Source organism: Carassius gibelio, chromosome A14, assembly GCF_023724105.1.
Source record: "Carassius gibelio isolate Cgi1373 ecotype wild population from Czech Republic chromosome A14, carGib1.2-hapl.c, whole genome shotgun sequence".
Taxonomy (NCBI): domain Eukaryota; kingdom Metazoa; phylum Chordata; class Actinopteri; order Cypriniformes; family Cyprinidae; genus Carassius; species Carassius gibelio.
In genome coordinates, this window is record NC_068384.1 from 6512244 (window position 1) to 6656422 (window position 144179).

The window sequence follows — 144179 nt, forward strand, 5'->3', positions numbered from 1 at the left end:
CGCTGGATTGGATTCATCCATCAATTATGAACATTCAGCCGCAAACATGAGGTGCAAGCGGTTGCGAGCGCGGATGGGAGAATGGAGGAAGTTTTTTTTTTTTGGAGCATAGGGCTTGGGCGCCGAGTTGCATTCTGGGGCGTGGCGGCCCTGGTGCTAGCCTCACGAATGTAAACATACAGGAGAAGAGACGAGTAGAGAGAAAGAAAAAAGATGTTAAAATAGCGAAAATTGCGGGAGTTGGTGCCCTAGGCAGATTGAGTCAGTTCGGGAGTTCGGAGCGGGATCGTGAATCATTTGAGTCAGTTCGGGAGTTCGGAGCGGGATCGCGAATCATTTGAGTCAATTCTGGAGTTCAAAGTGGGTTCGCGAATCATTTGAGTCAGTTTGGGGATCGCAAATCATTTCAATCAGTTCGGGAGTTCGTAGCGGGATCGCGAATCATTTGAGTCAGTTTGGGAGTTTGGAGCGGGATCGCAAATCATTTGAGTCAGTTCGGGAGTTAGGAGCGGGTTCGCGAGTCAGTTTGGGGATCGCAAATCATTTGAATCAGTTCGGGAGTTCGGAGCGGCTTCGCGGATCATTTGAATCAATTCGGGAGTTCGTAGCGGGCTCGCGAATCATTTGAGTCAGTTTGGGGATCGCAAAACATTTGAATCAGTTCGGGAGTTCGTAGCAGGTTCGCGAATTATTTGAGTCAATTCGGGAGTTAAAGCGGGTTCGCTGAATCATTTGAGTCAGTTTGGTGATCGCAAATCATTTGAATCAGTTCGAGAGTTCCGAGCGGGATCACGAATCACGAAAGATTCGCGCTAGTAAATTTTCAAATTGACCATAACCTTTAATTCTTTGCTGCCAACTGGGGATCCGCCCCTGGATACATCCAATGTTCCCATTTAGTGTGTGTGTGTGCGTGCGTGCGTGCGTGTGTGTGTTTGTGTGTGTGTGTGTGTTTGAGAGAGAGAGAGAGAGAGAGAGAAAGGGAGTGCTAGGCCTTGTGGGATTAATCAGGTTATTTAACTGCTGTTTATTGACACTGTAGTTGGATGAAGTTCTGGACCACACTCTGACAGCTAAAATCAGCCAGATGTTATTTTCCCAGGAACTATACTAAGTGTATGACACATGCAATCTGGATTAAACACCAGCCTTGCACTGGTACTCCTGCTTCTGGCCAGGGCCTTCAGAGATGTTCTCTGCTTTGGCAGGTTTGAGGAGTATGGCATGTGATGTTTGGACGGAAGGTTTTTAAAGGCATGAGTTTATCACAGGGTGCTGGTGTATTACATCAATCGCACCCAGTCAAGTAACCCTCCTGGCTCCAGCATAGCAATCACACATGGAAAAACATCAGAAGGTATTGAGGAGAGCAGTTGGCTTCACTTTTGAGCCAGATTTGGACAAAACACATTTCTCTCTACGTTACACCATCCGCCTGTTATGTGCTCTGTCTAATGGATTATGGTGTTGGAGAGGTCCATTAATGAAAAAGAAAGAAAACAAATTTTGTAGAAAATAATTTTGACTGCCAGTCAAAGAACATCATAAAATCGACCCAAGCTGGCCAGTGATTTTATCTTGACTCCAAAAGTACTGTTGTAACATTTCAAATATTTAAGTTAAATTTTCAGTCATCTCAAGCAAGCACTGATTAAAAGTTAAAATATGTTTAATCTTTGTAATACTTCCCCTTTAAACATCGACATTTTCTGTTAGGACTAAAAAAAAAAATGTGCTTTGGTATCTAAGTGTTTCACCTTTGGGGTTCCCCAAGGTTCTGCATTGGACACTTTTTTATTTTTGTAAATATGTTAATTTATATAGTATTTATTCATATTTTTTTTATTTATTTTGAATGCCTAAATTGTTTAAAAAAAAAAGATTTCTTTATTACAATTAAACATTGCATGGCTAAACATTTTCTACAGCTAAATGAGAGGAAGACAAACTGTATTTGTGCTCTCTAGGTTTTAAAATGTAACTAATAAATGTTGTTGTGAAATCAATTTCTACCTTTAGGGCTAATGTTAAATTAAAACCTTTCATTTGATAATGTCTGTACAGTAAATAAGAATCTGTCATGCAACTCAATTTCGGAGGCAGAAAAAACAACATGCAGTCGCTAGACTCATTTCTGACGCCAATAACAGGAAAATTATTTCCCAAAAACTGGCCTATATTTACTAATATCAGTTCATTATAGAATTTATTTATTTATTGCTTTGAAGCTCTAAAAGTTTCGGTGCCACTTTATTTACAACCTTTTCCTTCACTACTCCCTGGTTGTCATAAATCTTCAAAGCAATTACTTGGTGATTATGATTTTTTTGTTGTTGCTTCCCAAAGGCAATAGCATTTGATACTTCTGTACTATTATATATTAAAATCCTTACTTCCTATATAGAATTTCGAGTCAGTGTAAATTGTTTTTTCTTTTTTGTAATTGTTTGAGATTATATGTGTAGTGCAATTACAATTGTATATTTTGAGTTGATTTATTTCAATGTGCGGTACACGTAAATAATCCTTATAAATAAATATGACTTGACTAGTGTGTGGCATCAAGAAATATTGCATTATTAATGAAAATGTACACGCTTGTATTATAATATATTGTGTGTTATTGTCAAATGACTATTGGAATTAAGAAAATTTATAAAAGGTTGGCTTTATGAACAACAAATGACATTAAAGGGATCTCAAACACTGTTTATCCTGTCTCTGATCATCATGCAGATCCATTTTTAGATTTGGTCTATAATGAAGAACCTTACATAAGCACAACAACAAACCTGTCCTGAATAATAAGAAGATGTCAAATCCACCACAGATGTGTGATGAATAGCACAGCAGCTCCAAAGACGGTGTTATATAACATTATTAGTGATTAGTGTTTTCATCACATTTATTACTTACTGAAACCCAGCCATAACGAGGCTCTGTGAGAAAAATACGGATATTGATAGAGGTATACAGAAACTGGACTGGATGTGTCCGTCCTCTCAGCTTGTGCCAGTGACTCTACGGGATTCTTGAATGTACTGAAGCTGTTTTTGTTTATACTGCATGTCAGTGTGGGGACAATAACCAAAAGTGTAAATAGTTCTCTCTAAAATATACTGTTATGGCTTTAAATTATTTGTGACACTGCAAGTGAAATGCATCTGTGTTTCCTGTTTATGTATTCTCATGCACTATACGTAGGCTTCCCTTTGCATGTTATTTAAGCAGAAATTCCTATGATTCTTCCAGGACATTTAGCATAATAGTACTGTACAGTGGAATTCTACACAATTATCCAGCATGTTCTCTCATGGAGCATGTAAACGTGAAGAATCCGGGAGCCTGCAGGCCAGAGGCTAACCTGACCTAAAATCATTACGTGCAATTACAAACACCACCCTTCTGCAGCAGAGGTTTGCACAGACATGCCTGATCAAGAAACAAGGAGCCGCTTTGATGCTTGTTGACGTGCAGATTTTTGCGATGTCATGTTACGTGCTTTCCTTTAAGCAAAAGTTTGGTTATAAATCTAGTGATGGCCCAACACAGTACAAAAAGTAAAATGCACAACACAGAAATGTAAATGCATTTATAGGTTAATATAAATATATATATATATATATATGTATATATAACTCTCTTGGTTCTTTTGGTCCGGACCAAAAAAGAAAGTGATACATGTAGTCCTGTTTGCTTAGTGTTCACACTCTCATGTTTAACATCAAATCTTACGATACAAAACTAAAGGCATAAGAATGCATTTGCAACCTTGTTGGACAGCTTTTATGATGTATATTTTGCAAACTTACCGAACATCCAAAACTGCTGTATGCTGGGCTTAAACGGAATTACATATGGTGGTATTTTTACCAGCTGATAACTGACAAAGCCCTTATCAAATGTGTCAAGGAGGCAAAACAGTGCCAGGAATTCCTCCATTGCAGAGAGAGATCTGCTTTAAAGAGACACCAGTGCCGACTGTAGTAGACAACATACTGTAGCTTCTATGACATTCTGTCCATTTGTGTCATCACATCCTGTTTATGTTTCATTAGATATCTCTGGCCCACACTGCATTCATATTTCAGTCGAACCCCACCAGGGTTCATTTGGAAGTGGACCGAGGCCCATTCGGATGGCAGCATTCACGCTTATTCAAATGAACCACACTAACAGAGCGATCGTTTTAAACAAACCAAACCTACCTGTGTGATCATGTCTTAAATGTCTCTTGAATTCAGGTTCTTTTAATACTTCCAACAGCCAATAATTAAATTTACAAAGAACTCACGTAATTTATGCTTGTTGCAAGTGAATCATATTTGGTGTCGATATTCTTTCACCTTTTGTAAACGGATTTCCTGGACGAGAGCATATCACGCAACTTGTCAAGTCTGCCTAATTTGGCTGGCTTCTATTCAGTGACAGATGAATATGTGCCAAAATACTGTAGAGTTTGATTGGACGCTCAGCCCTTGATGCCAGTGATTGGTATGGGAAGCGATGAACAGTTGTTAAGGCTGTTAACTTTGCTGTCATGCAAACAATAGTATGTTCATGTTTTTGTGCATTTAGCAATTGCATTTTTTCCTGCCGTCTACAACCCTTTCAGAACACTCACAATAAACCAGAACCAGAGATCTATGCATCCCCTTTTCCTAAATAATTATACGTCTGAGATAATATTCCATTTATTATAAACTGGGATTAATATAAGCAATCTATCTTAATCCTCTGATCACTTTTCCAAACAAATATGATGGAGGAAGGACTGTATGTCAAAAATGGCTTTTTGGGTTAGACGGGTCTTATAGACATACTGAGAGTAATTGCTCCTATACGCTTGACTGGAATGAGTTACATATTGTGGAGGGTCATTCAGGTCCTTCCACAGACCTGGAGGAAGGTGACGCAGTGATCAAAGAAGAGTGTTTTGCATTGTTGCCAACAGGTGGCTTAAAGCAGCAGATTTGATTAATTAAAGCCATCTTTCGAATTGGGTGTTTATTTTAGATTTATTACACCATGTGCATGCTGCCTTCTTGTTTATGTAACCTGTTTATTGCTGAGTCTTCTGTCTTCTACATACAGAGGCATTCACCAATTAAAATGTTGTATTGGTGAGCACGCTTAAAACTGAGTGTCATTGCTAAAATATAAAGCAGGTTGTATTTTAAATCAAAAATAGACTCTTTAAGCAAAGCATTCCAGAAAGATTTTTTAGGGTTTGATTGATAAAGATAAAATAAAGATAAAATATATTGTTAAACTTTGTGGTTGGCAAACATTAGTGGATCATCTTCATCGTTTATGTGATGAAATTGTAGAATATTTTTAACTCGATAGATTCCACAATTAATCAAAGAAGCAACAAATAGCAAATTGATTTGACATTTTAAATGCAGTGTTTCCTTCTAAAACATACTTGATAATCTTCATTTACAACTACAAGATATTTTTTAATTTGTATTGTTCTCTTCAAGATGTATTTTCCTTTGATGGATGATGTAGATGTCAGCGGACAGTCTCAGCTCTATGACATTAACAATAGATATAGCAGTCTGTGTTTTTGGTATGAATGCCTTTCACAGTGCTGGCTGATTTGGGTTAAAGAGGGGCATTGGCATTGTCTGTTACCATTAAGTGTCTTTTATATCTAGTCAGGCAGAATGAAGGGCAACTTCACATTTGATTTTCATGCTTTTCAGTTCACCTGGACCTTTGGATGGGCCACAGACAGACATGAAATGGACTGAGGCATGGCTGATGACAGCTGGGATGAGGCTCTTGTCCGCAGACACAGATACTCAGATGATTTGTTTCATACACTGCAATCATCCATGAACGAGGAGGAAACTAGTCTTCTCAGGGGTATCATTTACAGAGCCAAACACTGTTAGGTGCCAGTGCAGACAACAACAGCTAGTTTTATTTGTCAAAGTGACAAATACATTTAAAAAAAAACACAAATTCAAATGCAAAATTATATTATAATATATATATAATGTAAATAGCATAGATCAGTACATGCAAACAGCTTAGACAGTGTTGCTTATTGACTGAAATCCCTTTGCATGTTTCTAAAGTGCAATATTCAAATAAAAATGTGCATCTACAAAAATGTTTCAGAATTGCTGACTTATGTCTTTTAAACCTTACAAATGTAGAACATGGAACATGGAATATTGTCGATGTTGTGAATGAATGTGCCCTTGCAACTAGGCCTGTTGTTTTGTTTTTGTTATTCAATTTAAAAAGAAAATGCTAGTGTATTTTTTGCTGAAAGTGTACACAAAATAAGTTGTAAATTAACATCTATTAATATGTTCAGTAAATAAACATGTATTAATAAGTTGATTAAATAATAATTATTTTTTTTAATTGCTTATTTATAAATGTTAACCTTTTGATTACTGCTGATGCCTCTAGCAATTATGTGATTTTTAATTTCATTTTAAGCCAACCATGTGTATAAACATTAGTTGAGTTAAATAAAAACAGCCCAGAAGGTTGGGTTAAACATTTAACTGTCCATATTTCACTCAGTGCCCGACATTTTGTGTATAGCATAAAACATTGTATGTGTATTACATAATACTATTTTCACAGACAACTATCTGTTTAAAGCTATTTTAAAATTTCTGCAAGATGCAAAAAAAAAATCATTCACAGCCAGGTTTAAATAATGCTAATTATGTTTTATTGATAAGTCCCAGAAATACTTCTTTAGACATAACCTGCACTAACCTGCAAAGAAAAAAAAAAAAAAAAGTTGTATACTTCTAATCTAAAATGTTCTTAAGATAGCACTCCTCTACTAAAGACTATATGATGTCCAGATTGTATTTGTATTTATGCATGGATAAGAATAAAGGAAACACATTAGGAGAGCCTTTTTAACAGGAGGCATAAAAACCAATGCAATTATCTCCCCTGACAACGAACAGACTCTCCTAATAAACTTTTTAACTCAGTCTCATCTCTTATTCTCTGGCGACCGTGTGCCAAAAGCTAGAGCGCTGCTTACCCTCGCCTGCATGCACACGGCCCTAAAATGCTGTCTAGGTAGGCAACTAGCTGGGTTTGGAGACGCAGCCGCTGTTAATTCGTCAGCGGGCTCTGCATATCAATGAGGCGCTCGAGCGTGTTTATAGAAGCGCAGAGCGCTCGAGAGCACATTCAACCTGCTACTGACTGACATCACAGACATCACAGACACAGAGAGCGCGTTTCTCAGCGCACTGACACTGGGTGCGGATCAAGATTTGGGGATTTGAGGGCTTCATACAGACAGACAGGAGGCTGCTGGAGCTTCTCAACTAACTATTGGGGATGAATCGCTGTACAGCCGCTTTGCTTTTGCTGGTTATCGCCGTTTATTCACTCAACACAGAGGGTGAGTGTGTTCATTGTTTACCTATTTTTGAAATCTTATGTTGTTGTTTGTGGAGTTCGTGAAGATATGCATTGTTAAAGCGTCTATCAATATAGAATTTGGCTTTTTATTTTATTTTTTATTTTTTCTATTTGATCATTTTTTCAACTTTCCCGCAGAATAACAGCGCCTTATGCTGGTGCAACTGTCAAATATCTCCCCTTCTTCTCAGACAGTCTAGTTCATTCGGCAGAAGTTGGCCGGTGATAGTTAATAGTGGCTCTTTGTGTGGCTGGATGAGTCTTGTTGGCTTCTGTCCTGAGAGGCTGTTTAAAGATGATGCTGAATGAAGCGGAGAAGATTGATGAGGATTAGATGTAGGTCACGCGCCTTTCAGCAGCAGCTCACCTGCTCGTGGTCGAAGGAAAAACAGCAAATGGCATTTTAATGAATCATCACGCCAGTCTGCTGAGCTGTTTGTTGATTTATGTACAACCTCGTTCAGTTTAAAAGTTAGAAATGCTGGAAAAAGCATCTGTAGAAGAAATGGCCATGACATATTTCACAACAAAGTATTTTTTTTTTACCTGATAAGAACTTGCATCACAAAATCTCATTATTTTAATGCAAAAATTAAACAAATACATTTTCGTTGTCTGATTACAGTGTTAAAATCAGAAAACAAAACTATCATGCATATTTACATTTATAGTACTTGTCCTTTACTATTTGTTAATGACATTTAAATTAACACCTAAATTATGTTATGTATAAAAATATGCATGCATACTGTATAAGCATCATTTTCTATAATGCTGTTTTATTAATGAAACGCATTTTTAAATATGAGTGCACATTCACATTGGCTTTTCGTTTGAGATTGTCTTCATGCAGCTGCGACTTCTTTCTATTTCTGTCTTTTCTATTCAAATATAATTTTCGATTTTGGTGCAACATGAATCAGATATCTCGTGGCAGTTTTTGTGAGATCTTTTTTCTCTAGACTAAACTGTGCCTTTTATCCATTTTCTTTTAGCATACAAGTGCAGATGCACGAGAAAAGGCCCGAAGATCCGGTACAAAGATGTACAAAAGCTGGAGATCAAGCCTAAACATCCATACTGCCAAGAAAAGATGATATTGTGAGTTGCAAAAAAAATTTAATAGTAATAATTCTATTTGCAAAGTGTGTTTGGTGTATGACTATTAATTGCAGTAGGTTCTTTAACTGGATAGCACCTCTTTTAATTTCTATAATTAGAATAAGAACAGCTGCCCCTAGACCCTACTAGATAAAACAGGTCATTTTATCTTAATGTTGTCAGGCATAGACATCCTGCTCGATCCAGTCCACACCCATTTAATCAGCTCTGTGTAGTGATGGCCACCAAATGTACATTTGACTATCTAATGGCTATAAATGACAATCATAAATCAGCTATTAACCTTGTAAACCTGCTGCCAGCATAAACTGTTTGAGCTGGATTTTCCATTAGGATCCATATGTGGCACACTTAGAAGATATTATAGTCAGAATGTGCTTGAAATAATTTTGCATGGTTATGTTGTGACAGTGCATGAAGAACAAACAGTGTTTATGAAGGCTATAAGATGCAAACATCTTTTCTATGTGGTAAAGCAAGCTTTTCTTTTTGATAGACATGACCAGACTTTGTTCCACCTGCTGGTCATTTTCGGTATTGCAGCGTATTTACAGAGCAAGAGACTTTTAAAATCAGTCAACATTAAAGTTGTGCTTCTATTCTGAAATTGGATAGATTTTAATTTAAGTTTTCAAAAGAAGTAGTTTTAGTAGTATAGGCTTAATGCATATGAAAAGTGATCTAGCTGCAGTTTTGATCCGGAAATTTTGCTCTGATCTGTGGATTTAAAGTGAAATTGGTCAGATGTGAATTGTGTCGATTAATTCACAGCAATATTTGAGGTGCACAGATATTCTCAATTCAAGTGCTATATTGATCATTTAAAAAATTGGATAATTTGAAAAGTATATAGTATTTCACCTGGTAATTATACTGTATGAATAGTAAGTGCATAAGTATATTTTACATACGAATAAAGAATAAATCAGTTTGTGGCTCACTCAAAGTTCTATTAGCCTCCAATTCTCTGGAAATGAATCCCTGGACGTTTAGCTCATTTGTGTGGATTTGCATTGGTGAGCTCTGACCTCAGTGAAAAACAAACCCAGAGGACTGAAAGTCTTCAGTTTATGGCATTGAATTCTGAGTGAGTTTAACATTCTAGAAGCTCCTCCAGTCCCACAAGAGCTCCTGCCCTGCTTTAAGAGGCCAGCGAAGAGTTTAGAGTCAACAAACATGTTCTCTTGGCTCCTCAGGTGAATAATAAAGTGAAAATCGGAATAAAAGACTATAGGCACTCTTGGTCAGTTTGCGTCAGTGATTCCAGCGACGTGGTAAACATCTTCTTAATAGGCAAATTAAGCTGTGTTATTGAATTCTGCTTTGAATATGTATTTGTTTACCAGCTGTGATGATTCAGAATAACTCCAGGAACGATCTTTTCAGCACTTGGCTTCATGCATATAATTTTTCATTATTTTTTTAATCAAATTTTAGTGCTAAGCTATACCATTAATATCTAAAATAGCATTGTTACCATTTGTATGATTAATGACATGCATGAAATGTCTGTGTTGCTCAAATGACTAATATTCTCCATGTCTCATCCTGTTTACCCATCTTCTCCTCCCATCCACTCATCCGTGATTTTTCCCATGTGTTTACAGTGTCACCATGGAGAATGTGTCCCGTTTCAAAGGGCAGGAGTACTGCCTGCACCCCAGACTGCAGAGCACTAAGAACCTCGTCAAGTGGTTCAAAATCTGGAAGGACAAGCACAGGTACAGCGTTTCCATCGCTTCTGCATTGCTGCATAGACACTAATGCCAGCCAGCTCTGCAAACGTAAAGGTCAAACCCCAAATCATTCATGCATATTGACATGTTTCCAAAGTTAAATACTTCAGAGGAAGAGCAAGTTATTATGGTTTGATTAAACATTTTCAGATTGAACTGTTTTGTGTACAGTAACAGGGTTTTTGTGCCTTTAAAGGAGCAGAATCTCCTAAATTCCTAAAGTCTTATTCGGTATATTTCTTTACAAATATCTAAACGACAGTAAATCGATGTGCAAATCAAAGATTTTAAGACTTTTGAACAAAATTTAATGAGTTTACGCTTTAAACAAGAGCAGATATCTGTTAGTGGAGAATGAGTAGTTTTTTGTTTGTAATGTCATTTTTGGCTTCTTGAGTAAATGGGTCTTGATTTAAGTATCTTCAGACACTTGTACTGAAAACCAAGAGAAAAATGAAAATCAAATTCTGTCATGTAATGAGAAAACCGTTAAAGTCACTTCCATATTCTAGTGGTTAAGAGCAGAGGTATTCATTCAAGTGCTCCATTCAATGTACATTATCTTTACTTCATCTTAAAAATGTATTAAATTTACATTGAAACGCTGAGTAAGATGAGGAATAGATGAGCTCATACAGACTTAACAAGAAGTTTAATAATACTCTTGAAAATTATAAAGATTTAAAGACACCATGAAATTGAAATTCTATTTTTTTTTTTGGCAATGTTGCAGTGTCTGTTATAAATGATTAACCCATGCACATTTTTAATTCCCGTCCGCTCACAATTTTTTTTCATTAACTTTCCCTCATCTGCAACAACAATCCAATCAATTCCTGATAAATAACAAATAAAAAGAAAGAAAAGAGCATCACTATTTCGGTTTCATGCTGCTAACCCTAACTCCCAAGCACAACAGACAAAAAAGCACAGTGTTAAACCTCACGAATAATTGTTTTTGTCCCTTTTTTAGGGTGTATGAGGCATAAACGTTCTTCTTTATGCACGAGGCTGAAAAGATTGCGGGATGCACATCACCACCAGTGAACTGCGGAAGACCAGAGGACCAATTTTATTAAAGCATGAATAAGCATCTACAAGCTTATAAAGCACACCAGACATTTTATGAAGTTCTATTAATGTGGAATAATTTATAGTCATACAAAAATGTTTCCTATATAATGTAATTATGAGCCAAATGTGCAGTTATTTCAGAGAAAATCCCTGTGAATCAGCACCATCTGTAAGAAGTGATCATTGCATTTTTGCAACGTGTAATGTTTTGCGAAGCATCAGTTCTCGGTCTGATTCATTGTGTCGTGGGGTCCTGACACTTATATTTGGATGCTGTCTGGTTTGAAACTACTATCCGCAAGTGTCAAAGTAGATCTAGAGTTCTTACTGTACAAAAGAACAGAAATATGGAGGATGGGTAAATTATATCTTTACTGTGTTCTATGCCAACATGCAACAACATGCAAAAGGAGACAAAGTATCATTTTCAATAACTTGTTTCTCATTAATCTGCCCAAAAGTGCCAGAGGAATTTTTACTTATTCACTTATTACTTTGGGATTTTGAAGTGAAAGAGACAAAGCTGCATTCAATAATATCAAGCATTTAAATCATATCAGACTTTATATTTACACACATATATACTTTGGTGGAAATGTACTGCCACACGACGTGCACACAAACTTTGGGGACTGAGTTTAAAATGAAGCTTTTTATTTAATATCGGCCCTCACATTATGAACTACACGTGCCTCCTCTTTGAGGTGTGCAGGTTTTGTAAGCTACTCTTTTCATTTGTGTGGTACGACTGTGTTTTTTCTGTTTGGTAAATGTAATGTTTCTTGAACATCAGAGTGTATGTATAAGCACATAGGTTCTTAGCTTGTTAGTATAGAATTTATTAGTGAAGCCTATGTATTGTATCACAGAATTGTTGTTTTACTATTTAAATCATAAATAATAGAAATGTTTATGTGTTTGGTCCAAGGAGTGTAATCTTCAAGCACAGCAATAAACATTTAAATAAATCACTGGATGTGTCTGCTTTTTATTGCTTAATTGTTTATTCGAATTTTAATCGTGTGATAATAGTTTTGAATATAATTTAGTGGTAGGTAGCCTAAGAAAAGAGAATAAAATTGCCACAATTCGGTAGTTTAGATTGCATGGATATAGTTGTGGTCCAATGATGAGCTTATGCTGTGATTATAGCAACTAATAAAAAATAACATAAATTATAATAATGTTTAATTAATTTAAATAGTTTATTACATTATAAAAAAAATATATGATGTTACTTTATTTATTTATTCTGTTATGTGGAAAATTGTTTAACTGTTTACATTTTGCAAAAAAAAAAATAAAAAAAGTAGGCTGTTAAAATGGCAGTTTTCACTGGGAAAGCTTAGCCTGTTTAGTGTGTGACCTCCTCCCACGAAAGGTCAACGTGTGTTTAATTGACTGCATTTCTTGCAGTCGAGACAAGGTATGTGTTTACACAGAAAATGATTTTACAAAATAAACTCACTGGAAGATAAAACGTGACAACTTGCCCCGCCCTCGTCTATAATAGCCTACTCGCTGCATGTATGGAATCAAACACTGGGGGGCGCTGAAGTGACATGTTAAATAATATAGATATAAAAATAAAAATAAAAATTGTTTTGCCAATGAAATCCACACCATAACAATTTTAACATAATGTGTTTCTAATGTAAATTTAATACGCCGCTTTTTTAATGTTTACAGCTATTATGAGCCTCAACTATAACACTTCTAATATACAATTTACTAATGTTAACATATAATGTGAAACACACAAATCTGTTCTAGATTCAGTGTATGCTTTGGCAATGCATTGTAACCATTTTCATGCTAATAAAGCACAAACTGAATTGACTAGATAGAGAGAGCGCGCGCGAGAGAGAGAGAGCACGCGCGCGAGAGAATGAAAGGGGCGTGGCCAGTGACATCGCTGTGGGTGTGTAACTAACACTGTCTCCATTCCACAGAATCAACTAACTCTACAGTAAACCTGGCCATGCAAGGCCATCACTGCAGCTAGTCTCTGTCATCATTAATATCCATATCGCCTCATTTGAATCAAGGACTACTGGAATTACTCGGTTTGCTGTCGTTTATCGTCTGCTTTGACCTGGTAAGTGTGGATGCTTTAGCAGATGCTAGCAGTCGAGCTGAAGAGATCGTCTCACGATCGTCCTGTTTTTTTGTTTTTTTTTTGCATCGTGTTATCGATTTCCGCTCTATATTTTTGTTGTATGATGTTAGTATTTTACGCCTTACAAATTTAGTTAATTTCTGCCTTCGTGTAATGAGGGTTAAGAGCGTGTATAGTGGATTTAACGCTGTTTTTGTGCCTTGACAGCAAGGATAGATGTTGACAGTGCTAAGCTACGAGGCTAACAGGAGAGCGATTGGTTTTATAATAGTGAGAATCGTAAATGCGGTTTGTTTTTGAGTGTTTGATGTACTTTGGTCGCAAACAAAGGTGCGTCAGGTTTTAGTAGATTTCCTTCATTTTCGAATGTATTTTTATTTGTTTATCTATCTATGTATCCGCTAGAAATTGTAAGATGCTTCTGTAAGTTGAGTGAATATTGTTAACACCATGTAATGGTCAGAACCACATCCTGTCTATAGAAATAAATATTCATGTCAGATGTTAAACACGTATTCTGAAATAAAACCGAGGGCTCTTGGTTCCTAAAATAGCTCCAGTTTCGTTTAATTGAGAAGTGAAACTTGAATCCAGTGTAGATCTGTTTCTGGAGCAGCAGCTGAAGAGGATTGTGCTGTTTAATAATAGATTATTTATTTAAATGACTTGACCTTGTTTTATTTGAACTGTGTAAACAAATTATTTTTTTAATACTAAAATACAACATTTGTATTTGTAGTATTTATTTAGGTTAATTGTTCGTTTTTCTTATACTCATCTTAGCACTGTACTGTTAGATGTATAATTTATTTATTTAGTCATGTGTTTACGTAATTGTTTTTATTTTTTATTTTAATAGTTATTCCTGCTATTTTATTCAGTTTATTATTTATTTGTTTATTTAAATCAAATTGTATTTAAATCTGATTTTTTTTATTATTATTATTTTTGTCCAACGATAACTGGGATTAATGGATCCAAAATAAGTTTTGTTTACATAATATATGGGTGTGTACTGTCACTGTGTATATAAATACACACACATGCATGCATATATTTAAGAAAAATATAAGATTTTTTTTATATATATATATATATATATATATATATAATGTAAAATATATATGAATAAAAAATATATATATTTATAAATGCATTTTTTATATATACATATACATATATATACATTATATTTATTTATTATATATATACATATACATATATATACATATTCAAAATCAAAACCTTTAATTTTGGAGGTAATTAATCGTGTAAATGTAAAACCCCTGGAATGGACTATATATTGTGTACATTGTGTAAAATGCAAAACTTTCAATTGTGGTGCCTTTTACAAGGCAGAAAGTGCAAGGAAATTCATAAAATCCTAAAAAGACCATGGAATTGTCTGCTTTTTGTAGTATATCCAGTAAATTTATCCAGCTAGAAATGGCTCTTGTGTGTGAACACGATTTTTTTTTAAATCATTTTATAGTTATAACAAAAAACTGGGAAAGGCATGAGGATGGTATAATAGAGAAGCTTTAGAAATCCTGTGATTTAAAGACAAAGATAGATTGTGTCCTTGTAAGTCAAATGCATTTTCAATGCGTACGTGAGTAATCGGAGCAAAGTCACTGACTGCTGCTCCTCCTGTTGCTATATTGTTGTGATAGCCGCTTGATTTGTAGTCCAGCAGGGCCAAGCAAAACCAAACGCACCAGATCTCACAACGAGCCACAGACAGGATGTCTGAAAAACTAGACAAACCATTGCTTTCACACCAGCCTGAAACCGTGCTGCTCGCTCGTAGGCTTGTGTACTAGGTACTATCTTGTAGCCATCTTTTGGTTTTTAGCTGCTGTACACATGGGTATTGCGATAAGGCCTTTAAAACCTGCTGAACGTGTCTTGTTCGGATTACAGCTAAACCCAGCTGTCCTTGAGGAGATTTCAGCGCTCCTGCTTGGCTCTTTTCTACACGACAGACTCTCTTTAAATTCATCCAGCCGTCTGTCATGAAAACAGTTGGAGCACCATATGGGTTGTGAGCTAGATTACGGGCAACTGCTTTCATTTGTAGCGCCGGTTGTCTGTTGTAATAAATGTGCACTAATATGTTTGATGTACAAAATAGCAGCATCTTAATGCTTTAAATCAGATCTTGAACATTGAGCTGATCGATTATGGCTGTGGGGAGCACGGTCATGTGATGGGCTGCTTTGAATTATTTTTTTTTCAGATTGCAAAAGTGAAAACTTTGAGTTTGCTTCCTGTTGGTTTTAGGAAGGATGTGACTTCATTTCGGATGAGCTTATAGACCGAAGAGGGGAAATATTCTGTGAGTGAATAAACCACAGAAACTAGGCCTACATCATTACTGCAACTATCAGTCATCCTAAAGCATTTGCATTTTGTAAATTAGCCTTGATTCTTGCGTCCTTTATTTGTCAAATGGACCCCAGCTTTTAGCGTATGTTGCATAATAAACATCCGCAGTGGTGTGTCCACCTCTTTTGTCTTTCTGGTCAGTTTCACCCAATATTTGCAAATGTAGACAACAGAAAGCTTATTCAAATGGAAATCCCATTGACAAACATTTGTGGTAAGCAAATCTACACAAAACCTTTTCTCTGTGTGTTTGTCAGCTCATGCTTAAGAAACTGGACAATAAAAATACCACAGACTTACAACGAAGAAGGAACCTGAGTCATATCTAGTGACCAGAATATCATAGAGATGGGCTCTTCTGACTTTACTTGGGCAAACCACACATAACACACAAGCGTTGTGTCTGCAGTGGCAAGTTCATACTGGTGAATTTTAGTTTGATTTGGTAATGCATCTCCAGTAGGGGCTTTCACACAAACTTTTCTGGAAAATGACCAGTAAACTATGCTTAGAGATCATGTTTGAACTGGACATTTTTGGAAATAATGCTAAGTCATATCTGTCAAATAGTCTGGGATAAAAGTTTAACAGCTAAAATGCATTTGTGTGAATTTTGTCAGATTGGACATTCATGCAATTTAAGAAAGCGGCGCTGCGTTTAAAGGTCATTTCAAATGATTGACTTTTATATCTTAAAAATCATCTTTGATAATCAAAATTAAATTAAATTAAATTTATGCATTTAGCAGACGCCTTTATCCAAAGCGACTTATAGTGCATGTCATTCCTTAAAATGGCTTGAATGTAAAGCCCAAAGTAAGACTGCACAATTAATCACAATTAAAATTATGGATGCAATAATCGTTCAAAGTCCACTTATGTTATTCTGTGTGCTTAAGATGCATTTTTTTCTTTCTACATGTTATCTTAAGGGTTTTTCCTATTATTTTAATTTCAGTTTTAGTATAACATTATATAACCATTCATATTTTTACTCATGTATAATTTAAAGAAGAAACCAATCCGATGTATAGTTGACATTTGAGGCTTAAAACTATTGAAACGCACTAAAAGCTTTTCAGTTATGTTTTCAGCTTGTTTATTTTCATATAAAAATACAGCATGCAGTTGCATCAAACAGTAGTATAAACTCATTCAATGTAAATTGTGATCATTGTAATTAATAATCGCAATTACAATTTCAAGGGAATGATGGACAATTATGATTTTTGTCGTAATCGTGCAGACCTAGCCCAAAGTATACTTAGTTTTTGACCGATGAAAATTTCTTTGTACTCCACAAGGTGGCAGCACTGACCCGTGCAATTGTAGAAAACAAAAAACTAAACAGACCGAACAACAACAGATAAACGCATAGTGTGAGAGGTTTATGAGGCGCAGCGCCTCATAAACCTCTCACACTATGCGTTTATCTGTTGTTGTTCGGTCTGTTTAGTTTTTTGTTTTCTACAATTGCACGGGTCAGTGCTGCCACCTTGTGGAACAATTGATTAGTACAGAACCAAGTCGATTTGCATGGCTTTAACTCCACATTCTCACCTCATTTACAATACGCAAAATCATTAATATTCAAAGTAGTCCCCGCCTCCACTCAGTCACACCAGCTCGGACTATCTGCTCAACTTTTACTCGCTTAACAGAAGTAGTAAACATTATGCAACAACATAATTCCAAAAGAATAAGAGGAAGAGCAAATTATACTGAGTCGTCTGAAAAGTCTGTATTTGTTTGTATGGTAATTGCACAAACCATGTTCCTGTTCCCCATCTCTTACAGCCGCCTTCCAGAAATCAACATCCTCGGGTAGAAATGCATTGCTTATGATATGAAAATCCCCATCTTGCAAACCAATGGGTTGATTGGTTACATGTTTGTGGTGGTAGGAAATGAGCGGTTTCAAACTCAATTTTAGACTGTATGAGGAGAAAATTCTCAGTGGTTGTTGCCTGACGAATCTGCACATGGTTTATCCTTCAGCTTATTAAAACACCAGATAGATATGTAAACAAAATGAAACTTAAGCCCCTTTCACACTGCCATTCCGGCAAATACAGCGGTAAAGTGTTCCTGTAATTGTTCCCTGGTCGCTAGATTTGGCACTTTCACACAGCCAGTGATGACCCGGTATATGTGCGTGCTTTCACACACAACTCTTGAAGATCCCGTAACGACACGTGACATCAGCGCGTGACGTGTAATGTACGAGTCGACAACGCTTGGCACGTTATACTTTAACTGAAGCAAGCAAACGATCTCTGCGTCAGCGCGGAAAGTGAGGAACTAACTGATCTCTGCTTCATTACAGTTTGCACATGTGTTTTCGTCGCGAATGTTGATCTTCCTTCAAAACAGCCGGTAAAAGAGTCGCGCGATTACGCGCGTCATCACTTCGATACCGAATTAGATCTGACTTTTGTTCACACAGCGCTCGTTCCGGATCGATTACCGCAATGTTACTATGTCCCCGACCCGGGTTCGATTCGGTAATCAATTCCGGGACGTGGTTGCTTTCACACAGAAGGCGACCAGGCAATGTTACGGGAATATTGCGGGTCCGACGTGCAGTGTGAAAGGGGCTTTAGTGATCAGAATAGTCCATTCGAGTGTAATTTACCAAGTTTGATGTGTGAAACTGGCCACTGACTGCATTTGCTTCCAATAAATACTGCTAAATTTATTCTGTAGCTCTCTATTGCTTAGTTTTTAAGGTCACGAGCAAAGACGTCCCTTCAGAATGTTATCAGCACCTGATTAGCTACTTTGTAGTTTCTCATATACAACCCGTGATATGACCCGCACTCTTTGTGACATAGGACCTCAGGGTTTTTCTTTTGTGTGTTTGCCCTGTTCTGCTTATTATTAAGTTCCCATATTTCCCATATTTCAAAACTAAAAGACACAGGCTAGCCAACTAACCTAGCTCTTTAATGCCACCGAGACCTGTGAAAGCATTATTATTCAGACAGTTATTGTTTCTCATGGGATTGTCTGTAAATTGCGATGGCGATTTTATTCACATTGGAGGAACAAGTTTTGTAATCCTACGAAGCCACTGCACATGTGTTCAGTCACGTGATTCATATTTAAGTAAATAACAGGAAAAGAATGTCCCAATTTTATTTTATATTATTATTTAAATACCATATTTTTACAGGAAAATGTACATGCCATGGTTTAAATTGTTTTCGGTCTTGCATTTTATCACTCAAAATGATGGACGTCACGTAAAAATTTTTTTTAAATTTGGCAGTCATGAAGTAATTCAAACTTTTATTTACATAAGGTTACCATTTGACTTGTATGACTAGTAAAATGATTATTTGTGCAACCCCTAATTTATGTAAACATATGTAATACATTTACAAAAAAAACGTTACGAACCATTTCAAAAGTTTAGGTGGTTTTTGTTCTCTTTTTTTATTTTTGGTGGAGCAGTGACGTAATATTATAAAAGTGTCCATATTTAAAGTGTATGCACATTAACTCAAAGCTTTTGGACTTATCCGCTCTTGTAAACGATGTGGAAAAAGCAATTAAACTAATGAATGACCTTGCACGAATGACGAATGCACAGGTGAGAGAAAAACACAGACATTCTGGATTCGGACGGCAATAAAATCACTGACTAGCTCCTGCAAATGTTTAATAAAATCAAATGCTCAGTCATTGGTGAGTAAAATCTAACTATTTATTATTAGCCTGTGGCTAACATCAGACATTATTTAATCGCCTGGTGCAAAACTTAGTCACATGAGAGTGATTTATTTGCTGTGTAAAGGTTTGAGGTGAATTAATTGCATACATTTAAAGACATTTGAGTGCAGTACTGCCTTCTGAAACTGTTAAAATGAATATCAAAGGTTTTACTACTAGTGCCATAAAGTGTTATATCAGAATTTGAAGTATTGCATTCATTTCAGTTCCACTGATCACCTGTTACCTGATTACCAGATACAACCAACAATAAAGTGCTTTGCCTAAATTACAGGGAGAACGCTCAGATCTAGTTTTAACCTTGAGCTCCTCCTATAATTTTCCCAAAGATATGTTATTAATTAATCATTGGCATTTGAGATTTGGGCTGTGTGCTGTCAGTAGGCTGATAATCTCCGTGTTCGGTTATCTTCAGGACACTGTTGTTCTAGGGAATGTTCTGGAGTGTTTGCAGCCACTCTTTGTGACTCTATTGCATGCTTTTCGTTGACTGCGTCTACAAACTCTCCCAAGTAACTGGTAACCACAGTGAGACAAACATCATGTCACCAAGGAGATGCTGAGATATTTGTCTGCAGAAGATTCCAGTATCGTCCCTTTATGTGTTCTCCAGAGATCTGAGGAATGAGCCAAAGTCATACTGTGTCTCAGCTCTGAGCCGCTTCTAGCTTCTCCAACAATGGTGAACATTGTGAGTGAAAGGTCATCACGCGGGATATGTGGGATTAGAAGCATATCTACTCTCAATTGTCTGGAAACTTGAACATCTACTGTTTAGGGGTCAGTTCGCACATATTTCCCATTCGTTTTCGGGACATTTTGTTCCTATTCAACATGGTGTCCAGCAGCCAGTCGTGCCTAAAGCGCTAAAGAGGTCTGTGATTTGGCACAGTGTCAATAACGTCTTAAGAAGTCATTTGTGTAAATGATAGTGCAGGTAATGGAGTAGATCTATTGAACTATAACACTGTGTAATATTTCAGAGAAAAAGTCTAGTCTGGAAGACTGCTTTTTACCTAAAATACAGGTGATTGCAGAACAGTACCATTCAAAAGCTTGGGTTTTTGTGACGTTACAAAAGATTTCTCTTTACAGTAAATACTTTTCTTTTGTAAATCACCATTTTCATAAAAATATGAATCAGCATGGCATCGATAATACTGTTTCTTGATCAGTTAATCATCATATCAGAATGATTTCTGAAGATCATGTGACACTGAAGACTGGAGGAATGATGCTGAAAATACAGCTTTAATCACAGGAATAAATTACAACTTACAATATATTCTAATGGAAAGCAGTTATTCTGAATTGTAATAATATTTCACAATATTACTGTTTTTACTGTAATTTTTTTTGGATCAAATAAATGCAGCAGGGTGAGTATAAGAGATTTCAGAAACATTAAATGGGTTTAAACCATTAAAACCATTTCTGCACTAAATTATTCTTGTAGCCTCATAACAGTACGGTTGAACCACTGATATCCTTACTACCTTTCTTCGCCTTGAATGTAGTCGTTCCCTTGCTGTCTGTGGACGAAGGTATAACAGGTTTGGAACAACATGAGGGTGGTTTTTGGAACATTTTTTGAGTAAACTATCCCTTTAACAAAACTTCCAACCCCAAGCTTTTTAATGGTAGGTTTATCATGTTTTTGGATTTCTAATTTCCTTGTTTAGACTCTTGGAACACTTTTATTAACATTCCTTTTCGAAGAAAAATGAAAGTGAAGCATCAAGGCTTTTCAGGAGCATGATTGAAAACCTTGTTTGGATTAAAATTCCACTTAGTATTAAACGTGGTTCATGTGATGCCATATACAGCAGGGCGAGCAGATTGCTTGCTGTATTTGCTTCCTAATTGAGATTTTAACTTCACTAGATGTTTGTCAGACCACAGATGTTCCTAAGTGGTTTGTAAATTCGTATGAATCAGAAAGATTGTTATCCGTTTTGATGCTGATGCTGCTGTTTTTTGTGTTTTGTTTGTTTCCTCCAGCTTAACCACTAACGTCCTGAACAGGATTTGCGGTCTGTCAATGAGGAACTACAGGCTCATCTTCTGCCACAACCTGAAGCAGCCATAGATGAACCATTTGTTTCCTACTTGTGAGTGGAGCAGGAGATAAAGTGAACTTCTGGGCATTTCTACAACAAGGTGAGAGCTCGGCTGGGACTAAAAAATCTATTCAAATTGCAATCATACTTGCTAAGATAAGAAACGTGAGAACAGCTGGTGTTGTCATGAAGACATCAGGTATCTCTTAGGCCCCTATGATTTCCATGATGCAGAAAACGCGGATGGAATCGCGGAATCCAGTCATAAAAATTGGGTAACACTTTATAATAACTGCACACTATTAATCATTAATTAAGCATTAGTAAACAGATAATTCATTATTTACAAAGCATTAATAGACAGTAATAAGCAGTTTATAAGTACAGATATAAATGCTTTATTCTTGATTTAAAAGCATATCTATAATGTGTAATTTCATACTTTATTCATGATCAATTTATCATTTCTCAATGAAGTATAGCATTATTTACAAACCAGTTATTTAGGAGTTGCCAGTGATTCATAAGATCACAAGAAATGTAGTAAATTCATGTAGTTATAAAGCATTTAGTAGTGGTCAGTTAACTATTTATGTGAGCTCATCTAAAGTGAGTCTAGTTATGCCTTGTTAAGCATTTATAAAGGATATTTAAAGGCTCAGTTATCTTCTAAACAAAAAACAGAAACAAACACAACACAGTGATACAGAACATAGAAATATTAACAGCCTTTAAATCTCATTTGTAAAAGCTTTACAAGGCATAAATAGTCCTCACTTTAGATGAGCTCACAAAAATAGTTAACTAACAACTACATGAATTAACCCTGAATTACAGTAGAAATACATGTTAATAAACCATTTATTAACACTACAAGTAACTATTACTATATGTCTGAATAAAAAGATGAATTCACATTTAAATAGTTTATTAATCATTTACTTACAATTTCTAAGTGATCTTATGAACCACTGACAACTCCTTAATAACTGGTGTGTAAATAATTCTATACTTAATTTAGAAATGATAAATTGATCATTAATAAAGTATGAAAAAACAATTATTAAATACATTATAGACATGCTTTTAAATCAGGTATAAAGCATTTATATCTGTATTTATAAACTGCTTATAAATGTCTATTAATGCTTTATAAATGATGAATTAACTGTTTCCTAATGCTTAACTAATGATTAATAGCATGCAGTTATTATAAAGTGTAACCAAAAATGGAATTTACAGTTTAATGCGGAATGTCACAGAATTTGTCCAATTTTGAATGCATTAATCAAAAGTAGGTCATTGCACTTAAATCAAATCGCTATATGGACTAATGCCTGTAAATATTAAGCCAGAAAAGTATATGTAAATATGAATCCTGCATGTTCTGCGTGTCTGTGTTAATGAATGACGCAGAAGTGCGACTTCGTTTATTAAACACACAGAAGCGCGTGTGATTTCAGCATCTGTCATCTCACTAAATGAGGACGTAAACACATAGATCACATCTCCAGAACTGCTCTGAGAGTCACTTCATGAGCATTTGACCGTTTGATTTGAGTAAAACTAGCGTCACATATCTTATCATAGACTGTAGTATCACATACACAGAGCTGCAAAGGTATTCACAGCAACCCGTCAAAATAAAGGTCTGGTCTAGTTTAAAGACAAGTTTTTGCCATAAATGCATTACTATTGTTCAACAGAATGTACATAGCCCACTACTACTAAAATGAAACAAACATTATTTTTTTAAGGAATAATCACACAACATTTCTTCCATTATTTTATTTTCTAATACTAAATCCCCTTTGTTTACCAAAAAATAAAGTTAGCTAAATTTTCAAAATTTAAAAGAAAATCTAAATGAATGTTTTATGCCTTCATTTAATAACCAGAAAAATTTAAATACACAACAGAATTTCTGAGGAGAAAAAAAAAAAAACATTTCATAAGGCTATCCTAAGAATACGTATTATGCATTTAAATAATTAGACATGCTAAAACACAGAATTAGGTAACGATAAAACATATGGTGAAGAAAAAATAAAACATTTCATAGGGCCCTAAACATGTAATCTTTGTTAAACTTTTAATATATTGTTGTGAAAATGTATAAGTGTTATGATTTCAATCAATTAGACTATGCTTTTTGATTAAATACAATTAAATGTAACCATTAAAAAGGATTTACGTGCTGCATCTGACGGCTGCACAATCAAATACAAAGCTCTCTTTGCTCGCACACGATAAGAACCGCTGCGTGAGATGGGAGAGGTCCGGCTACAGTTTTCAGCTTGTTTTGTGTTTGTCGTCTGAGCTCGCGCCCCACCCCTGATAACACGACCTTGTTCTGGGCATCTCTGTGTGCAGACGGAGTGAAGCAGCCAGGCTGTGGAGGCGATGAGGAAGAGCCTCAATACTTCCCTCAGCGACTCCCTCGGCACGGCCAGAGTGTTCGGGATCCCCCTGGAGGAGGTGCAGCACAGCGGCCAGCCGGGACATGAGGTCCCCCTTCTGGTCAGGAGCATCGTGGAGTACATCGAAGAGCACGGTAAGTTAGGGGTACCATCGTGGTACTTTCCTCCTAGCCATAATGTACATGTATCATAATACATTCAAGAATATATTCAAATTAATACATTATCGTCAAAGAAGGTAAGCTTACTTACTTTTCTTTCTTTAAACATAATTGTAATAATCAGTTGTGTTGTGGTTTTGGAATATCATGCTGTTTTAATTATATTTTATTAATGCACTTGGTTTTAACTTCATCAGTTTGCCTATAAAATATACATTCCCATTCAAAAGTTTGGGGTCAATAAGCCTTTTTTTTTTTTTTTGCAAGGATGCATTAAATTGATCAAAAGTGTCAGTAAAGACATTTTAAATGTTACAAAATTTTTCAGAAAAATACTTCTTTTGAACTTTCTGTTAATCAAAGAATTCTGAAAATAAAATAATGTTTTGCATAAAAATATTAAGCATTACCACTGTTCAGGATTCAGGATAATACCAAATCAGCATATTAAAATGATTTCTAAAGGATCTTGTGACACTGAAGACTGGGGGAATGACTGCTGAAAATGTATTTTAAATATATATAAATGGAAAACAGTTTTCAACTTGTTACATTGTAATAATATTTCACAATATTACAGCTTTTACTTTATAAAACTAAATGTAACCTTATTGAGCAAAAGTTGTAAAAAAAAATATATATATATTATTATTATTATTATATTTTTATTTTTTTATAACCAATCCCAAACTATGAAAGGTTGTGTAATAAATATGATGTGATTTCATTTTAATTGTGTTTAATATGACTTCAAAACCCCTCAAAGGTTTAGTCTCAAATATGCAGCAAGGTTGTGTAACACACAAAGCATTTTAACAAGGTGAAATTGAGGAAAAGTAAACTTGCACAGTTGTTACATAAATAGTAGCATTTTTCTTTTTTTTTTTAAAGTAGCAGAGGCATGACATTTTTATCTGATAAAGCCAAAAATGTTGTTTGGTCTGATTGCACGATACGATGGCTTCACTGCACTCTCTGATCAAACATGCACTTCCTTTATTGTGCAACATCGCTGAGTTAAAAGTGAAAGGAGTTTCCAGAGGAGTTTATAATGGCACTGTATTATTACACAGAGTCTCTCACCTACTAATTAATTTTTCTAGTTATAAATGAATATTTAAAATTCCCTTTAAAGAGATGAGGACTGCAGCCTGATGTTTAAACTGCAGCACAGGGAGGATGTTGAAACTATGTTGGCAGGGCTGTTTAGTCCTTTAAAGGGCTTTAGCCTCCGCTGATGTCCCCAAACACCAGCTCTTCCTCTCAGAGAGTTCAGCACACTGGCACTTCTCTATGGAGTGAGTTTTGGTTCTTTATTACATGCGAGAAAATAAAAGATCTGAGAGAAAAAAGAATATTTGAGAGAAAAAGTTTTCATGCCAATAGCAAAAAATAATAATATTTGAGACTAAAAAAAGTTTTGAGAGAAAGTATTTCTCATAGAACATAAAAAAAATATACATTTGAAATTTTTTTAATTATTTCTGAGAAAAAAAATCTCTCTCAATATACTTTGAAAAAAACTCTCAAATATATATTTTTTGCTATCAGTGTGAAAATATTTTCTCTAAAAAAAAAAAGTGTTTCTCTCGAAACGCTTTTCTTTGCTCTTGATGCAATTTCTTGCTCTCGTGTCAGGATTTTGCTTTCACTGTGAGAATTGTGTCATGGGCGGGGCCACGTTCCTATTGGCCAGTCGGGTGAGCATCGTCTTGTCTTGGGAGTCGAACTGAATCATTACACCATTGTTCGGTTCATCTGCATAGATGCCGCCTCTGCCTTATGGCTAGTTAAGTTGAGCACAGACACTCCAATGTTTGGGCAAGATGATGACACACAGTGTCATCAAGTTCAGTATCACTGAAGATTAAACATTAAAAAATAGCACTCATAATCATGAATGAATGTGTATTATATTATTTGCTTGCTAATCGCTAGTAAAGCTAACCAGCCATCATGCTAGGTAAACTTGCAAACTCACCTGGTTTATACTATGTTTAAATCAAATGCCAAATTAATGTTTTGATTTGGATAGTTTCACGCCTTATTTAGTGAGTAGTGAGCTAGTTTCTACCTTTGCACTTGCTAGCCTCAAAGCACCTGAAGAGTAACTGCTTGTTCATACAACCTCCCGTACAACTTTCAACTAACGTTAGTATGCATGAAAGGTGGCAACCCTACAACAAGCTAACGTTAGACAGTGATTGACATACCGTTTGAAAGATTTAAAAGAAAAAATAATTACCATGACAGTACAGGCACAAACATATTTGTGGGTTGCTAATGTAAGAGTTAGTCCTAGACCTGCAATTTACCTTGTCAGCTCTAGACCTCGGCTAGATGGTAAAAAATATTTAGAATAAGCCCCGTGTGGCTGAGTTTGCGAGCTATACATGCAGTGTAGCTAAACATGTAGTGCAACAACCATACAAAGACTATTTTAAACAAAACTAGGTGGGACACTTTCAAACGGTATATCAATCACTGCTCACTACTCACTAAATAAGGCATGAAACTATCCAAATCAAAACATTAATTTGGCATTTGATTTAAACATAGTATAAACCAGGTGAGTTTGCAAGTTTACCTAGCATGATGGCTGGTTAGCTTTACTAGCGATTAGCAAGCAAATAATATAATACACATTCATTCATGAATATGAGTGCTATTTTTTAATGTTTAATCTTCAGTGATACTGAACTTGATGACACTGTGTGTCATCATCTTGCCCAAACATTGGAGTGTCTGTGCTCAACTTAACTAGCCATAAGGCAGAGGCGGCATCTATGCAGATGAACCCAACAATGGTGTAATGATTCAGTTCGACTCCCAAGACAAGACGATGCTCACCCGACTGGCCAATAGGAACGTGGCCCCGCCCATGACACAATTCTCACAGTGAAAGCAAAATCCTGACACGAGAATAAGAAATTGCATCAAGAGCAAAGAAAAGCATTTCGAGAGAAACACTTTTTTTTTCTAGAGAAAATATTTTCACACTGATAGCAAAAAATATATATTTGAGAGTTTTTTTCAAAGTATTTTGAGAGAGATTTTTTTTCTCAGAAATAATTAAAAAAATTTCAAATGTATATTTTTTTATGTTCTATGAGAAAATACTTTCTCTCAAACCTTTTTTTAGTCTCAAATAGAATTATTTTTTGCTATTGGCATGAAAAATTTTTCTCACAAATATTCTTTTTTCTCTCATGAAATGTTTTTTTGCTATCAGTGTGATAACTTTTTCTCTCAAACTTTTTTTTTTCTCTCAGATCTTTTATTTTCTCGCATGTAATAAAGAACCAAAACTCACTCCATACTTCTCCTCCACCGTTTCAACCAGAAGGATGTTTTTGTACTCAAGCTATTTAGACAAACCAGTGATTTGCCAGCTGAGCTTTAAGGAAGCTTCTGATCTGATCTGGCAGATATCTATAGTTTGTTTTAAAAGTGCCACACTCAAGAAGCCAGCCGTACAAGTATCCGTTATTGGTTTTATTCAAAACATTTGGGCTGAATAATGTAAACTTGCTCAGTCGTGTTTTTAAAAAGAACCTGCATGACTGTTTCATCATCTCGTAGACGAAGACAGCGTAGCTGAGGTTATCATGCTAACACATCTGACTAATGGGATAATACGTTTAACGAGCAATAGCTCTGCTCTGTCAAAAAAAAATAGAATTAAGAATAGTCGTCAAAAAAAAGAATTAAAAAACATTGCATTCGAATTTTAGGTCTACGTCAGTCGTCATGTGATGACGATGTAGTGTTATTGCATTTTAATGCTTTTGTTAGCCTATCCAGTTAAACCCACTAGATACGGCGCTGCTACATTGTCCATTCAAAATATTGCGGAAAACCAGAGCATCAGTGTAGAAAAGATGTGGTTTACGTCTAACCTGAAACCAAGCCGTTCACACACAATGCATATTTATCACATTTTCTAGAGCGCCATCTATCAGCGTTGCACTCGCGTCATATAAAATTAACGTAAGATTAACTTAAAAAAAACACGTCTCAAGACTTTATGGTGGTTTTTCCACCATCCCAGTGTGTCTCATGTTTTTAAATGAAGAAAGTAGCCAACTTTTGTGATTGGTTCTCAGTCCTTTGTATTAAACTATACATACATGCATAGTACTTTTTTTCTTATTATTGTTTATGCAACTTTATTGATTATATACAGTTTAAAAACATTATTTTAAACATTATTGTTTTCTTATTTATTTTTTTAGGAAAAAATTTCTTATTTTTCAAAGATAGTTGTGTTATTTTATTACGCTTTAAAGAAACGTGCATAATATTTTGCGCAATGCGCCTTCTTGTGACTGAAATGATGCCTTTTAGATTCAAATATAATTTGAATTTTGAATTTTGATAATATTCAAGCTTCGTTTTTCAGTCATTTTGACAGCACTATTGATATCAGTGACTTGTTTTTACGTTATTCCACACATTGGTTTGTCTGAGTGAGCTGTGTTCGTGTTTTGTAGGAGGGCTGCACCTGGGTCTGTTTCTAGTGAATGGGAACGCAGAGCGCGTGGAATGGCTCAAGCAGCGCTACAACAGTGGTGTAGAAGTGAACCTGGAGAAGGAGGCCGACCTGGCGTCAGCCGTCAGTCTGCTTCGCCTCTTCCTGCAGGAGCTTCCCGAGCCTATCATCCCTGCAGGCTTACAGGCTCAAATAATGCAGATCTATCAAGGTGGGTGAAGCTCTGTTGTCCCACCAGCTGTCCGAATTGGCTTAACTTGTATCTCTCTGCATTAGAAAGCTTGCTTTATCTTCTGGAATGTTCTGGTCAACTTGACAGACTTGTTAATATGATTGCATCATCAAAGCACGGCCGGTGTCTTTCACACCTTTGCATCAGCAGGCTGACCTCCTAGCGTAATAACTGTTTGCTCTTCTTTAGACTACAGCAGTGAGGAAGAGCTGGGCAGAAACATGAAGTACTTCCTTCTACAGCTGCCGCAGGTCAATTACAGCTTGCTCCGCTTCCTGTGCCAGTTTCTGTCTGGTGTGGCGTCTCTTCAGGAGGAGAGCTGGAGCATGGGAGCTCTCGCTGCTGTTTTCGGGCCAGACATTTTCCAGTAAGATGCTTTGACATGGATATAATGTAGGAACACTTGATATTGTGGCAGAAATATGGGATATTCTTATGGAATTTTATTATATTTATATAATGAAATGTATATTATTGTAGCGGTTGTTATAAAGCTATAGCATTTGTGCATTTGCATTTATCCTAAATGTCTTCTTTGAAGCACACTTTTCTCACAGAGTCTAAGAAATATAGTAAAAAAGGGTTTACAGTTCTTCCATTTACATGTCATGCGTAATTTTGATATTTTTCCATCAAAATGACCTGCACTGAAAACCACCAACATGCTAAAAAACTATGTACATTAATGTTCTTACACTTATTGACAAATAATTAATCTGTCTGTTTTGATCAAATTAATGGATCGTTGAATTTAAGCATTTAATTTCTTAAAGTCGTAATGACCCCAAACATTTGAGTGGTAGCCTACTGGTAATTATAATAATAGTCCTCAATATAAACATAAAATACTAATCAACTTTAATACTGGAAGTTAAAAAAGCCTTCAGTGTGAACGGCCCTTATGCACACCAAACAGTGTTTTCAAAACTGATTCCCGAGCATTAATGTTTTAGAGTCCAGAATATGATTGGATGCTCAGACAAATAGAGCAATTTGTGTTTACACTTGAGGAAAATTAGTCTACAGATGTATTAAGCTGATATAGAAGGAAGTATTTTAACACCATGAACAACAGTGACACACTCCATTAAACTGATATAATCCTGTATGTTCTGCAGTTTAGAGACAGATGTGGAGGATCTGAGAGAGTTGGTCAGACGTATTCTGGCAGAACTGCTGGAGAACCAGGAGGAGTTCTTTGACTCGGAGGATGAAGACACCTCCAACACCAATGACTACAGCTCCATTAACGACCAGGTGAACCTTCTTCCCCATGTGTTTTCTGATGCTATTTAGTCAATCCCTGGAAAGATGATAACAAGGAAGTACCATTCAATCGACCCCTGATCTCTGCTGGATAATATTGTTGATCACTGCATGCATCACACATACACAGACACTATTAATGAATTATATTTTTCTCAGTGGTTTGCATGTGATAGTGGATTATAGCCTGTTTATTTTGAAAATAATTGAAATGCATATAATTTGTATTATGTCCATTTTCAAATGTAATGATAGTAGTTCGGCTAAAGCACTGTCCATTGAAAATCCAAAGAGATGTAGCAGTGCATTAAAAAACCAATACATGTGTTATGGTTAATCTGAATATACTTAAAAGAAATATGTTGTATATGCATCTACCGGAACGCAGCTCTCTCGTGAACGCACCTGCAATGGTTAGCGGAAGTTAAAGAATATGGTTTATAAAATTTTAAATATGGATATTTTTCATACACGAACGCATTGATTCACTTCAGAAGGCCTTAATTAACCCCCCCACGGTCATGTAAAGCATTTTTTTATGTATGCATTTAGCAGACGCTTTTATCCAAAACGACTTACAGTGTATTCAGGCTATCAATTTTTATCTATCATGTGTCCCGGGGGAATCAAACCCCCAACATTGCGCTTGATAGCGCAATGCTCTACCAATTAAGCTACAGGAACACTATGTTTTTATGATTTATGGACACCGTTTTTTTGGGGCTTTGAACCCCATTCACTGCCATTATAAAGCATGAAAGAGTCAGGACATGTTTAAGCATAACTCCGATTGTATTCATCTGAAAGAAGAAAGTCATATACACCTAGGATGGTTTGAGGATGAGTAAATCATGGGGTAATTTTCATTTTTGGGTGAACTGTCCCTTTAAATTGTGGTTTGTGGCAACTTAATCCAAACCCCTTAAGACCGTAAACAAATTGCTAGTGTTAAATTATCACAATTCAATTACCTTCACACACACACACACACACACACACACACACACACACACACACACACACACATATATATATATATATATATATATATATATATATATATATATATATATATATATATATATATGGCACTTTATACAAAACAGATTGTGTCAAAGCAGATAGGTAAAGAGTGTGTCGATAATGCATGAAGACAATAGTAACTTGTTCGGTTGAAGTCAGTTCATTGATGATTCAATAGTGTCATCATCCCGCTCAGTTCATTTCAGATAGTAGACAAGGAACCAAAACTCCATTGGTGACAGAAATGGAGAAACCAGGCTCGATCGGGGGGCCAGTTCTCCTCTAGCCAGACGAAACTAGGATGATGGGGTTTAATTCCAGACTGCAACACAAGAAGTCAGATTGGACTCCTTTGGTTCCTGTGGTCTTGTCCCGATGGCCGTCTCGTCATGAGGTCTTTACAGATCTATCTCTGGAGCACATCTAGTTGGCATGGTCTCCTCTGACATTCAGGGCTGTAGAGATAATCTCTAGGTGCTGATCCTTCATCTGATCTGGATACAGACTGGATCCATATGGGTGAAACGGACTAATATTAGCGTAGATGCCATTCTTCTTCTGATGCATTGTTATGGGAAGTGTTCCCGGTTTCGCTTGACCTCATTAATGCAGTCTAACAATGCTTTAAAGTAGGTTTGAATTATAGAAATGCGATAGTGTGTTATGTGTAAGCCAGGTTAAAGAGATGGGTTTTTAATCTAGATTTAATTGTGTGTCTCTCAGTAGATTATTCCAGAGGTTGGGCACTAAATAGGAAAAGGATCTTTAATTGTTAGTGCAGTGCTTAAAAATGCTTCAGGGCCAGTTGTACATTGGTTTTCTAGATCAAAAGGCTTAGTGTAAGTCGGTATTAGCTTTGTTCCTCATGAAATACTTGCCCAAACCTTTTAAATGCGATATTGCGATTTGAGTTTTAAAAGGCGATTATATACTTAAGCGTTGGGTTTGTTTTAAAGCTTTTAAAATGTGCTGGGTTTGCCCCAGTTCCAGGTAGAGGCAGCATTTTACACAAGCAGATGTGAAGCACAGAAAAAGGAAAAGCAGTGTTAGAAGGTTAATATGTCTGCAGTGTTATGTAATTGGCTGAAATCCTTTCCAAAGGCGTGTTTCCTCGTTCAGTCTGTGAGCGTTTGCAGACTGCATGTTCTCTCACACCAGAGGAGCAGCTGGGATTTGTTTTCTTTACAAGTGCAGATTGGTTTAAATCTCATTTGTATGGCATTTTAGGGACCTTGAGATTTCTGACCACACCAGACTACCTAATATCTGCTTTCTTCATATACACACCAAACGGTTAATAATAGGCTGTAAATTCTTTCCAAGAGACTTCTCCTTCTCCCATGCGTCAAACAGGCAAAAAAAAATCCCTTTTGTACAAAGACAATACTAACCGCAGTTACATAACCGAGTGATGTCAGTTTGGTTCTGGCACCTGTGATGGTCTCCAGGGACGTCTCGCTTTCATAACAGGCAGAAATATAAAGACCTGGGAAAGGTTAATCTAAAAGACATAACCTGGAGCGCTGCCTAATCTACAAAGACAGCTGCCTTTTAAGGCAAGACTCTTAACAGTCCTTGAACCTCTCGAATGACTGATTTGTAATGCTTTACACAGACGTAACTCACAACTGATTCCAGTAGACTTCTGCAGAGAGGATGTATTTCTGTAGGCCGAAAGCCAGTAATGAGTTAGCACTCTTGGTTTCATCGTTTTGGGTTTTTTGAATGGGTTTTTGGTTAAATGCATGACGTAGGGTCTGTGGTTAACAGAAGCTCAAGATATTTTTACAATTTATTCTACAGCGTGAAATACATCAGTTATAGCCCTTTCACTTCCATAGACTTGTAGAGTTTATAATCACACTTCGGTGAACTATTCTACCTCAGAATATTGGGAAATGCTTTTTTAAATAACGAGTGAAAGAGTCATTTGAAACTTGAAGTTATGCGACAGTTGTGTATTTCATTTATAGCCAGTGTTTAGCCTCTAATTTCAAATTCATAGAAGTTGTGTTGATTTGTGAGGATTATTATGAGGAACAAAGCATGTAAGAATAATTAAAGTTTGTTTGTCACAGAGCTTATTTTCTGTAATAATCCAGAAGCCAGTGGGAAAATCCTATTGGGCTTTCTGTACTGTAACTTCCTGCTTGGGAAACAAAATGCATCATCACCGCAGCATTTAATACAAATACTATGTAAATAGTACAGGTGTGATCACATTAGCAAAATTTTTGCAGAATTTCGGCACAGTTTTGTGGGCAAAAAGATCCATTGTCAGTTGTATAGCGATATATAAACCACAGTTCACACTGATGACTCTTCCAAACCAAGCAGTTACTGTTGGAAAGCAATGGGGTTTTTGTGTGAATTGAACCTGTTGCAAAATCTGAGTGTGGAAATATTTGAACTGATTCTTTTTGCAATTACACGATTTAGCAAAAAAAACAGTAAATGTGACCACACAATTTTGCTGCCAAATTAAATATTCAGGCCTTCACAATGATGATGCTTTAAAAAGCACACTAGGTACGAAGTTTATAAAGTTTTGGACCATAGCTCTAGTAGGGCTCGGTGAAATTGGGTTTATTTGTCCAAAATTCCATTTATTTATTTTTTTACATGCATATATATATATATATATTTTTTTTTTTTTTTACACTTTTCTGGAGTCCTCTTTGATGGTTACATTTAATTTTATTTATAAAAAAATATGTCTAATTGAAATCATGAAACTTGAACAATTTTACATCAATTTCTTAAAAGTTTAGCAAAAATATAATTTTTAGGGCCCTATGAAGTGTTTTATTTTTTCTCGCATTCTGTTTAATTAATTCTGTGTTTAAGCATATCTAATAATTTGAATGCATAAAAACAACTTAATTTATGACATTAATTTTTACAATATTAAATATTGAAAATGTCATTTTTATGACTGGATTCTGCCATTCTGTCAACATTTTCCGCATCGCTGAAATCAAAAGACCCTGCTTTTAGTCTGCTTGTAGCTGACCCACATGCTCCCTTGAAAGATAATTTAGGTTGAAACCGAAGATCTTATTAGCCTCAGATGGTTCCAATGCAGACGTGCTGTGAGGTAATAGACATTAGAGTCCCAACTGCTGAGAAGGATAAAAAACTGAATTGCATAAGAATTGCATGAGAAACAGAAGGGACAGCAACAAATGTAAGCAGTGGGGGGGTCCTGGATGGCCTATCTGGATTCAAGCCAGTGCTCAAGGAGCTGGCATATGCTGAAATTAATATCCACAGCTTTATATCCAAGTGTGTCCCGCTTCAGAGACTCTCCCAAACTCTGATTATATGTCTTGTGTAATTATTTGGCCTATGTCAAGGTTGGCATGCTTTAGCATTGAACTTGACTTGGCAGGCCTTGTTACATAAACTTGTTCTGTACCTAAGATTAATTTATTTTGATAATTACGTATTACCAAAAGATTAGACTTGGATCAAAGGTGGAAAATGTCCTGTCTATATAAGTATGCATGACTCTGACTGGTGACAGAGCCCTAATCTCCCGAGCAACACTTATTGTTGTGTGTTTATCAGTCAGTCTCTAGTGTCTATAAAAAGGTTGTGTCCTTTTGTTCTTCTGATTCCTGTCTCTGCCCTGAAATGTTCAGACAAAATAAAGCAGGTCACCATGCAGCACTGCAGATCTTTCAGCACACAGTTGCTGAGCCTGTTTTTCTGATCCTCAGAGGCAGTGAGATGCGTTTTCCATTTGTGTGGGTTGTTTTTCCTCTTCGGTTTGTGTATGTGTCTGCAGATGTTGTTGTGTAATCTGGAGGCTGCACATTAACAAAGCCTCTGAGGTTCTGCATGCTTCAGCTTCTTGGAGGAATTCATTTATTTGTGTCCATTGAAACATCAAAAAAAAAAAAAAAAAAAAACTTCTGGAAGTTTACGGCTAGATGTAAAAGCTTATCTTTTCAAAGGAAACAACCAGCTAGCTTTATGCATCACTACGCAGATTTACTGTAATGCTTTTGGCACCTTCATCCAAAAGCAGTCTTATCTAAAGATACATTAAAGGTGCAATTTTATGCAAGATCTTTTCATGCATGCACATTTTGAGTTGTGCTATTGCTGAATAATTACAATGCATGGTTTAGGTGTAATTGCATTGTCTTCCTAAAAAGGCAGAGCAAATCACATGGTGAGATCCCTAAGGATTGGAGAAATAAAGGCAGGTGGGATGAAAGTTCCTACATCACAATCTGGAGCTTCAGTGTCCAGAAGATAAATGAGAGTGAACCGTGGCTGTTAGCGTATAGAGATGTGTGAAAATACGGCAGCCGTTCTGCACGCTGCATGTGACTCATATCTGCACGGACGCTCGACAGCAGCCCAATCAGATTTGGAGGGAAACGGTTGCGTTGGCAACAAGGCTGCGATACTGCAGCAGGTGCACGGTGCATCCGATTGTGCGCTAGAGCCAAAGTTGGTCTGATATTAAATACTGTCAGATAGAATTTTACACTTGGATGTGTAGCCCTGAACATTATGTGCCAAGGTTTGAATGCTATTTGAATTTCATCAAAACCATAACATCAGATCCTGTAGTTCTCACTTGTGATGTCATGAGTAAGCAGTTGCACCCACAGCGTGCGTGTGATCTCGTATGCAAGCGTGTAAATTACATCATCGGCTTAGTTGTTGCATAATGCCTGGATATCACATGTGATGTAAAATGCTGACTAATTAATGCAATGAGATAAATGCTGCTGAAGTGGTGTCAGCAGGCCTATGATATTAATATTCCCCTCTCTCTCACCCCATAGATCACTGAGCTCCTGGAGGAAGAGAAGTTGGAGGCTTGTGAGGAGCTCCCACGGGACGGAGAGGACGGTCCTTCCTCCCTGTCCCCTAAACATGCCCATGTCGACCCCTCCTCCAGGTAAAAGCAGTTTTAGAAACATCTCCATCTGGGATCTGTCTAGTCTGAGATCCCTCACAGGCATCACCCTGTGCAGTGTAATATGAACGTGTGTGTGTGTGTATTTAAAGTCACAGTAGCACAGCCTACATTCACGCGTTAAACTCTTATCTCACGATGACATATTTTTCTTAATGCACCAAAAAACTAAAAATTAGGTTCAGGTTTTTTTTTTTTTTTTGGAGGTGCACTTATAATGTCTAAATTGTCATAATTTAGAAATAAAATGATGTTTTCTATAATTCATATCATTTATAATGACATAAATTTGGCCGTATTCCAGTTTTTCTGGTGGTTTGCTATGAGTTTATCTGTTTAAAGTTTAATGCTTTACCCTAAATGGGAGTTGACTTGAATGAACAATAAAAAAGTTAAATTAACAATACAGAAAAATATGCGTTTTTCTTGCTAAATTATAAATTGCATTATCAAATAGTTGGTAGTTATACAGTACATAAAAAAAATACATATTCTGCCCTTAACTACTTTTTTGTTTGCATGTTGTAGTGCAGCTAATTACTTTCCCTTGAGAGTAGCTTGGCTGTATCTTAGCTGCTTTAAAATATGATTATCTTTTATCTTCCTTAACACTGGTGTCCCTGATCCCAATCTTCCCGCTACGTTGAAACCCATAACTGACCTGTCAGCCGTCCGAGCTGTGATCGGGACACGCTTTCAGAGGGTGACTTCAAACCCACAGTGACCTAAATGTCAGGTGGCCTTGCCTTGATGCCACGTTATAAAGCTAGCACTTCAGAGCCATATCAAGTCAAAGAGTCTGGGATCTGTTTTTATGTCTAGCTGTTTTTATAGACATGCTCTAGATTTTAAACAAGGTATGTAAGGGTGTGGAGAGTATGATTAATGGCTTTCATTGACCTGTAACTCTTCCCCTGAGACATGAGGTGTCTGGTGAGGTAACACAAAATGGATTGGTAGCATGTTTCTGTCTGTCCCAAGCTAAATTGGATAGATGTTTTGGATCGAGACTAAATGGAGAGAATGTGAAACGTTTGTGACTCGGATCAGTGATGAGAAGGTAACGGTGTTTGGACAGTTGCTCTGTGATTAAATGCTTTAACCTTTAATCCTAATAAAGAAACGGCCTTGAGAGTTGGCATGTGGTACAACAACATTGAGAAATCCTTGCTGAAGCGAGACAGATTTATATGCTTGCATTCTTTCCAAAAAAATAATTGATTTGTTTGGCTCTGCTTCTGTCATTGGTTTGGTTCCATTAACCGCTCCCTTCTAAGAAATGAATTATTTATAACATTCATAGGCATCGACTCATTGCATCATGGAAACGGCATACAAGAAACTTTATTCACAGTTGAGTTTTGATTTTGACATGTTTGACATGTCTAATAATGTAACACTCTAATGAGTGTTGAAAAGGTATTCACTATTCAACTAAAGCTACTGTTTAAAGGATTGGGGTGGGTGAGATTTTTTTATGTTTTTGAAAAAACTCTCTTATGCCCACCAAGACTGCATTTATTTGATCAAAAATGCAGTAAGATTGTGAAATATTATTATAATTTAAAATAACTGCTTTCTGTTTTCCAATATTTTTTAGATATAATTTATTCCTGTGATACAAATCTGGTTTTTCAGCATCATTTCTCCAGTCTTCAGTGTCACATGATCCTTCAGAAATCATTGTACGGTATTTTGCGGACTATAAATCGCACTTTTTTTTTTCATAGTTTGGCTGGTCCTGCGACTTATAGTCAGGTGCGACTTATTTATCAAAATTAATTTGACATGAACCGAGAGAAATGAACCAAGAGAAATGAAACAATAGAAAACATTACCGTCTCCAGCCACGAGAGGGCGCTCTATACATCTATAGCGCCCTCTCGCGGCTGTAGACGGTAATGTTTTCTCTTAATTCTTGGTTCTAAATAAATGCGACTTCTAGTCCAGAGCGACATATATGTTTTTTTCCTCATCATGACGTATTTTTGGACTGATGCTACTTATACTCATGTGCGACTTATAGTCCGAAAAATACGGTAATATTCTGATTTGCTGCTCAAGAAACTGTATTATCGATGTTGTTTCATATTATTCTTTTATTACTGTTTCTATTTCATAGAAAAGCAGTCGTGCTACTTAATATTTTTGTTGAAACTGAGAAGTATATTTTTCAGGATTTGATGAATAGAAACTGTATAATAGATTTTTGAAACATTATTAGTCTTTACTATCTCTTTTGATCAATGCATCCTTGCTGAATAAAATAATTAATTTATTTCCCAAAAAACAAAAACTTAATGATCCCTAACATTTTTTTTTGGTCAGCTTGTTGCAATGCATTCTGGTATTGCCTTTTCTGTGAAGGATGCATTCTCTGCTGTCTGAGAATTTGAACAATATTAATATCTTAAAAGGCAGCATAGGCTTACAACATATCTTTTTGTCAGGAGGACACGCGATGCTGGAAAATGCCATCTTGGTAGGTTTTGGAACAGAAGTATAGTCTGCATTTGTGTTGCATAAAAAATTATCCTCACCAAAACAAGTTCAGACCGTGTCTGTGAGTGGCAAAGCTCCAGACGCCTGTCTGTCTACTAATATCTACTAGTATTATGATCTTGGTACACTTTGCTAATCCTGCACACTGTGAAGTGTTTAGTTTCTGCATGAACAGCTTTGGATGGCAGCTGCCTCAGTAAGTCCAAGTCAGACACAACCAAACATCATGATCAGCTGGGAAATGGGTGGAGCAAAGCTGCTAATTAATATGAGCACATCTAAACACTCTGGGTCTAATAAGCTGTTAATTAGTGCCAGGCTTTTAGAAGATTCGTCTATAGCTCTTTTCAGCACAAAAATGTTTGGACATATTAACAGAATTTCTTTCCAGTACTTTCGGCAAATATATGAAAACATTTGGACATCACTTTTTTAATAAAAAAAGGGCACAATAAAGTCTGAATTATTTGGTTATTTAGTTTATTTATTTCCTATGCAAAGATGTTAAGCCAAATATTACAGTGACTGTTTACATTGAAGCTTTAAAGGAAAGGTCAAGCAAAACCACTAATTTCATTGAAAATGGTTTGTTTGGCTGCAGAAAACTTTTAAAAACTTTTAAAATTAGGCTATGTCATGACCCGTTTAAGGCCAAGAAGGCTTTTACATCATTAACTCCCTTAAAGACATGGGCCATTTCACAACAGAGGCAGAAATTTTGGTGTTGTGATGGCATCTCTAATGGACTGTCATTCACAGCAGTTACAGATAGCATTTTATAGCTTTTATAATATGTTGCAAGACATTTTTGTTGTGTCAGGATAGAAAATAATCAATGATTAACTACAGAGCATTCAATTTCGAGAATGAACAATGTGCTATAAATGCTTCCCAAGCTGTATTTTCAGTTTCCATTTAAGTAGTTATCATGTTTTGTAAGCTTTCTTTATGCTTCTCAAAGCATCGGTGAACATGTGGTCTCGTGTATTGGAGTCAAACAGGCTATCGAACAGTCATGTGTACATGTAGATTTTACAATGAGGAAAAAGGGTCAAAGCATCAGTATTTTCGTGGCATCTTAAGAAAGAGCTGCAGGGGTTCTGCAGTGATTATACTGACCCCCATTGTGCCCCAGTGGAATCTGAAAGGGTGTCGCACATAAAGCTAAAAATAAGCGCTGCAATGTATCCTTCACCAGCTATGGAAAATATTTTTCACAGCCTTAAAATGGTGTTCTTGAGACGTGTTGTTCAAGCTTTAGTGCGTGTGAACAGATTCTGACAGCATTGGTCTGTATGTGGAAGGGTCAGTTACTACTTGCACACTTCCTGAAACACAGCTTTACATTATAGACGGAAAGGCCATCATAGATGCTTTCACCCTCACTGAGCATTCCTTACAGATGACTGTAGTTTAAAATAAGGGTTGCTTACACTGATATTGATAACTTGACGACTTGCAAAGTGACTTTCAAAGTTGTACGTGTCCTGGGAATCGAACTTGCAACCTTGCTCCTTATGTTGCTAGTGCCATAATCTATGACTGATGATATATTTGGCAACTTTTTGAGCAATGTTGCTATCAACGGGCATCCAGGTGAGACATGGGTCCTGTTACCGATCTTAAGTATTCAGATAGAAATTTTTACCAATTCGTAATGGGAAAGCGCCCAAGCAGACATTGCTCAAAAAAAATTGTCCCGTGTATCATCCGCCGTACCATTTGAGCTGAAGAGCCACTAAACTCCAGTGAATATCCTTCTGGAGCACATTGGAGATCGCTCATTGATTAACCATTGTGGGATTCAAACTTACAACCTTTTGGTTTCAAGTGTAGGTCTTTAATCACTAAGGCAAATAATAGATAAAGAAGCCTTCATATATGCTTTCACCTTCACTAAACGTTCCTTTAGTCTGTTGTTCATGCTGATATTGATAACTTGATTATGTTTTTGAATAGAGTTTACATTTTCAAAAACACAAGTGTATTGATGCGTGTTTGTACAGAAAATCTTCGTTTCGGCATGCATATGAAAAAAATTGGTATTAATATAACAGACACTGCTTTCCAAAGTACATTGCTGTGCATTGAAGTTGTTTGTGTGATATGTTCAATCCCTGGGAATCGAACCTGTGAACATGACGTAACTAATGACGTAAGAACCACTAAACTCCAGTGACTATCCCTCTGGAGCACAATGGAGATTTCTCATTGAGTAACCATTGTGGGATTCAAACCTACAACCTTTTGGTTTCAAGCTAAGATCTTCAGTCAATCACTATGCACACTACAGTTTGAGGACTGTGGTATATTGTTGCATTGGAGATGTTGGGACCTCCTGCACAGATCTGTGTCAGCTCAACACATTTGAGAGTCTCCCTTCTGGATCGAGTCTCCTAAGTTTCCCATGCACTCTTGTACTGAGCCATCAAAACAAGTGCAGTGTTGACTCGACTTGATCTCTTGGCCCATCTGGGCACCCATACATGGAAAGTGTAATAACTCATTTCTACTCCTCTTTTTAAGCTTTACCGCAGGCATCCAGCTACATTTATTGGGTTTCACCCTTCTTTCGACATCCTAACACCTGGACATGTCGAGCAGCAGGCATAACATGATGGGAAATTTGATACTCGCTGTGACCGAGATATCAGAGCCGAGATACTTGCAATATGACTCCGCCATCCTCTGTATCTCTCTTGTTAAATGAGGTTTCTAGTTCTCATATTACCTCATCAAAATTACGTTGGGAATGACAACTCAGTCATTGCATCTGAAGTGGAGCCGCCTTATTTGGTTTCCTGCTAATTTATACACAATTATATATATATGAAGATATTTTGTAAATTTCATACTTTAAATATATCAAAACTTAATTTTTGTTCAGTAATATGCATCCCAGATTTTCAAATAGTTTTATCTCGGCCAAATATTGTCCGAAGGATTATTTATTCAGCTTTCAGATGATGTAAAATCTCAATTTTGAAAAATGTACACTTAAGACTGGCTTTGTATTCCAGGGTCACATATAAACATTTAAATTACAAGACCGTTTTAAATCAACTTTAGCCCTTCAAAAAGTAAGACCATAAAGAGGCATCAGGAAATTAATTTATTGTTATTTTTCAATTTCAATAAAAAAAATAAATAAAAAAAACTATTATTTTTTAGGGTCAAGGCACACTAAAGACCAAAAAAAACGTAATTTGTTTGAATTTTGTTATAAAAGTGACAGAATCTGAAAGTGACACAAAGAGTCATCCAAATGATTATCCCACATTTCAAGTCTTCTGAAGCCGTATGATGGTTTTGTGTGAGAAACAGACCAAAATGTGAGTTGCTAGTGAGCAGGACTGAAGAATCAATGAGTTCTGAATTAAATGGGTGAGTGAATGATGACAGATTTAAAGATGACATCGGTGACGTTATGCACGTATTTATGTGTCATTTCATCAGTCGGTGATTCCCTTCACTGTAAACGGCAGTGCAGTAAGGCATGAAGAATGCCTGTTGTTTGGACAGTAACAGGGTTATATAAGAGTCTAACAGGTGTTTGAGTTGGGGAAGGAGGTCTCTGTCTGTGTGTGTGTGTGTGTGTGTGTGTGGAGAGACGATTGGCCCAGAGCACTAGCGACGAGGCTGCGTCAGACAGTGGTGTATTTAAGCGAGGGTCCAGCGTTTCCACTGCAGCACTTCTTTAGCAGAGTGCTTGAGTCCCACACGCAGGCAGACGGCACATACAGGACTCCGCAGAATGAGCGCCGGCAGCCTGTGTTTGCTCTTTGACCTGCTCATCCAGACTTTAGCACCTCAAAGTGCCCAGTTAGGATAACCTTACGCCCAACGTTAACAACCAGAACGGCTCGCCGACGAGAACCAAAGCGAACAGCATGGCTTGTCAAGTCCTTCTCCAGAGGTAATGTTTCTGAGGAGAAAATCTCTAGGGATTCAGTGGAAAACAAGCTGGGGATGTTGCGAGAGGGGCTGTGTGTGAAGCTCTTGAGGTGGATTGATGTTTTTTTTTTTTCTTGTTTATTGGTTTTGGACCAAGGCTGCTTGTGACGTTCACTGCCTCTCAGAGCTCTGCTAACTTACGCAACATTGCTGATGAAATACGATTATTTGGTAAAAACGAGAGATGCAGGTTCGGGCAGAATTGTGAAACTGATGGATCACTGCATGATGCAGCATTTAATTCACAAGCCAAGAGTGTTGTGTGTGTGTGTGTCTGTGTTTTGGCCACTGCTGCTAATAAAATGACACTGATGACGTTTACAGCTAGCGTTAGCATGCATTTTCATTAAAGCATTGTGTTACGGGCTCTACTCTAGTGATACCAGATGTTTTGCTGATCTTAAATGGAGCAGAAAGCCTTGAAGTCATGGCATTAAAGTGTTGCATGCACTGCCAAACAAAAAGAAACAGTATTTCTGTCTGGTTTTCCAGTACAAATATCTAAACAGCCTTAAATGGAAATATGCTTACAAAAAATCTCAAGTGAGGTTTGAAAACTAGTTTTCACTTTTAATCAAGTAGAAAAATAGAAATTTTTCATTTGAATCAATTTCTTATGTAATTTTGCTTCTGAAGTAAATGTATCTTGATTTATGAATCTGTAGGTATCTGAACTGGAAAACACCACAAAAATACTAAATCACTTTTTTTGCACTGTGGTCAGAAGGTACAGTACAGTAAAAGTTGAAATGTAATGGAGATATATTGGAAGTTAACTCATTTTCTACTCCCAGGACATTTACATTTAGACTTATTGGGTTGCCATGTTGAGTAAATGCTGACTTATTTGGGATCCCTTCAATTTGGTCCTTAAAATGTCTTTACTTTGTCTTAAAAAGCTGTTTAAAAGTCTTTAATTGTCCTTCATAACCTGCAGAAACACTGAATATGAAAAAGCGCCATTGTGTTGTTTAACTAGATCACATTTTATACACTTTGAAGAGAGAGCTATAAAATGTTTCTGTCCTTTGCTTCACTTAAACTGATTCAATCCCTTTGTAAAATGCATGTAGATGTGTAAAGAACGGCACTTTTTTTATGTGCATAGCACAATAAGACCAGGAAGATTGTGATGCACTGATATATTGGTTACAGTGTAGGTCTAATCTATAATAGGATTCATAATTTTATTTTTATTTTTTTAATCCGTCAGTATTAGCCAAATGTCTCTGTATCATGAATCAGTATAGTTTTAATATTTCTCAAGCTGAATCATTAGCACTAGAGTTCAGAAGAAATGAAATAATTAAGTTAAGTGAGATGATTAATTCGGTCTAGGAGTTTTTACTGTGTCGATTTAAGACTTTTTTCAACTTTTTCACTTTTTAGTTGATTCTACTTTGTATTTGTGACCTCATAAGGTTATACAGGCAATCATAGAAGGTTAAAAGACCACCAAGAGTTAAGTATATAGGTTTAGTATTAGTTTTTTTGTGTGCTTATTTTTTTTCTTAGTGTAAAGAGCATTTTGAAGAACCTATAAAAAAAAAAAACTTTTTTTTTGGAACGGAAAGATTCCATGAATTAGAATAAAGTATTAGCTGGTCATGTGACTGTATCTTATATTTTTCTAAAGTATTATTCAATTTTTTAGGAGGGGACAATTAAGTGGAAAATCTTACTTTTTTTACATGAAATTATGAATGAGAAAAGAGATTTCAAAATCTTAAAATCATTTGCAAAAACTGACAAAAAAAAAAAAAGAGAGAGAGTCTGTAGTTTGTAGAAAGTTTCAGGATTTTGGGATGACATGGGTTGGACACAAGCGTTCCTAGCAGCCTAGAGAGCTTAAGGGGGAAGACATTGTACCGTAGACCACCCAGCTGCTGTCAGAAAACACGGGAACTCACACTTGTCATGTTTCTGCACACGCTGGTTTGCGTGTGTGTTTGTGTGCTGATGTGAGCACCTGCTGTATCAGTCAAGGCCTTATTTGTTCCTACCCCAGAACCTGACACGGGTGCTAACAAGTAGCGGGCGGCTAGTATTATGAAAGTAAGCGTTCCTAGCATGTGTGAATTTGTTCATGGGACAGCAAAGTCACCCTGCTCCCAGTTCCTCTCAGATTCCCGCTTCCTGACACTCCTGACATCTTCTGTGGCCTTTACAGGAAATGAAAAAACATGTTTTTCTGCAGTGTACATGACTCGTTTGTGAAATGTGTGCTAATTGATTAATCTTTGCCCCAGTGGCACATAAGCGCTATTATATAAGGATGCTGGGTAGGAAAACTCATACAGTTAGTCATCCTAATGTTTCCTCCTTGTTTCCTCTCTTTCCAGTTCGCACATTTCTTCCATCAGCATTCTTCCAGGATCTGCTGCGTAAGTGTCTACTTTTTCATTTTTTTAATAGATGCATGTGAAAATAATTCATTCCATTTTATTCTTAGAAGTCTCGTCTAGAATTATATAGTTTGAGTCTTGTTTGTTCGCCTTTCTTTAACCAATAAGTCCATTTGAAGTTAAATTTAACTGACGTTAATTTGGACCATATGCAATTATCCCCTGGTCTAAATCAGATTTGTTGACTCAAAAGGCCACTGTATGCAATAAACAGATCTTTTAGGTGGACAGAAGGCAAAATGTAGCTGAACAAATGTGATTATGGTCTTAAAAACAGATAAGGAGGCCATGAGAGACCGTCTCGATTTTGTGACTTTGTGAAAAATAGAATTGAAAGTGACATACGTTGTTGACTTTCCCCTAATTGTGTTCATAATGGAAAAAAAACACCATCACATAAAGAACAATAAAAGAATTTCATTCAGTAGCTTTTAGATACTGGCCAATGGCTTTTCAGCTAAGGCTTGGCTATCAGAAGCATATTGTCGCAGCAGGAAGAATATTATCCAATTTTGAAATGGCCTCAGAGCAGAAAATACATTAAAGAAACTGAACAGCTTCAGGAAAAACTAGTGCATCTAGTCTTGAAATTCTGCAGCATAGCGAACAATGAGCCACAGCACAAACAACTCCATCTTCTAATGATTTATTTGTGACTCATCACGATTATATCAAATTTATCTTGTGCATTTTTATTAAATTATATAAGCAGGCTACTTTTTAAAATATTTACAATTTCATAATTAATTCTTAAGAACTTAACCAAATAAATATTGCTCTAAAACATGCAAGTAATAAAGGGGGTAAAATGCTAAACAAAAAGTACTTTAAGTATCTGAAAGTGTACAGACAATCATAGTTATGGGTTTTTCTTTTTTCCTCATCATTATTGCTTTTTGATTATTACTGATGAGAACATAGTGCATTCACAGTAATGCACAGATCTGTTTCCACATGTCAGATGTGTTGTCCCGTCTTAAAACATAACTGACTGTTTACATCAATTTCGTATCAGATTAGTATTCAGAGACGTGTTTAACTGATCAAGCTACCGAACAAGCAAGCCAAAGCAACTTGAAAGTCTGTCAGTGCGTGCGTTTTTTGCATTTAATATGTACTGCATTCCAAACAGCACAAGTAAAGTCAAACACTGTAATAACGGGAAGTGGATGCACACATATCTCACAGCAAACCTCCTGTGCAATGAAGCACACAGTGTGCAATATGCGTGAAAAAGCCACACTTAGCATGCACTAATCTTGTTTTTCCAAAATGTGCACAGATCTCGGATTTAAAAATAGTGTGTGCATTTTTTTATACTTGCGTGACGTCGGTAGGCTATAATCAATTATGGTCTATTACTGCATCGATGCAGAATCGTCCATGTCCGTATCATGATGAATTTCAACACCCATATTGGGTGTCAGAGAACTGAAAGTCTAGTAAGCTCAAAACACTTCTATTTTCAGACTCAAGAATCTGAGGTGCTCAGACTGGAGGGTTGTTTTTTAGGATGTTGAGATTGTGGTGAAGACTCCTTGGCTGAACTTGTTGAATAGGTCAAATATATGATAAATATGGGTACTGCGTGTTCTGGTCTCAATGGGAAAGTTGTGACAGATGCCCTGAATGTGTGTTTATCTGCAGTATAATCCAGAGGAGCATCCGTGCTGCAGTGGAACAGCACTTGTTGGATTTACAGACGTCTATTGACAAGGAGCTCGGCAGCTATGAGTGTCAAGCGTTGGACTCCAAACCCCTTCAGGGGTGAGTTTGACAATACACACACCGACCCTGGCATTTATATGCATGAATCTGATGTTTGAACGTTGATGTTTTGGCATAACGTGTATAAACGTGAGTCTATATGCATGTTCCTCCACAGAAACAGCCCTCTTCAGAAGACACCGCGGTCTGAGGAGCATGAAGATGTGCGGTCTGAATCTGAGACTCTCTCTGAGGTTACAGAGGAGGGCCTGCCAACAGAGAACAGCGAGGTAATGTTCGGGAGTAACTAGTTACATGTAATTTATTATAAAAATGTCATCCGTTACAGTTACTGAGAAAAAGAGGATTTTGTGGTGGCCGTGGCTTTAAATCTAATTATAATCTCAATTCAAGTGATTAAGGCTCTACTGTAAAGATAAACCCTTTCAACTTTAAATGTTTTAAAATGATAAACGGTTGAAAACATTCGTTAGAAATTATGAAAAGTAATCAAATGTTAAAGAGCTCAGTTACATTAATAACGTAGTAAAAAAAACAGTCTTAAGTCATGTGGTATATTTATAGCAATAGCCACAAAAAAAAACATTGTATGGGTCAAAATTATAGATTTTTCTTTTATGCCAAAAATCATTAGAATATTAAGTAAAGATCATGTTTCATGGATATATTTTGTAAATGTCTTACCATAAATATATCAAAATTTAATTTTTTATTAGTAATATGCATTGCTAAGAACTTAATTTGGACAACTTTAAAGGTGATTTTCTCAATATTTAGATTTTTTTGCACCCTCAGATCCTTTAAATAGTTGTATCTCAGCCAAATATTGTCTGATCCTAACAAACCATACATCAATGGAAAGATGATTTATTCAGATGAAAAAAAACTTGAGACTGGTTTTGTGATCCGGGGTCACAAATGTGATTTCTAGATGTGAAAAAGTTATGCAAATTAATTCTTTATCCTTCGTCATTATCCTGTAAAACACAAACAACTGGAAAAGTCATGAAGATTCATCGGTTAAAAAGAGCAATCAGCTCTAAACATTTCTGGAATTCTGAAAATTACTAACTTTAATTCAAATTATTTTAGAATGCACTTCGATTCAAATATTTTTTTAAAAACAAAGCTAGGGCTAGGGGTCCTTTGAAGATTGTTGTGGACAGTTGGGGGTCTTAGAGTGGAAAAGGTTGAACATCGCCGCATTAGATCATTTCTGTAGTCTACAACAGTCCTCGAAAGTGTTTAGTCGTTCAGCTATCAGCAAGCTCTGTAATACCTCCTCCTCAGCAGAGGGAGAAACAAGGGCCTTTCTGTCCGACAAACACACCATCATCTGTTCTCAGCAGGCGCATGCAGTCGTCTCCCGTTTAACACCGTCCTGGAGCGAACGACTCATTTCAGATAAAGCACTTTCCCCGAGTATCTAATGAAGTAATGAGATGAGGCTGGTTCAGAAGAAGAGCTGATGATAAAGGTTCATGTCTCCTGACTGTGAGGTGTAATGAAGTGACGAGTACCTTCTCTTCCCTTCACAAACACGTGCCTTAAGTTCTTGTGGCCTTGCCACAGGTTAGGAACATGAACTGGATCACCTTCTTTTAATAGCCGTCCCTGAGGAATGACAGCACCACCTGGTCAACACAAACCCTCCTCCTCCCACTCCTCAACGTCATCAGCTGCCGACCTTGAGTCATCAGTAAACTCAACTTGATAGTTTTGAGTGTTCTGATGGCTTTGAGAACATTTGTCAAAACGTGTTATCTTTTTCAGTACAATAACTGGTAATAACTCTCCTTTTCCCCGCAGGAATCTCAAGGCTCTCAGCTCGGCAGTCCCGTCGCGGAAGAAAGTTCTGGGATGGACCTTGACACGGAGACTCGCATGGACACTGAGCATCTCGGCACAGAAAGGTTCGATTGGAAGCGTTGAGATGTGATCACAATTAGAGTTGCACATTTTTGGGAGGAGGAATCCTCTCATTTCATTAGGAATCCATGCATCTGGAATTGTGCCACTTGTAATTTCCTCGTGCAGATTTCTCAGTAAATTTCTAGCTTCTTTCAATATCATGTTGTTGCATTCAAGAATGTGCCACAGTTATGCATTGTAAATCTTTTATTGTCAGTTTTCAGGTTAACTGCTGTCATGGTTGAGTAAAAACAATGCATGCATGCACTATATTTTTAGTGGCATGGGCATTTGGGTGCCACAGATATTTTCCCCCTTGAACCCAGGCACACTTGAATGCACGCACCTTGCGTGAAACACCACGCTTGAATGTACTGAGGCATTCGCATCTGCGTTTGTGTCCTCACATGGAGTATATTTCTGGACTTCAGCTTTCTAATGAAAAGGCTGATTTGAAAAGCTTCCAAAAATAACATTTACGAGATTGTTCTGTTCTTTTAATGGATAATAATAATAGAAATGTCTAGCTAAAAATAGCATGCAATGTCAAATTGTGATCTCGTAATAACTTTTGTAAGCCTGTTACTCTTTACATCTGATAAGCAAGTCTGTATGGGATGTGTGGGTGTGACTAGTAAAGTTTCAATACGCTTTAAGCTGGCCATAGTTTGACATCCGTCTTGAATTGTCTTCCCTTGTTTTACGCCCTTATTAATAGACTTAATATGACTAGATTTTTTTCCAAGAAAGATATTTAAAGAGCTCTATAATTGACATGCGTGAAGGGAACAGATCACACAGTTGTCATCGCCTCACTGTGGAGTTCATAGTCATTTGTTTCCATCTTCACACAGACTGGAGAACTACCCAGACGACGAGCAGATGGACCAGGCTGATGTTATCCCCTGTGTGAGTATTTTGGCAAAGCACCAGGATTCTGTCTGTTTTTCTGCACTGCAAGAATCTAATCAAAGTCTTTCAATGACTCTCAGGAGCCCGGAGACTGTGACCTGAACGCTAATACTGAGTCCTCAGAGTCAGCCAGAAGCATTCTCTCAGACAGCGATCAAGAAGGTAACTATCTCTGATATTGTTTCTCTATAAAAGATGATAAGTCTCACTGTATGGACAGCTAATGTTTCCATGTGAGCAAAAAAATTGGCCCCTATGCAAAAAAAAATATATAATAAAAGGTTTTCCCGGTCTGAAAAATATTGTTTGTTTGATTTAAAAATTTGAAATATAATCCAATTAAATAAATATGGAGTGTCATTTATTATTGCCGTCCAGTTTGGCTCAATTTGTGGCGAAGAAAGCACACACTTGATATTCAAGCTCATGTGAGACTGATGGGATGTGGTTTATACAGAGGTTGAATGTTTACTGCCCTGTGAATCTCAAGAGAGACTACAGAGCTGAAATAGACAGAGTAAACCATTATTACTCATAAACCACCAACATATACAGTTCTGTTTTCTCATGTATGTCTTGATGTATGTAAATCATTAATATGGTTCATGTGGTCTGAGTGAACGCTAGTCATGACTCATTAGTATTTCAGCCATAGATTCACAGCATTACGTGTGTGTGTGTGTGTGTGTGTGTGTGTGTGTGTGTGTGTGTGTGTGGGGTTTGGTTGTTTGGTTGTCACCCTTAACAACATTTTTGGATGCATTTATTGCTTCCCAAATGCGATTTCTTCCAAGTCAAGTATCAATTTGGAAGCCTAAATGGAAATGAGCCTCTTCCTTGATTTTGGAGGGAAATCTGTGGAATTTCGCAGAAGGGACTTAAGTATGAAAATGCATATTGCACGAAAGTAAGAGTATTAAATGTACTGGTTGATGACTTGTAGAGTACTTGTACAAAAGCAGTTTACTTCTGCAAAATTAGGACGGATTGCTTTCATACAAATGACCGTCATCATCAATTGGTTGCTAACGTAGTTATAATTGTTATAGCTATCATGATAGGTGTATCATTTTGGTTTGCAATCCACATGAATTCTCTGTTCCCCAGATTCTAACAGAGACTGTTATTCACTCAAATCCAAATTCACCTCTGACGTCAAATGGATTGTAAACGCCTTCTGTTTCAGAGACTCTGACTAACCCTTCGGCTCCTCAGATGCACCCATTTGGTCCTGCTGACTCCATCTATTTACCATCTGCCATCAGAATCTCCTAATCGCCCACCATGTCAGACATCTAGGCGATGCACATTTGTTCGGCTTAGTTTCCACAGCAGGCTCCGGTCCAGTACATTCTCTGCCCTTTCGACTCAACGTGACTTCTGCTCGGAGCATGGTTCCCGGCTTAAACAATGGCTGCTGTCTCTGCAGATGTTGCAACAATTTAAATACTTTGGCTTCAGAGTCTGTGTGTGAATGCTTGACTGAGTGGATGACGTTCAGCTGTGTGCACCATTACCCAGAAGATTCACCCGTTTCAGATTTCATCCATTTCCACGAAGCAATCTGAGAAAGTTTTGGTTTCCATGTAGCATCTCTGACCTCTTTAGACGTTGGGTTTATACCACAAGCAACCCAGGCCTTTTGTGAACTTCTACCTCTGGATTGATGTGTTATGGTGATGATATTGGTTTTTTGATGCCAGTGTATGTGTCTGTGTGTCTTTGGCAGACCCTGTGCCGGTGTTCATGTCATGGCAAGAAGAGACCGAGTCAGGGGAGGCCCAATTGTCTCCGCTGGCTGGCCGTTTGATGCCCCCACCTCTTGAAGAAGATCCTCAACCATTACTGGCCCGGCGGTTTCTGGAATTTGGCTACAGTCAGCGGTTCTTACAGCAGGACCACGATGCCTCATCCTCCACCAAAGCTTTGCCCTGTGGGAGGTGAGAAGAGAGAACACAGACACTTATGAATGCTCAGATACACTGACAGCCAAACTCACGCTCGTGTCACGTCTCTCAGGCCTCGCCGTGCTTCCCTCTCTTCCAAAGACAGTCTGAAGGGAGACCCCGTTTCCCAACAGTTCACCAAGAAACTCCAGAACCTCAAGAAGAAGATCAAGCAGTTTGAGGAACAGTTTGAAAAAGAGAGAAACTACAAGGTTAGAATTATATACATACACTAGTGCTCGGATGTTTTTGAAGTGGTCTTTTTTCTCACTGATTCTGCATTTATTTGATCCAAAATACACCTAAAACGGTAATATTGTGAAATATTTTTACGATTTGAAATAAATGTTTTCTATTTGAATATGGTTTAAAACGTAATTTATTTCTGTGATCAAAGCTACATTTTTTGAAGCATCACATGATCCTTCAGAAATCATTCTAATAAGCTAATTTGCTGCTTAAGAGCCATTTATTAGTATTATTAGTGTTGAAAACAGTTGCATACAGCTTTCTTCAGGATTATTTGACGAATAGAACAGCATTCAGCTGGAACGTAAAGCATTTGTAACCTTATTAAGAACTCAGAAAATGCTTTCCATTTCAGATAAATTATGTTCTTTTAAACTTTCTATTCATCAAAGATTGGTGAAAAAGTTGTGCAAAACTGTTTTCACCATTGATAGTTATAACAAATGCTTTCTAAGTAGCAAATCAGCATATTTGGAGGATCATGTGGCACTGAAGACTGGAGTAATGATGCTGAAAATACTTCTTTGCATCACAGGAATTAATAAAGAGTTTGTACTACGTTAATTTAGTTTAATTAGTTCTTTAACTTTTGACCTGCGACACTATATTTCTCCGAGCATACCCTACCTAGCAACATAAATAATAACCATTTAGATCTCTCATTCAGCCATAAAGCAAAACCTTTGCATTGTGACAAACGGCACGATCCATATTGTCATGCACATTCTCAGTTTAACTGACATCACTGTTTGTTGTTGCAGCCGTCTCACGCTGAAAAGGCCGCTGATCCGAAGGTGCTGAAGTGGATGACCGACCTGACCAAAATCCGCAAGCAGCTCAAAGGTGAGAGTGTCTGTGTGGGCCGGAGGAGTGATATCTGATGTTATTGGGCAGTCTCGGTCTGGAGAAGTGCACCTTACACTGCATCTCTGTAGAGACTCTGGGGCTCTCTCTGTCATGGGACCACCCTCATACTCTACTGGAGAGCCCACGGCTCAATGTGTTTGGCCCCCCTCACTTCCCATCATCCATTTCCATTTGATTCCCCCCCATCAGAGGTGCACTGTCGTATAAAGTCTCTCTTTCTCTTTAACTAAATCAACTCGGACGGCCCGCATCAGCAGGACGACAGCAGCACCTCTTACCCAAAGGTTCCCTGAGGCACCAGGCTGTGCTTCAGTCATACCGACGCCACTCGCCCTCTTCCTCCGTCCCGAACACACCCCATTTTACTCTGTCACGCCCCCTCAATGCCTCTAGACAGGCGCCCCACTTCTGTAAGTACTCTTAAGCAGCAGTAAGTAGACTTGAGTTTCTCTGCTCTCTCTGTGTCCCCCTACGGGACGCTCTCACCCACGTGTCTCCGCTTCTGTAATCATCTGAGGTCTATGTTTATGAGGAATAACAATCAGGTTCACGGGCTCACAGGCTCCGGGTCGAAAGCTTCTTTGTTCCTCTGATAGTGTACTTTGTGAGGTCATCAGTGCACGACTGATGGCCTTTTCATAGTTTTTTTTGTGATGCTGAGATTTGGTCGATCACTGACCTTGTATTTCGTTCGGCTGGTGTGGTGTAATCCATCCGAAATGTCTGCGGCGACCAGCAAACCTTCTGGCCTCTTTAATCGGTCTTTGTTTTCGTCTCTCTCCCCCAGATGCCAAACACAAGGCTGAGAGTGAGCTGACTCCACAGACGCGTCCACGCAGTAACACTCTGCCCAAGAGCTTTGGATCCACGCTGGATCAGTCGGCTCACGAGGACGCTGTGGAGAGCGAGGCACGGGGTCACCGGCCCACAAGAGAAGAGACGCTGGAGCTCATTCTGCACTGCATCCAAACCAAGAGAGCCGAGGACGGCTGGCCAGAGGACGTCCGAGTGAGTTCCAGCTGCTTAAACCTTTAATACGCAGCTTTGATGCATTACAAACTGATATAATCTCAGAAGTTAGATTAGGAACATCTAATGGCTCGAATGCATTACGTGACCTGTGCACAGATTTAGGATGAACTCAGAGCTGGTCTATAGATTTTGAGCTGCTGGGTTTTAATGAATAGTTTTTTAATAAAGCACAGACTCCAGTTTTAGCTCCAGACCATGATTCAGTCCACTTCAAGGATATCAAACCTATAATTATTTAACACATTGTTTATGTCATCGTGTGTCTCCTAGTAATGAGGCGTACACTGCTGCCCAAAAGTTTGGGATCAGTAAGAAAGAAAGACGTCTCTTCTGCTCATCGAGGCTGCATTTATTTGCTTTAAAAATACAGAAAAAGCTGTAATATTTTGAAATGTTATTGCAATTTAAAATAACATCTTTCTGTTTTAATATACTGTGATGCACAGCTGTATTTTCAGCATCATTCCTCCAGTTTTCAGTGTCAGGAATCATTCTAATATTCTGATTTATTATTATTATGAGTAAAAATGTTAGGAACTGTTCTTCTGCTCAACCTGTGATTCTTTTTTTTTTCTGGATTTTTTGATGAATAAAAATGTAAAAGAACAGCATGGAATTTTTTTTTAACAATTTTTTTTTCATTTTTAACAATTTACTACCACTTTGTAACACTTTGTAAAAGCATGAATTTCTTTCAAAAAATGAAAGGATACAAAATTTACTGCCAGAAAATATTTCTATTTTAAATAAATGCTGTTTTATTTTTTTACTTTTCATATTTATCAAAGAATCCTCCAAAAAATCAAATAAATTAAGCAGCACAAATGTTTCCAGCATTGAATATAAATCAGCATATGATAATGACTTCTGAGTTATGATGCTGAAAATACAGCTTTGCATCACACGAATAAATTAAATCTTAAAATATATTAAAACAGATAAATTGTTATTCTAAATTGTAATAACATTTCACAATATTACAATTTTTTTCTGTTTTTGATCCAATAAATCCAGCCTTGATGAGCAGAAGAGACTTCTTTATTAAACATTAAAAGTCATGTAGTTTATCCAGCCGTGATTCAATTTGACAACTTATCTTGCTCTTTACAGAAAATGACAAAAGAGCAGCTTGCCGGTGAGAAAACAGTACTGCAGAAGAACCTTCTGTACTATGAAGGAATTTATGGACGCCCAGTAAGTGTCTTTCTCTCTCACACACACACACACACACACAAACTTCCTCGTGTATGCAATGCTCTGACAAAAGTGTCTTTTCCTTGCAGGTGACCCGAGAGGAGCGCTTGATCGTGAAACCCTTGTATGACAGATATCGTCTGGTCAAGCAGATGCTCACCCGTGTCAGCATCACCCCTATCACAGTACGACACCCCGTTCCTCTTATTTAACCACTTCCACATCAACCTTTTGAGTATTCGGTGTTATAAATCATTTATATCTAATGTTTGCAATCTGAACCCTATAATTAATGCGTTCTTGAGCTGTAATGGGATCTAATGTTGTTTTAGGATTGTATGGTACGCTGGCTAGACATTTAGCACAGAGGAAGCTGAATAACTAGGATCTCCTCTCTCTCGCACAGACTTCTCCCTCCAGCAAACGACGCAATCAGATGCTACAGCCCATCATCGAGGGCGAAACTGCCCACTTCTGCGGTGAGATCGAAGAAGAGGAGGAGGAGGAGGAGGGCAGGGGCCAGCAGGAAAACACAGAGATGCAGACTAGCGAGGGTTCGGAAATCATCATGGACCCAGTAGCTCCGCCCACTCAGGAGAACATCCTCAGCTCTGGGAAGATCAGTTTTGATCTGCGTCTGTCCAGTTCGAACGCCTCCTCGATGTGAGTGTGAACCAAAAAAGCCGAATTGAGATTCACTTTCTGGGATGTAGAATGGAAATCCTGCGTCATATGGATTTAAAGGAACAGTTCACCCATAAATGTAAATGTACTCACCCTCAGTTTCTTCATTGTAACAGATTTGGAGAAATGTAGCATTTGCTCAGCAATGGATGCTTTGCAGTGAATGGGTGCCGTCAGAATGAGAGTCCAAACAGCTGATAAAAACATCACAATAATCCACAAGTAAACTCCGGTCCATCAGTTAACATCTTGTGAAATGTAAAGCTGCGTGTCTGTACGAAACAAATCCGTCAAGACATTTTTAACTTCAAACTGCAAATCCTTTCTCTGTAATATTGCTTTCTGTTGTCTGGTCTGAATCCGGAGAGAAATATGCACAGCTCAAGACCTGATTACAAAAGTAAACATGTTTGAAAGGACAACGGGGAATAGATTATTGTGATGATTATTGTGACACTCATTCTGACGGCACCCATTAACTCCAGAGAATCCATCGGTGAGCAAGTGATGCAATGCTACATTTCTACAACCCTGATGAAGAAACCAACTCATGTACATCTTGGATGTCCTTGAGGATGAGTACATTTCAGCATATTTTCATTCTTAGGTGAACTGTTCCTTTAAATCTCAAGCAGTGTTGAAGGGCTTGAAATACCGCAGGTTTTCGGTTGAAGGTGTAACCTACACTGGCAGAATGAATGACACCTTGATTTACGTGCATGCAAGTGTACACACACAGTCCCACTCTTTATCAGGTAGTCACACTCTCATCATGAGCTCTTTTAATAGAGCTTAGCAGAGACCAAGTCTGGAGCTGATCCCGTTCAGGAGTGTTTCGACTGCACAAGTTTGTATCAGGAGAGTAACAGCTCCATAAATCAGCACCTGTATCCCACAGGCCCGAGCTCCTGGAGCAGCTGTGGAAGGCCAGAGCAGAGAAGAAGAAACTGAGGAGGACCATCAGAGAGTTTGAAGATGAATTCTACCAACAGAATGGCAGGTAGGTCATCACTGTCCAGCCTCGCTCTCTTATCGTCTGTATCGTACTTTGCAGCAGCATTGTAAAACAGAAAAAAAAATCATGTTTTTAACACCCTGTCTTGTAATTGCATGTTCTTGTTTTAACAGGTTGTTGTAATTTTCTCAATGATATGTTGCATAATCGCACACTTGAGTGATAAGAGCCTCCTCGGTTGCTACTGTAAACACTAAGTGCACTTGACCCTCAGTTGTTACACAGCTCTGTAGAACAACCGTTAACTTGGCCGTGTCTTATTGCACGCTCTGCAAGACAAGGAAATTCACTTGACATGACCAGTGGTTAAAAACGAACATAAATGCATGTTGTTGTTGTTTATTATCCCCCTCAGGAATGCTCAGAAGGAAGACCGCGTGCCTATGATGGACGAATACAAGGAGTACAAGCGCATTAAAGCCAAACTGCGGCTTCTGGAGGTCCTCATCAGCAAGCAGGATTCATCCAAGTCCATCTAAAGCATCTCAACATCCTGACACTAGTCCATCAGCGTCCACCTCAGCCACTGGACAAGAACAAGAAACACCTGTCGTCTAAAAGGAGTTACCAAGTTCCCTTGAGTTTGATATTCAGACTTTTGTCTTTCTTTTCCACGAGGTGTCTCATACTGAGAATCGTGCCGCGTTGCATGATCGCAGCAGTACTACATGCATTGCATACATGCATATATACAGAAATCAAGAACTGAACTCTTCCTCAGACCACACAGATGGTCGTCATATTTCAACACCCACATCACACTCCTCTTCGCCCTAATTCATGCTCTTAGAGGGTGTGCTTTGGGCTCTATGTGTGTATACGTGTACAGACTAATCTATTATGTATGTAGGCTTAAATATTTCAGTGTTTTTCTTGATTTCAGTGTATTGGCACCATGAATTATCCAGTGCGATATTTTTTTTTGTACGTGTATTTTTGCCCATGAGCTTTCGGTTACAAATCAGAGGACTCTTGTATCAAGCTGGTGCTCTTTTTCTGTGTGTGTGTGTGTGTGTGTGTGTGTGTGTGTGTGTGTGTGTGTGTGTGTGTGTGTGTGTGTGTGTAATGACACATGGATCATCTGATCGGACTGAAAAATGCTACTCCAGCTGGACTGTCACAAACTCTTCCTGATTCATTTGTAAATTACACAAAGCTGCATGTCTGCATTCACATCTGACTGATGATGCAATCAAAGTGAATATATATATATATATGCCAAACTGACACGTTAGATCACAGTGGAACATAGTAGATCATTTCTGACGCTATATTTTGTGTGTGAATGTGTCCTCATGGGTTTTGCTCATCTCTAGGCTCTTGGTTTGCCGGTGTGCACACAGTCTGATAATGATGTTAGTTAGAAGAACGTGATAATTAGTAGGCGTGTCACGATAACAACTTTTTGTTGTGCAATATATTGCCACAGAAATAATCGCGATAATCAATCTTGTTGTTTAAAAGTCAGATGTCAGTACGCACAAAGACACAGATCCCTAAACAAGACCAAATCTGCAGATGAAACTTTTTTTTTTTTTTTGTAGAAGCATGTTTTAAATTCGAGTTAGCTCCTAACGACTACACCATGTTATGTACGAGAATCTGCAAAAGTGGATGTGTAAAATATGAAGACAAAAAGAAAATATAATGGGCGATATATTGCATCACCAAAATGACTCTGACTTCCTTTTTTCAGCATATCATCTGATCCGTCATGGTCACTTTTTATGGTCACAGTATCGGCTGAACTCATGATAAAGTCTCACCGGAGAGATAGCGAAGGAAGGACAGTTCTGCGGGTCGTGGGAAGTCAGATTAATGTGTTTGGTGGCCGAGATGCTCAAGTGTTGTGAACGCACGGAAGTGATGCATTCATGACAAATGAAGGAGGTGATGGAGATTATTTGCACAGCATTCTGGGAATGCAGTCTGTTATGTTTGTTCTAGTTGTTTACTGAAGCACTACTTGCATGTGAATGTTATCGGACGTGTTCTGGCCCATCTATCACTGTGTGGTGGTGTCCTTTTTTACGACCATTATTTTGTACTCTCGTTTTTTATCGTCTCACTTTCTGCTGTTCATCTTATTGCCGTGGATGTTCCTCTGTATTAGTGAAGCCCCTGCTTTGTCCTGTTTTGTATAAACTTGTCAGTGGTAGGTTTGCATGGCAGAAATGTGTATTTCTATTTTTGTGCCATTTAAAATATAAAGCAATAAATAAGCATCGGGGCCTATATAAGTGGAATGAGAGCCCTCATCTATCCAGTATGTGCATTATAAATAAACAGCTTGTGAGAATTATTACCTGGTGTTGTGACGTATTGTGCCTGTAGGAGTACTTAAAAAAAAAAAAGCATATATATATGTCCTCACAAAATTCCTAATGGATTGCATGGATTGCATCTTTAAAAAAAAAAAAAACTCTGAATCTCTGAAAAACAACGCATTATGTCTAAATTAACTCATATTAATCAAATATAAATTAGCAAATTCCATGAAAAAATTATGAACAAAAACAGCATCATGTATTTATGTATTGCATAAATTGTGGTTATATTAATTATTGATTCAACATACAACATTTTACATGGAAACGGTAATGCTAGTAAACATAACAGTAAACAGTCTGAAATAGATCAGGATAGTAAAAATATACACATCATAATTTATTCAGATAAATAACTGACTACATACAGTATGAACATGAAGCTTTATTTCTTGATGGTAAGTTAAGCTTTTCATTTCAGTGTGTTATGAATTGTATATTCGGATCAATTTCTGATACTAATAGGTTCATGTTTAATAATTCCTGAATAATTATGTTCATAAAGAAATTGACTATATTTTGTGTTTGATCAGTTACCTGTGTTGTCAGTGCACAGCAGACACATCCACCTAAACGGTTTAAATATATCTTTTATCCTGCCTAAAAACACCATAAGCATTGCAGATAACATCTGAAGTCAAATTAATTTACATACACATAACAATTAATTCAGTTTGACTGATTCGCTTTAAATCAGTGGTTTGCATGTGACTCAATGGTGCTCTCTGGCGGTAGGGATTAGTAAAATGACGGATCAAACACTTCCGGTGGCTTCACCACCTGTTTTGGCAGTTTAGAACGCGATGATTGATCCAGTCATTTATAGATCAGTGCGTGTAAACCATTAATAAATCCTTAAAAATTGACTCATTTAATATGTACTCGTTGTCGATTTTATTTTTTGGGAAATTATAGCAAAATTTGATCACGTTTTTATAGTGATATTCAACATTTGATGTATATATTGTTTAAATATATAATTCAGTGCGTGTAATCCCTTTTTATACTTCAATTTAATTTCTTAATAACGCGCGGTTTGAAAAGATTTGGAGGATGCGGGCATCGATCCCGCTACCTCTCGCATGCTAAGCGAGCGCTCTACCATCTGAGCTAATCCCCCTACGCGCAGTACGTACTGCACTACGTAATTCACTACGTACTTCACCTTAGTACGTACGTACGTACTTTTACTAAATACGTAACTTAGCTTTTAGATTTTTAATAAAAAATATCCTTACATCAATAATAATACAACGTAGACTAGTTTGTACCAAAATATGAATGGTCAAAAACTGTAAAAGATGCATGGAAGTGTCCAACAAATAAATTACCAGTCAAATCATTTTCCAGTAAAGTTAACGTTCAGTTACTTACAACAAAATCAAATGGGAAGAACACGACTGCAGGAAAGCAGGTTTGACGAATCAGTTGTTAGGCGTCTGCAAATCAAAATACCTTTACTCAAGTGCTCAAGTTTTTTAGGTGCACGATATAAAGTATATATCATCTGCGATAGTATGGTAGATAAGTGTTGTTTTAACGATCTGCGATCCGACATTATTAGAGAATATCACCAAAATCACACACAATTTATTGTAGATGGCACACATGCTTCCGTATTTTCATATTTTTTATATTAATATAATCTAGATCACACAAAGAGTGACGTTTTTTCTCCAGATATCAGCAGTTTTTTACTTTTTTTTAATTTTACTTCATGCATTCAGTTGCCACAGCTTTCCCTTTACAACAGAAATGAGTGTGCTGTCTGACTTAATTACTGCATAACCTCATGAAGTCCATTATTTTCAATGCATGACTGATTGCTGGCTTCCAATGGCAGCTCATAATCTAGCAGTCTCAAAACTTAAAGACATGGAAATCGAATTCCCTTTACAAAGCTTAATTTATTCATATATTTTGTTTAGAAATACATTAATACCTTGTTCGCAAACCACATTCGTGCATAATCCACAGATGATGCAGCACACTAGAATGTCCTAGTTTTAGAGTTGTGGATCATGATGATGTGTTAAAAGAGTAAAGACATCGAATGTAATGGCAGCAGTTACACCAGGCATAGCTCAAATTAAACTCTGAATCACTGGGCACAACAAAAACCTTGTTTTACTGCATAGTATTACTTTCAGATCGGTTGGTCAGTTGGTCATCATGAGAATGAGAAGATGAAAGTATATGTGATCTGGGAATGTTTGCAGTGTTTTGTTAATAATAATTCATATTCATTACCAACAAACTTAGTTTTCATTTCACAATGATCAGTAATGTAAACATGAACGTCTACAGTGAACTACTGTGCAGCTTTATAACCCAATAATGAGGCTTAATATTAAAAAATAATAATATTAATAATAAAAGAGTCTTCCAAAGTCCAGTTCTGTTGGACCACAGATCCAAATGAGCCAGTTAAATATGAACCTGTGTTATATTGGAATTGACCTGCGATTGCAATAGTATCACCTCTACTGAATAAAGATGACAAGTGCAATTTACCGAAGAGACACCAAGCAAGTGTGATTTCAGTGACTGCATCTACTGAGAGAGTTATCGTGATCTGTGTGTCCAACATGGACGATTGCACACCAAACTGCATCATGTACAAGTAACAAACATACAGTATTATCCATATGAGTTATGAGCGACACTTGGCACATTAAACGGCATGGTCACATTTACTGTCATTTCCACCAGGAAAAACCGTGTCATTTCTATAGAAGTCCATGCACGCACAGATCCACGTCTCACGATGGATTCCATAGAAAGATGCTTGTTTTGAAAATGAAGTGACCATACCGAGATTGACTTGATGTTTCGGTTTACCATCCTCACTACTATATGGCACGAAAGCAGCTGGTTTAATTAAACAACTTACAGGGGTTGCTCCCATAATACTTTTCATAAAAACATAAAGTAACCCTGTTTCTGAGTGTTGTCGGTCAGTAGTAAAGCAAGTAGAGATACATACTCTGTCCTGGCAGAGGACTCACTTAATACACACTACACTGGGTGACCACAGCCTCTCTGTTAATAACAGGGCGAAATGGCACTTCCTGGAGACTGGGAGAGGTCAGGGCTTGGTGTGTGTGTGTGTGTGTGTGTGTGTGAGGCAGTCAGGATCTGAGATGGAGATCTTCAAGCACCTGTCAGCATCTGGACTCTGTCTTAAATCACTGTGTGTCTGTCACAGCTCAGTCCTGGACAGGTGCGAAGACACCTGCTGCCCAGAAGCTTTAGTCATAAAGGCTTGTCAATGACTGAGACCCCTGAAACAGATAAGACAGCAGTTTAGTTTAGATGTAGCTGATAAGAAGAGAAGGCTTAAGAGGTAGATTAATGTCTACCTGTCTAATGCTATATTCATTAAAATTACAAATGTTGTATTTCTGGAGCAGTTTTAAAGGTTTATTACATGTTTGCATCTTGTGCTGGGATCCCAATCTTACTAAAAACTTTGATCCAGATCAAAACCAAGATTGGATTTTGTGATCTAATCCGTTTTCAGATTTTTTCTTTTGAACAATGCATGTTCAAGACTTGATCCAAGCCCAAATCTAATCAGATGAACGTTTGAGCAGCTGGCGGTAGGATGTGTAGGAGCTGGGCGTGAAGCAGACCTGCGTAGCTGCGTCCGTTGCTCATGTTGGTGGGGATGAGACTCCATTTATCCACAGCAGGGTCGTAGTACTCCACAGACGACAGGTTACACGAGCCGTCGTCTCCTCCGATCACATACAGCAAACCGTTTATAGCACACACTCCTAGAGACAAACACACTTAACTCAGGACCACAGGCCTTTCCTGCTCTCCCTTTATAAATGATTTGAAAAGGTCTTGAAACACGTCCAGTGTTTGACATTCAAACCACACACACACACACAAAGACTATTTTAAAACTATATAATAATAAAAAAAACATAAATAATGTGTTGAATTTTGACCTGGATATCATCTGTAGCTTTACGCATGGTTATACTTCGGTGAAATAAATTAAGCCTCTTTCCTATATCTCGCACACGCTTTTAGGATTTTTTTAGGGGATAAATATTAATATGAATGTGCACACACAACACACTATAAACAGACAAATTAACTACGGCCCAAAGTGAAGTGGAATAAAAGACCTAAATTTGAAGAAAGATTAATAAATAAATCCTACTGAAGAACCACTGCAGCATGAACATTTTTTTATGTTTTTCATTACAAAAGTGAAAGTTTATGCATGTACAATTAATATATTTAGTTTGAAAAAATTCTTGAGTAATCTTTTTGATATTATCTAGTCAGAAAATGAATATGTAAGTTTCATAATTTGGACTCTTTTTAAGCATTCATGAGATAGAAGTAAGGGTTTTAATTAAATAATCCATTGATTTTATACGGCTAATTCCAAGATAATTCCATATAACAATATATTAAAATGTATAAAAAAAATATAAAAAATTTAAATTATTTTTAAAATAAATGCATTTTTTTAAATGCATTTTATGCATCACACTGCTTTTGCTACAGTTCATTTGTAGTTAAAAAAAAAAAAATCCAAGATTAAAAATTAACCTTTTTAAGGTATAACAGTTTTAAGCTTCTGTTTCACTGGGTCAAAACTGACCAAGAACAGTCTGCTGTTTTTCTGCATTGTGAAAAATCTTGTTTTCAATGATTTGAGCTTCTGAACGGTCTCTCCTCCAGTTACTCACCTGCGTTCCTTCGGCACATGTTCATGTCACACACCTGTCTCCAGGTATTAGAAGCAGGATCATAGACCTCCACACTCTTCCTCACCAGAGGACCGTCGTGTCCACCTGCAGCATACAGCTGTGCATTGAGCACGCCGACACCTGCACAAACACACACTCCATGAAGACCATGAACAGAAATGAGTCCAAAGTATATTCAAGTCATGTCCGAAAAGGAACAAACCAGCTCCGCTGCGTCTAGTGCTCATGTCCGTCACATAGCACCACTTATTACTGACCGGGTTATACTCCTCCACAGTACTCAAACACTGCCGGGACGCCCCGTCATAACCTCCAACAGCATAAAGCTTTCCTGTACAGGCATCAGACATGCTATGTGAAATCATGAATCATCACAGTTTAAACATGTTACCACAACACCCAAAAGGTAAAATGTTGTGAAATCTTCTAAATGCAATGCATGTCAGGTTTCATTAACACGTCTGCACTTGAATACTAATATAGTGAGCATTGATCAACACACATGAGGTCAAAAAGCTCACCGTCGACCACTCCGACCCCAACACTGCTGCGCCTGGTGTTCATGGGAGCCACAAACATCCACTCGTTAGCTTTGGGGCTGTACGCCTCCACTGACGACAGACCTACAGACAGACATTCGTCAGACCGTCAGAACATGCAGTTAACAGAAAACATCATGCACTTTTATTTATATATATTTATTTGTTTTTGAAAGAAGCCTCGTTCACCAAGGCTGCATACAAATATTACAAATTCAGTTTCTATTATTGTCATAAGTAACGTGATCAAAGTTGTATTTTGAGCATCATTACTCCAGTCTTCAGTGTCACATGATCCTTCAGAAATCTTTCTGATTTGCTGCTCAAGAAATATTTAAGATTATTATATTTTTGTGTAAAACGTTATGCATTTTTTGCCGGGAATCTTTGATGAATAGAACGTTTAAAAGAACAGCGTTTATTCAAAACAGAAAATTTCTGTGACATCATAAATATATTTACCGTCACCAGGGTTGAGTAGATTACTTACAAATTGTAGTCTGTTTCTGATTATAAATTAGATTATGAAAAACTGTAATTAGTAACGAATTCTAAGTTACAAATTTTAGGGAATGTAATCAGACTTTTTTTAGATAACCTTTTTAAAAACCTACTGTTTTAAACTTAAAATAAACATATGCAGCTTTTTGATATCAATGTCATAAAATGCATTTAACAATGGTTTCCCAAACTGGACTTAACATAAGAATGAACAGTTTCTGACGGTCACTGGATATGATAAAAGTGTTTAATAGCATGCATAATTATTAGTTTCATACATGGTCTCTAATTACTTGAGATCTGTATCCTTTTTCTCCTGAATTCAGAACCATGGTTTGCATACGTATTTACACAACATTAGTCAAATCTAAGATACAGTAGGATTTTTAGAAAGGGAAATTAAAAGAGAAATAAGAAGAATTCTAACAAAAACTAATTCTATATATTTTACTAATCGTGTAATTTAAAAGTATCTGTAATCTGATGAGCATTATAAAATGTAATATACTCTAATTGCACATGGTTAATTTTTACGTAATCCAGAATACATGTAATCCGTTACTACCCGGGACTTTTGATTAATGCACCTTTGCTGAAGAATAAAATAAATCCTACTGATCCCAAACTTTACTGTATGAATGCATCCTGGCCTTCATTTTTCAAAGGTATACCTGTGCTCCCATCAAAGCCCCCGACAGCGTACAGCAGGTCCCCCAGCACAGCGGCTCCTAAAGTGCTGCGGCGCTCTTGCATGCTGGGAACAGAGCTCCACTGGTCCTTCAGCCCATCATACACATCCACCGTCCGCACGCGCAGGGAGCCGTTAAATCCCCCCACCGCATACACCTTACCGGCCATGAACACCACACCTACATGACACACACAGAGAGGATGAGACCAAGAGAAACACACACATCTAGAGATAGATGAGGGACAGAACAGAGAAGAACCTGCTCGACAGCGTCTGGATGGTAAGTCTGCCACCTGGTACCAGCGGTCCTCCTGAAAGTCATAGCACTCCACGCTGCGGATGGCTTTAGGCGCCTGACCCCCCACGACCATCATCACCTGTCAGATTCACAACAAAAATCAATCCTCCGAAAGCCAATAAATTCATCCAGACCTTCAGTCTGGGACTAAGATAGTAGAAAAATGCAGTTATAGTTTATAAGGTAGTCAGTTTACTGATGCCACATTACTCATTTTTGAAGTGGTTGCTTCTGTCAGGCTTCAATTGAATGAATTTGACACATTGACTTCTGCGAGGAAACAGCCGATCGCTTTAATAGCATGATTGTTAATCTTGAAAGATTTAAGACAGTTTGATATTTTTATTTTGACGAGTGAAAATCAACCCTTACTTTTACACAGAAATCACGCAGCTGTGAACCAGTGGATCGATAAGAAGCGAATGCGTTATAAAAATATAAACAATACACTAAGATATGTTTGTATGTTACTAGAGTAATATAGTTGTTTGATTATAATTGTCTAATATGATAATTGATCGTTTTGACTAAATCCTTTTATTAAAAAATGTTTAAATGCTGAAATGTGAAGTTTATCGTTTTATAAAACTTTTTGTACATTTGAACTGTAAATCATGCTTTTTATACTCTTAATATGTTGACATAGACATTGTGCTACACTTATTTGTGCAGATCTTAAAAAAAAGCTCTTTAAAAAGCTTAAATATGATTTTTAAAATCCTTTTTTCCCATTCATAGAAGTACAGAAAACCAATCTTGGAATCTAACCCTCTACAATGCGAATTAATCACTCGCATATGACTAAATTGTCTATCGTTAGCCATTGGCTAATACATTTATAGATTTCACTCACCAGGCTAACTTTAAGTTTTACTTTACAAATTTTGAACACTGCGCACTTGAGAGTTTCACTCTCCATCTTTAAAAACAACTATTTCAGTTCATCTCAATGGATTCATTTAACGTATTATAAACTCTAGTGTTAGTTAAGAGCCCTCCGTGTTTCCATCCAGATGGAAAAAGAGGGAGTGCAAAACACTCTTATCAAGTAAAATATATGTGCTACGTGTAAATTATATTCTTTGGTAGTGGGCGGAACTAACGGTCAAACGGCAATCTCATTGGCTAAGATTTAGAGAAATATGCATTAATTTTTTATTCATGCATGGTTACCAAACTTTAGTACTAATTACTTAAGTTATATCACAAAAATGCATGATTGTTAAAAGTAAATCAATTAAAAGCTAATTTCAGATCATATCACACATGAATGTATTTTGAATGACTGGTATTGTAAGTTTGAAGCGATTATATTAATACCTTTGGCAAACTGATTGGTGTGCGTGGTCTGGTTCTGTCAGTCTTTATCAGGTGCCGCTGGTCTGCAGGTAAAAGATGGTACTTCATCGCCTCGATCAGGAAGTCCTTACAAGTGTTGTTGTTTTTTATTAAGGGGTCCTCCTCTACAATCTGTACGAATACACATTTACAAAAACAGCAGAGAGGCTACTTGAGAACGCAAATTCACTCTCTGACAGCAGGTGGCGCTTATGAAACGGCAGCAATATAGTGTTTTCTTGGTTACCTGTAAACAAAGCAGCTCAGCTTATAAACACTGCTTTAATATGCATTATGCAGAGGCAAGATGAAAAGAAAATACCATCTAAACTTTTCTAAAGATGGTCAGTTCCCCAGATACATCCATATAAACCACCACTCCCAAAGGTATCACGATACGTTTAACATTTCAACTGACTTGAATCGTCACATGTGTGACCCCGGACCACAAAACAAGTCATAAGTGTAAAAAAAAAGTTAATTGAGATGCATGCATCATCTGAAAGCTGAATAAATTATCTCTCAGTTGAGGTATGGTTTGTTAGGATCGGACAACATTTGGGCGAGATACAACGATTTGAAAATCTGGAAAATATTAAGAAAGTTGTCCAAATGAAGTTTATCGCTATGCATACAACTAATCAAAAAATAAGTTTTGATATATTTATGGTAGGAAATGTACAAAATATCTTCATGGAACATGATCTTATACTAATGAGTTTTGGCATAAAAGAAAAAAATTATAATTATCACCCATACAATGTGTTTTTGGTTATTGCTACAAATACACCCCAGCGACTTAAGACTGGTTTTGTGCTTCAGGGTCACATATTTTTATCAATTTTTCAACTGGCTTGGGGTGCATCGTCACATCCCTATAACTTGTTATGAAACTGAGCCCAGACACACCTGAACCAGGTAATCTCTGGATAGCAGGGGCAGTCGAACATGCTCCATGAGCTTAGGCATGTGCTCCAGACGGGCTTCTTTATCGTGCTTTATCCAGGCGATCATGGCCTCAAACACCTGGGGGTGTAACATACAAGAACAAATCATATTTTATGTTTCTCTGCGTATTGTATGAATGAAGACCAGGCCGCCATCCTTCACTGCCTGTGTGTCTCTGCTCAGATGACAATGAAGCATCTGACAGATGACAGCTGATATCAAGTATATGTGTGAGCGCAGACTTGAGACACAAGTTACTCGTAAGCTGAGAGCAGTGACTGACAGATGGCACGTCCGTCACATCAGCATGTACATGTGAAAACCAAACATCAACCATCTGCTGTCTACAAATCACAGAAGGCTGAGCTAAAAACAGGCTGTGTGATGTGGTGCATGAGAGAGAAACTTAGAAGCGCAACAGAAAAGACACAACTGGGATAAATAAACGTGGTAGCGTCACCTTCTCTTCAGTGGACACGGTGAGTTTGTCGCTGGAGATCAGACTGCACACCTGCTGCAAGGAGAGGCCCATGAACTCTTCTCCCAGCATGACGTCTGTAAAGTGCTGCTCTGCTTGAAACAAGTAAACTTGCTCAAAAAAATGCATCTCCACACAAAAATACATATTGGTGTGTTGCGTAATCGACTAGCTGTTTCTCATCCCACAATGGCTGAAGTAGGACGAGCGCTCACCGGCGTAAGCGTGGGCCAGGCTGAGCAGTCCTGTGCAGGCGTGAAGGTCAGCGAACGCTCGGATGCCCAGGCAGTTGGTAGGGTGAAGCTGCGTTTGCAGGAAGTCACAGCAAACCTGTCGAACATCCATCAGCTGCAGCAGGCTGGCAGCTGGGAGCAATACCTGGACACAGCAGGAATAACACAACGAGATGAAAACACACACTATACATGAAGTAACCAGGAAGTCAGCCTGCTGGCCTGATTCATGATGACTAACCAGTATAGCTTATGTAATGATGACTTTTTTTTTTTATTAATTTTGCTAAAGAATTGTGTGTTATCTGAAACAATATAATACATATATGTACACAACCATTCAAAAAAATATTTTTGAAAGAAGTCTATTTAGCTCGCCAATTGTTTTTGTGTGTGTGTGTGTGTGTGTGTGTGTGTATAAAAAATACAGTAAAAACAGTCTTATTGTAAAATATTAGAATTTAACTGTTTTCAATAATTCTTTTATTTTTTATATATTATTTTTAATATTCAGTGATTATAGAAAATAATCAGCCCCCTTTAAAATAATCACAATTTGTTGCTTTGCAGCCTGAAATGAAGATGGACACAGTTTTTGTTTTATCCAGCTGTATTTATATTGCAAAGTCTAGATGTGCAAACATATCCCAACAGACGAAAGACTGTAATTAAAGAAAAGTGTGGTTTGACAAAATACTTTATTTAATATTTAATATTTTTTCTGACATGTACGTGTTATGTTGCTATTCAAAAGATCAAAAGATTGGCATTTGTTTGAAATAGAAATATTTTGTAACAAATTTTATATACTGTCACTTTCGATCCATTTAATGCATTCTTGCTGAATAAAAATAATCACTTATTTAAAAAAAAAAAATGACTTAAACTTTTGACAGTAGTGTACATAGTTAGAGACACTAAAGCCTATAATTTGTAATCTCTATTATCATTATTGATTCAGTAAGTAAACTAAAATAAATTACAAATCAATTATATTTTACTTTAAATTATTGTTCATTTTAAGTAAAACGTATTCTAATAGAAGCTGAATTATAAATAGATCATAGTAAAAGCTATAGTCTACACTTCCACTGGTATGCTTAATTAATATTCATTAAAATAGTAAATTAGTAAAAACCATAGCATTCAAATACAGGCCTAGGGGAAAAACAAGACTGAACTGAATTAGCACATGCACAATGTAACTCAACAGCCACTTTCTTCCTAGAAAAGGAATGAAAATATTGAATTGGCATGAAGCTTCTCAGATCATCTGTTCTCAACCGATTTCTTTCTGTACATCCAAACAAGAGCCCCACATACAAAACATAGAACACATGGGACAATAGAGCTCTAACACAAGGGCAAAGTGCACACCACAGAAAGCTTCCTCTCCCGCTCTGCTCGTTTCCTCTGCTAATAATGAGAGGAAACACCCTGCCCCAGATCTCCAGAGCCAGAGAGCACAAGAGCTAGTCATTAGATAGGTTTGAAGCAGTACATTACCTGGACATTATCCTCAGACACTTCAATCTCAGCCGTGTAAATGTAATCCACCAGCTTCGAGAGCGTCTGTCCATCAACATCCCTGATCTCCACATGATGAGCCTTGCTTTCACTCATGTCACCTGGACACATCAAGCACAACACAGAATCAGATCAGACACACAAAGATCTTAAAACTGTTCAAATAAGGCTTAAAAAAGGAAGAATGAACATCATGTTTATTTATGCAGAAACAGTTGCTTTATATAAAACATTTCTAATGCTTCTACAAATACCCTGCAAATAATCATGATGCTGGATCTTCACCAAAGTGATAGTTCACCTCAAATAACAATCCAATGTACATGGACCTCATAAAAGATATATTGATAATCAGTGTTTTTGTTTATGTCACCAGCATTCTTCAAAATATCTTCTTTAGTGTTTTCCGGTTTGGAATGACACAACGGTGAGTAAAAGATGACAGAATTTAAATTTTGTACATAATCGTAATCATAGATCTACACTAAGTGCTGAAGAACATCAGTGTGGCGTGAGGAACATGTGTCTCTCATCGGTGAAAGAAAAGCATTAGGATGTGATGTAGTACCTGTGAACATGGCACAGAAGTAAGGACTGCAGGACGCTAAAACTACTCTGTGTGCTGGCACCTCCACTTCACCCGCCACCAGCAGAACATCACAAAGCATCCTCCGGCTGTGATTAGGAAGAAAAATTCAAAGAAAGCTGAGGATCTACATGAGGCCTGATTTTTCCTAAAAGTATATTTTACTTTTATGCCAAAAATCATTAAGATGTTAAGTGAAGATTGTGTTCCATGAAGTAAATGTCATACCATAAATATATAAAAACTTAATTTTTGATTTGTAGTATGTATTGCTTAGAATTTATTTGGACAACTTTAAAGGTTATTTTCTCAATATTTAGATTTTTTTGTACCCTCAGATTCAAGATTTTCAAATAGCATCTCATCCAAATATTGTCTGGTCCTAATAAACCAATGCAAAGCTTATTTATAGAAGATGTACAAAACTCAGTTTTTAAAAATTTACACTTAAGACTGGTTTTGTGGTCCAGGGTCACATATCTTAATATCTCCATGCCTTACAAATGAATTAAGCCAACTGCATTAAATCAAGCAGCTGAGAAATGCTATGTCCTCCTAAAAAACTGAAGAAAAAAAAAGGTTTTTGTGAATGTTGTTGTTTCTTTTTATTTCATTACATTGGGTGGAGCATAAGAAACAAATGCAGAAAAAAAACATTTTTGAAAAATATATATTTCATTCATATTTTATTCTATGTCTTTTGTGGAGGATGCCATGACTAAAATAAATAGACATGAAAAGGCATATATATGTAAAAACAAACAAAAAAAAAAGTTACATTTTTTCATTCACCAAATCCTTTTTTTTGGTTTGTTTGTTTCAATCAATTTTTAGCCAAGTTTTGTACAAAGATGATTATCAACTACGTTATGGAAGATATAACAGAATGATTTGATATACTACTGTACTTTATGCAATATGTGCGTAAAATTTCCATAAATTGATATTTGCGTTCTATTCAATATCTATAATACATTGCATCTAATTTGCATATTAATGTGTTCTTGGGGCAAATCATAATGAAAAAGAAGTGTTATAACAGGAGTAATAACTTGGCATAAGACATAAGAATATCTCATATTTCATAGGAATATTGATCAATAATTTAATTACCTACTTGATGTATTTCCCCAAAATGTAAAGTACATGTATGAAATTTATGATCTGCTTAGCAATTAAAATTGAGATGTTTAAGCCAAACAATTTGAAAATTAGACAGATTTCCATGTCATTACATGATATTTTGCTAAATTTGATCATTCGGTCAATAGAACTAATATTTAAAGATGTGTTTATGATCAAACCTCCAAACATTTGATATCTCTAAAATATAATCTCCTCTACTAAGGACAAAAGTCTATGCCTGGGTCCCATGCACATTACCCTATATGAGTAACATTTTTTATACTATTATTTAAAAAAATCCATTCTATATCAGTTGACCTGGAATGTTAGGTCATGTCCCCATCAGTGTCTCCAGAGACTACCTGAATAAGCTTCATCAGTTTACAAACCTTCTCAAGTCATTCATGAGCCGGAAGGCTTTCCTCATGTGTGTGTGACTGAAGCTGTGCAGATCTGGCTCTTTCGCATCTTCCTGTGAATCCAGACTAGACACAGGACAAGAGACTCCAAACCTAATGAATGAATCAGAGTTGTTTGCAACTGACGTTTAATAACAAAAACTGTGTTTAATCACTAACATGTTTAATGTTCTACCACAACAAACCTGTTTCTCAGCGCAAACTAACTTCTATTAGTTTCCAATCACAGTTCTCTTTCAGTTCTGGTGATAAAGTCAGTTTACATTCGTGTATCTTGATTCGAAACACTTAAATGTGAAGTAACTTATATAGTTAAAAATAGAGACATTAAGCGAATACACAACAGACCGCTAGCAATGTAGCCGCTACTAATAATATAAATTGAAAATGCGTACTTTACGGTTAAAATTACAGTTTTATCCATAACTAGACACTTCGGTTTCCTGGTTAGCCCTATTACATAGTTAACTTCGTCTTTCTTTTCCTATAAAAGGCACGTACTTACCCGTCACAGTCCATTTTTTGAGCAGTATCGCGCTAGGCAGCTGGCTAAAGTTAGCTAGCTACATCATTTTCAGCAGGTTCTGGAAGTCTCGGGTATTCCGTTTGTTGACGCACGAGTTCGTTTAAAGCCTCAAGTCGACTGCTGAACGTGTTGTGCTCCGTGTGGTCTCTCGTGAGATGTTCGGGGCTTGTTTACCTGAGTGGTTAGCCGCTCGCAGCTAGCATCTCAGAGCTAAACAGACTTTTACACCCAAGAACGTCGTAACGGTCCTCCATCATCGTCGTCGTCATCATCATCATCATCATCGCGTCGCCTGGCAACAGTGATACAATTGTTCCACGAGGTCCAAGGTGACTCTTCAGAGCACAACCACATCACTATCATGATTCCGTGGTGCTTCTCAGCTTTATTAAAGTCAATCATTCATACTGTAATAGGTTTATAGCTTAGTAGATGTTGCTAATTTCTATCTTGTGTAACCCCACTTGATGCATTCAAACATTAACAGCAGACTTCAAATTTATCCAGTTTTTTATTTTATTTTATTGAATTAATCAGACATTTAATGCCAGTTCATATGCACATGTACAATGATTCCAACCACTTTGACAATATGCATTCGATTCAACTCCAGTCACAGGAACCAGATGCAGCCACCTTCCAGGTACCATGATCAGGGCATCATCTTGGCACGGGTCTGTAAAAATAAAGACATTTTCCAGAAAAGAGAGCATGAGAGATTTATCCTCCTGGGACCTAGGCATAGACTTTTGTCTTCTTGTGTAGAGGAGATTTTAGGGTTTTAAGTCTGGATGTCCTGTACGGAGCACATTAAGGGCTTTGAGATGTTTGAAGGTTTGATTATAAACACTCCCTCTTCTTGGTCTTTAAATATGACCGATATGGATACTGATATCATCATTTAACACTCTTAGGAAAATATGATAATATTTAGTAATTCTCATTCATATCTGGCTAACTTTCAAATAGTCATAATTTAGAAAAATTTTATGGGGTTTCAAATCCAAATTTGACTTCTGGAACAAGGCATAACGTCTTCTGTAGAGGAAACCAGTCTGATGTCAATCAGACACTTTGCAAATGATTAAATCAACATTGTTATGAAATGTGGCATTATCATGAAAATGTTGCCAGGTTGTTACTCCCTTCATAACGCTTTCTTTTCCTTCTCATTATGATTTGCACACAAGGACGCATCAATATGCTAACTAGATGCAATGTATTATAGATGCATTGAATAAAATGGGAATATCAATTTATGGACATTTTATACACATTGTACAAAGTAAATTAGTAAGTCAAATCTTTCTTTTATTTTTTTATAACATAGTTGAGATAAAATTTGGTTAAAATGGCCTGAAACCAAAAGAAACTGGTGAACTAAAAAAATAAAACCTTGTATTTGCCTATACACGGACTATACATATACATTTCAAAAATGTTTTTTCCATATCTGTGTCTTATGCTCCAACCAATGTAATGGTTAAACATACAAAATGTTTCCAAGCAGAACCATATTTATTGCAACGTATGCTCTCATGAGTTCATAATCTCAAACCCACAAAAAGATCATGGTAAACACAAAACTCAAATTATGTAATCGACATACATTTTGATTCAAATCACTGAAATGAGACATTCTGCTTAAATCTTACCACAGGCATCTTGTCTCTCAGAGATCCATGCACATGTATTCATATGCAAACTCTGCTACAACAGAAAGACAAACAAAAATAAATTTAGTTAATATAATTGGCGTGACTGACTAAAAGACCACAGATAACATGCTTACCAAAACTCACTGGAGTTCTTCCTTCATCTTTAGAGCAACTGGATTCACAGCCGCAGCAGAGGTTCATCAAGTGGCCGAACTTAGAAGTCAGATTTTATTTAAATCCTTCCATTGCATTCTCTGTGAAAAAGTCAAGACAGATGGAGATGCATGTAAGCGTCAAATCAACAAGCGGTGTCCTGAAACATGTCGATCTACACAACCCCTTCAGATTGACACACTGTGCCCTTACAAAGGCTCTATGCAGGTGGTGTGCTTTGAAAATGACAGTAGCACATCTCACTTTTGAAAAGGCCAATGCCAAGAGGTTGCATCTTCACTAGTCTCACTCAATTATCAACAAAATCCACTGCCCTCTTAAGAGTGCCAGAAATGTAGGACAAAGCACGAGCAAAACACCGAGATGAGGAGGGGAGGGGGATTGATAAGATGTAAAGTAAATAGCTGAAAGCACAAACCTTGCTTAATAAATGCTGATCTCCTTTGCATTTGATGCCATTAATATCTGGAACTAATGCATCAAGTATACAGGAACTATAAGCTTCGTTCTCCGGTTTGACCTTAAACTGGAAATCGGCTAAAATATTGGATTAAGACATAACTACATAGACCACAATCACCACATTGAACTACAGAGCATGTTCTACTTTCCACTTTTCCATTAATGGTCGCCGCCACTTAACGCTATTCACAGCTAGTATTTAGAAAATGCTGAAATAGTTGCATGCACGCTTTACGTTAACGTCTCACAAATACCTGATTTCGTTTTCCAGGTGGATCCAAAGTATGTTAAGAGACACACCCGATGTAATGTCTGGTGTATAAAGCATTTCTACAAACCTGGAAACCTGGTGCGTTTATCCTATGGATTTTCAGCTGGGTTTCTACATCTCTGGAGTAGCCCTGGAGAATCCAATGACGTAGTAGTGGACACAGCTAAGGTATAGATCCATCTTATTTGATCACTAAAAGTATTGGAACAAAGCTCTACACATATTTTAAGAATTAAGACAACATACGGTTGGGAAAATATTAACATCCCCACATGTCTGATGCAAAGGAAAGTCATTAGAGCCAATGCCTGATTAAAGGCTAAAAGTGGCCTCCAGTTTTAGTCTTACCTAGATGGAAAGACAAAATCGCTACATGGGTCTCATATACGTCAAACCACCCAATAAATCTCAGCTGGTCATAAACCATAATGGCTACGGAGTAATGATTTTTATTAACAGAAATACATACAGTTCAGTTGTATCTGAAATAAACAATATTCAATGGGTTGAAGCAGTAATACAATGAGACAAGAGCATTTAAGTCCTTTACTAAATAATTAAACTGTAGGAAAAACAAGAGTCCCGACCAAAAGGTTCACTGTAACACCACCAATGACAATATTTTCATAATGTTCTTGAACTATTTAACAGATTACACTAATTGGGAGGGGACACACGTTAATCACTTAACTATTAACGGACGTTGAGGGTTGTTTGAGCGAGCCTGAACATTCGAAGCTGGAACTAGTCCTTTTAACTTGCATATTTTTTACTGAGACGACAAAGATTTTTCAATTTAATCCAACACTTTTCTTATGTTAGAACAAACAGCTAGTTGCAATCGAGCCTAATTAAATAAATTCAATCTTTCATTGGTTGGCAGCAGACTCTGCAGCAAGTGGATTAATTGAGTTCAACAGTGCCAGTCTACTTTTTCAGCTGCCTTGGTTTTCTGTAGAATTTTTCCCCATTCATTTTTAAAAAGCATTTGTTACAGAGCTATGATTCAGTCAAACCAACCAGCAATGAGCCGAAACATTGCGATCTTTGATTCGATGCAAAAAAGTATTTGTAGAGGGCAAATACACAAAACGGAAAGTACTCCAATCCCAGGAAACATTGCGAATGACAAAACTATTGATTTAAAGATATTGAGTATGCATACAGAAACATTATATGCTTATTGCAAAATATGCAAATATTAATTCTCTGATTGAAGAATTATGGTTGGTTTCTACATATTTGCAAAACGAGTGGAAAATAAACACAACACACCATTTAACCTCATAGCTTATAGTGTCTGCCTTGCTTTATGAAGAAAATGAATGGGATTTTTACTCAAGGCACTGTGCACTCAAAACATCACGTGATATGCAAATAACGCCTGCAGCCAGCCAATGGATGTTTGAATCGCTACAGGGTTTCACTGCTGATTGGCTCTCAATCAAAATCAGATTTAAATGTTAGTCGTCAAACGATTAATCGCATTCAAAAAAAAATGTGTTTACATAATATATGTACTATGCATATTTGTTATGTATATGTAAATACACGCACACATGTATACACTTAATGTATTTGGTTTATATATAAAATGTATATATAAATTATATTAATATAAACATATGTAGGTTTGTGTATTTATATATAAACGCATATATACACAGTGTATTATACAAACAAACGCTTTTATTTTGTTTGCGATTAATTTGATTGACTGCACTATTAAGCGTTTTGAAAAAAAGAACAGACACAATAAAGATACAATGCATACACTAAAAGGTGAAAAACACATGCCTACTCTAATTAACAAGCAAAAATACTAATCTTAACCTAATCCCAAACCAAAGAAAAAAAAAAACTTGAGTAACAGTTGCGCCAACAGGTAGCCTGCCCCGACCACTGGCCAGTCTTATAATACAAGTAGAGATCCAGAGTAGTAGTCCTATGTCTTGCTGAAAGGAAAGAGAAAAAAAAAAATCTCCCTAGTACTTCAGGGAAAGATGTAAGATGCGGAGTAAAGTCGGACAGGTGAGCCCTGGCCCTACCTATGATCTGCTGGACTGGATAATGATAATGGAGCTCGAGTGTTTCAGTCAATGCCACGTTATGTTAAAGTGGCTCAACTTAGCTGAAGATAATGTGTGGTCGAAACTGTGATGTGGGCTGGGGAAGGACCTAATACACGCTCCTAATACGAGCCTCCGTAACCCCCCCTGCCGTAACCACCACCACCACCTCCTCCTCGGGAGTAAGGAGCGCTGCTTCTGCCCGAGTAATTACCTTTCATTGGGCCATAGCCAGAGGACTGCTGGCCATAGCCGCTGCCAAAGTCACTGTAGCCGTTACCACCGCCGTAGCCCTCCATTTGGTCCCCGTAGCCTCCCCCATACCCGCCTCCGTAACCTCCGCCGTAGCCGTCATTGCCTCCATACCCGCCGCCGCTGCTGCAGTTGCCGTATCCGCCGCCGCGCGCGCCGTAGCCGTTCTGCGGTCTGCCCATCCCCCTCCCGCCGCGGCCACCACGACTCCCAGCGGCCTGCATCTCTTGCTTGGTCAGGGCTTTCTTCACCTCCACTTTATGCCCATTGATAACATGGTACTTGAGCACCACTGCTTTATCGGCCGAGTCGTTGTCCTCGAAATATACGAAGCCGAAGCCACGCTTCTTTCCAGTCTCTTTGTCCGTTATCACCTCCGCCTTCTCCACCGCGCCGAACTGGGAGAAGCAATCACGGAGGTGATCCTCCTCGATGTCGTCTCTAAGCCCGCCGATGAAGATCTTCTTCACCTTCGCGAGGGCCTCTGGCCTGCCCGCGTCTTCCCGAGCCACTGCCCGCTTCAGCTCGACGTTGTTACCGTCCAGAACGTGCGGTCGGGCCGCCATGGCCGAGTCCGCCTCCTCGGGGCTCGAGTACGTAACGAAACCGAAGCAGCGCGAGCGCTTCAGCTGCTGGTTCTGGACGACCACGCAGTCCGTGAGCGTCCCGTATTGCTCGAAATGATTTCGCAGCCCGTCATCGGTGGTTTGGACGTTAAGTCCACCGACAAAAAGCTTACAAAGTTGGTTTTCCATTTAGACCGTCGTTTTCGTAACCGAATCTCAGGTAAGTCTTTGTGAAATGGCGGTGAAATATAAATGGCGGCGGTGCGGACGGATGATGTCATATAGACGTAAACCACTCCCACCGCGGGGATGAAATCAATGCGTTTTAGTTATTTTGATTAATTTATTTAATAAGAAGTATCGTTTGTATGTCGGTAATATATATATTTTTATATAATTTTTTTCTTTACAGTTTTCATACAATTTAAATCTTCCATCTGCTATGACGGAAAAAATATTTACGAGAACGTAGCGTTTATTCAAAAAAAAGGACAGCTGGTGCGCATGCGCAGTGAAGACAACAACAGCCCACTACAGCAAAAACAATGGCGACTGCCGTGGAGAACATCGTTAAAGTGTGAGTCCATGTAGTTTTTAAACTCTTTACATGAATATCCGTGTGTGTGATCTCAAATGGTGGCTGATTCGGGACGGTTTTATTGTAAGGTCGAAGCGTTGTGCTTTGGTTGGCTAATAATATAAATCTGCACCTCGACCATTCATCGTTTCGTGTGGCATGAAAGCGCGCTACAGTCATGTGTTTTTTTAATAGACCATTTTAAAGACCAGTCACTGATTCTTTTGCCGTTTTAAAATAATAATAATAATAATAATAATAATGTCTTTAGTGTTTGCTTTGCTTTGGTAAAAAAAAAATAGTACATCTCATTGGGGTCCATTGATGTCTATTGTTTGCAATACGTTGTGACGCACCAAATGTAAATTAACCTAATAGAAAGAAAATAGGTATTTCCAAAGACTGATTTAACCAATCAAAAGGGAATGTGTTCATTAACAGTAAATCTAAATCACACGCCTTGAAGTAACTTGTTTTGTCTCTCTCTTTCTCTCTCTCTTTCTCTCTCGTGCTCTTGTGTGTGTGTGTGTGTGTGTGTGTGTGAACCCAAGTCTTGGAGAGCAGTACTATAAAGATGCTTTGGAGCAGTGTCACAGTTATAACGCCCGGCTGTGTGCCGAGAGGAGCATCCTCATGCCCTTCCTGGACTCCCAAACTGGAGTCGCTCAAAGCAACTGCTATATTTGGATGGAGAAGAGACACAGGAGTGCAGGTTCAGCATCAGCCAAATACATCATTTAGCTTATTGATTCTCCCTCTTTTTCATCTTTAAAATGTCCCTTTATAAAGTAGCCTCCCGCTTATATACATTCAGAAAGATTTCCAGTTTCACACGAACACTAGTCAGATGTCTATAATTGCATAGAAAATTGAAACGCCACACAGCATTTGACCACTGGATTTACAGAAATCCTTTCAGTTTTCAGCAGTGTTTTCTCCATATGTCAACACTACTGATGAAAACACTTGTTTTTTATTTGAATTATCGCTTGAATTATAAGTGTTTTAATTTGATTGATTTTAATTTGACATTTTCATGTTTTTTCTTTAAAATCTCAAACTTACTTCATGAACACCTGTCTGGGAACCTTTATAATGTAATGTAATGTTTAATGCACTTCACAGAACACATTTGCTTTGCATTTTTATAACAATATGGTACAAAATTGTCCTATTTAAATCAATGTGATTAGCAAGTTAGGTCAAAAGTAGTCTGATTATATTACCTAAAATGTAATGTAATGGATTTCGTTACTTACTGCAATTTTTGTCATGTAATTTGGAAACCGTAACAGATTGACCCATCTCTAGGTACTTACATTCATGGTTTATGATTTCTATTTAAGGTACCACACCGGGACAGCTGTACACATATCCTGCTCGGCGCTGGAGGAAGAAAAGAAGAGCTCACCCACCAGAAGAACCTGCTCTGGTGTTTCCTCCAATCAAATCTGGTATTCTGTTATAACCTGTTTATTCCTATAACACGTGCTGTATCGTTTTTGATAAGCAAATGTCTTCCTTTCTTGTAGTAAATGTAACTTTAGTATTGTGAATGATATTCAAGATGAACACTCACTGGGTTCAAGCAACAGGTTTACTTGATTATCATGTTTTAGAAAAATCATGTTATGTTAGCATCATATATGATATGTTATGTTTATTTTCATCATTGTATTGCATTGCATTATATGTGTCTTAAGTCGCTGGGGTATATTTGTTGCAATAGCCAAAAATACATTGTATGGGTCAAAATGATCAATTTTTCTTTTATGCCAAAAATCATTAGGATATTAAGTAAAGATCATGTTCCGTTAATAAATATTGTTAATTTCCTACCTTAAAAATTACGTTTTTATATATTTGATTAGTAATATGCATTGCTAGGAACTTCTTTTGGACAAATTTAAAGGTGATTTTCTCAATATTTAGATTTTTTGCGCCCTCAGATTCCAGATTTTCAAATAGTTGTTTATCGGCCAAATATTTTCTGATCCTCATAAACCATACCTCAATGCAAAGCTTATTTATTCAGCTTTCAATTGATTTATACATCTCAATTTTGAAAAATTGAGCCTTATGACTGGTTTTGTGGTCCGGGGTCACATATTTTTTTGATAAGAAAACTACAGAGCTTTGGATCATAAAAATACTATCTTACTAAGACATTCAGAGTAAAAAATTTAATATATTTATATGCATTTTATGTAAGTAGTACTGTTATAAAGATCTTATTGATTAAAAGCTATCAAAATCTCATCTTATTTTTGATCTAATATGATCTCCATATTCACCAACATCAAACTATATGAGCCATACAATCAAAAATGATATTCAACATAAAACATGCAAACTTTTTTTTCTTAGATTTTATCATAAAAAAAAGATTATTATTTCATATGTCAAGCTCAATATATATAAACAATATAGATTGAGATATACAAGTCAGAGAAAATATTTAACATATGATTGTAAATGGCGTCCTTTCAAAGCAGAGCTGGAACTGGGAATGAAAAAAGATGTGTTGGGGCCGTTGGATGGGAGCAGTCTGGAAGCCTTGCTGAAAGGAGAGCCGCTGGATAAAAGAGTGTCCACCGAGTTCAGACCGCCGGAGGAAGAAACCAGTCTGTCTGAGGTCACTGGAACCAGCACGGCCAGCAGCCACAGCGGCTCCACACGCATCAGGAAGGTAGCAGAAGCACACATGTGGGGGATTCTCCCAAAGCAATGCATAGCCTGATCACTTCCTGTCATTCTCAGAGAGTGCTTGAGCCCGAAGACTACTTGGATGATCTGGACGATGAAGATTTTGAGGAGGAGACTCCAAAAAGACGAGGAAAAGGAAAGTCTAAGGTAACGTGCCTTGTCTACTGTTGCTTTAAGTTGTTGAATATTAGGGATGTAATGATTATACGCGAGCCGGTTGAAAATCAATTAAAATTTGAGATGATTCAAATCGGTTGAGATGCTAAACAAATTGCGATTCTTTAAGGGGCAAGAGTTTATATGATTGTATGTCTGAGGGGAACTTACTCTTTAGAAAAGTTTAGATGGTATTTTTCTTTTTCATCTTGCCTCTGTATAAGGCATATTAAAGTTCATTAGTGCAGCGCTGCTTTGTTTACAGCGGTAACCAGGGTAACGCTTTAAGCGCCGCCTGCTGAGGTGTTTATAGACCCCTTTTGCGCGGACGTCACAGGTACGTCATGGCGCTAGCTGGAGGCAAAACAAACGGAAAACTGGAGGCGGCTAATACAAACCAACACAGGGTCGGCTACTCAAGGAGCTTAAAATGTCGTCTTGTTGTGTTGTTGGTTGCCAGAATCGACGGAGAACATAGTATATAAATTGTTGTGATTACTTGTGATCGGAATTTAAGAACATGGTAAGAAAGAATAAATACAGAAAGTTTATAATTAATTTGCAGTCTTCAGAATTTTTATTTCTATAATTTTATTTCTTAATAATAATTTTACTGTAATGTCACTCTTTATTTAATCTAAGGATTTATACGCCCTCAGTTTCTCTTTACTTTACACGCTCGGTTTCTCTATCAGGTAAGTGTAGATGTCAGGCCACTCAATCGGAGGTAATCCTGTCAGATCGTCCATCCAATGAGTTATTGTGTACGGGTCGATCAATCTGGTTCCGTCCGTTAAAGTGAACTTTTTCAAATAATTATCGCGGTCCCGGACAGTGAGTGACCTTAAATATTCAGATAAAGCAGATTATTCAGATTTTCTCCAGCCATTATTAAAAAAACAAGCTAAGAAAACTCGCTAGCTTCCGTTTGTTCAAGTGTTGAGAGGAATCTTTCTGCCTCCAGCTAAGCCCTGCCCACACAAATACGTCACCTTGTTTACCAACTGTAAAAGGGTCTATAAGTGCTTTGTTTACAGCGGTAACCAAGGAGACGCTTTAAGCACCGCCTGCTGCAGGCTGTGTCCAAATTCAGGGTCTACATCCTTCGGAGGACGCATTTGAAGGATGTTACGTCACAGCGCCGCGACGAAGGCTGTCCAAATTCGTAGGATCCTTCAAATGCGGCCCACAAATGCGTCCTCCTTTTCCCCGAATTCGAAGGATGGGTGTGATGGATCCTTTCGCGTCCTACCTATCCCATAATTATTTTCGGCAGGACGAAGCGAGCGGTAGCGGAGTGGGGGAGGAGTATTATTTTCGATGTTTTTTAAAAACTGGCTTTTCAAAAAGATATATTTTCAGTCGTCTTCTAGTTAGGCATTTTGTTTTAGCATTAAGCATTTTTTTTTTTTTACATGTGTACGTGTATATGTAAAAAAAAAAACGTTTACTTTCGTAAACTAGCTTCTTCCTTACTGCCTGTGTGAATATCCCCTTACACACAGCTTATTTGTTAGTGATTGAAGCTGTTTTAACGCTTCTAAGGACGAAAGAGCAGACAGAAGTGTTTATAAAGCTCCGGGGAGAGAACGATGAGCTCTTCACCCGCTTCTTGCTTGGCGCTGTCACGGTTGCTAGGCGACAGGATATGAGCAACGGTTAAGGGAGGGAACTGAAAGAAGGGTAGGCTGTCCAAATTCACAAACACCGACTTCCGGTTTTTGCGGTCGTCGGAGGACCCATCCTCCTTCAACCGGGTAGGAAGGATCCTAAGGAGGATGCAGACCCTGAATTTGGACACAGCTGCAGTGTTCATAAGTGCTTTGTTTACAGCAGTAACCAGGGAAATGCTATAAGCTCCACCTGCTGGCAGAGAGTGAATCTGCGTCTCATTGAGCTCGTTTGCTGTTTCAGTTTCATGCAGATATTTTTTATGAATAGTTTCACAAAAACTTGATTTAAATTGCCAATTTTTTTTTATATTTACATTATATATAAAATGTATTTGTTAGCAGACACTTTTATCCAAAGCGACTTACAAACGAGGGCATTAGAAGCAATCAAACCAAATGAAAGAGCAATAATATACACGTGCTATATTTATTATAGTGTTTTTTAATTTAGCAGTATTTTAATTTCCCAAAAAAATTACAGCATTTTGTCCAAGCAATAAAAGGAAACATTTAATTTATAATATGTCTTAAATCTCATTTTGTAAAAAAATAAAAATAAATCCTGAATTGAATCGTTAGTTGAGTGAATGGTTACATCCCTACTGAATATTGATACAGTATAAGCCATTTATTATCTTGTGGTGTGATGGTTCTTGGTCGTGCGGTGGCCTGGAGGAATGGTGTTATCGAAATGTTGTTTTAATGTTGCCAGGGTCGAGGAGTTGGAAATGGAAAAAAGAAAATGGAAGCTGCTGCAGCTGCCCAAGAAGATCGAGACAAACCGTATGCTTGTGACAGTGAGTTGTAACGCATGTTATTTTGAGTCATTGTTGTTTTAAAAAGTGATTGTTTTGTAGCGTTATGCTTTTTTTTTTTTTCGGTTTTAGGCAACATTCAGTTATTATGGTATACTATGGTTCGTTACTATTCAAAAGTTTAGGGTCAGTAATTTATTTATCGGAGTGTCTTTTTACACTAACTCCGTGTGCAAAAAATAAGATGGTAAAATGTGTGACGTATTCATATCGACGCGATCGACCCAGGTTGAACTTTTTTTTGCCTTTTCAAATTTCAAATCACATCAAAAAAAGCATTTGTTTTCAATGAAAATGAAGAAAATAATCAAAAAGTTGAAAATAAAGTATCGGGTAGGGTTAGGTTAGGTGTATGTAGGGCTTTATTGTCCCAATAAGGTGGCAATCATTTAATAATTTGAGTTAAAATTGCAATTACAATTCCTGACATTTAAAAAAATAACCGTTTACATGCTTAGGGTGTTTGCATTGTAAGAGTGTACAGAGATACTTCAGATTTAAAAACACTGACTTGTTAGGTGATGTTTTCTCATTAAATTCACACTGTTTCCTATTAATTCAATGGAATGTATGTGAATACTAGCGAATAATTTGGCTGTGATAAATCTGGAATCTGAGGGTGCAAAAAAATCTAAATACTGAGAAAATCACCTTTAATGTTGTATAAATTAATTTTTTTGCAATGCATTTTACTAATCAAAAATTAGGTATTGATATATTTGCAGTAGGAAATTTACAAAATATCTTCATGGAACATGATCTTTACTTAATATCCTAATGATAATTTTGACCCATACAATGTATTTTTTTTACTCTTACTACAAATATTTTGTAATATCCGCATAGAAACAGTTATTTTAAATTGTAATAATATTACACAATATTACTGTTTTTACTGTGTTTCTGTTTAAATAAATGCAGCCTTAGTGAGCAGAAGAAACTTGGTAGTGAATGTAAATGCTGTTGTCGCAGTAAACACACATTGAGCACGTTATTGCTCTCATTGTTTTGATCTCAGTATCATGTGAGATGAATTCTGAAAGATTCCTGTTTGCAGTTTAGATTCCATCATTGGTTTCTGTCGTCTGGAAAGCGAGCACATTGAAAAGCCCAATGAAAATCCTGTTTACTCTACTGTTTTAATTTGCAATGTTTTCTTTCTGTTAGTCTGTGGGAAACGCTATAAAAACAGACCGGGTTTGAGTTACCACTACACTCACTCTCACCTGGCTGACGAGGAGGGAGAAGATCGAGAGGAACCTGAGATTCACACACCTGTACCACGAGAGGAACACAAGAGTGAGTTCATTCACGATTGTTGAACAAGTTAAAACCATGAGAAAAGTCCTGATGGTTAGTTTTATCATGTTATATTTGATTGCCATGATTTGAAAAGCATTAAGCAATGTTAATAATGGATTGATGCAGGCACAGCATGCATGTAGGTTTGGTTTTGTGTCAAATGATGGAGAACTGACTGTCTTAAGAAAAGTTTCATGCAGTTTGCACTTTTTTTGTGTGATGTCAGTGCAATGGCTTGGCCCTCATGGTTCAAAACTGAAATATTAATAATTTGGCGTCCTGTTTGATTTCAGAAAATTTTCAACAGGTTTTAACAACACTCATCATTTTGCACACTCAAAATCGTTGTGATGGGAAATTTTCATGCCGTTTCATTTCTACTACACAGCATTACTTAAAGTGCATTCTGAAACATCACTAATATTGTTGTGCATCATCAGTTCACAGGATTTAACGAGCACAGCATGTAGCGTTCTTCATGTTTGAACCACACACTTTATACAACATTTAAGAGTTGGATATTGTTAGATCCGAGTGACTTAAAGATAATGTATATTACATTACAAATATTTGTAATTTTAGTTTCGACCACATTGTTTCCAGCCAGTTAAACGTACAATATGGAATTTTTGGCCACCAGGGGTCACTCAATCAAAATAATAACATAAGACGTACATTGATGACGTCGGGAAAGAGCGTAAGGCTCATGGGAGTTGTTGTTCATTGGAACACGCGCTCTGTCGCTACCTATCATTCCACACTCATTCTAACTTAGTATTTTGACAATCACGTCTTTTCGAACGGAGAGACGGTTTCAACGGCAACATATTCGTTTTGATATTTAAACATATAAATGTAAGGAATTATTATTATGAAACGTGCAGTAAGTAACGTTACTCATGTTTATTCAATGAAGCCTTTTTTAAAAAGGTCAGTTTTAAAATTGTGGCGAGTCTCCAATAATAAATAAATGTATGGGAAACACATCCCACAGCACAACCACCTGAGCCCAACTTCAGTCTACTCATCACCTTGCCTTTAACTGCGTTTGTAGAAGGCACTGCAGCCAGACCGATATACACAACACAGACCGGAAGTTAACTTAGTTCCAGGTGCGTGCGCCCGATGAAACCGTCTATATGAATTATGAGACCCCTATCAAATCAATATTCCATCTAGCTAGTAGTAATATATGTTAAAAAACACGGTCGCCTTTCGTTAATAACTATAATTACGTTATACTATGATAACGAACAAGCTAGAGAACTGCATTTGAAGCTACTTTATTCAGCTAGATATAGAACAAATGTAGATTTACATGAGAGCTAGTCCGTCTGCGTTTTACACAAGACATCATCGTTTCACCAAATATATGGATAGATACAGTTAGCTGAATGGATGCATACCTGTTTATCAGAATGCAAGCGAGTTCGGCATCTCTCTGTAGTTTCAGCTTGTCATGAAGCTCTCTCTATCTTGGAAATGCAACTCCAATATTTAACCGTGTCTTGTTGCTTCTCTTGTCCCAAAACCATCTCGGGTCATTTATTTCACCCGTGCGTTTGCACTTCACAGAACGTGCAGGCAAAGCATAATCATGATCCATAACTAAGTTATTGATTGAGGTTTAAATACGAATATAAACAATATAAATATAAAATATAATAGTCTCGATCAATGCTACTACTTTTTCTGCTTCATCTCGTCTTTGTTTCTGTTCACCTTTGTATTTGGCGGTTCCACAGGAAGTTAAATAAACTAGAGGGGTCAAAGTTTATATGACGCCATAGACGGGCGACAAAACGGAAATAAAGAAACGTGCCGTGTCTTCTAATTAAACTATAATATTCTCTGGATTTGAAAGTTCGTGGAAACTGTCGGGATGATGTAAGAAAACGATTTTTACAAAGCTCATTATTCTAAAAAGCAAGGTGTGCTCTGATTGGCCAGCTATCTAGTGCATTGGCTGAATGGCTTAACCGTGTGACGGAAATGTTACGCCCCTTAACATACTGTGATGACATGCAAACTCTTTAAATATAAAAACGTACTTACAGACTGTGAGTCAGAAGCGCACCACTTTATAGAAACAGACACGTGCATTTGTAGACTACTCTCTCAGGAAATAGTCCTCGTCCTACATAAAATGTGTTTTAGGAGACTCTTAACTTTTATAAAGAATATCTCTTTGGATTTGAGACTTTAAGTCTTTGCAACTTAACAAATCGTCTTTATGCACCCAGAGCTTGTAACACTTTAAAGAGAAAGGAAATAATTAAAATCGCGTAAGATGACCCCTTTAATGCAAACGTTATCATCTATGTTTTTTTTTGTTGTTGTTGTTTTACAGCCCCTAAGAAAGGACCAAATGGCCTGGCGTTACCCAATGACTATTGTGACTTCTGCCTGGGCGACTCCAACATGAACCAGAAAACAGGCCAGTCGGAGGAACTGGTGTCCTGCTCTGACTGTGGACGTTCAGGTGCGAAACGAGACACAGAACAAACTCTAAACCTCCACACTGAGATGCACACAACTCACGCGTGGCTTTCTTTCCCTCTTAAGGACATCCTTCGTGCCTGCAGTTCACTGCCGTGATGATGGCAGCTGTGAAGACTTACCGCTGGCAATGCATTGAGTGCAAGTGCTGCAATGTTTGTGGCACATCTGAGAACGACGTGAGTCAGGATCACTTTGTTGTTCTAAAAGCAATGCATTACATATATTACACGCATAACTTGATATGATTACGTAACTCCCATTACTTTAATGTGTTACCCCCAACACTGCCCAAAACCACCTGTGAATGTGTTTAAATCCTCTCGTTCAGGACCAGCTTCTGTTCTGTGATGACTGTGACAGAGGATACCACATGTACTGCCTCAGCCCTCCCATGGCAGACCCTCCAGAAGGTACGAGCAATCGCTGTCCATGTCAGTGTCTGTATTTTAAGTGTTTATCTTTATTGTAAGGGACTTGTCCAAAACATAGGCTAATCAGTATTTGTGACTCAGGAGAACAAAAGCAGTCTGGGGTATATTTGTAGCAATAGCCAAAAAATACATGGTATGGGTCAAAATTATAGATTTTTCTTTTATGCCAAAAATCATTAGGATTTAAAGTAAAGATCATGTTCCTTGAAGATATTTTGTACTCTAAATATATCAAAACTTTATTTTTGGTTAGTAATATGCATTGTTAAGAAGTCATTTGGACAGATGTTCTCAGTTTTTAGATTTTTTTGCACCCTCCGATTCCTGATTTCCAAATAGTTGCATCTCTGCCAAATATTGTCCGATCCTAACAAACCATGCATCAATGGAAAGCTTGTTTATTCAGCTTATTAATAATCGGTTTCGAAAAATTGACACTTAAGACTGGTTTTGTGGTCCAGGGTCACATATGTCAGGCTATTTGATGTGCAGGATCACTGAGTGAAACAGTGACACCAAAACTAACTGAATGAAATGTAATGATTACTCATGTCTTTATTTAAAAGTTTGTGTGACATACCACAGCACAGAGTTGTATGTAAACAGGTTAATATTAAACAATAATGTAAAAGTACAGCTACAGTCGTATTTTTAAATCGATTCATTGAAACAAGCCATCCGAAAGAACCAGTTCATGTAGATGAATCAGACTTCCCATGAGCATTAGAGGCCGAGAGATGAATTAATGATCAGCTCTATGAACTGAAATGGCCATTAAAGAGGATGAGCTTTGGAATCATTTATTTTTTTAACCTTCTGAATGGGGCTAAGTCTATCCGTCTCCAAAAATGGCTAAAAAGCACCATTTTGAATATCATAAAAGTGGTCCATTTGTTTGTATATGCACATAAACATTCAAAACACATATTTTTATGTCCGCCACCAGCATAGTACAAAAAGAAAGATTGCACGGAAATGTACTTTATTACTATAGCTGTGTGATCCTTAAAGGGCCAGTAAAACATTAACATGTGACATATGTGCATAATAAGAGAAAATATAAAAAAAAAAATTGCATTTTGTTTTTAACATCAACATTTTTGAATTTGTAAAAAAAAAAAAAAAATTAACAAAAATTTGGCATAGTGTTACTGCCGTAACCATTACTTATGGAAGCTTGATAAAGTAAATTGAATAAAAAACAACTAAATTAATTAATTGCAATTTATCTCACAATTCAGACTTTTTTTTCTCACAATTCTGAGGGGGGGAAATATGCATTGTGAAACACATTGCATTTAATTAATTTCACATTTTTATTTTCTAATTAGTATTTTTTACATTCAGGTTATATACATTATAAAGTCACAATTCAGAGAAATAAACTCTTTTGTTCACCCCTCAGAAATGGACTTTATATTTTGCAGTTGAGAGTTTATATCTCACAATTCTGACATCTTTAAAAAAAAAATCTGAGTTGTGAGACGTAAAAGTCACAGATACCCTTTTTATTTTTTATTCAGTGGCGCAAACAGGCTTCCGTAGTAACTAGCATTTTGGGGGAAAAGAAAATCCTCTCTGTATCAAAATGACACAAAATATTCTAACCCAATATTAGAATTAATTTAAAGTTTTGCATGTCACACTACTGACTTTTGTGCTATATTCCAAGTCTTGTGATGCACTGCAGTAGCATAGCATGAGGAGACCAAAAGAATTCATGCATTAGGCTCATGCACTTATTTTTTAGTAGCTAGTAGTTCGAGTTATGCGTTTGGCACTGATGATTAACATTTGTTTTCATCGTGTTTATAGGAAGCTGGAGTTGCCACCTGTGTCTGGCTCTTCTGAAGGACAAGGCCTCCATTTATCAGAGCCAAAACCCTGCCATGGAGTGACCGTGAAGAAAACACAGCCCTCACATCCACACTGAAATGCATTGAGATTTTCCCGAATGATGCATACACAGAAAGAGACATCATTGGCCCTAATGTAGCCATTGTCTTAGTTTTTTATTTCACTGACTGTTACACACATCACAAGCAGTGTTAGAAATGAAAGAGTGCACAAAGCAGACGTTTGTAATGGATTATATACACTTCATGCATTATGAGCAGTATTTCCACATTCCTTGATGTTAGGGCCAACGGTTCGGATGATTAAGCGCCTGTTTATGCATTGCCAAATCATTTTTTATTTTATTTTGTCTTTATGACTCACTCAAGATACATTTGGTTTAAATCGAGCAAACATGGCTTAATCCTTCAAGGATATTATGGATTTAAATATTCATTTGTACAAGAGGTGTCTCTATCTTTCTCTTTATCTTTGTCGTATATAATTATTTTGTTGGGGAAGTATTTGTGCCACAGTCCAGATTCAAATACCAGAAGATGGTGCTGTATTTTCATTTTTACGATCATGTTTTCTTGTTTTTTTTTAGCATATTTTGGATTCACTTATTTCTTTATTACAAAAAACACTCTCATAAGGCGGGTTATCTTTCGTAGCAGAATTTTGTATGTGAAATAACCGGTATCTATTATTGTTGACTAACCATATCGAATTATCGTGAGTACTGTATCGTTTTGTATTTGTTTTTTGGTATTAAATGTAAATGCTGTATTTTTCTGTCTTTTTTATTTACATTTTTCATATTGGCCTTTCCATAATAAACATACATGTAACAGAGAAATCCAACTTAATTATGTGTATTTCTTTTAAATGCTGACAGCACGGAAAATAAAGACTGCAGTAAAGTTTACCATAGTATTATAACGCTCGAGACCCTGTAAAATGTCCATGTATAAAATAATAGGCATGAGAATTTTTTTTTTTTTTTTTTTAGCATATTGTTTTTAACATCAAGATTAAATGCATATAATTTAAGAGTTTATTAAGAGATATTTTTACATCATTTTACCTCTACTGTCACTACTAATTTCATAGTAGTCTAGTTTCATTTATTTCAATTAAATGAATGTGCTATATTTTAGTTATATAATGTTATAAAAAAAATTAAGGTATTTTATAGTACTAAATTACATTTATGAAATAGTTATAATCCTTTATTACCAGATAACCACTTCTTGAGCATAGACTTGAAAAAGTAATTTACAAATTAAATCTTTAACGCTCTGGAGAAAGTTTAAGTTTAGACTCTTTTTGAAGAAGACTCTTGACAGAATATTGCTGAAGTAAAATATAAAATGAAATTAAAGGTTTTAAATTAAAAATGCACAGATGCAATGCAAACAAGTTAAGTGTCTACTTTTTCAGGACCATTTAACCTTTTCGAATCAAGTCTATGATTGTTTGTCAAAAACCTTTACCAAGTTTCATACCATTGCAAAAAACAACAACATAAAAACAATTTTTTTTTTGGTCAAAAGTGACCAGACAACACCAGAGCGTTAAAGAGTTCATGCTTAATAAACACACACCCATCTGCTACATTTTATATTTTTTGAACGTGTCACTTAATAGCCATTCAAATGTAAAAACTGCTACAAGCACAAAACTTTCCCAAGCAGCTGATCTGAACTCCACACATTTGATGCACAACTTTGATCTCTAGGATCTTTTCAAGCTCGCGTGCTCTTCAGCATCATAATAAAGATCAGCCAGTGACGAATCACTGATATCATGACGAGAAAACCCGTGATGTAATCATCCAGTGCCTGTCGGGGTCCATCTGATCCCCTTCTTCTGCTCCTTCCACCGACAGAGCAGCAGCGCTCTGAAGGTGACCCGGAAGTGCTTGTTACAGAGCGCGTAACAGACAGGGTTCACCGTGCTGTTGACATAACAGAGCCAGTATCCCAGCTGCCACAGTCCCTCAGGAACGCAGTCCTCACAGAAAGTGGACACCAGGACCATGATGTTGTAAGGTGTCCATGTTACAATGAAAGCCAGGAGAATGGCACTGAGAGTCCGGGCAGCTTTCTTCTCCCGGATCAGACCTGAGGTCCGGGCTCTTCGGGTCTGCTGGCGAGCGGGAGCGTGTGTAGCAGGATTCATTCGGGAATCCAGGGAATTCTGACTTCCTGAGTCAAAGCTCCTCTTGGTGGGGTCAAGATCACTGACTGCGGTCTCCTCCATCCGAACGAGGGGGATGTATTTGAGACTATCGTCTGGTGTTGGAGAAGCGCGGTCTGTGTTCATCGGTGGATGGCTGTATGTGGTACCCGAGCTGGACATCTCGTCTCTTTGCCTGCGTTTCTTCCACCACGCTGCTGTCCGGCGGGTGAGGATTGGACAGATGCTGCTGTGTGTCTTCTTGAGCTGCTTCTGGTCTGTTTGTGGTCCGACGTCTTCAACGCTGCGAGAGTTGCTGTGACAAGATCTCTGGGAGATATCAATTAAATTACAAAAGTGTAATGTAAATGCGCTATTTATTCAATAAAAATGCTATAGTTTACTTCAATTGGAATGATTATGAGCTTATTTAATGATCACGTGAACTCTGTGGAGTCCATGTCTGTCAGCTTCAGGGTCAAGCGTATGCTAATTATGCTAATTAACAACAATAACAAATTATGCTTTTATCAGAAATACAAATAGGAAAGTCTTTTTCTATATGCAAAATGGACCAAAATTAGGATTTTATGCATATTTGTTCAATAAAAGGCCTCTAGAATGATTAAAAATATATATTTCCTAAAAAATTTTTTATTTTAAACTATTTATCTAAACTGTATTTACAAATACAGTTTTTTTTTTATTTTTTTTATTTATTTATTTTCATCTTTGTCTTGGCAACTAACTGAAATAAGATTAAGTTGATGTACTAAAATGACTAAAACTAAAATGTAAATATAAAATTTAAAATAAAGAATAAAAAAAACAAGAAAATTACATATACAAATTATTTTAATAAGCAAACTAAAAATATTAATAAATTCTTTTATTGTATATAAATGATACTAAAATAACACTGGCTCTGACTAGCAGTATCATGTTTGGTCTGTGTTTTTTTTATTCTGTGATGTTTTGTTTGAATAGGTATTTGTTTTCATTACACCTTGTTACAAACATTTTTTGGAGTCATTATGATAACATTAAAATATAAAACTTTAGCTCTCTATATATTCTTGATAGAGTCTTGATAGAGAGCTTCTTATTGATTTTCTCCACTCAGTCTCAAAAATTACCAGCAGGGAAAAAACAAGATATCATGTGCACAAATTAAGACTTATTAATGTCTTCCATTGTTTTAGATAAGTCATCACCACATTGTACTAAATAATTCAGTAATAATTTAGTTAAATTATGGCAAGCGAATTGTTACACTGTAGCCACAATTTAAAATGAACTAAAACAAATTATTAAAAAGTAACAGCAAATTAATATGACATTAATATAGGCACATCATAAATGTGATATATTGGTGTTTAATGGCATCTATTCACAAAGTTGCCTATTAATAATGAAGCCTACTGCTACTAATGTCTCTATTAAATGCATTTTCCCTCAATTATAGACAGTAATCACACACCATTACAAATTTTTTTTTTGGTTTCCCAAAGAACCTTTCAGAACCATTTCTTTCCTGTAGAGTAAAAAACACTAATCTTTTTTATCCACCACTATAAAGAATATTTAGTAGACTGGAAAGGTTCAATGGTGCTTAAATGATGCATCGATGCTAACAAATAACATTTTAATGATCTAAAATGTGTAATAATGGACGAGCCCATGTGAAACCCACCTGAGATGTGTTTCCCGCGCGTCCTCCCTGTGAAGCCATGAGTCCGGCGAGCTGCTGAGAGCGTTTCTCTGTCTCGCGGTACACCCGCCAGTATAACGCCACCATCACGCTCACCGGGAGGTAAAAGGCAGCGATGGCCGTCCCGAATGTGATCACAGGCTCAGACAGGAACTGCACTGAACACTCTTCCTCTGGAACAGTCCGTTCACCCACTATATACTGCCAGAATAAAATAGCAGGAGCCCAAAGCACGAACGAGACGGTCCACGCTAGAGTGATCAGCACTGCCGCTCTTCTGGGCGTTCTAGTGGCCCGATAGGTCAAAGGTCGCATGACAGAGAGATAGCGGTCGACGCTGATGGCCAGCAGGTTCATAACAGAGGCATTGCTTGCCACATAATCCACAGTCAACCACACATCACAGGCTAGGTTTCCTAAAGTCCAGTGGCCAATCAGGATGTAGGTAGTGTACAGGTTCATCGAGACGGCGCCCAAAATGAAGTCAGCCACAGCCAAGCTTAACAGGAAGTAGTTGCTCACTGTCCTCAGGAGAGGGTTGACCCGAAAAGAGATCATGACCAGGACGTTGCCTGTGATGGTGATGAAGGAGAGCGGGACGGTTATGAGAGTGATCATGGCCATCCTCCAGGTGACAGGACCCGAGACCGCCACGTCTGTCCCGTTGCTTAACCTGGAGAGATTCAGTGTGAATGAGGCGCTGTTCATCATGAGATGAAGATGAGATTATCTTTGTGCTTTAAAAATCCAGTGCATGCTTCACGTCGCATCTTTTAAGGGAGTCCTGATTGTTGAACATTCTGTGTTCTGTAGACAAAAAAAAATCAGACTATAAACATCATACTGTAGGTTGTAAGAATGTATTGCATGTTTAATTCATGCAAACTCTTAATTTAGAGTTTTTTAAGTTTACACACAAAGACACACACATGACATTTTACAATGTAAAATAGCTTTTCCTTGCAACTTAAAGTTAATGGAATCGCGGGATACAGACATAAAAATGTAATTTACCGTATAACGCGTAATGTCACGGACTTAGTCAAAATTTGGATTAAAAATCGAAAGTAGATCAGTACACTTAAATCAAATGGCGATATGGACTGTGAATATTAAAACATTAGAGAAATATTTAAATATAATTCTGATTGTTCTGCGTGTATGTGTGAATGAATGGCACACTTTACACACATAACATTTAAAAGCTTCTGCCATCCCACTAAATGAGGACATGAACATGTGAACAACATCTCAAGAGTCATTTCATGAGCATCTGAGAAAAACTATCACTATTTCACACACACACACACACACACACACACACACACACACAGAAACTAAAGGTTTTCAAGGCAACCTGTCAAAATAAAAGTTCGGTTTAGCTTGAAGCAATTAGGATGAAAATAAAATAAATAATAATACAATTATTTAAAAAAAACTTTTTAGAAGAATAATCATCATATTTCTTCCATGTTTTACTTTTGCAGTAGGTTTGATCACCATAAAAATTTAAAAACAGAACACAATATTTCTGAAAAGAAAAAAAAAACTAAATATTGCATAGGGCCCTATTATTGTAAACAAATTAATTAAGTTGTTTTTATGAATTGAATTAATTAGACATTGTTTTTAAACATTAAAATGGAATCTAGAATAATAAAAATGGAAAAACTAATTTGTACGTAATAAAATGGAATGCGAGAAAAAATTAAACTAAATAAATGTAATTTTTGTTCAACTTTTAATAAATTGCTGTTACATTGTACACATTTTATGATTTAAATTATTTATATATGCTTTTGGATGAATAAAATTTAATTTAACCATTAAAACAGATTTTTTTATATTTAATTTGTGGCATCATTTGCTGTTTTACTTTTCTGAATGTTGATGGTTAAACTTGATTGACAACATTTAAAAAATAATAATACGTTTTTTTTTTCTTTTTCTTTTTTTGAAAGGATGTCTTTTTTGTACGTTTTTCTGAAATCAAGATTTTCACATTTTTATCTCATGCCCCTGAAAATTTCTAAATTAATTTTAATGCAGAAATTAAAATAGCATCCATAATAGAAGAATCAATGCATTTTTAAATAAATAAAAAAAATTAAATGAGCATCATAATATAATTTTATCACTAATTCAAAGCCTTTATCTTGATGATATTTGTTTACTTTAAAAACTAAAATGCTGTGACTTTTGACTATGGTGATGACGATCGTGTAACTAAAATGTTTCCATCAAAATTTGATTGTAATGACTGCAACAAAAAACACCTGCCGTGACCCTTAATAAGAACAGTACAGTAAACTCTGTTGAGTAAGAATAGCCAGGGAGTATTTGTTCATGTTAGCCTGTTTACTGATGGCCAGCCTGAAGCACACGCTATAGCCAGAGCTACAAAGTCAACATCGTCCTCCAGAAATCAACCCTTCATGTCTATTTAATTTACTTGTGCTGTAGCAACTCAAGGCATAACACTGTATGCAGCTACGTATCGCAAACACTGAACTGTGTATAAAAGCATCTGTTAAATGACAGAACAAATTTGTTGTTTCATTTGTTGTTTTCACCGGACCGTATCGAGTGAATGACAGTGGCATTATAGAAGCATGGCATCTGGGGTTACTATAGCACACTACCAATAAAGTTTCTAATGTTGCTTGCTATACAAAAAAGACTTTAAGTACTTGACAAACAGCACTTTTTAGTCCACGGATGCAGATCCTTCTTCCGAATTCTGTAGTTAATCCCGTTAGACAGGTTCCCTTTGTGTGGAAAATCATCACTCACTAAACGAGGAGCTCACTCCACCCTCGGCAATGACGAACGCAGAGATCAAGTGGAGCAAATGTGTGGAAAATGGGTCAGTGCTGACCACAGAAGTCATCAAATATTAGTATTTATTTGTACTAGTATGAGAGCGTCCACTTTCATTCCACACATAATGTAGTTAAAGCTAGTTTCTTCTTCAGCCTCGATTTATTTAACATTTCCCAAAGCCACTGCGAGCATACGGTTTGTCTTATTGCAACAACTTATCTACATTAATTGCTGGATTTTAAAAACTCATTGTGGTCTTATTTTGGTCCCACACACACTTCAGTCCAGTTCATGAGAAAACAAACTTGAATAGGTCCCTATAACCAACTATAATTATTTCCAGAGTGTCAAGAAAGGGTCAAGGACAACATGATCAAAGGTGATATCAATATTATAACACCTCTTTATAAATGGAGAAGACATATATCAGCAGTTCTGCTTAGATTACTAACAAACTGTAGTCTGTTACAGATTACATGATAAAAACTGAAGTCAGTTATGTTATCATTCTAGATAACGTATTCAGAGTACTTCTGGATTGCTTTTAGATTACTTTTGACCCGTTTATAGATTTGAATGGGATTATTGTTCTGAAACGCAAAGATAAATAAAATGTATTCCATTCTTTGTTATAACATCGTGAAATGCATTGCATATTGCATTAAATGAAAGAACATTAATTAAATCATAAAAATGTCAAATTAAAATGAATAAAATTTTACATTTTTAAATATTACATACATTTGCCTGCATGTAAATTTGACAATTAACCGACATCGGAGAACTGTGAACATGTAAATATGCTGTTTTTAAATTATCGAAATATTAACACGTTTTAATTGACTGTGAAGTGCTTTTGTCCTAAAATTCAAGAAGCATGGAACATAAATTAATTTACATGATATTTACATAGCCATTCTATATTGTGAATATTCAAAGCTAAATGATATAACTAACAGTAGATTTTAATTATTATTATTATTATCATTATTATTATTTTAAAATATAATATAATCTAATTACAATTATTTAATTTTTGGAATCTGATTACATAATCCAGAATACATGTAATCAGTTTCTACCCAGGACTGTATATCAGGAAAACAATAATAATAATAAAAATGTCTTATTATTTTTTGACTCTAAAAATGACTACATAATTATATCAGACAAGATGCAATTATATAATGAAGGCAGATTTTATTTGGTATTTTTTCAAAGACGTCAAGCAGGGGCAAGTCGTCACACATATTATAAATGTTATAAGATTAAACGATGTATTAATTACAGGAGTCATTTGTTAGCCAATCAAATGGTTTGACTTTTCCGAACATTTGTGCCGTTTCATAAATAATTTGTGTTTCGAAATTGTGTTGAAATTGTACTGAAGCGCACGTAATATGCTGCTTAGTGGCAGGTTACACTGTGACAACTTACCCCATACACAGTATAAATGTATAAAACGTCCACATTTGACTGGTGTAACTACTCTCTATATTCAGAGTAAAAAGGTTACTTAATCAAGGTGATGAATTGAGTTTCAAAACACTAAAGCATATCCTAAAAATGCAACGTTTGTTGAAGATTAATCTATTAAAATCAATAAATGTAGACTTCTACACAAAGTCAAGTCAAAATTGAATGTCAATTGCATGCTGTTTGGAGTAACAAAATCACATTTTGCCCAGAACGACTATTTTCTTTAATTAACACCTTGTAAAAAAGTTTTTGCTTAACACTTTTTATTTGATCTAAAACACAACGAGGAAAACCATTTCTAATTTTCATGGGTTTTATATAGCCTAGCTAACAGGTTCTGTAATGTATAAAGCTCACCTGCTGTCCAGATGTTGAATCATCTGAAGATCTGTTGTCTCCTGTGCTCTCCAGCGATCATGTCACGCAGATATTCAGAGCTCAACAATCAAACAAACCCTGAAGCTGGACACCAACTGACACTCCTCACTTCTCTTTGGACTCAGTGAACCAGATCCCACCTTGCATCTCAATCGTTATAGGGCCAATGACATGCACAAATTATTACTATTATACTTTTATATATATATATATTGTGAATCACCACGTGGTTCAGTCTGTTAACCGTCCTGGGAATTAAAATGGGAATTGGGAATTGATGGAGCCATTTAGATTACATCAATTATACAGTTGATCTTTGCTCAATTGTCAACAGTAGAGGGCGCTAAACAACAAGAAAGGTCGTCTTTGGGAGACTATTTGAGTTCACTAATTCGTGTCTGCTCGAGCAGTAAAATCTGAAAATTTGTGATTCTAAAAATGGTCTTAGAAACATTTGTCGTACTTTTCAGTGTTTTGTTTTACACTTCCAGAATGCCAGAACTCAAATCCAGAATTAGAAATACGTCCTGTGTGTACATTTTTCCCCAAAAGTTTGAAGTAAAATAAAAGTGCTTGAGATATCAAACGTGTGAAAAAAATAAAGAAATAACAAATAAAACGTTACTGTCAAAAAATAAAAATAATAAAATAGAACGTATGAATTAACAAAGCGCAGTATGGTAGCTGAGATAACACACACCAGTCTGTGTCCTCCTGATGTATCTCTCCTGCATTTTACCCTCTTTTATGTACATAGTGTTTTTCCAGTAACTGTCAACTTTATTTGATTTCTTTCTTTCTTTAGTAGGGGATCATTGTCAGTATTTGTGACCTTTTTTCTGAACACCAATTTATAATATATATATATATATATATATATATATATATATATATATATATATATATATATATATATATATATAGCTATATAATAACCTTTCATATCCAAAATAGTGACGGTCGACCATAAATGTATCTCAGTAGAAAAAAATAATTAGTTTTTAAAAAAAACTGGCATCCGGTTTCAGGTTAACACACTACACACCCTCGGATGATAACTGAACACATTTAGTCGCTGAGAAGTCACGACTTTTATTTGAAATTGTCCGCGCTTTTGTGTCCGGAAGTCATCAGTCATCAGCGTCCAGACCATGGACATATAAAAACCTATGCTGTGTCCGAGACCGCTCCCTATCCAGTATAGTGAACTAGTTAATAGGCTGTCAGCCATTTGTAGTGCTGTCCGAATTCTGAGTGAACTACTTCATTCCCATTCATCATTTGTCCATTACTTTTTACCCACAATTCATTCTGATTTCGAGTGTACAACCCATATGATCGGGGCTTCGGAGTTTGCAAAACATTTGATTCAGATCGGGACTCCGAATCGCGTTTCGCGAATCATTTGATCGGGGCTTCGGAGTTTGCAAAACATTTGATTCAGATCGGGACTCCGAATCGCGTTTAGCGAATCATTTGATCGGGGCTTCGGAGCGAGTACGCCAAACATTTGATTCAGATCGGGACTCTGAAGCGCGTTTCGCGAATCATTTGATCGGGGCTTCGGAGTTTGCAAAACATTTGATTCAGATCGGGGCTCCGAATCGCGTTTCGCGAATCATTTGAGATCAGGCCTTTCGAGCGGATTTGCAAAACATTTGATTCTATCATGTACTTATCTAGATCAACTTTTAATAAAGAGAAAAGAGGTTTAAAGGTTTTTGTTAATAGCCTGTTAGTAATCCCACAGTCCATAGCATCAGTAACTGTATAAATTAGTAAGGGAATATTAAAACAAAATAGGATGAGTTTCAATTTTTTTTTTTTTTTTTTTTTGTAGCAATGGTCATCTTAACCTCTGTGCAGTGTTCAGGGTATTTCAGGACCCCAAATTAAATTCTAATTCTAATACTGCATCATACAAGTGTTTATTTGAGTTGAATATTTCGACATTCATGTAAGGAAACGAAGCCATAATTTGATAAGTTTACATTTACATTTATTCATTTAGCAGACGCTTTTATCCAAAGCGACTTACAAATGAGGATAAAAAACAACACAACAAAAACAACAAAATGTTTATAAGCTAAAATAAACAAGATGCATGCAAAATGAAAGCAGATATTGTCTGATATTTTAAGAAATAATTTAAAATAAAAATGCTAAATAATTTTGCCAAAATATTTGACTCAAAAAGTCCAGATGATTAAAGCTGTTCGCGACTATGAGTGTAACAGCAGCAGCAGAGATTATAAACCGTAAATTAAAACATTTAAAACTCTCGATTCCTAGCAAAACATTAAATTCAGATGATATGTAGAACTCTCTGTGATTATCAGTGTCAGACTGTGTGTGTTGTGTTGTCCGGGGCTCGTGGGACACGCGTACTACTCTGACTGTGACATCATCATCCTGGGGAGGGACTTTGAGAGGATTCAGATCATCCCAGGAGCCAAACACGGGAACATCCAGGTGGACACACACACACACACACACACACACACAATTGTTACAGCAATTACTCAGAGTGACACATAGCATAGCTTTTAGCCTCATGGTTGCAGTTTGAGGTTTAGGAAATAGTTTTTTTTTTTTTGCCTTTATGTTTATGTCAGTTTTAATAACTTTAGCATTTCAACTTTTGTGTAAAAAGTTACTACTTTAATTTTAGTACTGTTTTCATTTAATTTGTAGTGCTTTTTACTTTACAAATCATTGCAAAACAACTTTACAGAAAATTCAGTTTCTACAATATTTAGTAGTAGCTTACACGATTTATCTATATCATTTTACTTTAGCTTTATTTCAATTACAGAAAACTGTTTTTAGTAGTTTCAGTCTGAGTTAACAACAATGAAACATAGTTGGTTGCTTTGGGAATTACTAGTTAGGAATAAAAGTTTAACTGTGTGTGCTTATTTTACATTATTATTTTTTTAAATAAAATGTAAAAATTATATATATTTCTGAGTTTCTGTCTTCTGCTGAATGCTAAAAAGATGATGCTTTAAACACCAAACGGTTGATGGTACCCATTCACTTCCATAGTATTTCTTCCTGTAGCATAGAAGTCAATGGGTGCCGTCTGTTCGCTCTCAAAAAAACATCTTCTTTAGTGTTCAGCAGGAAAAAAAAACACTTTTTCAGGCTGAGGAAGAGTAAACGACCGCAGGATTTGATTGTTTGATTCCTCTCACACAGACAATACAGTTATAGTGTTAAACTGTGTTTAAATATGAAGCACTTTGTGTGTGAAGACATTTGTGAATCAACAAATCAGTTGTCACTCGATTTCAGAGCCGCTAACTAGAATAAGATCACAGCTACTTTTATTTTCAGTATAAATATGGAATGAAAACATGAGGCTTGATGAAATTATACTGTGATAAAGATAAAGCATATTTATAATCATCGACGTTCCTGCAGATGTATGTTTTAGGAAGATTGTCCAGGGTTTATTTTTTACTCTTTTCTTTTACCTGTCACCGTTCGACTCGGACACAAACACGAGAGATTTTAATTTGATGAAGCTCATGGTGTTCTTCTTCACCACAGAGAACAATCCTTCTACAGCATTTATTAATCTTAGTTGATGTTAATTTCAACATTTACTAATGCATTATTTAAATCAAACGTTGTGCTTGTTAACATTAGTTAATGCACTGTGAATTAGCATGAACTAACAATGACTGTGTTATCATTTTGTAAATGTCATAAGTTATTTTTATTCCAAAACATTATTTAACTATAATGTGATAACACTATTATCAGGAGTACAAATATTAAGACAATATTTAGTAAAGCTAGACCTGTTACAGCAGAAAAGACCTGTTTCTTGCAAAAGAAGTGAATTATCAATCAAATCGCTTCATTTTAAAATGTTTTTCAGTGTAAGCCAATGGTTATTTCTCATTAGGAATTACACATTTTGTATCATGGGTTTTTTAATAAGTTGTGATGTAGATTAAAAAAAAATTCAGAATCTTGTATATCAAAGTTGTTATAGATTTGAATGATTAGATATGAAATCACAGTCAACATGAACCACATTTTCTATGTTGTCCAAAAGTATGTTCACAAAGACTTCATTTATTTGGTCGAAAATGCAGTAAAAACAGTACTGTTGTGAAATATTAGAACTGACTGTTTTATGTTTGAATATATATTAAAATATAATTTATTTCTGTGATGCGCCGCTGTATTTTCAGCATCATGCAGCATCAATTTTTTTTTTTTTGGAAACTGCACTATGTAATGTGTTTTTAAAGACAAGCCTTCTATAGGTTTCCCTGTCCGTGTTTCCTTGGTTTTTATGTTTCATGGCTCCAGCTGAACGCATGCTGGACTCTGGAGGCTGTCACATGGAAATGCACTGTATGAGAGGCAATGTAAGGAGTTAAACTCACATCCCAGCGCAGTGATGAAGCAGCAGCTGTTCTGGACAGGACAGAATCAGAGTATCGCAGGGGAAAGCTCAGAAAAGCTATGGCCATAATCAGAGCTCCGCTGATAAAGAGGCATGCGACCCTGTCTTTCCTCTGATAAGACCCGGAAAAGCTGATTATTCCATCCCTGCTCTCTCTCTCTGTCATTCTCCTTCAGTTGTGGCTGGAGCACAAGGTCTGTTATTTTTAGAGAGGTGCATTCATGTTATCTGACTTGTTCTTTTCAACGCCTCTGAAGAGTGGGCCACTATTGAAACTGCAGTGTGACCTTTCTCTTTACCTCCCATATTTGACTTAAAAATGTCCACAGTAAGCTTGCTATTGTAGTATATTTCAGCTGTAAGTAGATGCAGGCTCAGTCGATGTGGTGGAGACGGGGAACATACTGATATGTGTGGAGAACCCAGACAGAGAGATGCCCGAGCTGAGGACAATCTATTACTCATTTTAAGTGGCAGCTAATATGGATTTCCTTCCCTCCTCCATCCAGGTTTTTGCACCCTTACCTCTCTGTGTCAAGCAAATTGTGTCATTCAGCACACTAAGCAGATCACTTTTGTGTTGTCAATCAAGTGCGACATCAACCATTGCAAGAATAGCATGCAAAAAAATTGTAATGGTCAAGTGTTGGGTATCTGTTGCAATCGACAAAAATAAAAAAATAAATAATAACAATAATAATATTGCGGGTGGATGCATGCACAATTAGAGAGTTTAGTTTTATCGGTAACCTCATCAGGCAGTGAACTGCAATCGGAGCGATCTTCAAAATTATGACTATAACTTCTCACCCTGAAGAAGACTCTGTGCATTTTTGGATAATTTCTACACGTTTAAAGCGCAAGTTTTTACTTTCTCGCGGAAACGTGCTTATTACATAGCTATTATACTTGTTTCAGTATTTTTATTTGATGGATAAGTCATAGTGAAGTAGATTATATCTGAAACCAAACATAAACTCCTTAAATAGTAAATTGTTTTAAAAAAATGTTATTAGCTATAGGTCTATATTGAGAAAAAGAATAAGGAGCAGGAATACGAATTGCTAAGTAAAATCAGGGTTCAGCAAATATAATAAAAAAAATAATAATAAAGTGTTTATCATTTGAATGCAATTCGTAAATATCGCCTAATCTACGAATAATAATACGTCGAATTTTAATTATTAGTAGCCTATTGTTATTCTACACAAACCAAATAATTATTGCATTCTCGAAAAGCCTTTATTATTTCTTCAAAAAGCTTACATATTAGATTTACACAAGCAAATGAATAACAAAACCTCAATTCGAGAGTATTTATGATGTACTTCTGGCTATAGCCTATATGACACACACAAAAATGTTTCTAATTAATAATAGTTCATTTATTTGGCTGCAGTCTATAATATTTGTCTGTGAGGTTTTTTTATATAAAAAATAAGACTGTCCTCGGAAAGAAAGAGAGAAAGAAAGAAAGAAAGAAAGAAAGAAAGAGAACTTGCACGAGTTTTAAAGGCCATCTGTTAGAGAGAAAAAAGATAAATAATCTACCTAATAGGATATATTTTACTTGAGGTTTATCTCTCATAATTTAACTCAAGTGCAAGCAAATAATTCAGACAGGTTTTTAAAGAAAACGATGCGTAAAGATAGCTATTAAAGCCTAAAATGAACGTGTGTAAACCCGGTCTGGATTCTGTCAATAAACGTAAATGTCAATAGAAATGATGCATGCATTTAAAGTTTTTATTTCTATTTTTCACCAAGCACGGATGCCGTGTAATGAGGGAACCCCGCTGCTGGACTGAAACGGAGCCTGCACGTTATTTAGATCCCCAACTCCAAAGCTGATGTAGTTGTTGTTGGACTGTGAGGGCTGGATGGAGGACATGCTCGCTGTGTAGTTGCATGAGTAGTTCGTGTTGCCCGGACTCGGGAAATTACTAAACGCAGGGTAGCTGTTGTAAGTGAAGTGATTGATCCCCACGTTGTAAGATGTGTTGTATGTGGACGGCTTTCCATCCCGAACCAGAACCGGCACCGAGATGTGTCTCGGAGGCGCGACGCCCACCATCTCCAGGGTCTGGTCCTGACGCTGCCTCTTGCACTTATAGCGTCGGTTCTGGAACCAGATCTTGACCTGTGTGGAGGTGAGTTTGAGCACGCTGGCTAGATGATCTCTCTCAGGTGCAGAGAGGTATTTCTGCTGTTTGAAGCGCCTCTCCAGCTCGTACACCTGCGCTTGAGAGAACAGAACCCGAGGCTTCCTCCTTTTCCTCTGCTTGGGTCGATCCGCATCATCCAGCTTCACATCTTCACTTGGATCTTCCTGAGAACAGCTGATGTCTGAAAATGGGTGATTTATTTCATTAGTGGGAAAGAAATCGTCAATATAATACCACTTGTTTTTATCCATTCATTGCATTTAGAAATTAAACCGCAGAATGCATGCATGTATTTATTTATACATGCTATATATTTATATTTTTACTTTCTAGCCTAATAAGTAAAACAGTAATTTAAAACGTAATTTATTTCATCAGCAATGACATAAAAGAACGGATTATTTTTGGATTAAATAAATAACCTTTTTGGGGAACAGTTGGGGAACAGTTCTTAAAAGATTTTTTTTTTCCTAAGTGTGAAAAACATTTGACTCTGAAGAACCTTTTTTTTCCCGTATTAAAGGTGCATGTTAAAGTTTCTCTATAGAGAAATATATGGAATCAAAGATGCCTAATAATAACAACTTTATTAAATTTAATTTGTAAGAATGCACATACTGATTTTAATCTTAAACTTTTTTCTGGATTTTTTTTTTTTTTACTTACTAAAAAGCGGAATAATAGGATAATTAATGACTTTTTTGTAAAAAAAAATTCAATTGTATTCATTTAGTTAGTGTTCTAATCAACTTGCCCTTCTTTAAAATGTTTTTTAAAACATTCATTACGAGTTTTACATTTGTCATCTGAGTTTGCTGAGAATTTAAATGATCCTAAAACGCATCTGTGTTTAATTTCCGATAAATTCCTGCTCACCTTTTTTCTCCTTTTCTTCAAACGTGTCATCCATCTTTGCGCCCTTAACATAGTCTATTTCTAGGACATTTTTCCCATAGAAAGCAGCGTTACAGAAGTTCAGATGGCTGTTTTTGTTTCCTCTGTCGTCCAGAAGGTCTTCGCTGAAGAGGGAGGCCCCGGATGACATGTCCATGAACTGCTCTTGTTTGAAAGTGGACAGCATGCAGGATGAGGTCGGAATAAGTGCACTGTCCAGCTGCTGAGACATGTCCAGAGACACCAAGTCCTCCTGATTCTGCTCCAGGTTCAGTATGTCCCGCACTGAGAAAGGAGTGGAAGTCATCTGGCTGGAGAACATTGCCATGAAATGAAGGTCCTCCTGAGCGACCCAGCTGGCATTTAGCAGGGTTAAACTTTAGTTTTTAGAGGAATAAACCCAGGTTCCCCTTTCTAACAGAGCCCTCATAACACACTTTCGGGGTGTAAGGAGTGACTGCCTGCTGTGATGACGCAGAGGGGCGGGGTCAGCAGCGCGCACAACATTTCAGAGCTTCCCATTGGCCAAATGACGCATAATATTAAAATGATCTGTGAGAGCTCCATACAAGTCCATGCATAAGATTAATATCCATATTATTTTTTTTGTTCTTCACAATCGTTTGGTGTTGCAGCATATAGCTAATAAAAACAATTCAGGCAATTTAGGTGGAGGCTTTTTATTGGCTGTGAAGTCTGACATCTTTGATTTAAATAATCTCTGTTAATTATATCTTCGAGGCTGCAAATGTCCCTTTTGGCTGGATCGCAAAAGTGTGTTTGTTTTCTTCTTAATTGCTTAATCTAGAGGAAGCCATACAGGCCAGAGAAGAGTTTTCTCCAAGGGATCAGACACTGGCATTGCTGAACCTGACTCCTGCAATGACAAACCCAACTGTCTACCACTGAAAGATTCTGGTGCCACTGGGTTTGTTATCAAGACGTGATAACAGATGACAACAGACCAGAAACCCACCCACGCCGAACAGCCAGAAGAGCAACACATGGCGATTCATATAAAATAAAGAAATTATGGATATCCTATTACAAGAACCCAAATATAATATATGCATTTATTAGATATTTTCTATTGCATTTTCTATTTAGACTACTTTAGACGATGCAGATAGGCTAGTTTATTTTGTTTTATATTAGTCTATCTGAATAATCTTTAATTATCAATGTTTACTGAATGTTTATTTTTAATGCATCTGTATTTCTTTTATATTCGTTTAATCGAATTTTGGATATCTGCGATAACTCGGTAACACGTTACTCGATCCGGTACACGTTACTTGAGCCCTGTCTCATGAAAATACCATCAGTAGCCTACACGATTTGTATTTTGCGTGCACAGAAATCGATCGGGTTAAATATACTTATTTTTTGCATTCATATATTAAGCACCAACCTCACAGCCCTAATCCTATCCATTGAGTATCATATGCACGCAAAAGTTAATTTTGCGTATAAACAATAGGCTACGCCAAATAAAAATAGAAACTCGTGTTATTAATACGCACTTTCAAGAGATCAGGTTATCCATTTTCAGTAGCCTAATTCATTATAGGTTATTAATAATAATAGGCTAATAATAAACAATCCCAAGCCTCTCCAAGCAATTATTTCACTAGTAGGCCTAATATTCTTTAAAAATGTAATTATAATGCAACATGAATCCAGTTTTTTTTTTTATTGGTGCCGTTCTTCTGGAAAATAGCCATAGTTTGTGCTTGTGCAGAGGAGACAGACAGTATTATCGTTTATTTGATCTCTGACGGTTAATGCTGCAGAGTAAATGGTGCACAAGAGCTTCGTGTTTATAGTTTTGTAGAAAATCAGTTCTCAGAGTCTCAGACAGGCGTTTCTGATTAATGAGCGCGAGCACTTTTCTCTATGAGCAAATCAACACTCCCTTATCCATCTGCAATAATTGGTGAAATAAAGTAAACTGACTCCGCAGCTTATGCAAACTGCTTTATATCACTATGATTTATGAAGCATCTCCTCCACTGAGCGCCTCTGGATTCGGTGACAGTCCTCGTGACGGATGGAGCTCAAAACGTGCAAATGTTTCTGAGAGTTTACTACGGTTTTCTGAGACAGAGCTCGCTTGGAGCTGAGTCGAATAATTCGTCTTGTTTGATGCATTTCTGAAATAAATATTATGACAGACTACATGGTCGAGAGAAGAAGAGGCACAAACTCCCACAAAGCAACTGCATCTAAGTTTGTCTTTCAACAGCGCATTGGGAGCAGATAAAGAGCTGGATAACGTTCTTGAAAGCTTCCTGTAGGTCGACCAGTTTAGGAAATGATGGGACAGAGGGGTGAGATGGGTGTTATCTAAACGAGTCTGTGCAGTGATGAAACCACAGACCTCTTCATCCCTGTCAATCACTTCCGAATTGAACACCCCCTGAAGGAAGCTCGTGCACGAGATATGCCTGCGTGGGGGTTTGAATCGTCTTGCATTCAAGTTAACTCGTTACTGGAGATGTGTTTAGACTTTTCTTCAACTAAATCTGACCTGTGCTACATGACAAGCCAGCTTTTTATTACAGAATTTGCCTAAATGTTCACAAATGTTTTCTTGACATGCCTTGTGACGCTTATTTAAAAAAAGAATAATAATAGGTAAAAATCATAAAAATGTAAATAAAAATGTTTGTGTTCAATTATGCATATGGGTCAAAGACGTTAAGATGTCCGCATCAAGAAAAATGTACAAAAGTGATTTTGTGTCAATAGAAAGCACATTAAATGTAAGTAAAATGTCTACTTTTAAGGTTTTAAATAAGTTTTTGGAGAATAAAATGTCAAAATTTGGTTGAAATAATGTTACATTGTCATTCAGTGTAACACAATATTTATGCAAAAATTCAAACAACATGCTTATTCTGACGTGTACATATTAAAATAACTAAATGAATAATGGAGCATAGCCTACTAAATTTGATTGTGTTTTAAATTAGTAGAAAATTCTTACTGACAAATGGGAAAAACCTAGGATAGTGGCAAATTTTAAAAAAATGTAAAATTACAACTCATTAGTATTTGGGGTGAAAGTAATTAGTCTTTTAATATGTCATAAATAGATTTTTGCGTTAAATATGCCTGACAAGATTGTTATGACATTTCACTGGGTGGCTTCTGTAAATCAGGGCTAAATGTATGATATTTATGTTTTGCTCAGAAAAACAAAAACCAAATTGCAATTAAATAAAACTGAAAACTTTTTTAAAAAAATTTGGGGGGAAACTACAGTTTAAAGCAGTTTTTTATGGTTAAACACTTTTTCGTCTTTGACCCATATATGTATACACACACACACATATATATAGGCTATATATATATATATATATATATATATATATATATATATATATATATATATATATATATATATGATCATTTATACACCAATTAAGGAGTTTTACCGTTATTTTGTATCAAGAATCAGCTTTTCTAAATATGCTTGCTACGTGCTTTTATAGCCTATTCGATAACATATACATTTTAACCAGGTAGGTCCACTTTTTCAGTTGTTTATAAATTTATTTGTAAGCTGTTTTGATGACGTAGTTGATCTTGTGTCGGTTTAATTATAACTGGACTGTTTTAACGTGAAAGATAGACTCATAGACTATAGTCATTGTTTATTCCAATGATTAAAATGTTTAACTAGCCCAAATCAAAGAATTTAAATTAACCTATACATGCATTTGTGCAGTTCATCCCTGAAGTTATTAATTCATGAATTGAAATGCTAAAAATAAATAAATACAAAGTTGAAGTTGCAAAACAAAACAAGACAACATGTAAGGACTGTAAAATCAGATGGAGATAATATCGCATGAAACACAGAAGAAGAAAAAAATCATTACTGCGACTGAGAGCTGTGTGTTTTGTCATCACATGATTTGTCCTGGGGAATAACATTTTCTTGCTATGTTCACAGCTTTGGCAGTGGATTAGTCAGACAGACAGGAACATGATTGCTCCCGATGGGAGTCAGATGACATGCCTCACAATAGTTTTGACTACTCGCTCACACTGAAACATGTTCATATGCTCATATTTCAAAAAGGCTTTGTAGCTATATTAATCATACTTTAAGAGGGCTTTTGCAGCTGGTTGCTCCCATCCGGAAGCTGAGTTCATGAAGTGACTGACTGGTTTCCAAAAAAACATTCCCTGTTCAGAAGATGCATGGAGACCCCACTTTTCCCATAACACTTCGTTTGTTTTTGTTTTTTTAGCGTGATTTAAAACATCTTATTCTACAATATAGCTGATGTATAACATTTATTTTGTCTGTGAAATGAAACTACAGTGTAGCACATTTGCTAATCTATACTCCTCTCTGTTCTAAAGTTTTCAGTGTTGCCAACTCTTTTTCAGGGGAAGTTGTTAAAGGAAGGTCGGTTTGTTGATAAAAGACATTGAGCGTTGACGTCATTACGCAACCACGACGCAAAATTGTCACTACATCAAATCCCTGCAAAAATATATATATTAGGTTTGTTTGTAAAATAATAATATAATTACATAAAATAATATTAAAATAAAAAATAACTATTTTTAAACACACCATATTAAACACTTACGCAGTTTTTGAACAATTAATTTAAGCATTTATTAGCTAGTACACTAGTAAATCTACACTTTCTGCACACTCTAAGAAAAGTCTGTAAAAATAAGGCACAATCTATTATGTTAATTCACAGTTGTTGTTTTTTACCTACATTTTAAATTATGCATTGCATTTTGTGTTTTCTGGTTAAAGGATTAAAACGTACAACGGCCTGGAAAATAACTAGGCTACCTTTTCCATTTTTCTAGATATTTTTTTTTTAACTTATCAACAATCATAGCTACAAGCTACTAACAAGGTGTATCATAAATGAACAATTATTAAACTATTTTATTATCAAATTGCACAATTGCAAATATCAATAATTTAATTAATGTGATGTTTGTACTGCTATAGGCAACTTGGTTTGCTCTTTTTGTGAAATTTAGATGAAAAATGTGTGCATTTTTATAATTTGAGACACTAAATAAAATAAAATAAAAATTGCAAGGCTTGGAAGGAAAAGTTTTCTGTGATATTGCTGTCACTGTTTCATTCATCAGTGTAAGACTCTCCATTAACCTCTTCACAGAAAGAGATTTTGTCATACAGTGATGACAAAATCTTTTTAGGAATCCATCAATGCTTTATCAATATTATCTTCATCACATACTAATTTCCAGTTTTGAATCAATAATTCTTTCTTAAAAGCATTTGTTTTCTACAGGTGTTAAAGTTTTATATGTGTACTACAAGCATGCTATACATTGTATTGATAAAATCTTCTGTCATTTTATGCTTTTTTATGTTATAATCTCCACATATGAACATAATATTTTGCAAAAAAACCAAAAAAAAAAAAACACATCCTGTAGAGGTTCTATCTGTTCTGTCTTTTCTATGTTCACTGTTGATGCATAAAAAAAAACCTTTAAAGCAATTTCTTAAATGCAAATGGAAATACAGGTGTTTTAAAATTAAGTTTAGGCTTTCTCAATAACAAATATGAAACATAAATCACAACGCTCTAAAGATCCTATGTTCCTCTCAATGAATTACTCAAAGTTAACAGTTTTCAATGTAACCAAATCTTGAACAAAGCTGCTGATTTCCACAGGCATAAGTGACCGCTAGAGGGCAGTAACGCAGTGCTTGCATCGAGGGCAGCAGCAGTACAAGAGAAGAGCCTGTCACATTGATTCATGCACAGAAAACAAAGACATAGAAACACATTCTAAAAGCATAGATTGATAGTTTTGGTTGTTTTATAATATGTTGACTGCGGGTACTGCCATGTTTAATTAGACTCTGAGAGACAGAAGTAACGTGTGTTCAATGGACTGTAGCCTACTGACAACATACTAATTGTTCAGCTGATGAAACATCTTTTAAAAAGCTTAATTTCTGAGTAAATTATCAGGAAATTGTTATTCTGAAAGTGCATCCTTTCCGTTTTTATCATATATTCCATGTAACAGTAGCTTTTAAGTCATCTCTGTGTCAAAATATATGACATGCACAGTATTTCTTTCTGAGTAAAACATACAAAAATACCACCGAATGCAATACCACCTGCAGCTGACTCAACTAAGCCCTTTTGGGTTGTTTTGTATCATTGATTGATTGATTGCATGATGTCTCGGTATAGATGCATGAGATTCACATTGCCCTGTTGCAGGCATGTCTGAAAACAGTGCTCTTTGGGAGCCTGACGATGCGTTTTTGACCAGATCACCCACACCTTCAGCTCAGTAAACCCATCAGCATTCAGAACGGCCACTTTGTTGTGATGTTGGTCTGTCATATATTAGGTGCAGCGGTCCAGCATGAGAACCAGTTCGCCTGCTGCTCGACCACAGTCACCAGTGCCTCATAAAGCCTGTTTATAGATGATGAGCACTATGACAGGAGATGCCGAGCCAGAGCGTAAAGGAGCTTGTTTACAGAGCGGTGGTCTCATTCCAGTCGGACGAGAGAAAGAGCGTTTTTCCCACTGCTGCGATGAGCTGAGTGTTTCTGCAGAACGCTGGGGGAGATGCCCACTGCAACTCAGCCTGGCGCCAACCCCATCCCACACACCCTGACAGCTTTATGTGCCAGTCAAGAAGAACCCTCTTCACATCATCAGCGCTGGCTCCAGACAACATGGACCTGTCTAACCTTTTTTTCTTAAAGAAACCAGATTCCTGGAAATTCAGGCCTGTTTGAATTGAGTTTTATTATGATTAATGTCTATGTGGACTCATCACCCTCACTGTGTAAATGACTGGGTAATGTTCTTCGATCATCTCCACTGTTTTGAGTGTGTTCAGCTCCAGGTTGTTAAAACTGCACAAGACAGCCAAGCTGCTCACCCTCGCTGCTATATGCAGACTCTTCCCTGTCTGGATGAGGACGATGATTCATCTGCAGCAGACCTCAGGAGCTTGACAGAGGGGTCTTTAGCAGTGCAGTCATTCGTGTACAGAGAGAAAAGTAGTGGGCACAGCACACATCCCTGAGGTGCGCCAGTGCTGATGGTGCATGCGCTGGATGTGAGTGTTCCCAGTTTCACTAGCAGCTGCCTGTCTGTCAGAAAGCTGGTGGTTCACAAACTGGATCCTCACAGAAGTCCCTGGTTTGTCCAGATGTTGGAGGATAAAGTGTAGACCCAAGCAAACTGCAGGGGGTCCAGCAAGAGTCCATTCATGTGATTTACTTATTATTATTATTATTATTATTATTTGCATATTTATTGCATTTATACAAAAGTTCAACGGCACAAGTCTGAAAATAAATAAGAAATCACCACGGAGTGTCTTTTAAAAACTATTCTGTTGCCGGAACTACTTTCTTCCGCCACGGATTCAATGTAACAATTCGAAAACGAAAACGTTCGAAAAATATTTTTTTGTACTAGTATCGAATGAACAATTGCGTCATTGAAGTGTTACTGTATCAGGAAGCTCACTGTATTATGAAGAGTATAGTTTTATGAGTGAGGGACTCTGATACAGCATTCATTCTTGGTTGTACTCTGCTTTCATCTGTTAATGGTGATTTCTGATGACAGCGCTGCTCACTGCATTTGTTATTCGTTATATCGTCTTATAAGTATAGGTGTACCTGGGCATATTTAGCCCCAATTAGACAATTTAATTCCAAATAAATTTTTTATTATTATTATTTTATGTTTTAACTTTATTATTAAAATTGTATTATATACATAGTATTTTTACAAATTAACAAAATTATAAAAATGTTTTATTACAATATAAAAAAATTATATATATATATAATTATATATAATTTTTTTATATTGTAATAAAACATTTTTATAATTTTGTTAATTTGTAAAAATACTATGTATATAATTCACATGAATGGATATATATATGTCTAATTCATGACTTTTGTTGCGTGTGAAAAAACTATCCAGAAAGACACATCTGAGTAAGAAACAAGCTTTAGTATTTATTTTTCTAAAACAATCAGAACACATGCTATCTGTACCAATATGGAATCTATCATTCAATATAATAGTTGTACACAGATCATTTTTAATTCTTTCTAACAATCTGAGAATATGTTTTCCAGGTTTAAACCCGAAGTGGATCACATTTAGCCCATGTTCATTGGAATACCTGAGTGAATTACTGTATGAAGATGATTGGTCAAAGTAACTACTGTTAGTTAGGCTGATGAATAGCAGAACTGTAACTGTTCCTTATTCTTAAACCAACAATCAGGTGCCAACCAATCACATGGCAAGGACCGAAGGACAGAAATGCAGCATATTCATTAGAATGAAGTGATACTGTCGGGTGCTTTATCACACTGAGACTTGAGGCAGATGTTTTTTTTTTTACTTTAATAAACCTGCTTGGATTCCAAAGTTCATTTTGGGGTAAAGCCTCTATGCAATATTCTCAAGGCACAATAAGCTTGTTACTGGATGTCATTATGATCTTTTCCTTCTATGAAGCACAGAGCGTCGTATGTGCTAAATCTGGACTTCAATCCTGTACAGCTTGGATTTAATCAAGTATCTCAAATAACAATCACACACATTTCTGAAACAAACATATCTTACATATCTACAGTCAGATGCGTAATTGGTGCAATAATATAACTAATACAACAGCTAGCATTCTTCGCACTATATTACATATAGTATTACCGAATATAGAGGCTATATTTAGATGTGTTTATATAAATATAGATTTATATGTACATGTTCTATGTTCAAACGTTGCATATAGCATGAAATAAATAAACATGGTGATTGAATCTTAAAGTGGATATGATTTGCCAAAATAGAGACGCTGTATTAGAACTGAAATACTTAATTCTACAAAATAAACACTCTGTCTTGTAATCTAGAGTATCAAAAAGGCTGCACCACATTTATTCACCACGCCAAAAGTACAGTTTGGGAGAGCTGGAATGACTGTGGAGACGTGAGGGTGGATGGGTTGAATTAAGCGGTCTGCGCAGTCTGTTAATTCGGGGATTGGGGTGTCATGGTCAGTTTAGGGGATCCTGCTGTTTCACCTCCGAATGTTGCTGATCTTTGACTCTTCCTGTTCGGCGGGGCCTGCATCTACACTGAAGCGGCGCGGGCCTTGGCTCCGACTTCGTGCGTGTGAGCTGAACCCGACCTTCCCAGGTTTGTCCTTGTCTCCTGTCCGAGTGCTCTTGTGGTGCTCGGCGTCTGACTGCGAGGAAAGCGGCGGACGTCGCTCGAAGCCGCCTGACGCTGGAGCCGCAGGGATGGACGTACAGATGCTCAGGCTGTCGCACAGAGCGCCCCAGTTCTGCTCACACTGCAGACGCACGCTCCGGGTAATAGCGTCCTTCACCTCCTCTCCACAACTGAGCAAGATGTTCACCAGCTCAACATACGGCCTAAGAAAGCGGGATGATAGCGGTCAGTCACGGTTAAAGCACTGCTGCTCTACTTCAAAACGCTCAATGACTGTTGTTCATTACAGGCTAAAAAGAGGTGCAAGACACTGCAATCACAGTTTATGTCACTGTACAGTGGCTGTGTGGACACACGGACCTTTCATCAGACTGTGTTTGAATAAATAAATGAACTTACTTAAATTAACTTTATTTAGCAGCACACGTATTTTAAAATGGAAAAGTACATCAATTGCCTGAAAGCATGCAGCTTAAGGGAAATAACAGACTTTATTCATTTGAGTATTTATTATGTCATTAACTGCATTTATTTTTAGCGTGTGTGTGTTCCACAGGACAAAGAAAGTTATAAAGGTTTGGAACGACATGGATTTTTCTTATTTTTGGGGGACTACCTCCTTAAGCACTTAAAGAAATGCCATCAAATTCATAATATAATGACATCTTTCCCAGGGTAGTAAATAAATGAATAAATAAAACACTTTTAAAGAAAGACAAAGGTCTTTAAATTAAATGTACGCTTGTGGGTTTGATCAAACTGCATTATATTATATTATTACAGTTAATTACATAAATATGAATTTTCAAAGCATAAATATAAATCATATGGGCCTATGCAATTATACAATTCCAAGTAAGATATTAAAAAGTATTTATTAGGCTAAACGACATGAACAAAACAGATCATTATTTGTATGACAGTCATCAACACTTAATTCATTTAACATGCAATCATTAGCAAGGCACACAAAGATGAGTACGTGCAAATACACCGAGTGTGGTACCTACCCTTTGGGAAATAAGTTTTGGAAATGTATCATCTCCACCATGACATTGACGTTGTCTTTAGCAGCTGAACAGAGGTTGTGTTTCGTGTAGCATTCGCGCTGCAGCTGGAAGACCATCTCCTTTATGGCCGGACATTTTCGGCTGATGCAGCTGAACTTGTGCCTCAAGCCGTGAGCCATGCACTTCAGTGCATCCTTGATGAAGGACTTGCCCTGTGAGTGTTTAAAACAGAGTCTTATCAGATCATAAAGTCATAATCATGCCGTTCCTTCTCTGCTGGGATAATATGGACTAGAACTGTTTTTGCTACAGACACACATCTTGAGACAGTGTTACAAGCTCGAAACCCTCTGCTTTAAATCCACCTGCACTTGTGAAACACCAGCCAGGCTGGAGACGGTGCCATCTGGCTCGGGACGGTCGCAGGGTCATTCTCTGGCTGCGTCTGAGGGGCATGAACCTTGTGGGAGACTGGGGCAAGCATGTGCTTACCTGCGAGTCGAATTTGCCGGCATTGTGCAGGAAGGTCATGCAGATTTCCTGAAGGCCTCGGATTTCGCAGGAGTTGTTCTCGAAACACTCGAAGACGCCGCAGCCCACGTCTCCTGCGCTCACCAGACAGTGCTGGATCTCAGCTGTAAACAGTAGAAAGACAGACGCTAAATAAAGAGTTCAGAACTCGATTTTACCAAAAGTGATCTCTACATCAGGTTTATTTTTAAATAAGTAATAAAGCTGGTTTAGAAATATACTTGACAACCTGTTACACATGAATGCGGAGGCCTATTTTCCGGCTTTGTTTCTCCAGTGAAAACTGTATTTAGGGGACAAATTTAGCAGAGAGCGCACTGTGGTAATTAAGGTATGCTATTAAAGTCCATCAAACTGGGAGGCATCCTGCAGTAACTGCCTGAGATGTGGAAAAGCAAGGTTAACTGTATATAGGGCAGGACCAGATTGCTTTTACCTTGCTGTAGAGATTAGCAACGACTACTGAGTTTCAGGAAATAACCAGGGAAATAGAGAATAGCAAATAGCATATAGAAACATGAAAATTAATCTTTTTGTCTATCTTTATAGAAAATAAAAGCAATTCTGTTTGCTCAAACATACACAAAGAAGAACTTAATTCATTTATAAAGAGGTAGAAGGAGCACTGATAAATGTTTGATACATTACATCAACTCACAAATATATAGACATTCAGTTGCATTTATCAAGATGCAACTTTATAAAACACTTGTGATGTGTCTGTTAGTCGTGTCACAGTAAGAGAAAGGATGCACTGAACAAATGCAACCACAAATGCATATACAAACATTATGCATATTGGCCATTTATTTTAAAATGAACAATTTCTATGCTATGATAAGACAAAAATGACTAAATATAGTATTGCATTTACTTTAATGCAAGGCAAACAGTTAATAAAACTTACTGTGAAATGTACACCCCACTGAGTCAGTAAAAAGCCATAGCATGAGGCAAAACAGAGCCATCACATTACAAATTACACTAGAAATGTTAACAACGTTATTTCCCAATGGCTTCTTTAATGCATGCTTTTGTACAGAGATTAAATTAAAAACACAGACTGGTTGTTTGTCTTTCTCCAACATCATATTATGTGAGCCAATCTGACAATCAAACACATGAACATATGTCTGTCTTCACAAAAAGGAGATTGTAGGCAATCAGACACCACGCTCTGATGAGGACAAAAACATACTATTTTGTTAATGTGTATGACACAGATGAGTGGTTAGCGTTTTCACAGAAAGTTTCAGAGTAGTATTATTAAATATACACTATATGAGAGGTTTCTAATGTATTATATATAAATACTATCTAATATTAGTATAAATGCATTGCATAGATCTATGCAGACGGAAGTGCACATGTAAAGTGAGCAGCTGCGTCGCTCGCGCCGGGGTTTGTGCGGGAACGCACGTGTGAATCGTGCACAGACAGACATACGTGACCCTCTGAGCTCTCGACACTCACGTATTCTGGGTCGGTCCCGTGCAAAAGCTATATGGCTGCTGTTTTTCTTTGTCAGGTATGCACAGGATTAAATGGCTTTTCTGCCGTGAGAAATGTTCAGTTTGATCTACCTCTGGAGCCATTGCATCACTCCACTTTACAGGTTTAACTTGCTCATCCGCACAATGCAACACAAGTTGCGTCCGATTATATTTGATGCTCTCACTAATGATCGTGCGAACACTTTGCATGAGAGTTATCTGCTCTCAGTACTAGTCGAGGATGCCCTGCGTAAACGCAAATCCTCTCTGCGCTCGGAAATAATAAATAGCGTGTGTCACGCTATTAATAGAAGATATTGGATTTCGCTACGTGTGCTCCGTATTTACGAGATATCGCCTTCCTGCGTTTTCGCAAAACGTCGCGTGGTGAGATGTGCACTGAGCGGTTTTGCGCTGAAAACGCGCTCTGACCGCGCAGGGCTCGCACGTGTCCGCGCGCGCAACCACAGCTTCACATCCCTTGCATTCTCTTACCTGTGTTCTGTAAGGAGAGACGTCCCTTCTGACTGGCCGGTTTCTCGGGGACGTCAACATGATCCGTTCCCACCGCGTCCCCCAAGACGAAGAGAAGCAGCAGCAAGGCTAGTGCGCATTTGATCAACATTTCTCCACTCAGTGTGCTTGGTAAATAATGACCTGATGAGGATCCTGATCGAGATCGCACAGGGAGCGTGTGAGAGAGAGGAGACGGGATGGATGCTGGATATATTTCCCAGAGTCCGGGTGTCAATTCGGATGAAGGAGTTAAGCAGGTGTTGTCAGTCGTGTTAACCGACCAATCAGAAACGCAGACCACCACGTACAAGTTTTAGGGGTGTGTCTGGCGAAAGTTGTCTCTACTTGCCAATAAACTAAGCTTGTAAAATGTGCAATGGTGGGTGGGTATTTACTCTAAAAATGCTTAAGATGCATTAGACAGTTTGTAAGCACAAGAGCATGCGAGTCTTCAGCCTGTGATTATAGGTGTTGCTTTTAATAGTCTACTCTAACTGATGGAGTTTTACAGGAGAGCATATTACTCAAATTTGAAATGAAATGCGTATTATATCCATGAATTTATAAAAAATCAAGTCATAAAGAACTCCAACAGGAAATATGAATACTATTCTTTTTCTTTAAAATCAACATCTTCAGCTGGTCATCGCTGCGACTCTTTACAATTTCATTATTTAAAAGTTTTCAATATTTAAGCCTAAGATGTTGCATTCACATGCAGCATATATTGTTTGTTTCATTTATTTATTGAGCACGATTAAAACAATGCAAAGGTTGCCCAGTGTTCTGTACAATCAAGTACAAAAACTAACAAACTATTAAAACAATGACCATAATGTACTTAATATACAGTATATGTTACAATGAATGTTTGTGAAGCGTATAACATTGTTTAAAAAGGTTTAACACAGTAACGGGACAAATTTGCTAATGGATGGCATGGATTGCATCATTCAAACCAACCCTAGCAGCTGCCATATACAGACAAAGCAACACAAAAGTGTGCAAATATGACTCTGACACACACATACATAATATTTAAAGGCACATCATTGAATCAAGGCTTTGTTGCTATTTTACCTCTTTTTATATGTACATTTTTAAATTCATTCTTACATGAAGTCCATTTAGCAGTTCAATCCCATAACTGTGGTTCAGTAATCACCCGTTCTTCTAAGTATTACATTTTTTGAATTACACAGAACACATCTTTCTTTATTTACTCTTTGGTGACTATGGTTTATGGCAATACTCGAATATGATCCAATTCAATGCAAATCGATTGCAAATGAGAAAATAGGTACTTTATATTTAAATTAAATGTAGTATTATGATTTAAAAGTTTATACCAATACACACTAGTTTCTAAATAAATAGTGATATAGCAACACTTTAAAAAAAAAAGCAGTAAAAATTATTTTTTATTACAGGTGTTTTTACACTTCACTGTGTTGTATTTTAGGGTTAATGGAAATGTCCTTAACAATTACTGGATAATGTTTTACAGTAAATTAATAGACCAGATATAAATTACTACTTGTGAATAATTAAACATGATTTACTTAGCAGCTTATACCTTCTAATGAAAAATAAACACAAATAACCTAAATATATATTTGCTATTGTTTTAAGCAATACATGTTACACCGGCTTGCCAAAATTGAACGTGTCGCTGAAAGATAAATGAACAGCATTGAAACGGTAGACAAATATTTGGTCAACATACTCTTGTGCTGAGAGGAGAATAAAACATGGTTAGACTGTCTAAGCCTTTTTATAGGCTCTTAAGCTCTTCAAATGTTATTGGCAAGGTTGTTCACAACAGAAAGCCTATAAATTAAAATCAGGTATTTCAGTTCTCTAAGCTTTGCTTTCCAGGAAATGAAAGAATGGATGCTTTTGAGGCTTCAAGGGATGCACAATATGCCCATATTCTACCATAAGGTGGATATATGGCATTTTGGAGAGACTCTGTGTGATGCTTTACTTTTTTAGTGCGGTGGTTTAGGTTGTGCCCACCTCTCAGCATAGACTGAATCAGGGTCTGTAAGACAGCCAGTCCATGATGCACACACACCCTCGGTTTCCACCAATCAGCACTCGCTCAGAGACCGCAACCTCATAATGACGTGTGTCACCACAGGCGACTGGAGCGCCAAAAACTGTACTGATGGTTTACCCCATATATTTTGTACTTTTGAGATGCCTAAAAACATGTCTCAGAGAGAGAGAGTGCACCGCGGCAGCCCCAAAATTGCTATTAGCGAACGAAAAGGTAGACTATATTTATTTCAATGCAGTTTCAACGTGACATCTACATCATAATTTAAAAGAAGAGGTGCAGTCATCTGGCATTATCAGATGCCTCTCAATAATTAAAGGCAATCACATCTGCACAAACGGGGATCAAGCTGACCAAAACCATGCATAAAATACATAAACATCTCTCAGGAGGGTCTTTAATGCTGTAATTTATGTCTAGCATTCAGTCACGGTGTTGCTGGAAAATGCCAGCCTTGCTCACAGATTGCATGAGGCTGTCAACAAGAGTGCTTATTAATTCCTTTTTGGCAGTGACGGTCTGTTAAAATGTGAGCTATCATATTGAAATGCATCAATTTCTGTTTTGCTTAGCTTGCTAATCCCATCAGTCCAACATCATTTCGGGCTAGTGTTGCTTCTAGTCATTCAAATAAAAATTAAAGGCTACATCTTATTATTTTTAATCAGCTATTTCTATAATCTACTTCCCGATGTGCTCCTGACATCATGATGATTGGGTGTTATTGATAAGAGAACATGCTTTGCAGAGCTGGAAAAGGTCTTGGGTATCCCAAACGGCCTGCGCGATGCACAGGACCATTAATCCCACATTCCTGGGGGCTCAGAGTGATCCCGGGTGAAATGGAGAGGGCCCAGGAAGCTTGGTGACTTGGAAGCAGAGAACGGTGCTCGGGAAGAAAACACTTCTTCCAGGAACCGTGACGTTGGAGAAAAAAGATATGCGTGTATCAACAGGTCATAAAGCACTCGCTGTTATGCAGGAAAGACTGGCTATGCCTTTGTGACTTGAAAGCATGCTTTGCTGCGTAAACCCACCTGACTCGTGAAAAAGGCGTTTTTTACAAGCCGAGCACAATGGGACAAAAATGCACTTTCATTCCAAACGTGTGAAAATAGTGCAGCTTTTACTGGCTTTGAACAATGTGCTATTATAGAGTGTTTTATGCTGTGATTTATATTGCAGCAGTGTTGGCAGATTACAGCCAAGTCCTCCAGCTCATTACAGTCCGTGTGGCTTTCCCACAATAGACTCAGTGATGCTGCCCTGTGACCCTTTACCTTGCTTGCACTGTCGATCAGGAGACGGGTTGATGTCATCTGCTTTTGGAGTTCACTCTTTTGGGCTCTCAGTTTGGGAGGCGGGACAATGATGCATTCGGACACAATGGGAACCTGGAAAACGAGAGCGAGTGATTCGGGTCAGTGTCATGAATTACGGAAAGGCTTCTGTTATGCAAGGCGAGACTTGGATTTCAGTGGGTTATGCTGTTTTGAAACCATAACACAGGATGCTAAATTTATCTCCGTGGAGGGCAAAGACAACAAGCCAACATTCTGTGACACACTTACTACTCATTAGAGATGAATAGCACATTGTGGTGGGTCTGAGATCTCAGATGATCATTAAAACATCTCCTCAATGCTGTATTTACTCATTGCCAATCAAGAGAAGATCGTGTGCCTCGTGACCCACATTCAATGACGCGTATAGCCACCGGATGGGGAAAGAATTGAGAATGCATAAGACTGAGAGCTTCTCTTTATCATTGAGAACTGAAGTTTGAATAGTTAACAGGTGAACATATGCTATATTTCAAGTCTTTTTCTTTCTCTATGGTTTAGAAAATCAGTACAGCATCATTTTCCACCGTATTTTTCATGAACACAAAAGTAAGCTATTTTCTTGTGCAAGACTTTCAGTTCATCAGCCATTACAGGTAAATCAACAAAGTTCAGTAATCTATATTCACTACAAGAGTGTTTACAATTACAACAATGCATTAAAATAATATAATAAGAAATACCAGCTGTATCAAGCAGCATAATGAGCGGTTTTGGACAACTAAAGTAATTGTAATTTCACTGAAATTCTCGCGCATTCAAATCATCCTACTAATGGCTGCACACAATCTTATGTTAAAAATAAGGTGGATTAAGCAAAGAAACATTTATCTAGTTCAGTCGTGAAACTCTAGATGGCTCAGGCTGATTGGTCCTTTACATGCAATCTGCTATCAGTCACCGATTTAAAAGCACAAGCTGATTTGCAGCTAATAAATCCTCCACCTTCCCCAGCTCCACCTGTCTAGAAACGCTACAGTGTTTATGCATGCCTATTCCTGCAGCATATCCTACATGCTCACAGCAGTGTGTCTCTTGTACTATTGGCAGTAGCATGCCAAATCCATAAACATGCTTTAATCATTCTTAGAGTTGTCATGATTGAGTTGCAGTTTCACAAAATAACTATATAGAGCTCATTCCAGAGGTTGCTTGAAATGAAGCGATTGCATCGTTGACCTGTGGGAACGATGTTCATCTTGCATTTTGATTGTGTGTAAGTAGACACACGGATGCCTCATCTTCCACCATTGCCTATGTGACTGGGAGCATGCGATCGCCTGAAGCCTGAGGGAGGGGGGTTTCTCTGACCCTGCATGAGGCACACGAAGGACAACAGCAGACACCCACTTTTCTCAACTTCCCGCCTAAATCCTTTTGTTGAGAGGCAGCGCACTCTCCCATACCTTCCCCCACTCACAAATCTTCTGTAAACACCAATGATTGATCTGCTATCTCTTATGTTAATCTGATGGCATGAATATGGCTGAGTTCCCCAGCAGGTAATTTACAACATTATCCACACTTTCGATCACATTTTTGGTGCAATTAAACGGTTAGTTTATCCTAAATTGACTTGTCCTCATGTAGCTTCAAACCCTGTATGCCTTTCTTCTGTGGACCATGAAAGAAGGTGTCTAGGGTTTTTAAATTAAATTAATTAAACATATGGGAACCAAACCAGGTTGGTTATCAACCATATTCAAAATATGAGAAGAAGTTCAGTCGAGTAGATCTCGATTTTTTTGGGGGAAAGAGAATTGTCAGTTGCCAAGCAATTAAAGATGTAAGTACCCTCCCTGTAATTTAATTTTAATCAAGGTGATGGATATAAAGTACTGTTCAGGTCTTTTTTTTTGTCTAAGTCTATAACATCTGGTAATTTCAGCACAGAAATTCAAAACCTGACTTGAGGATTTTTTACTTCACTCTCAGAACAAACCTACCCTGTTTGCCTCCTTGTTAAAAATATGATGTTTTTCATTTGCCTGGCTTTATCATCTGAAAACTGTGTAAAAACAGGCTTGGAACCAAAGAAAACTACTGAAACATTTCTCATTGATGATTAGCAATAAATTCTGTGAAACTGGCATGAATCTTATTTTAAGCCAATTCCACAGCCTCTGACATTTCCAATAAAATTCATCACATATTTAACATTTAGATTCAATAAAGTTATACAAAACTTGAAAAAATACAGAGTGAGCTATGCATATTTCTTGTCCCGCTTCTCCTCACTTGTACGCTGGCACGATCCTTACATTTCACATCAGCTCTCAGACTCGAAGGTTTTCAAAAATGTTTTCCACACAGACTTGCAATTTCATAATGGATGGGAACGTATCAAATGTGCCAATTTGTGATGGATGAAAAATCCTGATAAGAGTCCAGACTGGCTCATGGTATAATGATAGGTCCGTCATATCAACCTGATTCAGAAATGCATTTGTAAGACACCCTAATAATATAACAGCTCTATAAAAACTAGGGCATCTTTGCTTCAGTGGTGGTGATACAGTGTGCACACAGTGTTTTGCCAAGGCTTAAAGAAATTGACTCTATAATCTTGATCTCCCGGACCTTTGTTTATCTTTTCTCCCTTTGTCTATTGGCCCATGTTGAATTTTTCCTAAAGCAGAAAGCTTGGACATTGTGACAGATATAAAGATCCCAGAGAGATGAGCCTCCAGAGGAATTTAACATCTTTCTAAAAGGGAAGTCATGATGAAGGACAACTTTGATATCAGATCAGACCAAGTCGGAGTCGTTTGGCTTCCTGACCTAGAGGTGAAAGTTCACCATCTATCAGTGCTTCCTGAGGAACCTACCATGAGCGGATCACTAGACTACAGGTTTCTGTTAGTAATGGAGACTGCAAATAATTAACGATTTCAATTCATCTCATTCCTTTGGTTCTTTAACATTTACATTCATTCTTAAGTTTGAAATTTTTCAAAATTGAGATTTATGCATTATCTGAAAGTTGAATAAATAATTTGTTAGGATTAGACAATATTTGGCAGAGATACAACCATTTAAAAAATCTGGTATCTGAGGGTGCAAAAAAAATAAATAAATCGTCCATTTTTGTCCAAATGAATTCTTAGCAATGCATTTTACTAATCAAAAATTACATTTTGATATATTTACGGTAGGACATTTACAAAATATCTTCATGGAACATGATCTTTACATAATGTCTTAATGATTTTTGGCATAAAAGTAAATTTGACATTTTTGACCCAAACAATGTTTTTTTTTTTGGCTATTGCTACAAACATACCCCAGAGATTTCAGACTGGTTTTGTGCTCCATGGTTACAAATATTTTTGGGGAAGATGCAATTCCGTTGCCAAATGATGAAATTTCCAATAATAATTCATTACAAATATATATAAAACAATACATACTTTCAATCATAAATGTACAAATGTTTTTGCCAAAAATCTGTAATTACATGTCATACTGACTTTTGAATGACTTTCGCTAAATGTCTGTAAGCGTAGGCTTAAAAAAAATCCTTCTTTTATGAATGTATGTATGTATGAATGTATCTATCAATCTAGTTCTATGGTGAGTGTATATCCAGGACTTAGCCCAGATACATCAATATATATGTCAGAATACAGGATACACTTGTATAAAAGTGTGTGTGTGTGTGTTTGTGTGTGTGTGTGTGTGTGTGTGTGTATGTATATAAATACATATAGAATGAAACTTTTAAATATGAAACTTAAAGTCACCAGTAGGGGGCGACACCTCACGTTCTTGATAACTGAGTAACTGAGTCATTTATTCAATTGATTCTTTCAAAATGACTAATTCAATCAAGAAGGAAGGAAGAAAGAGTTTTAATGAAAGCATCAGTGAATCATTGACTTACCCGATTTGTTCAGATTCATTCTGTAATGAAATACCACTGTGTGTAGCTTCAGAGATGCACATATAATTCTGTGAATAAATATTTGTGTTAGTTAATACTAATGATAAATATACTATTTATAAAATATTTCTTTTATCTAATTTTTTTTAAATGGCCTATTTTCATGGCAAGTAGCTAAGGGTAAAATCAATAGGTCTACAAAAATAGGTGTATAATCACATTAATGTACATATCATAAAATAAAATCATAAGATGACAAATGAAATAAAAGTTGAAAAAGATAAAAAAAGGTTTATTTTCATGTTAAAAAAACAGGTTAAAATCAATTTAAAAAAAGGGTAAACAACACAACCTAAAATCAACAAAATATTGACGTCAGCTGACATTACAGAAGCCACAATAGCACTGTATAACTGATATAGGCTTATGTTTTATTTTTATTTGAAATATTTCCGAATCTGGTAACTATCTTTATAGATTGTTATTTGATCTACAATGGGTTGCAGGCAAAGTAGACAAAAAGTGTAATCTATTAACATTAAACCCCATCTCTTTACTTAAGTACCAGATCAGATTAATTAAGTACCTAGTCGGTCCCTCTTCACCCCAGTACTTTATTGTTATTCACAATCAAACAGTTGAAATAGTGGACAGTTTCTGTCACGATCGGTGTTATGGAAAACACAGAGAGGGAACCAATTGCAGGTAAGTCATTTATTAAGGGATAATCCAAAGGGGTAAACAGTCCAGGCGGGGTCAAAACCAGAAGATCCAAACAACATAAACAAGACACGAACACAAGGCAAGGCAAGGCAAGGCAAGGCAAGGCTTGACGGACATGAATAATACTCAACATTAAACAAGGACTCTGTAACACAGACTCAGACAGACCGGGTATAAATACACAGAAAGATAATGAGGGAACAGGAGACAGGTGGGGAACAATCAATTACACAACAAGGAGGAAGGTGACCAAATAAGGGAACAGGAAGTGATCTGGTGACGTGAGAAAGGAGGACATCTAGTTGAACCCCAGGGAACACAACCCAGACACTGTGACAGTTTCAGATAACATACTTACCTTTGATCAGCACATTAAAGAGATTCAGAAAAGAAGTCACCAAAGACTGTCAGTCTTTCTTAAACTCAAAGGACTTGATGTTGCTCCTCGATTATTATTTCTACTTATAACACTTCAATTTTACAGAGAGCAAAGAACATTTACATTATCAAAGAACATTTTCATTCCATCTAGCCGGAGTTTAGACACTCACTCTCAAAAACTTCCATTAAAATCACCGAAGCTGTTTACACTGTGAAATGAAATTCTTGTATGCACATCTGCACTTTGTTGATTCTGATGAGAGAATTCACCAGAGAATGAACAAAACAGCGTGTTTCAGCGATGACTCATGTGTCTGATTGACCATTGCATTCATAAGCAAACAGGTTCGTGTTTGATTATTTATAACACAGCGCTGTACAAAAGCATCTGTCTGTGTCTCAGCGCCAGACAGACAACACAGATTTGAATTTAGCAGCTGATCACACTGGTGTGATTGCATCAAATATAATAAAATATTATTATTATTATTATTATTGTCTTTTGGAAGTTGCATTCAAAATCCCTTTCGGTTTAGAAATCTCACTTTAAATGGGCATTTAAACTCACTAGAGTCGTTCATTCTGCAACCGGACTCGACTGGTTATGCTGCATGTTTTTGATTCAGTAAAAAGAACCGGTTCATAAGAGTCATTCGTTCTGAAATCGAACTACGCTGCGTTGCTTGCGCTGTTTGTTTTATTGCTCTATTCATTCACGATGATCCAGCGCCACTTTGCCAAGAGTGTTTAAGTTCATTAAAGTACATATGCAAAAGACTCTAAGTGCCATCTGAAACAAATGATAAAAATCCTAATTTTAGATGAAAAATTTCAGATGGCACTTTGAGGCTTTTGCATCTGAACTCTTCATATGAAAGTAGGAACAGTATGTCCAGTGCTTTTTAAACAGGTTTCCCAACCCTATTTTAACGTGTGAAAATAGCATTTAAATGAACTAGTTTTATCCCAGATAATGTCTGCTCCTACATTCATGGCTCAGAGATGACAGTGTGACAATGTGATGATGAACAGGCCTCGGTTTTGACCATAATTGTCTTCTGACTTGCTTCTTATTTTGCTATCACTGTTTTTCCTCTCTTCCCTTCGTAGCTTGGATGCTTTCCCAGTGTTTAATTCATTTACAACTGCTGCAACAAATAATCCCCACACAACACGAATGACAGGACACCTTCAAAACTCTGCACGCAACACTCAGACGAAACAAAACTCTGTCAAACAATGTGGCTCCACTATCAAAAGCTTATGGTGAGTGACACGGTATCCATACAGACGGAATCCATACTTATTCTGGAAGAAATTGAAGGCTTAATGAGGGTCTTTAAAGTTCAGATGTCAATGTGTAAGTTAAAAAGTTCGATATAGGACAAGTTTCAATGCACTGCATTATAGCTGGAGGAAATATGATGTCATCAGACTTGATTTGCATACATGCACACTTGTTTTATTAGGGTGTTTTTAAGCTGCTATGTATTTGTTGTTTGCCGTTCCGCTCTTGCCGATTACTAACTAACATGTGTGTTTAGTTTTTTTTTGACATGCATAAACAAGATTTATAAGACACCCAATATCAGGTGTACAATTAACATAATCAAATTAGCCAAAGTATGTGTGATTCCAGGAAAGCAGAGATTAATATATATATATATTATTCTGCAAAGATGCATTAAACTGATCAAAAGTGACCGCAACGACTTTTTGAAGTTTGAAGTTTTTACTCCCAATCCAAGATAAGGAATCACAGTTTCTACCAAAATATTAAGCAGCACAGTTGTTTTCAACATTGATAAAAGTAAGAAATATTTAATATGGTTGATTCAACTGGACTAGATTACTAGGTCAAGGCAACTTTTTACAAAATTATTAAGCAGCACAACAGTTTTCAACATTTTACTAATAAAAATTGTTTCTTGAGCAGTAAATCATCATATTAAAATGATTTCTGAAGATCATGTGACACTAAACACTGGATTAAGGATGCTGAAAATTCAGCAACATTTTAATTGTAAAAGAAAATGTTAAAGTATATTCAAATAGCAAACAGTTATTGTAATTTGTAATAATATTTCACAGTATTACCGTTTGTTTACAGTAATTTTTAATCATGGTGAACAAGAAACTCATTTGTAAGAACATTTTATATATTATTTTTAATTTTAAAAAATGTATCCCAAACTTTTGAAAGCTAGTGCATAAAACATCTCTCTGCACACCTAAATTTTAATGCATTTTAATTTTTGATGATGCCTAAATATACTTCATGCACAGTGTACTTATTTATTTATTTATTTTTGGCTCAGGTAAATTTCTTTCCCCCCCGAAAACCAGACCCAGACATCTGAAACAGGAGAAGCATGGCTACTCTCAGACCTCGGCTGTGTTTGAGTAACGGAGGGTTTGATTAGAAAGGGCAGATTTCTAAGTTACAAGAGTCTGTGCAGCCCGTAATATTTGAACCCATTCCCCAAATTCTCATACGAGAGATCAACGCTCCACAGATGTGGCTTTTCAAGTTATACAAGAGCCCAGTCATTCAGTATGATATTTTATTGACTTATGAAACAGTCGTGTCAACAGAGTCCTCTCAGGCTGCAGAGAGGCACTAAACTCATAAACCAAAGGCTCACAGATGCTACGGTGAGTTTGTTTGTATGCGTTTCTCTCAGCGAAAGCACTGAGTCACCAGAGTTAGCACTGAGATCATGACACCTTTCACTCTGTTAAATAAAGACGTGTGACACCTCCTTCTTCGAAACCAGGCTTGCTTTTCCAGGAATGCTTGGGAGTAAGTCACTAGATATACGTGCACTGGCTGCCAGGATCTTAAAGGAGCTCGCCAAGCATAGCTTCACATCTCTGGTCCAAATAGGCCAACTCAGAATGACTTATGATATACTGCATAGTCATTAATGTGAAATTAGCCTTTAGCACTTTTTCAATCCATCCCAGTGAGTAAAGTATTTTGATATGAAAAGTCAGTGGCAGTGAAATGAAAGGCATTGGTCAATGCTTCTTATGACACGGGAGAAAAGCTCTTATTTTATGATTTCTGAGTCATCCGTAGAGTGCGAGACTTGTGACAGGAATCCATTGAGTCACAGTTATATTTTGAAACATAAAGAAGAGCATTCAGTCTAGCAATGCACTCTTTTCACATTTTTAGGATTAATTATTTTTTACTGTGAGACTGGAAAATGTGCACAATGTATGTTTTTTAGCTCAGCCAACCAGAGTTTGGTGGAATATATTACTGTGGTATTTAAAAAAAAAATCAATTTCCATTAAGGTTAAAAAAAAAGTGCTTAAAATTTGTCGGGGTAACACCTTGCAATAACGTCCCATTAGTTAATGCATTAGCTAACATTAACTAACAATGAGCAATACGTTTGTTACTGTATTTATTGCATTTGTTACTGTATTTATTTATTCATTGCTCACGTTACCTCAGGTCTATTAAATAATATTAACAGATTCAACTATTGATTTTAATAATGCATTAGTAAAAATCAACATCATGTTAACTAATGCCATTATCTAATGTTAACTTTATTGTAAAGTCTGTTATGCTCACAGAGGCTGTATTTATTTGCTAAAAATAACAGTAATATTTGTTAAATATTATTTTCTAATATTGTTATATATGTTATGTTTTTAATACATTTTAAAATGTAATTTATTCCTGTGATCAAAGGTGAATTTTCAGCATCATTACTCCAGTCATCAGTGTAACATGATCTTCAGAAATCATTTCTAACATGATTTACATTCATTTCTATGCGCGTTTTGTGGAAATTATTTTAGGAAGAAAAGAGCAGCATTTATTTTAAATAGAAATGTGTTGTAACATTATGCATGCATTTACTAACACATTTGATCAATTGAATGTCCTTGCCGAATAAACATGCTTTCTTTAATAAAAAATTAAAAAATCTTGACCCTAAACCTTTGCACAGCACATGTGGTAGCCCCATTTTTAAATAATTGTTCAGAACACCCTAAAATGCAACATTTTGTTCACTGAGCTCTAATGTAGGAACAACAGACCACAAAGCCATAATTGCATTAAAAGAAGAACACCTGGCTTTTGGCCAACTTTTGAGTGTTGACTTATGATTTAATTTCATTTTGAGGAGAGAACTGGATTTTATCGAGACTGGCAAAATAAAAACAAACTCTATATAATCAGCTGAATGGTCAGTAAATCCTAATTTAACGGTCTCATGACCAAAGATGTGTGTTTTTGCACATTGGTCTGGAGCATTATAGCTTTCTAATGATGTGAGTTCAGGTGATTGAAGAGATCACATAAATTCTGGATTCTGGATTCTGGCCATAACCTGTCAAACCTTTGAGGAATCACATTTATCTCCATAAACACACTAAACTTAGTTAGTCACATAGAGGAAGTGCTTTAAGGCACAAGGCAATGATCTTGAGTTTCTGACACAGAGTCTTTGTCAGAAGTCTAAATAAATTCTCAATTCTAGTGAATTGTTTGATCATTATGAATCAGCAAAGGACATAAACAATAATAAACTTCACTGTAAACCTGAATAAGAATGCAGAACTAAAAAAAAAAATAATTCTAAATTCAAAGTAAGCAGAACTGTCAGATTTCTATTTTGTACTCATGTTAACTTGAAATATTTGAGTGACTCAAATTTGATGATTTTTATAATTTTAGTAGTAAAAACTTAATTGGTTAATTCAGTAATTATGTTAATTGTTAACAAAATGCTTTGATTGGTATAGCAATTACTGAATTATTACAGCAACATAGAATAGTGTTTAGTAACACTGTTCTCAAACTAAACTCACTTGTCACCATAAGTCCCCCAAAAAACAGAAACTCTTCTAAATTAGCAATATAGCAAAATGTTACTAAACGATCATTTGAATCAGTTCGGGAGTTCGGAGTGGGATCTCGAATCATTTGAGTCAGTTCGGGAGTTCAAAGCGGATTCGCGACTCATTTGAGTCAGTTTGGGGAACGCGAATCATTTGAATCAGTTCGGGAGTTCAAAGCGGATTCGCGAATCATTTGAGTCAGTTTGGGGAACGCGAATCATTTGAATCAGTTCGGGAGTTCAAAGCGGATTCGCGAATCATTTGAGACAGTTTGGGGAACGCGAATCATTTGAATCAGTTCGGGAGTTCAAAGGGGGTTCGCGAATAATTTGAGTCAGTTTGGAGACCGCAAATTATTTGAATGAGTTATGGAGTTCGGAGCGTGATTCATTTGAGTCAGTTTGGAAGTTTGAATGCAGTAATGCATTAGCTCTTTCTAAGGGTATTTTTTCAAAATCCTTTTGCACATTTTATTCATGTTCAGTAGTTCTTTCTAGCTCAAGCAAATCCACAAACTAATAAAATGATTTATTATTAAGGTTGTCTGTTGACTGCTGTATATAAAAGCCCTTCAAAGTTGTTGTTACCTCAGGGGATGAGCTATAATAGAGTACCGGCACCTCTTTTGGGCCATTTAAAGCACTGGTACCAGGAAAGGATGAAGTCTTGTTCTTACTTTTGCGAGCTCAGTGGCTTCTTCCAGCGCTCTCCAGCGGCTCGACTACAGGGTAATGAAAGAGTGTTTAAAAACCTGGGAGTGACAATGGAGAGGAGTAGAAAACAAATCCTTGTGGAATTTGGTTTTCGCTGTCAAAATGTTTTTGCATGAATGGCATTTAAGGATGTTAGGCCAAGTGTAATCCTTTTGTGGTGAGTCTTTTCAATCCATCAGGTTTTTGCATATATAGACGGACTACATTTTTCACTTTACGATGAGACCAAAGTTGATATTAATGGCTTTCTTTTGCAAACCGCAGGACCGGTCCAAGGCTCCAAAAATCAGCTTATGTGTAGCAAAGCAGCGGCTCCGATGGCTCACGTTCAGTCACAGACACAGAAGTCACAGTCCGTGCCAGAAGATAGTGGCAAAGAGGAGCTCAGCTCCACATACTGTCTGCAAATCCAGACCAAGATGTTAGCACTCGACTGAGTGGATAAGTGGAGGACAAAGCAGGCATTTTCTGGGTAGCGTTCATTACCTCAACTACCCCGAATCAAAGGATCAGAGGTAAGGGGAGTGTGAAACTAAAATGAAAGAATTACTGAGATTATGGAGAATTCGTAGTTAAAGGGGCCATTGGATGCGATTTCAAATGTTCTGTTAAAACCTGTTAATGAATAGATAAGATTCCTAAAGTTGCAAACCCAAAAACTCATTTTATGGAGCACTGTTTCCTGATCCTGGGAGAGTATAGACTACAATGATGGCTGTTCCGGCTCACAGTCTGTAAGTACATTTACATATTTAACGAATTTGTCAATGTCTGATGATTCAATGTAGAGTAGCGCTTGTTGTTTTTCGTTTCTCTGATCACAAATGCAGACTTGGTTATATGTTTACGCGGCGAGATGTAATGCAACATGTAAACATTAAACATTAAAATCCGTAATTATGTCCCCACTGGTGCGTTTTATTGTTTTTGTCTTGTTGTGCCTGTGTTCTGCCTTGGACATGGCATCACAGTATGTTAAGGGGCGTAACACTTCGTCACACACTTGAGGCATTCAACCAATCACAAAGCACTGGAAAGCTGGCCAATCAGAACACACCTCGCTTTTCAGACAGATTAAAAGGTTTTAAAATCCTTTTTTTATTCCTTCTTTTTTTTTTTTTGAAGCCTCTCGCCCACATTTAAGCCTCAAATTCTTGTACTGTGTTTCAGTTCACCACATTGGTCTGGTACCACTGGCCTGAGTCCTGTGACCACTAACAACACCAGAACCACAACAACCACTGCTGCTATTTATACAGCCACAACTACTACTTTTGATACTACTCCTTCTACTTTTACCACCATTACTAATGCTATTACCACAAGGTCTGTGTTTGTTTTCACTACTGCTAGCTTTATCTTTTCCTGTGCTAGAGCTGTAACTACTGCTTGTATTACTCTCTAACCATTGCAACCTGTAATACTTCTGCCTTACAGTGATTACAATCACTGTGTTAAAAAAAAAAAACACTAAAAAAATGTACATGCAGGGTTGGGGAGTAACGGAAAATGTAAGACTTTACAATTGATATTGACTTCTTACAATGTTTTGAAGCATGCTGGTTTATTCTACATTCCAATGCCACAACAACCTCCTTATCTCCTCAGCAAGTGCACTGCGCTACAACGTTTCATTTTCATTAGAAATTTAAAAGAGCCGAAAGCACAGAGGATTCGTTTAATATCTAATGATTCGCCTCAAGAGGAGATTGAGAAACAGTCGCTGGAACTCAAGAACCCTTCAGAGAGCCCGATCCCGCTGGCTTATGCAGATCAGTGTGAACTCATTAAAATATCTCCCCTAAAATGAACTTTGTCCAGTGCTGGGGAGGAAATCTGAGCCTGAGTTTCATATCAGCTCAAGAAACGGATCCCTCACTTTGGTGAGAATTTTACAGAAGTCTGGAATTAAGCATTTGTTCTTTTAGAAGTACAGAATGTACTACTACTGCGTGTTAATCCCAAATGTTTTTTATGTTAGATATAAAAAGCATTCAATTAATCAGGACGGACGTGTTTTGCATGCTTTAATTCTTTCATCTGAAGCTGAAACCATGCCACGATTTTACACCTATCAGAGTGAGTGAATGTGCAAACATCTGGGAATTTTAAACATTGGACAAGGAGGGAAAAAGGTACAAAAGATGCCAAAATGTATACATTTGTACCTTATTTATCCCTAAAAGTTGCATATTTATGGAAGTACTAAGAGGCCATGGATTATTAATATTTTTCTGTCTTGCTTTCTCGTGTCCAAGACTTAATAATCTTGTAATTTCGACATAACGAAAGTTTTTTCTCTTGATCAAGACTTAATTTTCTCACGATCTCGACATAACTAAAGTTGTCTTAAGTTAATAATGTTTAGATATTTGCACTAGAAAATAAGACCAATGTGTGTGAGAGATTCTTCAAAATATCTTCATTGCTCTACAGGTTTGGAAATGCCATGAGGTTGAGTAAATTATACATTTTTGGGTGAACTGTCCCTTTAAATGTCAGTCCAAAACAATAAAAGTTAGTCATATTTAAAGACTATCAACTACAGATCACTCTGGGTTCAGGAACCTCAGTTCATTTATTAGATGGCCTGTGTACGGTCATCGAAAGCACTGTTTCTCCACTGAACGTGATGGTTTTGACTAGGAAGGTCCTTGGTCTCATAAGGAGGTGCACAGATCCTGCAGAAGTGGGAATGGTGGTTGCAAATGACCTATAAACATGGAGGAACAAATGAAGTACAGTGTAAAGCCTAATTTGGGACCCTAAATCATTACCCCTCTCTGTGACAACCCTGGCAGATGTCTGCCAGTGCTCTTTAAAAAAGTGGGTGTTCTGCTAACCCAAGAGCACTCAATGCATCTGGCCAAACACAACACTGGCGGCGCGCCCGTCCCGTTTGCAGTGCTGGCGCAAGCCCACATCCAGAGCAGCTTTGGCGATCTGCGGGTGCACTGGGAAAGGTTACAGGTACTCGAAAACCATGGGCACCATATACCAATCACACAGACCGTTTTATATGCAACCGTTTGCAATTTTATTTGACAAGATTGAAAAAAGTCTAGTAGCTTGTACCTATACCTTTTGACATTTTCATTATAACATGTTATGATATTATTTATCTGATTCAATCCAAAATGATTCTAAACTTATGTATCTTTGGATTTTTTGATTTGAGAGGACAACAGGTGTGGAGAAAGCATTATTATTGGACTGGTACTTTAAAATGAAAACATGATTAATGATGAATGTGTTTTTTACAAACAAACAAGCTTTTAACAAGGCTAACTGATGGACTGGAGTGGTTGTGTTATTGTGATGTTTTTATCAGCTGTTAGGACTCTTATTTTGACGGCACCCATCTACATCTTTGATTGCCTAAGGTTGAACACATGTGACCAAATTCGACCCAAATTTTTTAAATTCTATCAGCATTTAGTCACCCTCATTTGTAACTTGAACATACGTTTTTGTTTTTCCTGCTGTTAGTTATTTTTAGAAAAAAAAGTATGCTGCTTGATATTGCAAAATGCTATTTTTTTATCATATTTAAATGCATTGTTGTGATTATAAACAGATTGTTGCGCAATACTTTTACTGATTACTGAACTTCTTCAAGTTATTTACTTATAGCAGCCAATGAATCTAAAGTCTCGTACAATCACGGAAAAAAAGCTTACTTCCATGTTGCAAAATAAGGCGTATAGAGAGCCCAAATTATATATGACGACAAGTCAATAACACAAAACATTGATGGTGCTTGTTTTATAATGTCATGACGTCACATTTTTAATTTTTGAGTGAACTGTTCCTTTAATTCAAGAAGGTTTCTCAGATCTGATCTGTTTTGTAAATATGCAAATGTTTATGCTGTTGTATGATATCGTTTTTTAGACGCTAATGTCAGTGTTGACAATAAATGAAGCAGACTACAAGTATGCTACTGAGCTAGTTCCAATGTCATGACAGCCTTGGAACAAAAATTTATATTTATTTTGCATGCAATTAGACTCGGGGCTGTTTTCTTCAGTCTCTTGTGGTTGATATTTTTTATCAGCCAGCTAGTATTATACTCTTTGCAAAGAGCCAACACATTTTCTGGATGTGTGCATGTTTGCATTCACACTGTATGCATATTCAAAGCACACATTTCTCCCAGTGCCCTTTTCCACACTTGGACTAAGGGAATATTTCATGAGAAAAGTTACTAGTGGTCTAGAGGTGTACATTGCTTTCCAGGGGAATGTATAGAGAGTATTTCAGCATGCGACCTGAGATAACTTCAAAATGAAGCTCTTGGCCGGTATTGCTTGGAAGCGAATGAATGGTGATAGCACGGGCCAGTTCTTTTTAGGGATAATTCATCAGTGGTTGATTTATTATGGACATCATTATATTTGGAAGCTTCAGGAATGAATCGTGGAGGCCAAATTCAATGACTATATCTCTTAACTGAGTGTTTTAGACTCATATTCATTAAGAGCTGTGTGCTGATGAATGATTCAGGAAAACTGTGTTAACTTGAGACCAACGTGAAAACAGATTTGGCAAATGCTTCACAAATACCACATCAGCCATAAGTGTGGGTTACATTTTTCACTGTTGTTTATTTCAGAGTCTGGGGTTACAATAAAGGGAATTTGCCTTGCATTTAATGTGTCAAAAATAATAAAAAAAATTACCTAAAATACCTGCATTTTGTGTAATGATTTGGACGAGCAAATTGAAATTACACTGTTTCGATATTACAGAGTTCTGTTGAAGTTGCACTGCGTTTTTGCAAATCAGAAGCAAATTGAGAATGACAAGCTTTGGAATTTAATTTTGACTACTCAAGACTTATTGTTAGTGTAAAATGCTCATGTGGTTTACATGATGACGTAATTTTAAAGTGATAGAACATTAAAAAAAAAAAAAGCATAAATTCTGCCTTCATTTACTCATCCTCATGTCGTTCCAAAGCTGTATGGCTTTCTTTCCTCTGCGGAACACAAAAGAAGATTGTTTTGTGAGTTTTGGAAAATTTTTGGTTCATTTTGGGTAATTAAATATGAGATATATTCATATTCAAAGAGTACAGTTGAACGCATGTTGAACGCTTGGTTTTTATCTCGCTTTAGTTTGCAGAATGAGAATGATTTTTGAAGACATTTTAATGACAGACAGGTCCCTACTGCTGCGAAGTGTGATATAGCTGAAGAAACTTTTGATATCACCATTAAACCACAACTTTCCAGCTTAGTTTAACCATAAAACAGATATGGATGAAAGCTTATGATGCAGTAGTTCTGCTAAACTAAGCATATGTCATTTCAAGTTTTTTGACTGATATGTTTATATGAAACAAATGAACTAGATCTTTGTTGAATTCGTTTATGCTTTTATGGCTAGATTGTTAGAGGAATAGTAATGAAAAATGTGCCATAATTTCATCCATTGTATTCCACTCTTGTGTCTTTCTTCTATTCAACAAAAGGAGATGAATATTGTTACTGGTGTTTTCCATTCACTGGAAAGGAAACATTATACAATAGCTGTGTGTCATCCCTATTCACCTTCACTCTGAAATAAAAAAAGAGCGACCCGGACTTTATGCAAAATAACTAATTTAGCGTTCCTCTATTAGCGAATGCTTATGTGAATAGGACTTTTCAAAGGATTTTTTGTGGTTTATATTCGGGTCAGGAAAACAACTGATGGTCAAATTAGTTGACGGACAAATCCTGTGCCACAAAGTTCACAACCCGTCTTTATATTTTTCCATGAGCTCTTAAGTTTACGCCTTTGGTTATTTCCTCTCAGTTGATTAGTTAAATATGTAGTACATAATTAAGACCCAAAATAGCCAGATAAAGCCATTTTCTGTTCCATTAGTTACATGCCTTTGCTTTTTGAGGTTTGCAGCTATATTTGGCCAAAGTCAAGTGTCCATTTGTCTGTGTGTGTGTGTGTGTTGCTACAGAATCTGCTCTTTTTCCATTGAGCGTGACACATGTGCTTTGAGGAGAACAGAGTAAACCATAAACAACTGCTGCTCGTCCCACGCAAGCCACTCGTGCTGGGGACCGACAGCGCTGGAGCTCACGGCTCACGGAAAGCTGTCTCTCATTGGGGCTTCTTCTGCTGAAGACTCGTCGGCCGTAATTAGATGTGATGTTTCGAGTCCAAAACGACGTAATTAGACACAGGCTTCAAACTTTTCAGTGGCTGCAGAGGCAGATGTGCGCAGGCGGGATGGTTTTGGATGGAGCTAACCCGGGATGCTTGCTGGTTTCACAGTCACCCGTGCATAAACACCCGAGCTCGGCCTGGGGCTTTAGCAATGACTGGCATTCAACAGGCATCACGGCGGCGTGCCACTGGATCCAGGCGCTCCTTATCTCTCGCCGCTTGGGAATGTGTGCGTCGAATCCCTCACGCGTGGAATGAAAGCTCAAATGTCGCATCCCCCAACCCCTCTCTCTCTCTCTCTCTCTCTCTCTCTCCCCAGCAGCTCTGAATTGCTGTAATAAGGTTTGATTTCCCACATGCATGCGGTTGAGAGCCATGCGAAGGCAAATTCCAGCATATATTTATCTGGCCCTAAAAATAGCAGAGTAGAATTGAGAAGACCTCGGAAATGAAATCACTTGTCACCTTTTGCTTCGTGTGTTTAACATGTTTTAGGATGCTCTAAGGTTACGTATTAAACGGATTTCATGCTGGCACTCCAGATCATGCTGAGTTGTCAATATAGCCTCGTGAATGGGAAGCAGATTTTATTCAAATGACTTGATGATAACATAAAACATGAAACGAAAATTAAAATTCTGTCATCATTTACTCACCCACTTTCCAAACCTGTATGACTTCATTCTTTCAAAACATCCACACAAAAGTAGATTTTCTAAAAAATATATATATATATATCTCAAGTGCTTTTTGTGCATACAATGGAAGTCAGTGGTATCCCAAATGTTTTTTTCTTAAAATATCTTCTTTTGTGCTGCGCAAAGAAAGAAAGTTATGCAGGTTTTGAATGAAAGGGGTGAGTAAATGATGACAAAAATTATGGTTTTGGGAGAACTATTTCTTTAAAGGAATAGATCAATAGTTTTGCTGAGATGTAGGCGCCTCAAGATGAGTTTGTTTCTTCATCAGATTGGGAGAAATCTGATCACTTGATCAGTAATGGATGCTCTGCAGTGAATGGGTGCCGTCAGAATGAGAGTCAAAACAGCTGATAAAACAAACTTTTCAACTTTTTCAACAACTTTTTATTTTTGTGTGAAATTTTCCTTTAAGATCTAACCTAATAAAGGCATTGCACACTATTTCTATCCCTCACAGCAACATTTTCATTTGTGAAAATTAAACATGGCATCTGCCCTTTATATTTCACTTTAGATTACATTTGAATGGCTTGAAATACCAAAATAATTATATTCAGCGTTCTTTGCTGTTCCATTCTACATCCAGGAATATTTTTGTTAAAGTACAGGTAGAGATGAGGACATCGGTGCCAATTATAAAATGGTAACACAGTGTTATTAGTTTTTAGGACAGAACAAAATGATGGCAGGTCTAATGGATGTGTCAAGTGTTTGGGCATGTGCATGCATGTGATAACAAGGACATCAAATCTCAGCTTTAAAATGTCAATACCATGCACAAGAAAAACTCATTCTATTTGAAGTCCGATTCACCATGCTGAAACAAAACAATCCGTATCACACAGATGAAAACAACCAAGCCCGACTGTACAAAATAAATAGAGGGAGTTGATGTAGAATTAAAGGGTTTTAAACACCAGTCCATCATGCAAAAGCCAGACGAGATGTAATATTTCCATAAATATCACTCTTGTGAACATGTGAGTATGTGTACAGCCGCATGCACACGAGGAACGTTACACAGATTTCTGCCACAAAACAGTCCCATGTGTCTCGAACACAGTAGCAGGCCTTGTGAAATCTCTCTCCTCGCCATAGACAGAGGCACTTTGCTGAAAGAGAGACAGTATTTCTGAGCGAAAGGAAAAAGGGAGAGCAAATAACAGCTTTGAGAATGTTTGGATTTTAAAACCAGAACATTAGTACAAACCATAATAGCTGGCTCGGAGAGCGTCGGATAACTCCAGAGTCTCTCTCACACAGGCAGTGATGTAATGCCAAACATTTCTGATGAAGCATTCGGTTGTTGTGCTCGGAGAGATCTATTTATACTTTGCTCATCCACTCCAGAAAGCACTCCGTGTTTTGCTAAAGGCTTGCCATAATTCACTGCAGCAATAGCTACTGGCGGTGATCTTATGTGTCATTATCATCCAGGATAACAAAATATTTCAAGTGATGATAGGAATTCGAAATAGTTAGAGGAGTCAGTGAATGAAAAGCCTTGTTTAGTACTATAAAGTATTTTTTTTTTATTGTGTTGAAGGTGCCATTAAATCCCAATGCTGAACGTGCTGAAATGTTTCTTTTTGATTTAATGTTGTGTGAAACTCTTTTGAGGAAAATTCCTGGCTCGGTTTCGGTGGTCAGCTCTACTTTTCAGAGTAAACAAGACATGTTTTTGGATGAACCTTGCTGTTAGGTAAAACGTTTTGCTCATTGGTCAGTGCGTCTGTACTGTTAAAATGTATCGTCCTTGTATTTTTAAAAGGCAGAGCATCTGGCAAATCATAGAAAATTTACATTATAGATTAAAAGGTCTTAAAATGGATTAGTTCAATGTAAATTAAATTATTTTGCCCCCTGGTGGGAACATTTAAACTATTTCCCCTCATCACACACTCTTCCTTAAAACCATCACTTTGTCCATCACTAAATGTGCATAAATATATATATATATATATTTATGCACATTTAGTGATATCCTTATACTGGATGATGTTTAAACTATGAAAGGTACGCCTATATTAAATTAACTTTTAGTGACTTGTGCATTTCTTTCTAATCAAGATCAGTTTTCCAGGTGTTTCAAACCTGTCAGTGCCTGTCTTGCTCCTTTTTGAAGTAAAAAAAAGTGCATTGCTCCCGGCATTTTTTTTTTAGCTGTCGCCCCATTGCCATCTTCAAGTTAAAAAGTAAATACATCTTTGGTCAGGGTTTGCCTTGAGCTGTTAGCAATCATTATGTCAGAGAGCTTCCTCAGCCTGAGGGAAGGCTTTTATTGTCGACGGTGTTGGGTTGTGCTTCCTCACGCAGGGCGGGGATACAGGAAGCACACAGGAAGACATGCATTTTTGGGAAACGTTAATGCATATGAGTTATGGGATGAAAAGTATAAATGTCAAGGAGCGTCTTTGCTTTGGGCTAGTGGAGAAGATGAGTGGCCGGTCAGGCGCTCTGCTGGACTTTGGTTCCCATTCTGTGTTAGATTTGGACGAGCCCCAAAGTGACAGGCCAGAACCACTTACCAGGGCCGTGTCTGGTCCCACGCATTTCCCATGCTCTCTTACACCAAACAGTGAGGTTTACCACAACTCGCTCTCTCTCCCTTTCCAACTTCCTTCATCGGTCCATGCACTTGCTTTGTGCCTTTGCACAAAAACCCCATTCTCCAGCCCAAGGTTTTTAACACATGGGAAATCATTATCAAATGAGGACACTTCGAGTCTTCTTTTTTTGCTTGGTCATTTGTGTATTGTCATTTTTTTCCAGACTGTTTTGTACAATGGGTTTGTCGTAGGCGGAGAGTATGTGCTTATACTGCGCTCTGCCCTGTTGTCACCTAATTATACCCATTTTCTGTTCTCACATAAAATGCCATGATCTCACAAACAGAGGAGAGAGGAACTAATTAGCGCCTGCTTGATCTCTTGATTACAGAATCAACCAGAAAACCACAGAGACCCTCAAGAGCATAGCAAAAACTGTGCTTGAATGCAATCGGCTAAGCTGATTTTGTTAGATTTTAGATTTTGTTGAGGTTAATAAAAGTGATTTTAATGTATACTGATTTTTATTTTTTCATCTTTTATTTTTTGCAGTCTTTTTAGCAATTTATTACTTTTTGTTTATAATCATCATCTTTTTGTATCTTGACACTTTTTTGGTAACATGATCAGTGAAATATGTCAAAAATATATATTAAATATTAGCCCTATGAAGCCTATACTGTATCATATTTATTATGCACATTTCTAATGCCTCTAAATCATCAACCATCAATATTCTGCTGAAAAACATGTTGCACATGATATACTACATGCCTTCTGCATGTCGTCTGATACGTTAGTCTTTTTAGCAAGTAAAAGTCATTTTAGTACAATTATAAAAATGTCAAATACAGTATATACAGATTTTTAAATCTAAAAATAACTTTTATATTATTTGTAATATGTCAAGATGAAGACTTACTGAATTGAAACAACTTGGGTTCACTTGATAATTTTTTTTTATTTTTTTTTAATCATGTTAAAATCTGAGTATCAAATATGCTTAGCAGGCTTTTGGCTAACATTAATTTGTTCATGTCTCATCATCATTGTATTACATTGCATTATTTGCCTCCACAATTCAATTACAGACCTTAGATCATAAAACTTAACATTCAAATGTCTAACTAAGACATTATTAAGAGATAAAGAACTGATGTACTTATATGCATTTTATGTAGTATTTTTTTATTTATTTGTATATGCATTTTGAGTAGTCTGCTGTACTGTTATAAAGATCTCACTGATTTATATTGCAAGCTATCAAGATTTCATTTATTTATTTATTTTTTGCCCAAATGTAATATATTATTATTTTTTGCTCATAGTTGCATAGTTTTTTCTTCCTCAACTATATTCAACAAAAACATATATGCAAGCTTTTTTTTTTTTTTTTTTTGGTCTTTAAAAAATAGATTTCTTTTTGTAAAAATAGATAATGTCAGGCTTTACATGGATATAATATCACATATAAGATATCATATAATTGTGTTTTTTTATAAACCTTTATGAACCTTTATTATGCACCTTTCCCCTGCATACACTTAGTGCTGTAATTTATATATTTATCAATGTTCATGACATAGTTGGATCGTGCTGTCAGAAGGGCATTT

The 144179-nt window shown here is 36.9% G+C and overlaps 8 protein-coding genes and 1 non-coding gene across 14 annotated transcripts; 3 read left to right on the plus strand and 6 right to left on the minus strand.

The window, feature by feature from the left end:
• Positions 1–7153: 7153 nt before the first annotated feature.
• Positions 7154–12322, plus strand: cxcl14 (chemokine (C-X-C motif) ligand 14). Its single transcript, XM_052614289.1, has 4 exons — positions 7154–7399; positions 8415–8520; positions 10149–10262; positions 11251–12322. Exons 1-4 carry the CDS (start codon positions 7336–7338, stop codon positions 11264–11266), a joined length of 300 nt encoding a protein of 99 aa, XP_052470249.1. The 5' UTR covers positions 7154–7335; the 3' UTR covers positions 11267–12322.
• A 950-nt stretch (positions 12323–13272) lies between these two features.
• LOC128027350 (protein FAM13B-like) lies at positions 13273–58887 on the plus strand. Of its 3 annotated transcripts, none has more exons than XM_052614892.1 (23): positions 13273–13449; positions 21595–21753; positions 24027–24207; positions 28728–28937; positions 29148–29325; positions 30077–30215; positions 36053–36168; positions 44985–45026; positions 46695–46814; positions 46933–47044; positions 48585–48688; positions 49541–49595; positions 49679–49760; positions 51328–51538; positions 51618–51756; positions 52555–52636; positions 52915–53070; positions 53448–53668; positions 54803–54886; positions 54976–55071; positions 55293–55549; positions 56469–56570; positions 56941–58887. In XM_052614892.1, the coding sequence occupies exons 3-23, from the start codon at positions 24057–24059 to the stop codon at positions 57062–57064; spliced, it is 2781 nt and encodes a 926-aa protein (XP_052470852.1). In that variant the 5' UTR covers positions 13273–13449; positions 21595–21753; positions 24027–24056; the 3' UTR covers positions 57065–58887. The 3 variants fall into 3 exon arrangements, with proteins under 3 accessions (XP_052470852.1, XP_052470853.1, XP_052470854.1); XM_052614893.1 differs by having other exon boundaries at positions 13284–13449; positions 52918–53070; XM_052614894.1 differs by lacking the exon at positions 52915–53070 and having other exon boundaries at positions 13284–13449.
• A 1072-nt stretch (positions 58888–59959) lies between these two features.
• trnaa-agc (transfer RNA alanine (anticodon AGC)) lies at positions 59960–60032 on the minus strand. Its single transcript has one exon. It is a non-coding gene; the product is annotated as a tRNA-Ala (tRNA).
• A 767-nt stretch (positions 60033–60799) lies between these two features.
• On the minus strand, positions 60800–73141 carry klhl3 (kelch-like family member 3). The gene is made up of 15 exons (XM_052614895.1): positions 72837–73141; positions 72302–72424; positions 70770–70876; positions 70181–70302; positions 68657–68819; positions 68424–68533; positions 67925–68041; positions 66998–67147; positions 65639–65756; positions 65360–65557; positions 64170–64271; positions 63851–63979; positions 63628–63768; positions 62548–62691; positions 60800–62196 (listed from the first exon to the last, which is right to left on the minus strand). Exons 1-15 carry the CDS (start codon positions 72848–72850, stop codon positions 62168–62170), a joined length of 1767 nt encoding a protein of 588 aa, XP_052470855.1. The 5' UTR covers positions 72851–73141; the 3' UTR covers positions 60800–62167.
• A 208-nt stretch (positions 73142–73349) lies between these two features.
• On the minus strand, positions 73350–78498 carry hnrnpa0a (heterogeneous nuclear ribonucleoprotein A0a). Of its 3 annotated transcripts, none has more exons than XR_008186677.1 (4): positions 77706–78498; positions 74650–74771; positions 74513–74564; positions 73350–73533 (listed from the first exon to the last, which is right to left on the minus strand). XR_008186677.1 is itself a non-coding variant. In XM_052614900.1 (1 exon), exon 1 carries the CDS (start codon positions 78496–78498, stop codon positions 77614–77616), a length of 885 nt encoding a protein of 294 aa, XP_052470860.1. In that variant the 3' UTR covers positions 75856–77613. The 3 variants fall into 3 exon arrangements, 1 of the variants encoding a protein (XP_052470860.1); XR_008186676.1 differs by having other exon boundaries at positions 74513–74567; XM_052614900.1 differs by lacking the exons at positions 73350–73533; positions 74513–74564; positions 74650–74771 and having other exon boundaries at positions 75856–78498.
• A 78-nt stretch (positions 78499–78576) lies between these two features.
• Positions 78577–91176, plus strand: dpf2l (D4, zinc and double PHD fingers family 2, like). 2 transcript variants are annotated; one of them, XM_052614898.1, is made up of 11 exons: positions 78577–78886; positions 79438–79598; positions 80233–80340; positions 81382–81575; positions 81647–81739; positions 84134–84218; positions 85404–85535; positions 87889–88020; positions 88104–88216; positions 88369–88450; positions 90287–91176. In XM_052614898.1, exons 1-11 carry the CDS (start codon positions 78855–78857, stop codon positions 90367–90369), a joined length of 1215 nt encoding a protein of 404 aa, XP_052470858.1. In that variant the 5' UTR covers positions 78577–78854; the 3' UTR covers positions 90370–91176. The 2 variants fall into 2 exon arrangements, with proteins under 2 accessions (XP_052470858.1, XP_052470857.1); XM_052614897.1 differs by having other exon boundaries at positions 78721–78886; positions 81379–81575.
• Positions 91177–92009: 833 nt separating this feature from the next.
• Positions 92010–94987, minus strand: chrm1a (cholinergic receptor, muscarinic 1a). The gene is made up of 2 exons (XM_052614896.1): positions 94182–94987; positions 92010–92818 (listed from the first exon to the last, which is right to left on the minus strand). Exons 1-2 carry the CDS (start codon positions 94908–94910, stop codon positions 92141–92143), a joined length of 1407 nt encoding a protein of 468 aa, XP_052470856.1. The 5' UTR covers positions 94911–94987; the 3' UTR covers positions 92010–92140.
• Positions 94988–102844: 7857 nt separating this feature from the next.
• LOC128027140 (homeobox protein Nkx-2.5-like) lies at positions 102845–106859 on the minus strand. The gene is made up of 2 exons (XM_052614442.1): positions 106347–106859; positions 102845–105651 (listed from the first exon to the last, which is right to left on the minus strand). The coding sequence occupies exons 1-2, from the start codon at positions 106690–106692 to the stop codon at positions 105065–105067; spliced, it is 933 nt and encodes a 310-aa protein (XP_052470402.1). The 5' UTR covers positions 106693–106859; the 3' UTR covers positions 102845–105064.
• Positions 106860–114373: 7514 nt separating this feature from the next.
• Positions 114374–119413, minus strand: stc2a (stanniocalcin 2a). The gene is made up of 4 exons (XM_052614369.1): positions 119154–119413; positions 117127–117269; positions 116635–116846; positions 114374–115827 (listed from the first exon to the last, which is right to left on the minus strand). The coding sequence occupies exons 1-4, from the start codon at positions 119281–119283 to the stop codon at positions 115470–115472; spliced, it is 843 nt and encodes a 280-aa protein (XP_052470329.1). The 5' UTR covers positions 119284–119413; the 3' UTR covers positions 114374–115469.
• Positions 119414–144179: the final 24766 nt, after the last annotated feature.

Coding starts and splice junctions, on each gene's coding strand:
- cxcl14 (XM_052614289.1), top strand. CDS start 7,336: ATGAATCGCTGTACAGCCGCTTTGCTTTTGCTGGTTATCGCCGTTTAT. Junction 7,400..8,414: donor TTATTCACTCAACACAGAGG/GTGAGTGTGTTC, acceptor ATTTTCTTTTAG/CATACAAGTGCAGATGCACG. Junction 8,521..10,148: donor TGCCAAGAAAAGATGATATT/GTGAGTTGCAAA, acceptor ATGTGTTTACAG/TGTCACCATGGAGAATGTGT.
- LOC128027350 (XM_052614892.1), top strand. CDS start 24,057: ATGAGGAAGAGCCTCAATACTTCCCTCAGCGACTCCCTCGGCACGGCC. Junction 29,326..30,076: donor TTCGGGCCAGACATTTTCCA/GTAAGATGCTTT, acceptor TATGTTCTGCAG/TTTAGAGACAGATGTGGAGG. Junction 55,550..56,468: donor AGTTCGAACGCCTCCTCGAT/GTGAGTGTGAAC, acceptor TGTATCCCACAG/GCCCGAGCTCCTGGAGCAGC.
- klhl3 (XM_052614895.1), bottom strand. Junction 68,534..68,656: donor CCTGGCCCACGCTTACGCCG/GTGAGCGCTCGT, acceptor TGTTTCAAGCAG/AGCAGCACTTTACAGACGTC. Junction 62,692..63,627: donor CATGTGCCGAAGGAACGCAG/GTGAGTAACTGG, acceptor GTTTGTCTCTAG/GAGTGTGTGCTATAAACGGT.
- hnrnpa0a (XM_052614900.1), bottom strand. CDS start 78,498: ATGGAAAACCAACTTTGTAAGCTTTTTGTCGGTGGACTTAACGTCCAA.
- dpf2l (XM_052614897.1), top strand. CDS start 78,855: ATGGCGACTGCCGTGGAGAACATCGTTAAAGT. Junction 80,341..81,378: donor GTTTCCTCCAATCAAATCTG/GTATTCTGTTAT, acceptor GTCCTTTCAAAG/CAGAGCTGGAACTGGGAATG. Junction 85,536..87,888: donor ACCACGAGAGGAACACAAGA/GTGAGTTCATTC, acceptor GTTGTTTTACAG/CCCCTAAGAAAGGACCAAAT.
- chrm1a (XM_052614896.1), bottom strand. CDS start 94,910: ATGATGAACAGCGCCTCATTCACACTGAATCTCTCCAGGTTAAGCAAC. Junction 92,819..94,181: donor GCGCGGGAAACACATCTCAG/GTGGGTTTCACA, acceptor GATATCTCCCAG/AGATCTTGTCACAGCAACTC.
- LOC128027140 (XM_052614442.1), bottom strand. CDS start 106,692: ATGGCAATGTTCTCCAGCCAGATGACTTCCACTCCTTTCTCAGTGCGG. Junction 105,652..106,346: donor TGAAGAAAAGGAGAAAAAAG/GTGAGCAGGAAT, acceptor ACCCATTTTCAG/ACATCAGCTGTTCTCAGGAA.
- stc2a (XM_052614369.1), bottom strand. CDS start 119,283: ATGTTGATCAAATGCGCACTAGCCTTGCTGCTGCTTCTCTTCGTCTTG. Junction 117,270..119,153: donor TCTCTCCTTACAGAACACAG/GTAAGAGAATGC, acceptor TACTGTTTACAG/CTGAGATCCAGCACTGTCTG. Junction 116,847..117,126: donor CCGGCAAATTCGACTCGCAG/GTAAGCACATGC, acceptor AAACACTCACAG/GGCAAGTCCTTCATCAAGGA.